This window comes from Maylandia zebra, linkage group LG5 (genome assembly GCF_041146795.1).
Source record: "Maylandia zebra isolate NMK-2024a linkage group LG5, Mzebra_GT3a, whole genome shotgun sequence".
NCBI lineage: Eukaryota > Metazoa > Chordata > Actinopteri > Cichliformes > Cichlidae > Maylandia > Maylandia zebra.
This window is the reverse complement of record NC_135171.1, coordinates 6,984,401-7,093,153: the sequence shown is the minus strand read 5'-3', so window position 1 is coordinate 7,093,153 and position 108,753 is coordinate 6,984,401. Positions and strand designations below refer to the sequence as shown.

The 108,753-nt window shown below is 40.8% G+C and overlaps 1 protein-coding gene and 1 long non-coding RNA gene across 3 annotated transcripts; one reads left to right on the top strand and one right to left on the bottom strand.

Annotated features, from left to right (window-relative positions):
* Window positions 1–9,721: 9,721 nt before the first annotated feature.
* fbln2 (fibulin 2) lies at window positions 9,722–81,388 on the top strand. 2 transcript variants are annotated; one of them, XM_004559861.3, is made up of 17 exons: window positions 9,722–9,812; window positions 12,355–14,264; window positions 48,756–48,879; window positions 49,905–50,034; window positions 50,669–50,849; window positions 55,713–55,922; window positions 57,624–57,743; window positions 61,581–61,682; window positions 67,437–67,571; window positions 70,757–70,894; window positions 72,228–72,371; window positions 73,429–73,557; window positions 74,593–74,718; window positions 75,437–75,553; window positions 76,291–76,419; window positions 77,830–77,953; window positions 79,671–81,388. In XM_004559861.3, exons 2-17 carry the CDS (start codon window positions 12,434–12,436, stop codon window positions 80,029–80,031), a joined length of 4,101 nt encoding a protein of 1,366 aa, XP_004559918.3. In that variant the 5' UTR covers window positions 9,722–9,812; window positions 12,355–12,433; the 3' UTR covers window positions 80,032–81,388. The 2 variants fall into 2 exon arrangements, with proteins under 2 accessions (XP_004559918.3, XP_023008592.3); XM_023152824.3 differs by having other exon boundaries at window positions 9,734–9,812; window positions 12,360–14,264.
* Window positions 24,990–26,335, bottom strand: LOC143418565 (uncharacterized). The gene is made up of 2 exons (XR_013098560.1): window positions 25,950–26,335; window positions 24,990–25,871 (listed from the first exon to the last, which is right to left on the bottom strand). It is a non-coding gene; the product is annotated as an uncharacterized LOC143418565 (long non-coding RNA).
* Window positions 81,389–108,753: the final 27,365 nt, after the last annotated feature.

Here is a 108,753-nt window from a genome sequence, read left to right as displayed (position 1 = left end):
GGTGGCTGACTAAATACTTTTTTGCCCCACTGTATGTAGGAAACAGAAAAATGTATAAATCCAGTTTGCATTGAGCTTGAAGAAGCATGTGTATTAGTTATATAAAATCCAGAGCAAAACAAATGTGCTTTTCTGCTGAGACATTGGAGATGTTCACTTAGAGACTCGAGCACATGTTGTGTGTTTTATTGCCACAGAGCCTAAGACTTCCAACACCCCGGCCCAAGGGGTGGATTATGTCACCTGAAAGCCCTTTTAATCATCATGTTGGAATGTCCTGGAGCAAATGTGTCACATCAACCTCTTTAGAATTCACATTTACTCCTAACACTCTTTTAATGTCACGGGATTAGCACCACCTGACAGATGTTTTATTCTGGTCAGTTTGTCTGTTTGAGCAGCTAAGCAACACACACACACATCACTAAGCAGAACACAAATGGAGGTTTTGGCCTGTGGGACCAGTGGTGTACAACTGATCTGGCCCGTCGGGTTTTACTGTGAGACTAAAAAGTGTGCTTGGTGCATTCCTAAACAGAGACGCTAGGTGAATACCTCTTCAGGGGCTTGATGTGGTGCTGCAACATGACGGTCACATTTCTCAACAACCTTTAGAAGACATTGTATTATTTTGTCCCGGCAATCCCGGAGCCCCCCCGACTCAGCCAAATCTGCTGTCCATATGGAGTAGGAGCATTTTTTTGTAGTTTCTCCAAAACCACTGCTCTTTCAAGGCTGGATGAAACAATGGTGTACTGTTGACATTCAGCATGACTGTTGATTGGGGCGACATTTGCAGAATTCAAGGGCTACTGTAATTGTTACTTATAACATGTATGTAACTTTGTAATTTTAACATGTTGTCGCCTCTTGGCCAGGACTCCCTTGAAAAAGAGGTTTTTAATCTCAATGGGACTTTTCCTGGTAAAATAAAGGTTAATAATAATACTCATTTGAGTAGCTGTTGTAATAAACTGATTGGAGAAAGAACACACTGAGCACTTTTATTCTTTTATTTCCAAGTATGCAACTTTATGACCCATTTGGCAGGTAGCTAAAACAAATGTTTGTTCTTATATTAATGGGTTGCCTGTAACCTGGTGGATGCTAATAGGTCGACATAGTATTTTTAACAACTGGTAATGTGAAGGTTCCACAGCTGACTCCCGGGGAGCCCAAGAATAAGAAATAAGACTTAGTCTTTTACTGTCACTATCCTTTTTCAGTTTATCATTTTTATCCATTCTTGCTATTCATCTTTCATTTGTCTTTGTTTTTCTCATTTTCTGTTTTGCACCTTGCATTTTTAATGCCATCTAGAATGTTTGAGTAATCTGCTGTTGCTTGTTTGTTGAAAGCATCAGCTATGCTTAATAAATCATAACATTTGTAATTCGACAGAATTAGCCTTTCTGCTTCTCAGTTTGTATGTTTTTTTTAATACATGTACCATAAAGTGCACTGCTGACCTGATAAAGATATGAACATGACCAAAATAGCTGGATGAGGATCCAGAAATCTGCAGGCAGGGATTTTCCAGAGTAAACAAGGACAATGTGTAATATTTATAAACCTTGTCTAACAGAAGCGATGTTCATTCAAGACAAAGTTCAGAGTGTTATGACATGATGAAGTTCTCAGTGCCACAGCTTCACTGACTCTCCTCCAGGTGTGGCTTTGTGTTTAAAGGTAAGCTTAGAGCATTAGCTCACTCCCAGCTTCCATCACAACAAAGGCCGATAACAGGCTGAGGCTGTGGATGTTTGCTTTACTTGAGGGCTCATTCATCAGCTCAGAACAGAAACACATCTTTCTGTCAGTGCAGGATTGAATCAGTTCTGCTGCAGCCGGTCTTTCTAACCGTACGGGTTAAGAGGATGAAGGAACATTTCAGGCAATTTGCAGTTGGTGATGTCAGAATTACACAGTTGAAACTTTTGGGCTGTAATGCCACGTTTTTTTCTTCCTGTGTGAAGACATGGGGAGCCAATTTGGAGCAATGCATAATTTTGATGCCTCCTCCGTATCGAGCAACATCCCCTGGAATCCAAAGCTCCCCGCTGAGTGCCTGCTACTTGCCCATGCATATTTCATGAAATCAGAGGCTGATTAACTGAATGGGTGCGAATAGTCAGATTCATCAAAATAATCACTTAATATAAAGATCTTTTTACTTTAGTATAGGCGAAATTACCTTTTAGATAAGACATGACATTTTATAACATTGTGCATATATTTTAATTTATAATTGCAGTGCACAAAAACAGTTCATTAACTGGCAGGAACTAAAGGAAAGTACAACTAAATTCGCTATAAAATAAAATAAAATACTGGATAGCTATGAAGTAACTGATTCCACTTTTTGTGTGTAATAAGAGATTAATAAGAACAGAGGTTAGCTGTCTTTTAAGCACATTACTTTATTATCTTAGTTAGCTAACTCTCAAGAAAACTTTTTTCTTCTCTGGTTTACTTGTTAGACTCTGCAGCAGTTCTACGTGAGCAAGACATTTCATCCCCAAATTGAGTTTCACATAAGTACCCAGTATTTTGTTATCTTATTTTCTATAGGCAGGGTAACAGATGAATGTAACTTCCAGCTCTGAAGAGTGTCTTAAACCTGCGTTCTACTGAATGGCCCCACGAGGGAGCAGACCTTGCAGTTGACAAAAGAAATTAGATAAAAGTCTGATGAGTTTAAAGGCTCAGTTGCTAGTTTTGGGTTATACTTAATGTCACATTAAGTCCATAAGAACGCTAATGACCTGTCACATGTCTGCCTGGTACAGAGCCGCATTTATCACAACCAACATGGTAGTAGCTGATGTCTGTTTCTCTATGAAGGCCTTAATTTCTAATGTGTTAAATTAGATACGCTGTATTTCCTCTGCATCGCCAAGGTCCTCATTAAGAGAAAACTTATCTGCTGAGATGATGAATCTTACAGTAATTTGCTCATTAACTCGTAGTTCTACCTCTGTTCCAACACACATTAAACACATTTGTCTTCTGTCTGTTTCCCATCAAGGACCACAAGTTTTCCACACTATGCAAACAACCAAAGTCTAGCTCTAGCATTTGTTGAAAATGAGAAAGTTGGAAGTCAGGTTGATTCTATTCCATGGGAATCTATATATGCACTCATAGATTGTCAACCACAAGAAGTCAGTAATTTATAGGCTAGATGCAACTCACAATGTATCAAAATTACTTTATTTCTTTGAATACTATTTCATTCACTTCCATATTCACACACACATGCATCAGCCCACATTTGCTAATTTTAGTCTTGACCTAAATGATTGCTTATTTGTTCCTCAGTAGTCAACATGAAGCTATTAAACTCAATCAGTGCACAGAGGAGAAAAGTGTAACATCCTGTTGACTGGCACAGGCAGCAGTCAGAGCACATGTCTGTCAGTGCTTCCTCTTTGCTTGCTCTGCTCCGTCCAAACACACAAACAAGCTGCACTGCCAAACAAGGCAGGTCAGCCACTAACACAGACAAGCTGACACAAACACAGACCTGGCATTGTGATGCTCATTTTTCCAGTTTTATTCATCAAAACTGACTGTGTTTGGTGACACTGTTTTAACAATATAAGTGGAAAGCTTCATTCTGTTTTGTGCAAATCGGCACCCTTTTGGGTAGAAAGGTGGTCAGACAGTGGGCTTTTGTTTCTTCCACCCAGGTGACAGTTTTTGATTTAGCTCGAGCCATAGCTCTTGTGGGTGCTCGGTACATTCATGTGCAAATCCAAACACAGATGGAGCTCAGCATGGATCCACTCTATGCAGGGATTAGAGTCTAGATTTCAGCACATATTATTCTTATGAAACAGTCCACTGACAGCATGCTTTGCACTTACTTATAAATGGCCTTTAGCTACTTTACCCAGTGTTAGAGATATGGGGCAGGGCTGCTTTGTCCCCTACAGTGCCTGGCCAAAGGAGATTCCAGAGCATGACAACACCCACTTCCCTCCTCTCTTCACAGTTCACCTTTGTCCTGCAAATCAGCCTGCAGACTGAGGCCCATGTGAAGGTCAGTCATCTCCATCTTCTGAGCCTATGTGCTGACTCTTTGTGCGCAGGCTACATATTTCTATAGTGCTGCCATGATGCTGTCAGTCACTGACTTCAGAGGATACGTGTTCTAATCCTTTGTGTTCTACAAGAATTTGCAGACTAAAAGGTTTTGGCAGAAATTCCCAAAACCTTTTAGTCTCCCCGTCAGTCAGTGATTTGGAAAAAATGTTCCCATAATATTTTATTTATACTTTGAGTACACATTACACTCTGAACATAGTTAGCCTGGAAGCAATTTAATGCATTTATTCTTTTAGCCAGAAACACGCAGACGGACTGAATCAAAAGCATTCCAAAAATTAAATATCTCCATTATGTTTCACTGTATTTCCACCCATAATTAAATAATGCCATTCCAGGCAAACTAGAGTCAGTTGAGACATCAACAGAAATGCGTATAAACTATTAAGAAAGCAATGACACATGATAAAGACAGGATGTGTAGATCATTTGCATGATGATCACGTCACATGCAGCATTTTGGTGACCCATGTGTGAACTCCTGAGCAGATGCTGGTGTTTGAGGTGCACCGTGTGCCCTGTGTAATGAGGGGACTGCATGATTAGGTGGCTAATGTGAACCAGCTTGTCTTTTGGTGTGGTCTGAGATAGCTTGTGCATTTCGCAATTAAAATTTTGAAAAGGCAATAATAGGGAGTCATGTGTAGCCAAAGAAGCAAACTAAAAGACAATATAATATTATTATTATTGTTATTACTCATCATCATCGTCATCATAACATCTGGTCCTGACCAGGTTCTAAAATGATTATTTATTCACAACCTCAGCAACACATATGTGTGCTGATATGTGTGCTGATATGTGTGCTGATATGTGTGCGGTGTGCTTAAGCGCTTTGATTAAATTGAACTGAAATTAATTATTTATTCAATAAAAATGAGGCCAAAATGCTGAAACTGTGTAAATGTGCCCCATGCTTCAACACCTTGTACAAGAAATAACAATAACTTGCAGATTTGCTGGTGAGCGTTAGATTATTGTCCTCTTGCATGAGTCTGGCTGAGTCAAGCTTTGCCTCTAGAAAGATTTAGTATACAAAGGTGTTTACAGGATACGCAGGTCCTGTGACAACAAAACAAGCCCCAATCATCATCCCTCCACCACCCACCATGCTTGATAGTTGTTATGAGGTGTTTGTGCAGATATGCTTTGTTTGCTTTTCACTAAATGTGGCTTCATGGTGATTAAACAACACAATTAGCGGGTGTAGGAACAAAATGGCACTAAATTTAATTCAATTCAGTTTTTTATATAGCACCGAATAACAACAACAGTCACCTCTAGGTGATTTATATTGTCAAGTAAAGACTCGACAATAATACAAAGAAAACCCCAACAATCAGACGCACCCCTTTGAGCGAGAACTTGGTGACAGTGGGAAGGAAAAACATCTTTTTAACAGGAAGAAACCTCTGGCAGAACCAAGCTCAGGGAGGGGCAGCCAACTGTTGGAACCAGTTGGAGGTGATGGGAGGGAGACATGACAAAAGACACACTAACAGGAGCAACATCTTTGGTGTCTCCCACCAGACAGCGGAACAAATCTAAATTCATGTTGTAGCAGATATGCCTGCTGCTACACATTCCACGTCAGCCCACTAGAGAGTTCATGTGTTTCCTGTTTGAGCTGTTTATTGGCTCTTTGGTGACAGGCTGCCACTTTTAGAATGATAGAATTCTTCATTAATTTCATTTTGAGAATTCTTTGAATGTCACGTTTCTTCTTCTATGAATGTCATGTTTCTTCTTCTTTGAATGTCATGTTTCTTCTTCTTTGAATGTCACGTTTCTTCTTCTATGAATGTCACGTTTCTTCTTCTTTGAAGACAGTTTCTCATTTTCCTCTCCTCTCCTGTTTTTCTCGTGTCTTTCTAGACCTCCGAGAGTGAAGCGATCCCACGTTAACAGCAGCATTAACGTCACAACTTTATTGACTTTTTATGAGGAGAAAGACAAAAAAGGGTATTTCTGGAGTAGCACCATTAACTAAAAGCAGTGACAGGCTGCAGTATATGAAAAATAAGCTATTGATAATTGAAATAAACAAGTGACGTACAATCACGTCTCTGTACTTTATCGGAAATATCAATAAAAATCTACTTTTGAAAGTTATGTGAGTATCATACAGGGAAGTGCAAGGATTCAACCAGGAATTATGCACTAAACCTGCTATTCCACATCATCCTGGGTCATTTTAACCTTTGGTTCTAACAGTTTGGCCCCCATGTGATCACTAAACCATACAACAAGGACACCAGCAAACCCTGAGCCAGATGCTCACGAGTCACCCCACATGTGAAGTATGTCTGTCTGAGCCTCAGCTCCAGCCTTTCTAAAGGCTCGTCTGTGTCTGGCTGCGTTGCCTGGACATCACACTGGGCTTCTACAAATCTCACTCATGTGTTTTGAAGTCCCACTCAGTGTTTTATAGCAGGCTTAGCCTGATCTTGTTATGTCCATGCAAAACCCAAGTTTGTTCTCTACACCATGGCAAGCTCTGTTTTTCATCTTGTTATCGTACACTGTGTCATCTGTACGACATCACACAAAGCTGCATTTAACTCAAAGGAGTGGCACAGACAAATCTATTTTTATATGTGGAAAAACAAGACAGCTGGGCCAGGGTACAGCAGATTTTATTTTTTTTAAAGTAGACCTACTAGCAAGTTTTGACATGTCCTTCCACTGACCCAGCTCTGAACACTCTGAATCTATTGTTTTACCTCATCTTTCATCTCCACTTGAAAGCAGGCCCACTCCCCTGGCAGCGGCCTTATCTGCGATCAGGGCCGATGTGTTTATCACACCACTTCACCTCAGGCCCTGACAGTTCCTCATTAGGACTTTTATATGAGCTGCTGGGTGTCGTCCAGACTTACGATTGTGTTACTTTGCTGCAGCATGATGAGTGAGTCCATTCAAATGTCATGCATGCCACATTTCCACCCAAACACTTGGTCTCCCTGTGCTCTTTGAACCCACACTCCTAATTTATGATAAATTTAAAATGACGCCCAAGAGGGATACTTCAAATAAAAGACACAAGATAGGCCTAGCTGTAAACTTGCTTAGCTTTATCCCAGTTGCTGTTTAAGGGTCATGCTCCCTGAGAACATATGAAAATTGGCTAAAGCTAAGTTAGTTCTTTAACATGTGTGAATGCAGAGACACGCTCAGATGGATTACATGTATATTTATGCCTCCAGGGAGTCGTGTACTCAGACAGGTAATCCAAAACAGACTTGTGTTTGAAGGAGATTGGTCCATTGTGTGCAGTCAAGATAGCTCATGGCCTTGTGTCATGAATGATGTGCAACTGGCGGGAGACAGACAGCATCATGAGTTATGAAGTGAGCACACGGTTCTTGTTTAACCAAGGTTACAGCCTTCAATTTAAGAGGTACATGCGAGACCCTTCAAGATGCAGCAGTGGACAGAGGCTTAAGTTTACTCTGGGGACCAACAACATGGCTCTGAAGGAAAAATGAGGGAGTCCAGAAACACAGTTGCACTGCTCATATAATATTTTACTGCACAAAGCAAGCTATGAGAGGAGAAAGATAGCAGAATGCATTCAGTTCAGCACCTTCCTGTCAAAGTAGATGATGACTCTGGTATATGTGGAATATTAGGAAATAATCATTTTGTACATTTGCCAAAATTCTTGATCTCCACAAAAGGGACATTTTGAGAAATTTCCAATGGGTTTCTGGAAACTCCACCCATATTTGGTATACCAGAAGGCAATATTACAACACAGAGTAAGGAAGTTGAACAAGTTTGATCTTTAAGTTTCTAAAACTATATTTGTTTAGCATGTTGTTAAACAACAACCCAACCCTCCCCATCCCAGTGATCTGGTAGATGTCAAGAGGTTAACATAAACACTACAATTAGCAGAAATTACAAGCCACCACTCTATATTTCTTGACAAACAACAGAAAACAGATGTGTAACAACAAGTTCTCAACACGAACCGACTATACTAAATCATCTTTGGTCACTAAACACATCAGTAGCTTTTAGCAGCGGTGCGTCCTCATTAGAAGACCACAAAACAAGATAGAAACTGCTGAGAGATGCTTTTGAATAAAAAGAATATGAATATAATATCAATAAAAACGATCATATCGTTAGAGACAATGTTATCCTGTAATACACATGCACTCCACGACACTCTCTGACAGCAGCAGCATTCCCAAACACTGCTCAGGAACATCTTGAGGAACTCACCAAAGAGTCCAAGGCATTAATCCAACTTTTTCCCAGGAAATGTCGTGTGGAACAAGTTTTATCCACAGAATCCACACCCTAAAACCCACCCAGATGGTTTAATGTTGTACTGTGAGCCGCTTACAGACTGTTTATTGGTGAATTGAACATATATCAGCTTGAATTTGCAGCAAACCAACCATACAACGGACCTGAAGACAGTTTGCAGCAACAGTGATGTGTGAACTGTGATCTACTACATGTACTCGAGTGCTTTTTTTGCCTTAGAAGAAGAAAAAGTGTGAAAATAAATTGTTAAAGAGAACGACCTAAAAGATGCCATGCAGGCAGGTAGACAGGTGGACAGGACTGTAATTACTGCTGGGCTCTTTACAGCCCTTTACCGAACAACGTGAACGCATCAATCTTTTTCTCAGTGTCTTGATTATGAAGCTTTATCTGATCAGTTAAACCTCTGGAACGACCCATAACAAATCTGTGTGGGTACATATAGCCTGTCTGAATGTTAAAACACTCTTTTGTTAGGTTTAATCAGACACAAACCTGTTTCCAAAACAGTGCTTTCCTCTGCCCGGGTGCCACTGCACCTCAGTTGGTTCAGCTCACCTGATGAAATGCTGCAGGGGCCTGGGTTTGATTCATCTCTGGACCATTTCCTGTGTGTCATTCTCCTAACGCTGATGGCTTCCAGGTTGTATTTATGCCAATGCAGTCAACTGTTTTTGCTCTTTATGTTGACTGTTTACCTGCACATAACCAAATATCAAATATGATTGGTCAGCACTCAAAGCAAAAAAAAGCAAGACATTATAGACATAACATCTCTATGATATATAAAACTGTACACTGACATTTTTTCAGGTCTCGTCAAACATTCGGTGATGCTACGTGCTCTATGCATGTCATCCTCGAAGAAATCAGATGCTTCATACAAGAATAAAAGCGATCATTCAGAACTGCCTTTGACTGGTTTGCTTCCCTGTAAGAGGACAAGGATCCAAACCATGGCAGCATAACCAGAACCAGAGCAGCCCTCACTGTAGGCCTCAGTGGTTTAGGTTTTTACTTTACTTTACTTTGTCACCTGTCAATGTGAGACTTTTGTCAGTCTCCTCAATATAGAAATGAAAAAGGGGGCTGGAAACAAGTCCAGGGGCATTGTCCTCCTGAAAAGAGCCCTGTGTCTGCTTTATAGGCACGGTTTTAATTCACTCTTTAATTACTGTAATAACAACTTGTTATTTTTAACACCTGTCCTGCCAAATCAAATCTTTAGCAGTTGTATTGTGTGGGCCCATGCCCGCAGAGCCTGCTCTTCATTATGGATCAGGATGGGATCTCCTCCGGAGTCTCCAGCAGGGAAACTTTTTGTACCTCCCCCTCAGCCTGCCTGCTTGGTCCCAACAGCACGTCGATGGTCAAAAGGTTCACATTTGGAGGCGCACAGAGGACCGGCGGCTCTCTACAAGGTAACACAAAGCAGCGTCTCTGCCCGGCTTTATTCCTTAAACAGTATTTGCAGCTTTTCGTCGCCAGCCTGTGCGCCGTCGTTAAAATCAGGCTGAGCTTAATTCCATGGATGTTGCGCTGAGAACTTTTACGCGTCGCTCAGCACAGATGAGCTTTTCCAAACTTTCTCCGGTGTTCACGTTTGTTCCGTGTCTGAATGCGGTGTTGCAGCAACTTTTTTCCCACAGTTATCAGGTGAAGACAGGTTGCTGCTGTTTGTGCGAAAAGATGCAAAGTCTTTCGAAACCCTTCTGTTTGAATCCGCTGTAGCCGCACTCATTTATCAAGAGAAAGTTACAGATGCGATGAAGACAGATTAAAACAGCGGCGAAATTGTAGAGTTGCTTACAGTTTGTTTGCACCATATGGTCGCGAGTTTACTGAGGGGGACTTTTCTTAACGTCTAACGCTGTAAATGAATATTTCTGCCTGCTCTCCAAAGCGAGTTTGCACTGCACAGATGAAGACTGGTACTGAAAACTTTTTTTTTAAAGTAAACACTATTTTGTCAGGCCTTGTCAGAGCGATGCATTACTTACTTCAGCTGTGTGTGTATAGGTGTATGTGTGTGTGTGTGTAGGTGGGTGTGTGTGTGTGTTTTGGCAGGCAGAAATGAAGGAATCCCCCCCCCTCACAGCTCTGGGAAACACCAGGCTGCTGTATTTCCATTCCTCTGCAGCCGTTCCTTGCCAGCTTTTATTGTGTCTGCTGCAGTAAAGGTGCATGACACTTTCACTGACACACTGTCATGAGCCAACTTGTAGGTGTGGTAACAGAAAGCCTCCAGAATAGCATGAAGTAAGCTGCTATTGCATTACATCGGATACATCTGTATGAAAAGGGGCAGTTAAAAGGGGCTAGCATTGTGCACCTCTTTTCCATTAGGATGCTGTGAGATGGAAAGAGTTCAGCCTTGATGCCTTTTGAGAACTTGCCTGCATTTCAGAGGCAAATGTTGCTAGCATCACATTTCAAAAGTTGGTACAATTTCCAGCAAATGGGGGAAAGTTTCTTGCGGTAGCTCCAGCTACACTTGTTCACATTGGTGGTTTAAAACCAGAAATTTCAAGGACCTGTGCTGTTGCCTGCTTTTCGACACTAGCACCACTCATGTTTGCAGCTAAAACGAATGGAAATATGCTCTGGATTAGGCCCCAGTACTGTGTTGGTGAAAAGGGTTCTAAGAGAGTGTAATACACAGTTGCCACAGAGTGAATAACAGCGTTGCAATAATTGGCTCATTACAGGTCTCTACTTTATATAAATTTGGCTTCGATCTTGTGTAGTTCCCCTACTTTCTGGACCCATATAATTATGATGGAGTCAGATTTTAACCACCTAATTGTGATTCACTTTATGGCAGGCTCTGACAGGAATTTCCTCCAAACCTCCGGGAACTTTTTTGAAAAATCATAGTGATAAATGCTTCTGATAGTTTCTTGACACTGGCTTTAATGCCAACATTTTGATTTGTGTTTTTATTTATAAAGTTTTATATTGAGAATTTATGGCATGAGGTAAAACAAACAAACAAACAAACAAATAAACAACAAAACAAATTAAAGAAATTAGTTTTTAATTTAAAACATATAATGAGCTAAGCAGTTCAAATCTGTTTAGGCCATGAGCTGTTTTGCTCATCAGATGTATTACTCATGACTCAGGTGGGATTAACAGACGATGCGGGTCCTTGTTTGGAGCAGAATTTCTTTTTTTCCTGACAACAATGTTCATAGGAATTCTCTGTGGAATTCAGTGCTTAGAAACGTAATGTCAGTCCAAGAAGGGAGGGTGTATTTATTTGCAGAGATGACCTAAAGGTCAGGGAAAAATGTACCTAGTATCGCTGATGATGAATTAGATCAGTCCAAAAGCATTTTTACAAAAGCATAATATGTAGTTCTTGGAACGCTCTCAAAGTTAGAACATGTAGTGTAAGGCAGCATGGGTTTTTGGCACATTCTGTATGGTAAAATAAGTGAAAGATTTTTTCCTTCCTGATGAAGTGAAATAATAAAGTAAATAAAATCACTTTGAGTCTGAAACTTCCAACAAGAATCATTATTTAAAGGAGGCCAAGCACTTTGGTCCCTACCCTGCTAATTACCTTAGAGAATGTGCTTTTCTTAAAGTGTAATGACTTTCCAACAAACTCAGCAGCCAGACTGTTATGAGGCATCTCATGTATGTTCAGCTATTAGACTGCTAGAGGTTGATTGCAACACAAGATTATGAGAGGAATGTTTTTATGGAGATAATCACAGATGCACTATAAATTTAGAAGCTGGGCAGATTCCAGGTTTCATCATCACAGCCTGCATAATGATTCATAACAGTGCACTCCAGCTGATGATAATGACAAGTATGTAGTCTTAATGTTAAAAAGATGGCAAGGCTGTAAAAATTGGACTCTTATGCGCTAAACTGGGAAGCCAGAGGTTGATTTTCTTGCATTTTGAGAAATAAACCTGTCTTTCTGTCTTTTTTCCCTGTTTCTTGCAGAGCAGAGGTGATTCGCATGAGTCATTAAAGATAATCTAAAGACTTGATCTTCATCATTACTGAACATATACCAGGTGCCATGGCTCAAGCTGAAGTAGTACTACTGCAGTGTGCGCTGTTTTTTTTCTACTCGAGTGTCTGTTTGTGCCAGCTTGATTGCACTGGCACAAACTGTCCCCTGCTGGACAACTGTATCGAAGAAGTCCTGGAGAGCGGTGCCTGTTGTGCTTCGTGCTTACAAAAAGGATGTGCGTGCGAGGGATACCAGTACTACGACTGCATCAGTGCTGGGTTCAAGAATGGCAAGGTGCCCGAGGGAGACTCCTACTTTGTTGACTATGGTAGCACTGAGTGTTCCTGTCCTGTAGGAGGGGGCCGGATCAGCTGCCACTTCATCAGCTGTCCTGATATGCCACCAAACTGCATCGAGGTTTCCGAGCCTGCAGATGGCTGCATGCAGTGCGAACGAGTTGGATGTGTTCATGCTGGACAAAAGTTTGAGGCTGGATACTCCTTCCACATTGACCCTTGCCGTGTTTGCCACTGCCCTAATGAAGGGGGGAAGCTCATGTGCTACCCGGTACCAGACTGTGATCCGCAGCAAGTTCATAAACCCATGTTAGCTGCACCCACAGAGGATAATACAGTCATCAGGCATGATAATTTCCCATACAGGTTTGATCAACAAGGCCACACAGATCAATTTGCCACTCCTTATCACCTTCCTAATGGAAATCTTCCTCTCTTTAAATTGTCACCGCTTGATAAAGAGAAACCAGAAGACTATGATTATGGTCCTACAGACTTTCCAGAGACCTACCCACAGTCTTTGCTGTTTCCCACCCCATCTTCCTCTTCCTTTAAAAAAGTTCTATCTGTGTCCCAAGGCTCTGTCAAACCTGACCGCATCTCTTCTCTTCAGAGCTTTGACAGGCAAGGCAAGCAGGCGCTGAGAGAACGATATGGAGTTCGTGACCATCCTTCAGGCAGAGAAGAAGTGACAGAAAGTCCCCTGAGACTAGAGCAGACTACTGACATGCCAAATATGCGTGCCACATCTTCTTGGCAGTTCTCGCAGGGTCTAACAAGTTTGCAAGGTGTCCTTTTTAATAATTTACGTCCACAGACAGATTTAGACGATTCATTGCATGGCCACAAGAGTTTGGGTAGTGTCGTATTTCCATTACACAGAGAATTAGAGAGTGAAAAACATACTGAGTATCCACATGCGGGTTCAGAAAGTGCCATTTATCCTCAGAGAGGCACTGAAACTAAGGCACATAACAAAAATACATCAGATAGCGTGGCACTGAGGGGTTCTATCAGTCAGACCAATGTGAGTCTTCCACAGAGGGGTACAGAGATCCAATCCAGTCAAGAGAGAGGATCAGATACAGTACATTTTCCACTGTACACCATGGAAAGCTCAGAGGTTCCCATCCATCCTGAGGCAAATTCAAATGGTCCAAAGGAAACGCAGAAGCTACTCACAGTTTATGAGAAGGAAAGGTTGAATGAGGAAGAGATGCAGGGGGAGAAGCAGGAAGAAATAGTAACTTTTCAGAATGTGTCTGGGCCTGAAGGAAAGGATGTGCCTTACACTATCGACACAGTGCAAGAGAGAAGCGAGGAGGACTCAGAGAGCAGCTTTCCAACCAGCATTTATGAAAAGACTACTTCTGAGCCCGTCACTCCTTCCCAAAGGCGGCCTGAATCCCTGACAACACCTGTATTCCAGTCTATCACCACCACCCAGCCACCAATGAGAGTTACACTGGAAGAAAGTCAGCCTGGTGGAGAGCCAAATCAGATGGTGATTAACCGTCACAGTGAAGGAAGACAGGAGGAAAAGGAAGGAGTGAAAGAGATTGAGGAAGATCGCCCTGTTTTACCCATCAAACCCGAGGAGGGTGAGTAAAAAAAAAAAAAGATTACACAAGCCTTGCTATGCATGTTTTCTTCTGGATCCTAATTTGTGCTTTTTTTTAGCATACAAACATAAACGGCAGCATGGATTTTTTAGTACAATTTCCATATGAAACTTGGATTAAAATTGGGGTTAAACTAACAAAAAGCTTGTACAAAATAATTTTTAGACCTGGCAAAAATGTAGATGTGTCTCATGTCACACAGCCTCGCCTCTGTCAGTGCGCCCCAGGGCAGCTGTGGCTACAATGTAGCTTGCCATCGCCAGTGTGTGAATGTAGTGTGAAGCGCTTTGGGGTCCTTAGAGACTAGAAAAGCGCTATACAAATGCAGGCCATTTACCATTTACCATGTCTACCTCAGCCAAGTGTAAAAACGTTCTGTTTCATTCTGTTTCTAATGACAGCCTTGTAACTTAAAAAAAACATTATTATCATGAATCAAATAGTAAAAGTAAACTTCTGAAGCAGTAGGAACATTTTGAGCAACTTTGTTTCTTGTCCTAAAGAGGAGGAATTTTTCATAACTGCTTTGCTCCTTACTGGGTCGGTGTCATCTTTCTGAACTTAACATTTTCCATTACATTGTAGCAAATTGACCTTGGCAGTAGAGATATGTAAGATTAATCACTTCCCCTTTTTAATAACTTTAGTCGGTTTACACCACAGCTCTAAAACCCATTTTATTTCATGGGTAAGATATACTTGTATATACTATACTGAAAATTGTCTTTTTTAAATGTAATTAAGTACTTTGACATCCATGCAGCACTCACATTTAATAAACAATCAATTTCCAAAAATAAAAGATAAATAACCTGAAATATCTTAGCATATCGTAACATGTAAATTATATTAGTAGTACTTTGTCTCTTTATGATTCAAAGACAATGTTGATCTTTCAAGGCACTTTTGACATTCTATATGTTTCACTCCTGTGTAGCAATGCTGGTACAGTGGAACCCCGGCTTACGAAGACACCATTTAATAAAAAATTCAAGTTACGAAGGCACTTAACGGCAATATTTCTGCCCGTGGTACGGCAAAATGCCCGTGTATCCGTTTCAGAAATGTGTTTTGCTGTTCCACGTGAAAGACGTATTGTTGTTGCAGTGCGCTATTTCGTGTGCTTTTCGTTTGCAATTAGTCTATCGTTCATTCATAATGGGGCCGGCATAAGGCATAAATATGAAATATCATTGCACAGTGTACATACGTACATTAATTAACATAAATGTAAGTTTTAGTATGTTTAGAATTAAATTCCATAATGTTATGTACATGTACACGTACGTATGTATGCATGCATATGTATGCTTTCTTCAGCCTCCACCAAGAACTTCGTCTTCAGCCAGCATCGCCTCACTCAAAAGGCGATGGAAAAAGGTGCTTCGAAAATTTTGACTTACGAAAGACCCTCTGGAACGAGTCGGGGTTCCACTGTATTACTAAACAGCCAATAGCAAAGTATTTTATTGAAATCCATTAGAAGTAATAATCCAGTGGGCCTGTTTTACTGGATTTATGCAGAATCATCTGGGAAATGTTACCTGCAACATGTATGGGAAAAGCCGACCTATTTATGAATGCCTGCTACATGCTAACATCATGAAAACATCCTTCACAGAGATTCTTTGCGTTACATTAATGCAGAAATATATACTTTATTTCTAACATAACTGTTCTGGTTTCTTTGACATCATGCACATATTTGTTTGAGGTTTCTGCCAGTTGTATTGATGTGATACAACCTGTTGTCAAAACCTTTGACACTGTATTCACTGTAGTTTTAATGGATGACACTGACATGTCTGCAAACACTCACCAACTGCTCTCCAAGTCGTAGTGAAACTGTGAAAGTGTGTCCTAAACTGGAAACAGGAGAAGTAACAGTAGTTTGCCTTTGAAATAAAAGTCGCACCTTTTGAAGAGTGTTGTCGAGTGTCTGCGGACACATTGGCATCTTCTTGTATTGGACGTATTGGACGTTTATTCCTGAGAGTCTAGAAACATTATGTTGACGATGTTTTTGATGTAAATTGCATATGCTTGAACTAACATTCGTAGTACCTCATAAATAATTTTAAATACCACATTCATCTATTCATTTATTACAGTCATTTAAGACTGCCTTCCTGATGTATAGTTGTACAAAGTTGCCTGCACTTTCTCTGTCCCATTCTAAATACCAGTCATGTCACATGTGTATGGAAAAAACAGCCACATGTCCCTTGGTGTCAGAGCAGGCACAGAACTAGTGAGTCCAGGATGTGTCTGGAATAGGAGTCAAACACTCCTCCCATGGCAAACATCCGCTCACAGCAGTCTCCCACCCATCACCACCATCCTTCACCCTGAGCTCGCTCAGCTCCCTCGCAGGACCTTATAAATTCTTTCTGGCCACCTGTGTCAGCTGCTTTGATTTGAGATGTTTCTTTGTTGGTAATGTTTTTGTTTCAAAGATTTAGAAATAACATTTCTATGGTATTTATTTACATTGAAAAAAGTTATAACATTGAAAAAGAAAGACACAAAAATGTGGCTGTAGTTTGAATGACAGTACGTGGTAGTTACACAGATGGTAGACCGCAACGTCGCTGACTCAGTTATATTTAGCTGGTCAAAGCCTTTCATATGGGAATGAGAGATAAATAATCTATTGCTGGTACACGTGAGCTGTTTTTTTTTTTTAAGGATGTGTGTAGCACGAGGCAGCAACAGAACCAGACACTGGTGGCCTGAAGGGCTTAGAGATACAGAGTTACATGTGCAGTGGCTACACTATCCGGTTGTTCAGTCTGACGTCACTAGCCGTGTCTGGGCCTAAACTCCGCTGCAGGTCCATATATCAAACGATCACCATGGCATTACTGAGAGTTGAAAAACTGTCTAAAGTCTTTCATCTTTAATAAAATGATCAGCGTTCTGCTCTACCAGGTGTAACAATTGAGTTTAACATCCAGGCATCCATGAAAACGGAATTTATGACATTTAACGGAGTTAGAAGTTAGCAGGAAGTTAGCTCGCTAGCTTCTATCTAAATACAATATAGCATGTCCTGACTGCGGGGTTTTGAAAACAAATTAAAACATTCAGCTCTGCTATCACTTCCAACATAAATGAAGACAGAAAACTAAACAGCAGTGACGTTTGTAGGGTTACTGAAGTTTGGCTAGCTGGTATATGCATGTGCTACGTGACCGCTAGCGACACAGCTATGTTAGCATAATATAAACATCATCACGTCATCACTTAACAACCGGATTGAAAAATACAAGCATTGTGACAATTAATAGCATGACCTGAACACTGTAAATCGATAAAATGATCCTGTATAAGACAGGATCATTTAACATTATATGTGTTTATAATGTATTGTATAGTCTGACTAAGCATTTGATTTAAAATCAACTATTTAATCAACATTATTTCATTTGTGGTGTTCCCAGTCAAAAGTAACCACTATAGGAAATGAATGGGAATCCACCCACCCCCCACCCCCTTTGGCCTCTGACCCCCTGAATGGCCCAGTGAATGACCAAATAAATGAAACCAACTGAACGACCCACTGAATGACTCAGTGAACGACTCACTGAACTACCCATTGAACTGAATTTGGTGGTGAAAAATGTTTGTTATGTTAATATAAGACTTGTTAAAACTGACTGGTCCATTGTGACTGGGAACATTCGAGTAAGGGAGGTGGGGGTGCACACAACCAGTTTAAACATAATGACCAAATTCTTTAATTTCATTTTTTCCATAAATTAGCAGTTTTATAATAGGAACTTTGGGTCAATTATTCTGAAAATATGTTAGCAACCAACCCATGTTGTGGAGTTGGGGTTGGCTATTACTTTATCTAAATCTTATACGTTTGTAAAGTCTGCTTATGTCCCCTTAAATGGTGCCACATTTGTAGGGTTGAGCAGCAGAGTTTAGTATGTGGGTTTTACCCTCAAAAACAGTGACAAGTAATCGACTAAACACAAAAGTCATTACTTTTTGTGCTCAGCTGAGACTGAAGAAGTCACTTGGATGAGTGATGAAACGTTTCTCCCACTGAAAACGCTGCGTCCAGATGAACAGAATCGACCTTTTGGAATGTGCTATATTTAGTTATGTCATAGGAAATTGAGTTTTATTGTTTGAACGGTTTAGAGACCCCAACAATATGGTAAATGGACTGGTTCTTATATAATGCTTTTCTACTCTATCTTGAGCACTTCACATAACTTGTGCTTTCACCCATTCACACCCATTCATGCTCTGATGGATGCATCGAAGAGAAACTTGGGTTAGTATCTTGCAGACTGGAACAGACTAGGATTGAGCCACCAGCCTTCTGGTCAGTAGGTGACCAGCTCTACCCCCTGAGCTACAGCCACCCACAGGAAGCATAATATTATGGCTTAGAAGCCATGATAATAGCCAGGGTTATTCATTAAAAATGCTCCGAAAGGCACCAACAGCACGCACACACTCAGGAAAGAGGTCCAGTTTTAATTATTCAGAGTAGTGCATGAGGCCTACCAAACACTGGCTGTGTCACCTGCCAATCAACGTGGCCATACTCCTTACTGAGATTGGAAGCTATCCATAGAGGACAACATTATTTTCTTTTTCATTCATTTCCTGTTACCCCTCCCTGTGTTAAATACTTTTGGCCTTTTACGAATGAAGAATGTTAGCATGCAGGACTGTAGAGGGTTACTCTGTTAGTGTGTGTGTGCATTCAGCACATTTCATTTTTATTGAGCATGTGGATGATAAAATGTTCATTTGTTAGGAGGCTGGTTTTAATAAGTATTGTGATGAAAGAATGTGACTAGGTAATTTCTGTGCACCACATTTGATTTATTTTCAGGCCATTTGCAAAGTAATTCATTATAATAGGGAAGGATTTTTCTGCAGGACATTGCCATGTCCTCTGTAGCATATAGGATGATAAACTAAGGAGAAGTTATCTGTTGGGGTGTGAAAGTGCCCTTATTCCAGATAACATGATATCTTCAGATAGAAACACTGCAGACTACAGACAGGTAGCTTCTGAAAACCGTAAAGCAAAGATAGAAGGAGATTCTCGCAGGGCTTCTCGACAGGCTGCTGATAATGAAGTTTATCAGCAGCCTGGCATATCATATCAGGGTAGCACAAGAAAGGCATGAAAGATTTTGCAACTCTTTAACATCTGGCTCAAGATTTTTTTTCTCTTTTCTTTTTTCAAAAACTGGCACTGTGGTAATGTTTTTTCTTGCACATTATGTGTTACAAAATCATGTGCTTATGTTTAAGCATTTGTTGTGCTTTGTGACTTTCTCAGAGTCACCCTGAATTAAATGAATTTCGCTGTCCCTTAGAGCTCGCTACTATACTCATATATTAATCACAATAAAGTAATTATTTTGGAAGTGAAGGAAAATCATTAGTTTGTCATAATAAACCTGCATCCCATCTTTTCTTGCTAACTTTTACATCTTATCAAGTAGGTTACACCTATGCTTTGACCAGTGTGTCTTTGTCCTGTCTTCCTCCCTTCACCCCCAGCTGGTCGCCCCTCCCTGAGCCTGGTTCTGCTGGAGGTTTCTTCCTGTTAAAATTGAGTTTTCCCTTCCCACTGTTGCCAAAGCGTGTGCTCACGGGGGGCTCGTCTCAGTGATGGGATTTTCTATGTTATCTTTGTATTATTGCAGGGTGACTTTTTAATTTCTGGGGAAAAAACATTTCTCCCTATTTCGGGGGAGCTTTAGGGTCCCTAATAATATATCAATCATAAAATTTGACACCCTGCGCCCCCCCCCCCAAACAGATATTGGTTTGTTGCTTCAAGGCAACACTGTGCAACAAGGGCAGTCAAACACCAAGTTATTCTATAATAAGTTTTATTAGTACAACAAGGATGAACAAATAAATAAACAACAAATAAACAATGTAAACATTTCACAGAACAATAAAACACCAAAATACATCCAACATTTGACCATAACCCTACGCACACACACACACGCACACACACACACACACACACACACACACACAATTACTTTACCCCCTGACCCCTGAGCTAAGTGTCCCTCAAACCTGATTCAGGGATCCACTCCTCTACTTCACTGTCACTCCCTGAAAGCTCACTGTCCTCACTTTCTGAGGACAGAAAGTGCACATTCCCTTGGTTTCCTTTCATAAAAGCTTTTTACGTCTATGTCCTGTAATTATCAGTAGATTGTAAAGTAAAAAACATTGACTATGATCATATAAATGCACACAAACACATCTCTACACACATATGCTAATGAATTATATTGCCTGAAAAAAACTGGGCTAACTGCGCAGTGTTGCCTTGAGGCAATTAATGTATATTTTTTTATATACATTTATTTCACTATAAACATGTAAAATAGCGATCTTTATCTTACCTCCTAATGGAGATGTCTCTCATGTAGGGCTGTTCGATATAACGATATATATCGGATGACGATATAAAAACGTCTATCGTTTCATTTTATGATTTGTTTCGTGGTGTCGCAAAATAAACTGTTTACGGCAATATTTTTTCATGGTTTTGATGGTCACTGTAGTGGCTATATTAATTTCTCTCTTTCACTTATATTTAATATAACCACACTACGGACGGACAAGCGCCTGTTTTTATGTGTTGTCGTTAGCAACAACGACGGTAAAACCATCACGTGTCCGCTTGTTTCTGTTCCACATAAACCTTTCACAATAAAGCTCAAGATCCTGAGACTTTTCAAAATAAACTGAATCACGTGAAAGAGCAGATTATTTACGGATGAGAAGTAAAAAAGAGCCACCAGGTGCTAAAAAATAAACCTTAGACTCAAACGTTAGAACAGGCTTTTCCCCGCAGCACGCCGTGTAATAAATACTCACAAAGAAAACGGTGGCCGTTACAACTTATGTCTAAAAATGTATAGTTTCATGCATCTGTTAAAACACTCGACTCCAGCTACATGACGCCCAGCTGGAAACACTTCCCGCAAGTCGAGCTGCCCGAGATTCACAGAATTTACAGAAAATGTTACATTTTTGTGATTTATATCGTTATCGGACGATAGAATTCTTAATTTAATTAATACCTGATTAGGCAATTGTTAGTCCCTTACTGTCCACCGGGTCACCAGCAACTCATTTAAGGGTTTGGGTTATGCTTTAGTGACATGCCAAATAGAAGCTTTTACAGACTCTGGATGGTGTCACATATTACATATGATTATATCAATCTTCCATGCCACAGTCACACGAGTGCTGTCCTGTTTAAAATGGAATAGCATAGAGGCTCCGTTTTGAAGCACTTTAAAATTTGGCAACATACTTCCATCAAATTTTGAGAATGAACCTCCCCTCTGCTATGTGTCTGGTGCCTTTTCTCTCACTTTCATTAACTTTGAAACCCATTCAAACAACCAGCATAGAATCAATGTTAAATTTCAGAGCATGCAGAAACGATGTGTTTTATTTTGGAGCAGTGAGTGCTACTCTGATTGTGTCATATGGCCAAAAAGTAATCATAAACAAATGTTTGTTTTCTGAGATAAACAGATGGTAACACTAGTTGTTCTTGTATTTTTATTGTTGCTCTTTTCAGAAAACTGATCATATAACAGATAAGTCAGGACTCCTCGACCTTCCAGCCCAAAAAAGATCATAGTTTCCTAGGAAACCTTAATCAAACAGGAAGTGAAAAGAAAGATAAATAGCTAGTGAAACTGAAAGTCAGTTTCAGTATGCAGACATGAGTGGAACTCTAGTTTGATATTTCTTTTTATACTTACCTCTACATCCTTAAGAAGCTTTACCTTTTCCCAGGATTCATCTGTAAATAAGAATATGTTCTATATTTGTCTGGTTAAATAAAGGTTAGCTGGTTTAACCATACTTGATGTTTGTCTTCAACACAGTTAATATGGACATAAAATCATATTATACAAATATGTTACAAATGTCTTTTGCTGGTTAAGCACCAGCTACTTAGGTGCAGCGATTTCTGTTGACTAAAACTTCATATAAAAATGTAGCATCTGCAGGATTTAAGTGTGGCAACAGTCCGTGAGTTTAAGTATTACGGTAAAGAAGCAATTTTGCATTATGCAGCTCCACCATCAGTTTTCTGTAAAATACGCAAAAGTTTAAATTTTTTTAAAGAAGCAAGTGTCCTCTGCAAGCAGTGAGTCGTAAAAGTTTCACTCAGCTATTCAGATATCCTAAACAGTCTGTCAGAGAGACGGAGTGGCTGATCAGTCAAAAAAGGATGATTTATTCTGTCAGCGAGCTGCTTCACACTCCCCGTCTGTGGACTCAGGTGAGTCAGTCTTGAAGTCGCTTTTTAAAGGTTACTGTCAAGATAAATCAGGCATGACGACAACAGCTGTCTTTGTGTACAGTAATGTGGCTCAAGTCGCCATCTGTTACATCCCCACTTCCAGATGGGATTTGGGATTCCCCCGAGGTAAAAGATTCTGATTTGAAATGGAGTTCATTTTAGAAAGCCAAGAGACATTGTGTAATGTAAATGTGACAAGAAACACTAAACTTTTATAGCTGGCATAATGAAAGAACACTTGCTAATCCAGCACAGGGAAGTACAGAAGTGCTGTTTTACCAGTGAAAACTCAAGTGAAGTTTCCCCTCACTGCTGTAAAAGTCATTTTTTTGCAAGGAACGAGGAAAAGCACAGACAACAACCTGATAAAAACTGAGAGAATGGACACAGACTAAATACACTCACCACAGACAGACAAGTAATAAAGTGCAGGGGAATGCATTAAAGAGAACAAAGGAGGGAAGTAAAAACACAGAAAACCACAGAAAACAGGAAAGAATGGCAATCCACACAGGACCCGCTGAAAATGAGACTTACAATAATAAGAAAGGATCAAAAGAAAGACCTTGACAAAAATATTGTTTTTGGATGAAGTCTTTTAAATTATAAACACAGAAAAAGTTGGAAAATGTATTTTATTCATTTTAATGAATAATAAACACATATAAATAAATATGTAGATGCCAACTATTTACTAACCTGGTATGTAAATCCAGTGTCTACCACGTATGTCATTGTGTTAGCTGTGGTAGTCGTGATACTTTTAGTGTTCTGCAGGCTTCTCTTAGTTATGGAGAGTTGCTCTTGGGAGTATGCAGTTATAGCAGCAGGACTTAGAGACTGTTTTGCTCTTAACCCTCCTGCCATCCTTTAAAAAACTCACACCCATCACCCTAGGGACCATTCTCAGCCACGCCATAAAAAGACCATATATCCATATTTTATTCCACTTTAAATTAGCCAACCTTGTAAAACTACTTCTCCCTGAAATATTCATGTAAAGTTTTAATTATATTTTCGTTGTTTTAACCCTTCAAATCCCAGTGTTATTACATGAGCGCCCTGTGTTATAAGCCCCAAAAACCAAAAAACGAAACTAAATATTTCCACAAAAAACCAGTTGAAGTAATATGTGATTGTCATTATAAGTAGGCCTTTAGATGGACCAAAGATTGGCACCAACATACATTTTGACCTGCCATTATTTTTCTTGCATTTTTTTTGCAATTTAAAAATTAAAACTTCATTGACATCCAAGAAAAGAAGAAAAAATAAAATCATATGATGATAATTTGGGGTTGAAAAATAGCGTTTATAATGGAAGTCAATGGGCAGAAAATGGTCCCCAGGGTGATGGGTGTGGGGATTTCTGTTGCTCAGCCATTTTAGGCTGATTTAAGGAATTCACACTGGAATATTAACATTGACAGGTAAAAACTATCCTGTGGCAAGTTTGGTTATATTCCACTGAACACAGTGGAAATGGCAGCCACTTAACACATAGCAGTGGCACAAAAAGGTCCCAAGAAGGCAGGAAGGTTAAAGGCTCCCAGGGGTATACATTTTTGCCAACTTAGTGATGCTTTTTCTGGATTTGGTAACTTTCAAACCCCCCATAACACTTTTAGTGTTACAAGGGTTTAACTTTTAAACTTTTTTGCCACCAAATACTCACATTTGACATTTTGCTTTATTTTTTTTATCTCATATGTTTTGAAGAGAGTTGCACAGTATAAAGTGCCAGTGTAGGGGTGAGCAAGAAACAACTTTATACAGACAGCTTCTCATTAGCTATAGATTTGTACACATAATAATAATGGACAGGAGTAATATCCAGATGAGCAGAGTGAGGACTAGACAGAAAAGCCAAATCATCTTTATATTCACATAGTTTTTGGTTTTTATATAGCTGTAAACGTTTGCATTGACAGACAGGTTTAAACTTAAAGGGATAAGTTGGCATTAGCTTGAACGAAAAGCTAGATTCAAGAAGTTTGTTATCATCTACACCGCAAAACACAAATGGTTACGCAGAGCAATGAAATTCTTACTTTGCAGGTTCCCCTCACACGACTAAAAGAAAGTAATAGTAAGTAAAACAGTAAAACAGTGCTGTGTAGATCTTGTAGTTTACATGTGGGTGCAAGTAGTTGCAACACTGTCACAGTGATAATAGCTCTCTCTCTCTCTCCAATACACACACACACACACACACACACACACACACATATATATATATATATATATATATATATATATATATATATATATATATATTAGGGATGGGTATTGATAAGATTTTAACGATTCCGATTCCATTTTCGATTCTGTTTAACGATTCGATTCTTTATCGATTCTCTTATCGATTCTTTTTTTTTTTTTTTAAAAAGGAGAACACTAAGGTCGATTAGCTCAGAGCTTTGTTTTATATCTTCTCTTTGAACAAGATAGAAATTTAGGAGTAACATGGCCTTACAAACCCAACAGTGAGATCTTGAGAGATCCAGCCTACGGCTCTTCAATGGGGTGTCACAGGGTCCCCAGGAAAAAAAAATTGTAAATGTAAAATAATAAAATAAATATTCTTGTGAGACATATCACATATTGATGGGGTCGGGTTATGTTAAAAAGTATAAATTGTTATACTTTGTTCATTGGTTCAAAGGTACCCCACACTTCTTTTTTTGTTTGCTTGTTTGTTCTGGTGTATTTTTCATTTGAACTGTTACTCTGCCAGAGTACTCATATTTACAAGATGGCATTGAACGCCCCATTGGTGTATCAGGAAAACTATTTTGTACGTATGTTCCTTGAAGGGGATTGAAGTCGTTCTTTTTTCCACCGCAGCGAAGGGCTAGGAGTAGGAGAGGAGCTGCTGTATGTTTTTGTTATCGAATCGATCTGATTGTGAAATAAAGCATATGCAGTGAGAAAGCAACTCCAGGAGTCATCCCTGCCTTAAAGCTGCAACATTCTTCTGTAGCAATAACAAAGTATAACATAAATTGTTCTGTGGCAATTACACAAGAATATCCAGTAATGTCCCTGCCTACAATTAAACACATTCACTTACCAAAAATCGGGGGCATCTGCTGTGGCAAATGGGTGCAAGCCTTTGACCACAAACTTAGACACTGCTCGGTGACATTAGTCTATCCTGGCCTGAAAGGAGACGCTACCGGTAGACTGCAGCGAGAACTGTCAGCGAGCGCCAGCCAGACTCTGTCTGTCTCTCTCATCATGGTCACCTACATGTACAGTAATGGCAGGTCTTGTAATAAGGCAGATTGCGCTAACATAATATGCACTGTTAGTTGATTATTTACCTGCCGCATTAACGGGAGAGGACGTGCAAACGTTAGCGCTGCTGCTGGGTTGAGAGTCACGAGTCCGGAGCGGAATTAAAAACGCGTGTCATCGCGTGTTTTGTGAGCAAATGCTTTTGCATATTCGTAGTGTTTCCTCCCTTAAATGAAATATCTACTTTGCAAGTTGCCCTGTTGTCATCGGTTCTCATAAAGTATAATCAAACTTTTGAGCGTTTGAGCCGCTTAGGCGCCATGTTTCCTGCCAGGTAAATGACGCTCCGCAACGTGGTGACGTCATTCGGGGCGACTGGAATCGATAAGGGAATCGTTTGCAAAAATGGCAAACGATTCCAAGGAATTGAAACAGTGGGAACCGGTTCTCAACAAGAACCGGTTTTCGATACCCATCCCTATATATATGTATATATATATATATATATATATGTGTGTGTGTGTATATATATATATATATATATATATATATATATATATATATATATATATATATATATATATATATATATATATATACACACACACACATATATATATATATGTATATATATATATATATATGTGTGTGTGTGTATATATATATATATATATATATATATATATATATATATATATATATATATATATATATATATATATATATATATATATATATATACCCGCAGTACCCTCCATGGAGAAGGAGGCTAGAGGGCAAGATCAAAGTAGCACGGAGGGAGGTTAGCCAACTAACGGAGTTGCAGAAAGGTGCGACAAATAAGGTGCCTAAGAAATACAGCAAGCTGTCTATACCTGAGGCCTTGGAAACTGCCAAGCAAAGACTCACAGCCTTGGCCAGCCGCTTGAGGAGGTACACCAGAGAGATAGAAGGCAGGAGAATAAACCAGCTGTTCTCCACAGAACCAGCAAAGGTGTACTCTCAGTGGCAAGGGAACAATAAGAGAACAGCACCACCAAGGCTGGAGACGGAGCAATACTGGAAGAGCATATGGGAGAAGGACGCAACCCATAACGGCAATGCTCAGTGGCTAGAGGATCTGAGGGCAGACCACAGCGACCTCCCTGAACAGGGTCCAGTAACCATCACAGTGGCAGATATCCAAGAAAGGGTCTCCAGTATGAAGAGTTGGACAGCACCAGGGCCCGACATGGTTCACGCCTACTGGCTGAAGAAGCTGACTGCACTCCACGAGCGTCTGGCAGCACAAATGAACCAGCTGCTAGTTAACGAGAGACACCCGGAATGGCTAACTGAAGGCCGGACGGTCCTGATCCCCAAGGACCCCAAGAAGGGACCGGTCCCCTCCAACTACCGACCAATAACCTGCCTCAGTACTACATGGAAGCTCCTGTCAGGCATCATATCGGCTAAGATGAACAGGCACATGGGTCAATACATGAGCGGGACACAGAAAGGAATTGGCAAGAATACCAGAGGCGCAAAACACCAGCTACTGGTAGACAGAACAGTCAGCCGAGACTGCAAGACCAGACTGACCAACCTGTGCACTGCCTGGATTGATTACAAGAAGGCCTATGACTCAATGCCCCACAGCTGGATACTGGAATGCCTAGAATTGTACAAGATCAATGGGACCCTAAGAGCCTTCATCAGGAACTCAATGGGGATGTGGCGTACAACACTAGAGGCCAACTCCAAGCCCATAGCACATGTCACCATCAAGTGCGGGATCTACCAAGAAGATGCTCTGTCCCCACTGCTGTTCTGCATAGGCCTGAACCCCCTCAGTGAGATCATTAACAAGACTGGCTACGGATACCGACTACGGAACGGAGCAGTTGTCAGCCACCTCCTGTACATGGATGACATCAAGCTGTATGCCAAGAGTGAACGAGACATCGATTCACTGATCCACACTACCAGGCTATACAGCAATGACATTGGAATGTCGTTCGGACTGGAGAAATTGTAGTCGAATGGTAACAAAGAGAGGGAAGGTAGTCAGAACTGAGGGGATTGAACTACCAGAAGGCAACATTGCAGACATAGAGGACAGTTACAAGTACTTGGGGATCCCGCAGGCGAATGGGAACCATGAAGAGGCCGCTAGAAAAGCTGCAACCACCAAGTACCTGCAGAGGGTCAGGCAAGTCCTGAGGCGTCAGCTGAATGGTAAGAACAAGATCCGGGCCATCAACACGTACGCCCTGCCCGTGATCAGGTACCCTGCTGGGGTAATAGGCTGGCCAAAGGAGGAGATAGAAGCCACTGACATAAAGACAAGAAAGCTCCTTACCATGCATGGAGGGTTTCACCCCAAGTCCAGCACCCTGAGGCTGTACGCTAAGCGGAAGGAAGGGGGCCGGGGACTGATGAGTGTCAGCACCACAGTCCAGGATGAGACAACGAACATCCAAGAATACATTGGGAAGATGGCCCCAACTGACCGAGTGCTCAGTGAATACCTCAGGCAGCAGAAACCCAAGAAAGAGGAGGGAGACGAGGAACCATCATGGAAGGACAGGCCCCTGCACGGTATGTACCACCGGCAGATAGAGGAGGTGGCTGATATCCAGAAATCCTACCAGTGGCTGGACAAAGCTGGACTGAAAGACAGCACAGAGGCACTAATCATGGCAGCACAAGAACAAGCTCTGAGCACAAGATCCATAGAGGCTGGGGTCTATCACACCAGGCAAGACCCCAGGTGCAGGCTGTGTAAAGATGCCCCAGAGACAATCCAGCACATAACAGCAGGGTGCAAGATGCTAGCAGGCAAGGCATACATGGAACGCCATAACCAAGTGGCCGGCATAGTGTACAGGAACATCTGTGCCGAGTATAACCTGGAAGTCCCGAGGTCAAAATGGGAGATGCCCCCAAGGGTGGTGGAGAATGACCGAGCTAAGATCCTGTGGGACTTCCAGATACAGACGGACAAAATGGTGGTGGCTAACCAACCGGACATAGTGGTGGTAGACAAACAGAAGAAGACGGCCGTAGTGATCGATATAGCGGTTCCGAATGACAGCAATATCAGGAAGAAGGAACACGAGAAGCTGGAGAAATACCAAGGGCTCAGAGAAGAGCTCGAGAGGATGTGGAGGGTGAAGGTGACGGTGGTCCCCGTGGTAATCGGAGCACTAGGTGCGGTGACTCCCAAGCTAGGCGAGTGGCTCCAGCAGATCCCGGGAACAACATCGGAGATCTCTGTCCAGAAGAGCGCAGTCCTGGGAACAGCTAAGATACTGCGCAGGACCCTCAAGCTCCCAGGCCTCTGGTAGAGGACCCGAGCTTGAAGGATAAAACCGCCCGCAGGGGCGTGCTGGGTGTGTATATATATATATATATATATATATATATATATAAAATATATATATAAAAACACGCCCGCAGGGGCGTGCTGGGTGTGTATATATATATATATATATAAAATATATATATAAAAACATATATATATATATATATATATATATATATATATATATATATATATATAAAAACACCCAGCACGCCCCTGCGGGCGGTTTATCCTTCAAGCTCGGGTCCTCTACCAGAGGCCTGGGAGCTTGAGGGTCCTGCGCAGTATCTTAGCTGTTCCCAGGACTGCGCTCTTCTGGACAGAGATCTCCGATGTTGTTCCCGGGATCTGCTGGAGCCACTCGCCTAGCTTGGGAGTCACCGCACCTAGTGCTCCGATTACCACGGGGACCACCGTTACCTTCACCCTCCACATCCTCTCGAGCTCTTCTCTGAGCCCTTGGTATTTCTCCAGCTTCTCGTGTTCCTTCTTCCTGATATTGCTGTCATTTGGAACTGCTACATCGATCACTACGGCCGTCTTCTTCTGTTTGTCTACCACCACTATGTCCGGTTGGTTAGCCACCACCATTTTGTCCGTCTGTATCTGGAAGTCCCACAGGATCTTAGCTCGGTCATTCTCCACCACCCTTGGGGGCATCTCCCATTTTGACCTCGGGACTTCCAGGTTATACTCGGCACAGATGTTCCTGTACACTATGCCGGCCACTTGGTTATGGCGTTCCATGTATGCCTTGCCTGCTAGCATCTTGCACCCTGCTGTTATGTGCTGGATTGTCTCTGGGGCATCTTTACACAGCCTGCACCTGGGGTCTTGATATATATATATATATATATATATATATATATATATATATATATATATATATATATATATATATATATATATATAATGTGTGTGTGTGTGTGTGTATATATATATGCAGAGTATACAATATTAAGGTGTATATGTAGAGATATGTACAGAACTGCAAATTTACAGGTTAGAGGTAATTACAGTTGTATTATGTTGTGTATAGGTGTGCAAAATTGCAAATTTTGAGTTATGGATAAACAGTTCGACATAGTCAGTGTCTAGTCTGTAAGATCTACTTAACCTGAATGTTGTCTTGACTTTCATTTTAAGAGAATCAAGTAACTCTATCTAGGAGGAAAGACTGAAGGTGAAAAAAAGCAGAAAGCATACACATATAACACGTTACCTTTGTATACCTTTGTGTATTAAAGTTGTTTTAAAGATTTGGAAAGAAAAAAAAGACACCGCCTTGCAAACATTGTCAGTCCAAGTTTTAAGTGTTAGCTCACGGTTACAAAAGATTTTGCAGCCAGTCAGTGACTAGGCTAAAGAATCACAGAAACGTGCAGTTAAGTATGTTAGTGGAAGAGTGGAAAAACAACGCTGGCTTGTCCGTTGCTTGTTTGGCTTAAGAAAGGAAACTCTCAGCCTTGCTTTCAGAAACACTGGTAGCTGAGAACATCTTGACACTGTAATAGCTGGGGACTGTTTGCTCCAATACACAGTGCAGCCTGGAACACACAAGCCTGAAATCTCTGCTCCGAGTGAAGTAATTGTTGAGTCGCTATTATTCATCATCAACGAGATATATCGGGTTGTATTATGTTGTAGACATTATTTATTACAATAATTTTTTATTACACCTTTAAAAATAAGATGCCCAACATGAGTCCTCACTGAACAGTTTTGAGATCCAGATTCAAGGTCGTCAGACAGTCCCCAGAGAAAAACTGCAATCAAAATGCCAGTCACACTCCCAGGCACTGACAGATAGGATGGTCATGGAATATGCTTCTCACAATCTGGACTGCTCATGGCTGTCCAGCCAAAGCACGTTTACTTGTATCATCAGTTTAACAGAATTTGTTTCACTTCTGTGTGCTGAGCTCATCTAGCACACTGTGCCAGTCCTGCATCGAGGTAGTCTGCACATGTTAAGAATATCCGAGACCAAAATTTCCATCTGTTCACAACTAATCACCCGGCTTTGTCTTCCATACACAATAGCAAACACTGAGCCAGGGTTCTTTTGGAAAAACAGTGACTTTGATCATAATTTTGGACTGCATTCAAACAGTGAAGTATTTACAGAAAGCTTTGAAGATACAGGTTTGTAGAAGTGATTTACCTCTTTAAGGAATTACCATGAAAACTGTTCCAAATGAGTTATGCACAGCACATGATGATTTGGTGATTTACCACATGTGAGTTTGGCTGAAATGACTGAGACTGATTGAGTGAACAGTTAAATTACATCGCATCACATACACTTTCTATTCAGTTCAATGTTATTTATTTACATAGAACCAAACGACAGCAACAGTTGCCCCAAATCCCTTTTTATTGTGAAGACTCGCAATATTAAAGAGAACACCAACAATCAGACAAACCCCTACAAGCAAGCACTTGGTGACAGTGGGAAGGAAAAACTCCCTTTTAATAGGAAGAACCCTCTGGCAGAACCAGGCTCAGGGAGGGGCGGCTATTTGCCGCAACCAGGTTATGGCTGAGGGGTGGAAGACAGGAAAAAAGACATGATGTGGAAGAGAGCCAGAGTTCAATAATAACTAATGATTAAATGCAAAGTGGTTTATACACACAGAGATTGAAGAGAGGTGAGTGAATAAAAAACAGTGCATCATGTTAAGGATTCAGGGTCACCTGATCCAGCCCTAACTGTAAGCTTTATCAAAAAGTTTTAAGCCTAATCGTAAGAGGGTGTTCCAATTCCACAGAGGGGCTTGAAGGATGAAGATTTAGAAAAGAAGGCTCTATGGGAGTAATATGTATTTATATATATATATAGATATATATTTTTTAAATACTCACAAATTATTCTTTTTCCTTGCAGAAATAAAAATATACAGAAGTTAGAGACGCTAATGCCATTTGCGGTTTGTCCTTGGCCCTGCTGCTTGCAATTTAAACCAACACTGTTTATATTGTCCAAATGCCTCCTCAAGCACTATTGATTGGGGCCATTTGAATTATGGTTATTTATGATGACTACCACGCAACGGCAAAATAATTAGTGTTGGAGGCTGAGAGGGAGACATTCTTTTATTCCATCGTTTTGGAGGAGAAACACAGGATATTAAATGGCTTCCATTTACATACAATTAAAGCAGCAACATCTTTCTACAACTGACACTCCATTTTACTCATTTGCTTGTTAGTTCCAAACAAGCACTCTTGTACACAGATGGTGATAAGATTTTATAGACAATCCGTCTTTGGAAAATTGGGTGACAAAGTCTGATAAAAATAAATAATTTGTTTATTCAAGTATCTTCAGTGAGCTGAAGACTTTTTTTTTCTAAACAACAAAGCACCAGTTTCTTGGTTTTGTTGTAATAGGTTCCCACTACAGGAAGGTAGTGATGGTGAGATGAAGCCTCATGATGAACTGAAGCTTTCCATCCAATTGGTCGACTCATGGTTCGAAGCATTGTGATGATTCATTTGCTCTACTGCGCCATCAAGTGGACAATTCAAGTGAAGCGGGCTCTTTGATTATAATGATGTGTAAACCTTGTGTACATCTGGATAATGACACAAACTAGTGTTTGGTGCTTCACTTTTTAATAAACTAAAAGACAGAAATCAGATTATACGATGTGTAGTGTTGTTTATTTATATTTTGGTGTTTATCATTTGTGATATTTATTACTGTGTGCATACTTTATTAGGAGAGACAAAATAAAAAAAAAAAACATCTCTTCCTTGCTGGTTCCATCGAAGAAGAAATGCACAAGTAACTATGTAGCACGTACGTAATCCAATTCCACAACACGGTGTGATGGGGAATCAGCTGTTTTCCTGCCCATGTTATTTCGAATCTGGCGCGAACCGATGAACCAGTCCCTGAATCAGTCACGTGGTACGGACTGCCCGCGAGGCCTCGAACGTCACTGCATACGTAATCAAAGCAAGCCTCGATACGCGCTTCAGAAAAACGCCCCCGCGATTACCCGACGCACGATTCGAAGCTTCGACACACAGGACACATCACTACAGGAAGGTATCATACACTATATTGCTTCGTTTGTGCAGACAAACGAAGTATCCTCTCGTTTGTCTGCACATGCAAATAAACTTGAGTGACATCCAGACACTGATGTTGCTCTATTCGTGCCAATGGTATTCTGTCAGGTTAAGGTCAGGACTCTGCATAGGCCAGTCAAGTTCTTCCACCACAAACTAGCTCATCATTGTCTCTATTCTGCCTTGTGTTAGGTGCCTCCCACTGTGCCTTGTAAATTGTTGTTATTGGGCTCTGCACCTTGAACCAGAACAGGAAGTCTGCCATGTTAGTTGGGGTAAGCAAGTGCACATTTGGTGAAGGGTTCAGTAAATTAACTGCTGCAATCCTCATTCTTTTTCATAACTGTATTAATCACATTGCTATTTAATTCTTTTGTTGATATATTTTAGTTTCACTCCGATTCAATGGTATATGGTGGTGTAGCTTAAAATAAAGCACCTGGAGCTTGGATGTAGTCTTATGCATGAAGTTTGGCTGGCTGCTGAATTGTGTACCTATGCATACATACACAAACACAAGGAGAGCAGCAAAGTCTCTCTTTGATTTTACATGGTCTACTAGTTCATGGCTGAGTTGCTTTTGTTCCTAACTACCTCCACTTTGTTATAATACCACTAACAGTTGACTGTGGAATATTTAACAGTGAGGATAATTCACAACTGGACTGGTGGCATTCTATCACAGTGCCACACTGGAATTCACTGAGCTCCTGATAGCAACCCATGTTTTCACAAATGTTTGTAGTAGTCTGCATGTCTATGATTTTATACACTTGTGGCCAGGGAAGTGATTGAAACACCTGAATTAAATTATCTGTTCATGACCTTTTGGCAATATAGTGTCGTACTTGGCTTCATGCAAATATAAAATGCTTGCATCCAGCAGCTTATAGTATCTACCTCTATCTATCCACCAGATCACCAGCAACCTATCAGGCACTTTATATTGTAAGGTAGACCCTACGATAATACATACAGAGAAAAACCCAACAATAATATGACCCTATGTGACCCAGCCATCTCTCACCAGTTGGGGTGAGCAGCCTGCGCCTATTGCAGCATAACTAACGGAGGATTCAGGGTCACCTGATCCAGTCTAAACTATATGCTTTAGCAAAAAGAAGTAGAGATAGTGTCTGTCTCCTGAATCCAAACTGGAAGCTGGTTCCACAGAAGAGGGGCCTGAAAACTGAAGGCTCTGCCTCCCATTCTACTTTTAAATACTCTAGGAACAACCTCCAGATTTCTGCTTGAAAAGTCAGATAAATCTGAGGTACTCTGCACTAAAAATCTTAGAAATATGGTAACAAGCCAGATACTAACTCTGTATGGCATTATCTTGGCCAGTAATTAACTTTTCAGATGGTAGCCTAATGATGATCTCAGAGCAGCAAAAAGAGAGCCATGGCAGCTTACCTAGATCACCTCCCATCAGACACCAGAGGTTTATCCACAAAGCACATGCACAAACAAACCAGAAAAAGCTGCTCGCCTGACTCTGAACCACCTCTGAAAACACTTACCCCATTCAGACTTCAGCTTCTCTGCAATCAAGTGCAATTAATTTTGCTTCCAAAGACAATAGCCAACTGCAAGCACAAGATGGCAGTAATCAAAAGTGCGCATATAAACAGGTATTAGAGAATCTTTATGACAGGATGCTTTTTAGATAAAAGTAGAGAAATGTTTTTACTTTAATATATTTTTGTTGATGATATTTTTACATTTCACTTCCATACAAGCACTGCTTGACTTGCTTGTCACGTTGGAATAGTGCTTGGACATAACAGCATATCATTTGGCTGCAGGGTGTTAGTGCTTTGTTAGCTAAACAGGCCAATGAGAAAGTTTGTATATGCTAGCACTGATTAAATGCTGTACCATGAACCACAGTTTTATGGTTTAAGGTGATTCTGTCTTTATCAGTTTTTTAATGGTTGTAATGTGGTGAAAATTTGTTAATGATAATGAATTATGTAAGGGTTATATTCATGCTATTTTTAGGGTATATCAGTAGTAGATGCAGGTTTTTGTAGGTGAGCACTGTTGCTCATTTATCTTGAAACAGACGTTCATGATATCTAATGGCAGTGTAAACACTTTTTCTACCTTTAAATCTTCCCAGAAACTGGAAAACATAGTTAGGACCCCTAGGATTAATTAATTTAAGCATGGCAAAGTCATACGGTCATGAGGAAAATTTTTGACAGTGGCATAAATTCTAAATTATACTTTAGGTTTTATTTAGATTGCTTTTACGTTTCTGTAGTAAAGAACAATTTCAAGCATTTTATTATTTTCAAAAACTTTATTGGCAAAATTTTTTTTTTTTAAATTTAGGCAGTGGTGCCGCTGCCAAAACGTTTGACCAGTATTTTGTGGTAGCCAATTCTAGAAACTATTGACTGCAATGGCTTGGAAAAGAAACAGTCAAAACACACTGTGGCAAACACACAGCAGTTTGTCCCAGATGCTTGTGTAATCACGTCTCATTATCTGAAATAATTTCAACAGAGCATTTCCATTGCACTGTTTGCAGTCTGAGCCACACTTTCTGCTCTCTCAGGCAGGACAGTTTTCCTGGTTTTAGCTTTTCGTAGACGTAGCTTTAGATGACTGATCGTTCAGATGTAGAATTATGTGTGTATCTGTTTCCTGTTGGTCAACATAGATATGAAGTTACAGATGTTTATTCTGAGCCATTTTTAAGATGTTCTGATCTCTTGAAAAACTGTTTTGGAAAAAAGTCTGATAACGTCCTTTCCACTTTAATAGTTACACTGTAGTAGTAGTAATTAATATTAGCTCATTCAGGGAAAGGTGAAAGGTGGCAGAGCAAATGTCCTTAATAGTCTATAACAACAGCATGAATACAGCACAGGATTAACTCCAGTTTCTTGGAGTCACCTCGTGAAGGTCGACATCTGACCCTTTCCAGATCAAGCAGTCACAAAGTAAGAAGGAAACCCTTCAAATGAAGTATGCCAGGCTCTGCAGCAGCAACAAATCATCTGGCTCTCTCATACTGCTGCCTGCAGTATTGACTTGACCAAGACAGAGAGTCAGTCATTTAAAGACAAACAAAACAAAGGAACACAATCTCAATTATTTACAAAGTGTTTTCCAACCCTCGGGTGCCCTGCATCTTCCCATTGTCTCCAGGCCTCTGATATAACATAAGAGCTTTAAGTACCCCAGGTTTTTGTTTTTCGTTTGAAACTTGTCTCCATCTCCCTGTGTGCATGTGTGTGTGAGGAGGAAAAGAGAGCGAGCGAAAGATAGAGACAAAGACATTAATGAGAGAGCCCTACAAACCCCTACAGCCCTGTCCATGGGTAATACTGCTGTTATGAAGGTCCGCTTCCCTAACCACTGCTGCCCGACCTACTGTATGACCCCAATCACCAAAACAATACTCCATTCTCTCCAGCTAAACACAGACTGCACAGATGACTATCTGGGAATACTGTCCACTAAATATTTTACTTTGTAGAATACTGGTGTTATGGCTGTTCCAATATTTACATAGTGGCCCACATCATGGCATAGCAACAGAGCACAATGTAAGGATACGCAAAAGGACGCGCATTTCATTCGTTTCCTTTTGCTCTGCTGTTGTTTTTTCATCACAGAGGGGAACAAAGCTCAGCTCTAAATATCAGCGACAGATTTCTTTTAATCTTTTCTTATTCCCAATAACTGAAGATGCCTCTTAAGATGTCTGCATTCAGCATCTGGCATAGATGTTGTAAATAGTGGATGATATTGATTCACATCTCTTGTTACCCTCTTGCATATCTGCTTGATGGCTTTCTTTTACATATCTTGAGTGGATCTGTGAAAGCTTTCCGTCTCTCAACATGCTCTCGCTCGCTTTGTTCTCAGTGGATATTGGGGCAATTTTGCTTGTGAAGCCTCATTGGCAGGAAGTAAATCCTTTAAGTAAAAAGTAGATAATGATATAGAAGTGGCTTCCTTCTTCTTATCTGAATTTAGAAAGATGGCTTAGTTTGCTTTTGTTACCACTCTAGTCAGTGCACTTTCTTTGCGACCTGCCAGAACTAAAGTGGGGCATCAAGCAGCTAATCATCCAGAAGACTGCATTTGTTTGTGCTTTAGGACTTTGTCATGAGACAGAGTCAACAAATGCTTGGATCTACTGTTGAGTGCATTCAAATCTTTGCTACCTCTTGATGAGGAGGAGGGGTAATTGGGGAAACAGAAGATTGTTATTTTTGCAGCAAACTAGGCCACAAATATTGGTTCACAATGAAAACATGAAACAGCGAGCTGAATGAAAAGTAGCACATTATACTGTCCTGGTTGCCTTTTCATAATGGAAACCACACTTGCATCACACGAGGTGAGCACCTCCAAATTAACCAATTAAAAACTATTTAAAAAGCACAGTCTTACCAAGGCACCTCACATCAGGAAGTGACCAGTCTGTTTAGTGCCTGTTGCTACAAGTCAGCCCTCGAGAGCTTGTATGAAGTCCACAGTTTGTTAGGCTTTTGCTTGCTCATATCTTACATTCTGAAGACTTTCCCTCACCATGATGAACTCCTGGGCAGCCTTCGAGCATCCATTATGCCTGTTTTGGAATAAGAGTATGACATCGGAGTGCTGGCATAAACTTGTTATCCAATATCCTGTCTTAGCAAGAGAGTTCTCCCCCAAGTAAATTCAAGGACCACAAAGTGGCCAGATTTAACTTTTCTTCCTTCTACTCTGAGAACTGTTGTAAACATCCTGATATAAAGACTGAGCATTTGACTATGGGGAAAAATTGACCACTGTTGTTGTAAATACATTATGAGCGCTTTAATTATGTTGCTTGTTGTTCTTTTGTTCATTGTGATTCCTTTGCTCATGTGGGGAGGCTGTGAGCCTGGCTGGATCTCTAGCATTTGCCAGTGACTACTGCAATACTTTGGATAATTTTACAGGACTGTAGCTAGTGCTATAGAAGAGGAGCGAGCATAAGGGGACAAGCATTTTTTAAGTGGCAAGTAATTTCAGTTCAATTTATTTATCAAGCTCCAAACCACCACAATAGTCACCTCAAGGTGCTTTATATTGTAAGTTGTAGACCCTTCAATAATACATCAAAAACCCAGACAATCAGACAACCCCCTCTGAACAAGCCCTTGGCAACTTTGGTAAGGAAAAACTCCCTTTTAACATGAAGAGATTTTAAGCAGAACCAGGCTCAGGGAGGGGCAGCCATCTGCTGAAGGAAGGGAGACAGGACAAAGATACGCTGTGGAAGGGAGCCAGAGATGAATAATAACTGATTAAATTCGGTGTGGGGTATAAACACATGGAGGATGAAGAAAGAACAATATTATGAGAAGTTCCCATCAGCCTAGGTCAGGGGTGGGCAATTCCAGGCCTCGAGGGCCGGTGTCCTGCAGGTTTTAGATCTCACCTTGGGTCAACACACCTGAATCACATGATTAGTTCGTTACCAGGCCTCTGGAGAACTGCAGGACATGTTGAGGAGCTAATTTAGTCATTTAAATCAGCTGTGTTGGCTTAAGGACACATCTAAAACCTGCAGGGACACCGGCCCTCGAGGCCTGGAGTTGCCCACCCCTGGCCTAGGTCTATTCCAGCATAACTGAGGGTTCAGGGTCATGCGATAAATCCCTGATTAGGAATTTTTTCAAAATGTAAAGTTTTAAGTCTGATTCTTAGGAGAGTTTTAAGTAGAGAGGGTGTTGTGGTTCCACAGAACTGGAGGCCAAGGTAAGGCCATCCAGAGTAAGTGTCTCATTGGAACCCATGTTTCTGAGATTAGGGCAGAATACAATCACTTCAGTTTTATTTGAATTTAGAAGCAGGAAATTAGAGGTCATTCAGGCTTTTAAGTCTTGAAGAATATTGATCTGTGAAACCAGCACCCTAATACAGGAAGTCTGAATCAACTCCTATGAGTTTTACCCAGTGCTTAGACGGAGCCGATGGGGACTCGCTCATGATTCTCTGGGTTGGTGACAGATTCCTGCAGCTACACACAGACACTAATCTGCCCAGGTCGAAGCTGGATCATGTCTACACACACAAAATCTAGAGATTAGAATAATTTTTATTACTCAAACTGCATTTCTTATTCAACATATTAATTAGATTTATATCTTTGATTAAGAATAAAGATGATTTACTATAAGCACATATGGATAAACTCTGTTATAGCACTCTGTATCATTTTAAATATAAAAGGCTGAATGTTAAATCTTCAGATTTAATGAGCAGTAAGCCTGGGGGACTTCAAGCTTTCAAGATGACACAATAAATTGGTCCGTTTCATCTGGCTTCATTTAATTAACCTGGATATCATCTGCACAGCAATGAAAATGTATACCATGCCTTCAAATGATACTGACTAATGGAAACATGTATAATGTAAGTAGAATTGGTTCAGGCACAGAACCCTGTGGAACGCCATAATTAATCTCTACTTTTAAGATTCCCTTTTGTCAAAGCTTATAATTGGGATTGGGTCAGGTGACCCTGAACCCTTCCTTAGTTACGCGAGGGAGTTTTCTTCCTGTTAAAATGGACTTTTTCCTTCCCATTTTTGCCAAGTGCTTGCTCATAGGAGTAGTGTTACTGATATGGTGACATTACATGTAAAACACCTTGAGGTGACTGATTTTCTGAAGTGGTGCTATATAAATAAAACTGAACTGAATCGAATTTTAGCTGCTAAATGTTTCATTGTGTTTTCCACCTGGTTGTACAGTTTAATGCCCGGTAAGCAGCACATAGTGAGAATGATCTCACACAACAAACTTAACATACCATGTTAATATTTACATTTTCAGCCACTATCAAAACCTTCCACTTTGGGATTGCTGTGACTAACAGATGTGAGAGACAATCTGATAGAGAAGTTTGCATTTTGTGGCCAATCTGTGCATCTCTCTCAAACTCTTGTTTTCAAGGCCATAGCTCATCCAGACTGTTGCTGCTGTGGGATTCCCAACAAAATGAGCCTTCGTGATGCAAACACCATTGAGAATAATGCACACTGACAGAATGTGAATGTACCAGATTATAAAGGAAATTACTCATTACGGACATTTGCTGTGGATAGCTTTAGAGCTTATGCACCACACTGGTGTTGTATTGCAGCAGTTTATTACATCTGTGTCTGTTTGATGTAGACCTGCAAAGATGGCAGTGAATTACACTTTTAGGTCAAATTTGGAACATTGAATTTGGATTTAAAGATGCCTGCTGTCTCATACTCAGAGGAAAACAGCAGAAGTTAATTCTCATGAAGCAGCTGGGGATAAACCCAGAGAATTTCTAGCTTTGCCTCCGAGGAAGGCAGAGCAGCACAGTACTGTATGGGGCTTTTGTTTTCAATTTTTGTCAAACCGCAGCTCTGACTCAGTGTAAGGATAGGCCTTTGAACTCAGCAGTTTCTGCTTTGCAGATGAGACCCTGTAAAGCTGAGTGGGAAGAAAGGCCAAGAAGAAATGAGGATGATATTGGTATCACTGTGGTCATGTTAAAACCTCACATGATGTTTGTTGGGAAATTCAACAACCCATACATTGACCACAATAATGTCTTAGGTTGTCTTAGACTGTTGGTCATGGCCTTTGATCGCATAACCTTGAAGAGATGCAGCAATTCATCTATAATGCGCCAACTTTACTGGCAATTTCCACAAGACGCACAAACGGAATGAGTCATGTAAATCCACACCTGTTTCTTGAGCTGAAATTGAAAAGTGGCTTGTCTGCCAAAAAAATGGTTTGAAATGGTTGACAGGTGTGATCTTTGGCTGCGGTGTCTTCCTCCCACAGGAAGCTGAAAATTAAAATGTAGAGAATGAAATGCTGACATTTTTTGAACACGTGGAGCTTTTTCCTTTTTCTCGGGTTTTACTGAAGTATTTTATCACAGAGTTGGTTCCAAAACTGGTGTTATTATCAGTTATCCATCAATGCATGCTAGTCTGACTTACTGAACTAAACGTCTGTCTGGCATAGGCATACTAGGATGAGAGGGGGGTTGTTTTAGTAGAATATAGCCCAACTTTTCCCATAAAAAATGTATTTAAAAAGTTGCCCAGACTTGACAAACTACTCCCAGTAAAACGCTGCTGATGTTCCCAATATCGTCTGTGGTAGGACTTAAGAGAAGTCTGCAGGCAGGGGCTAGTTTCCTCTTGCATGTTCTGGCTATAAAGGTACTTTTAGTGGAAAACATAAATGTCATACATGATGAACAATTAAGAAGATTCTAGGCTTTGCTAAACATTCAGGGCTTAATGTGATTCTGAAATCACTATATTGTATTGGATTAAGCACTTCAGTGGTGCCTGGTCAGTGAAGGCCACTGTTCATTTAAGCTACTTAAACATTCTAGGCAGTAAATCAAATATTTATTATAGCGTTATTAAGAGAAATGTACTGTGCACTTGGTAAGCATGGCAGCTTTTATTAAATATTTATTCTATTATTCACATTCTTTATATTGCCCCACATTCACCTTTAACTCTGGACTCTAGATCTGCGCATCAGAAAGAAAGTAGACTGATCTTACGGGAGAGAAGTGCAAGTGTAACAAAAGAGAGAAATTTCAATGTTTAACCTTGAAAAACTAAGATTGTCAATAATAAACATAATGGTTCCATATATTGGTATAAATGCACAATATGTGGTAATATTATGTGAAATATTAGAGTTTCATCAAAGCAACTAGCATGTTGCCTTTATGCAGAGCGTAGTGTTAGCGGGCGGTGCATGGAACGGGGTTACGGCATCAATAGATTCATCTGCCTCTTTCTGAAATGAAGGCAAAGATCGCCAGTAACCAGTAACTAGTTTACTTAATGACAGGATTTAGCACCTTTCACTACTTTGTTTTTGTTTTACAATCGCACAACTTTCCCATTTTAGTTTATCAAACAGGTAGCTGAAAAATGTTCAGTAGCCTGATTCAACACCAGCTGCTGAGTATCAAAGGGTGCAAACAGTGGTGTTTGGTTGATAAACAAACAGGACCATTTAGCAGCTGAAACACCATACATAGTTCTCTGAGGTTGGTGGAGACCAACATGGAGCTTCAAACTGAGTAAATATTAGGACTTATAATTGGACAGAAACACAGCCATAAATTCCTAAATTCAACTAGTGATACTTTTAGAAGATGATGTTATGTTTATGTTTTATGTACAGGTAACAAGTTTTTTCTAAATCGTTCAGTTGCAACTATTAAGAAACCCGAGCATTTGAGCTGGATTTGTGTGAAGTTCTTCTTTACGACAATCAACAATGATTAAAGACGCGATGAGAAAGTGAGTTCTGCTGATTTGAATGTTATTTGGTTTGCTACTACCCTTTCACATAATATAAATTAATGCACCTTTAAGCCATATCCAGTGCATGCACTTACAGTATGTACAATATTTTTAGAATTAAAAAAATATATACTGAAAATAAGTTAGACTACTTATGTTGATGTGATTTCTTTTAGTGGCAAAATACAAATAGTGTTTGGTGTCAAGGCTCTGGGCTCATCACTTGCAGGAAAAAAGCACTATGCTGCTAAAAAAAAAAATAGATATTTGCAAAATTCTGCCTAAATATGTATTTTACCTGGTTAATGTGTGGTCTGCAGTGCCGCTGCAGGGGAGTCGGACGCACCTGAGCGGGCAATCACGCCTCGCTGCCTTAAAGTCTCTGCTGTTGTGTTGATATGTGTCGGACTCGGGCTGTGAGCTGAAAAGCTACAGCCGGCTGTATGCGTACAGCAACCCTGTGTGAAAAGTGGTCAATAAAGAGATGTTCAAAAGCATGTTCATGGAAACATCGTCGGGTCTGTCGTGGTATGTTTACAATGGGACTTCTGCTCCTGAACCTCTGCGCACAGCGTCTGCAAATCGGGGCTGTACGAAGTGACTTTACGCAGGACTGTAAGCTGTCGTCTGTGAGGCGTGACCGGTGTTTGTTTTTAACATCATTCACGGTGGAGCTGCTGACATAATGTGGATCCGAAGATCCATAACTGCCCTACCTGGGGTTGAAAGTCTCGATAAATGCACGGCGTTTCGGCGGGTACACCGGCTTCCGGGAGTGTGACGCTTATTTTGAGCGATGAAAAATAATAAAATATAATCTTAGTTTTATATTTCAATATCACAATAATCTTCCAATTTAGAACTACAAGTTAAAAAAAGAACTAAACACAAATAAAATACACTTCAGCTAAATACTTCCAATTTATTTTCCCAAACCACCCGCAGGTTGCCGACCCCTGTCCTAGACCATCCAAACTCCTGACACATTATAAGCAGCAGACACTCATGACATCACGCGATCACTGGTTGTTGTCATTTGTTTTCAGGTGGTGCAGATGGGTTCACTTGTGTCTCAGTGGGTGGGTGGTAAGGTCTGTGTTTGGCCAGACAAAGTAATGATGGGTGAGCTGTGTGAGCCTGGGCTAATCTGTCCAGACAAACCCCATGGGATCTCCTTAGGTGGACGGATGTCTCTTATTTTCAGTCCATCTGCTACATGACCAGCTGGTTTGATAGGCAAGGCAGCACTGCTATCTCAGCAGCTGCTCTGACTATTTCAACAAAAGGTACTGACAGAAGTGTGGTTTCAAGCTATAAATATATGTGCTTACCTTCTAATTAGAAGGCTACTCTTAACTGTTAAGTTCCATCTGACCCTGCATCTGAAAATCATATTTGGCTTTTGGCAGGAACTCTTGGAACATATTTTTGATAACAGTGAGACATTATGCTGCTTTCCACTTGCCCCAATGAATGTCTGTATACAAACTCAGGTTTGGATAATGTTTTTTGCATGTCTATACGCTGTATATCATACATAATCCAGAAATATTACATGAAAAAATATTCTTAAAATTCTTAAATGAGGCAGGGAACATCTATCCATCAGTCCATCATCCATCTTCTTCCTCACATCCAACCTCCTTCAGCTTATCCAAGGAAACACATAGAGATTCCCAGGCCTGCTGAAAGATATAATCTGGCCCACTGTTATGAGCCCTTTAGTCCCTGTACAACTGCTGTGAAGTGTTGTTCTGAATTACTGTCGCCAATCCTTTTAACAGTGTGGACAGAATTTCTAGGCATAGCCATGCAGTGGGAAGGCCTCCACCTTTGTGGCCTCAGGATTTCATCTCTACATTTTGCGGATGATGTAATTCAGCGGTCCCCAACATTTTTTGCGACACGGACCGGCCATTAAGGTGTCGCGGATAAATACAACAAAATAAAACTAGTACCGGTACCGAAAAAAAGAAGATTTATTCATAACACACGTGAAAAGACCCAGGAAAACCGAGTTAACGATAAAAACGATAACAAAATAACGCTGAAAACCGATAAAAACCCTGAAAACCATACATTTCACACCTGAGCCTCAACTCTCGTGGCCCGGTATCAAATGACTCATGGACCGGTACTGGTCCGAGGCCCGCTGATGTAATTCAGTTGGTGGCCTCCAGCTCTCACTGGACCAGTTCACTGCCGATTGTGGCTGGAATGAGAATATCACCACCACATCTGAGGCCATGATACTCAGCCAGGAAAGGGTGGAGTACCCAACTGAAGTGAAGAAGAAGTTTAAGAGTCTCGGGGTCTTGTTTATGAGTGAGGAGAAGGGAGCGAGACACTGACAGGATTGGGGCCACGGCTGCAGTGGTTCAGATGCTGTACTGGTCCATCGTGGTGAAGAAAGCTGAGTGTAAGAGTGTGAGTGTATGGAAATCTATGGGGAAATAACCTTTGGACTTCAATGATTTACAGACTTAAAAGCTATAAACAGCGTGTTCTTTCATTAATTATTGGCAAGATACACGCCTAAGAGCATTTTGTGTCCCAGAGTGTCTCAGTCAGAGCCAAAATGCTCAACTTGAAACTTCACAACAGGACTTGACTAATCAAAGGTTGATGTTACTGATGTCCTTCTTTGAATACCTTCCACATGTGCTTAAATACAGTGGGTGCAAATGTGGGCCAGGCTAGCCACAGGGCTTGTAATACACTGACAGAAACCCAGAATTGTCACATTTAAGAAAATCGCACCATTATTTTGATGTTTTTGTAACATTTTCGCTTAATGAAAAAAAAAAGATTCTTTTTGTTGTTTCCTTATTTACAAAGCATCGCAACAGCTGGTGGTTCCACATGTTTTAATTGGCTGATTTTTACACAGCATTCTCTTTGTGTCTCCGCCTAGAATCAAACATGGGGTCGTTCACTTGTAAAGTGAATGTGTAATTTATTATGCTAGCAGCCACTGTTTCTGCTTCATAACTTATTTAAGCCATGAATTAATTATTCAGTTATTTCAGTAAATCAACTATTTTGTTTGTCAGTAGTAGAGTAAGAGCACGGCCATGGAAATACTGTCATGTAGCCTACACAGCAGTTTAAGTAGGTGCCCAATGAAGACAGAGATTTTTGAAAAAAACAAACAAACAAAACAATAAACAGATTTAACAGATTTTAGAAGACATTTGTGCATTTGACAGTAAAATCTCACAGATTTAACAATGACAATGTTTTGGGGAAAAAATGAGAAGCCATTTTTACTTTTAAGCATCCTACAAGTTAATGCTGTTTTCTAATGTCAATACTTATAAATTATGCACAGTAAGTTTTTGCTATAAAAGTTCTTTATCAAAAGATGTTGGACTGGGATGAAGCTGAATGCAGGCGAGTGAATTCAAATAGAATTTCAGAGTGAAGCTCGACTATTTTTCTGTGTTCTCGGGAACTATTTCTTTTCTTTTTTTTCTATACGAATGTACAAGCGTGCAGAATGGGATTAGCACAGTTTCAGACCAATTATGGTTTGAGGTGAATATGGTGGATATTACATGCATGCAGGAAATGGCTAAATCTTATCAAACTGCTATATTTGACTCTGTGGAGCCAATTCTCTGATGTAGCTGGTTTTAATTACGAGAAATAAGCTTCATGTTTCAGCACAAATCCAGACAGTGAAATGTAATTAGCTGTGTGTGTGTGTGTGTGTGTGTGTGTGTGTGTGTGTGTGTGTGTGTGTGTGTGTGTGTGTGTGTGTGTGTGTGTGTGTGTGTGACGCACTCATTTTTAATGCCTACATGCTTTTGTGCATAGAAAAGTATGAACATTATTAAAATTCTTTTGTTTTTACTGCTGATTTTTGTAAATGTATTTTTGCTGTTGTTGACAAATTATATTCCTGTCTTCAAAGTTATAAAACAAAGCTTCATTTCACAGCGGCCTGAGTGTGAAGAGTATGCAAATGTTGTGTGCTGTAAATAAGCCAAAGAAGGTTTATTGAGTTGAAAAACAAAAGCTCTTTGTCAGTGGCTTTTCTTCAAAGGGCACTGAGTGAAGTTTGATGTCTGTGTGTGTGTGTGTGTGTGTGTGTGTGTGTGTGTGTGTGTGTGTATGTGTGTGTGTGTGTGTGTGTGTGTGTGCTTGAGCATTCATGCTAATATGTGGATAAAAGCAGCAGGGTGAGACGGTTTTGGGGACTGACGTGGAGGCGATGGTGAGGCTGACGAGCTCTTGGCTCTCTACAGTGCCAGGCAGCAACAGCAGTTTGTCTCATGGTGTGTACATCCCCCAACTAAGCTTCGCACAGAGCAGCCAGGCTTGCTGTTACATGCTCACCGGAGGGAGGTGGTGGTAGAGGGGGGCATTGAAGTCTCTGTTGGGAGCTTGCGGTGTGGCAGAGATGGCCATTGATCAGTGGCTGCCAAATCGGGATCCTCTTGATGTGGACAATCTTTGCTTGCAATCAGCTGAATGGAAGCAACAAATTGAGCTTTTTTTTCTCCCTCTTTTGAGCATCGATAGTAATTTGTTGCTGTGAAGTTTAGAAATATGAAATGCATTCATTCAGTTGTGGGGATTTAATTGGTTCCTGGTTTCAAATGCATTCTATGCTCGTTTCCTTTAGTTGATGGCATTAAAATTATGACATTTTTTTCCTCTGACTAAATGGATGGCAATTGAGACGGTTTTAAAGAGGAGCCATTACTGGGATTTTATTTTGGTATTCCCTCACTGAATGACTAAAATGGCCAGTTAAGGATTGCAACTGATTTAATTTACAGAGCCATCATGCCATCCTCAATGGGAATCAGCTCTGCGTGAGAGAACATCTCTGATCCTCACTCCCAAACACAGAGAACTACAAGCTCGTGGCCCTCACTTTTATCTGTTTATTTGATTTTATTAACTCCAGTCAGAGGCACTTTAATTAGAAAACCTCTGGTTTAAAAGTGGCAAATCATAGATGTGGCACAAATCCAAAAATTGACTCTCCAAAAGAGGGAGAAGCCAAGCAGAGAAGACGATTCTTCAGAACTTGGTTTAACTCTGTCTTGCCAAAACAACCATAGCCTCCCCAGAGAAAGTAGGATGACAGCATGCGGTGCTCAAAAACTCGGACATATTAGCTAGTCTTAATGGAGACTTCTTAGATATGCACGTTACCCATGGCATATCCTCTAAATACCCCCAAACCATCACAGATGCTGGCTTCTAAAGCCAGATGCCTCAGGCCACTTTAATGAGCTCACAGAAGGTGGGAGTTTTTCTGGATTTGGTTCAGAAATATTTTTATCTTGGAAAGGTTTTTACATGTGTAGATCCACTGATCACTGACGAGGTGTTGCAACAAACATCAGAGGCATCAACCAGACATCCACAGTTTACAAAGTTTAATTTTCTCTATGGTTTTGTGTCACGTGTACAGAGATTTCTTTCAAATCTAGGTCTGTCGTTGATGGTATTTTGAAAAAAGTTCCAAAAATGTATTTTAAAGCATCTTTCTCTACGTGTCTATGCAGTTTATCACACAGTGGTCAGTCCTTTTACCTGTTTGTTTCTGAAAGGCACAGACTGATGAAACCTTTTGGAAATATTTGCATCAAAATGACACAAAAGAGTGAAATTGCTTTCAAATCTTTTCCTTAAAATACTTTATGGATTTTCTTGTACTACCTTCTCAAATAGTGTTTTTGTTAGTTTTTACTATAATAGCAGTCAGGGAAAAATATACTATTGGCAAAGAAAATCTCATCATCTTCTGGCATACTGCCCGGAGTCCTGTATATATTCACAACCCTACCAAAGGACTCTCATTCAGCTTTTAAAAACTGTGCCGTATAGCTGAGTAGGTTATTCAAGACCTGATCAAAAAGGGAAAAAAATCCAGTAATAAAATGCACTACTGTTTTGTACCTCTTTAGTCAGCTGGAGAAATCTTTAAGGCACCGTCGAGGGCTGCTGCAGTCTACTAAATGTTTCTGTCAGACAGCTTAACGTTTTCACTGTTCTCTTTGGGCTTCTGTCTGCTCCATACAGCGTGCACACATGTAGAGTACTGCTGAACACTGCTGAACTGTTTTTATTCCATCAGTCATGTGTGTGCTGACATATGCATACCTGCATGTCTGCTGTCTGCAGATCCAGGTGTGTCCTCTGAAGACCTGCTGCAGACCTGCTGCACTGCTGGCCAGAGATGGGCCTCTGAAAATGGTCACTGCAAGAACATGCCTCTGCTCACTAATGACAACGTCTCTGTTTGCAGGTAACATGAGAGCATGAATTTTAGTTATACAAGTGTTCTTTGTGGTAGCTGCTGCACACTAACTGTACACATGAACTACTTACTCATCGTGCTGCACATCATGCAAAGTATGAGTTACAGTCAGGATAATTGAACTCTCACTGCTGCCATTTCCTACACTGCCCCATAGAAAATACATTTTAGTGCAAAAATGACCTTTATTACCTTTATAATTTAGACGTTTTGAATATACTGCAGTTGAATGTTGATAACATTGTAACCACTGCACGCTGTCTTATATAAACTATATCAGAATACCATCATAGCTGATTTAACTGATTTATCACAGACAAATAACGAAATGATAAAAATAGTGAGCTACTGTGACCGCTGTCATCAGTTTGAAGTGTTGAGATGAGCTTTTCCACATTCTCTATCTATAAACACATCTGACAAGAAAGAGACATATCTACCTATGAAACCACACGTTCATTTGTCAATCAAATGGACTTTCTTGAGCCCAAAAAAGTGAGTGAACCCGTTAACTTGTCAGGAACGAGTTTCCCATTAAACAACCACAGATACGTGGAAGCTACGTCTTTCACTTATACTGTCAGGAAGGGCTGGGGATAGGATTAACCTGTTAACATCAGAGCCACAGGATTGACCATCACTAAATTCATCGTGGATGATGTTTCTTTCACAGCAAAGAACAGAAATAAAAACGTATAAGGAGTTGCTGCTTGGGTTATATGGAGCACACTGTTTTTCTTCTGTGTAACATCAGACGGTCATAAAAGATGTCTGAAAAGTAAAGCCGCTTTTTGCAACTCCTTTTTTACAAAAAGCCATCTGGATGTATAGAAGTCTATGAGGACAGCACCTGTGACCTCAGAAACACTTTTACTAACTTGTTTATGTCTCCATTATTTATATAGTTGACATTAATATGCATAACGAAGAATTTACTTTTAAGTATGGAGTAATATGAAGCACAAGAAAGTGCTAAAATACTCGCTGTGTGTGTGTGTGTGTGTGTGTTCCAGTGTTGCACAGAAGCAGTGCTGTCTCAGCTCTGTGAAGGAAAGACAGTGTGAACTAGGCGTGACCTCAGCCAGAGGTGGAGACACCTGTGACGTGGATGAGCGGGACTCGTGTCTAGATGACTCCTATCAGGTACACACAGTAGAAGATTCACAGGGAAGAGGAAGGCAGTTGAGTCATGACAGATGGTGAACAGATCCACCAAGTTCTCCATGAAGCAAGCACTTTTGCTGACCAGAGGCTCACTCTTGTTTTGCTTTGTTAACAGAAACGGGGAGAAAATTCTGTTTTTTTTTCTGTCACAATAACATAGTGAAAGTTGCATTTGCCAGTTGAATTCTGAACTTAAACCACATTAGAATTTTGACTTATTTGAAGAAAACAGCTGCGAAAGCTTTTAAATTAAAATCTTTAGTGTCGAAGTCTTAATTTGAAATGCAACATTTTCTACTTTCTAAGTAGTTGAGTTTTACCTTGTGGCTAATCCACCTGAGTTAAATGTTCCGGTATCAGGTCTTCTGCTTGCTGGGTTTTAGAGGATGGTTGCAAAAACCAGGTTAATGTGTGGTTTTCTTTACAAAACATGACGCAGCTGAAGTCCTTTGCAGTGCGATAAAGCAGCTTGCTCATCTGTTTCTCTTTCATGCTGATGTTTACTAACCAGCAAAAAGCAGAGGGCCATAAAGTGAGGTGATGATTAGAGATGTGAACGACACCCCGGTGATACTCTCCTAACAGGCTATGCTATTGTTGTGCGGACTGGCAGGTGTGCTGCAGCTGCTGTGTGCTTGGCTTACGTGTTCGCAGTGAAGGGCGAGGTTGTGATGCCCACCAGCACCTAGGCTATCCATGCGGCCACATCTTCCTCACTTGCTGCGAGGAAGGGGATGCTCTGAGCCTGTTGAGGAGAAAGCAGAAGCCAAGACCAACTGCCCTTCCCAGGAAAGGTATCTGTAAACCACTGCACAGTCAATTTCCACCTGGCAAAACACGTATGTTATGCACTTTGCACGTGCTAGGACTTATATTATGTATAATAAAAAACAAGCAAAGGAAGTGGCAGGTGAAACAATGTAGTAATTATGACTGAAAGTTTCAGAACCTTTGTGAACTGTTCTTTCCTGTCTCAACAAAAATATTCATGTAGTGAGGTTAGTGAGGTTAGCTATGTGCCCTTTGATCCATTCCAGTGCATGGCCTACCACATGCTCATTAAATTCAGCAGGTGCTATGTTAATTATCACAGCATGTCACATTTTTTTATAAAATAGGCTGCAAGAAGCAGCGAAAGCAAACACCCGACAGTCTTTTCAGTATGTCCAACAATTAGGTTTGAAATAACATGCCACATTGTTATTCCCACATGAATCGGGGGAGATTCTATCAGTCTAATTCATCTTTTTTTACATTTTATTCCTCTTCACGTTTGCTTTTATTTTGGGATGGTCAGTAAAGAGAAATTTGGGGAATGTCTTTGTTTCCCAGTCACAGTTCTGTGATCCAAAATACGAAGAAACAGAGATTGAGTGTAAAACTCTTTAAGAGTATTTAAAGTTACTTAAGTATGAAAAAATAAACAAATACATTCACAAACAGGAGATATTTTACATCCCGCATATTGCTCCTGTCTGTTTAAACCTTTTGTCTGTGTAGGAACTTTTTAGAACTGAACAGAGACAAGTCATTGCAGGTCAAAGAAACCAGAGACAGAAAAGGTTCATATTTGCCATCCTTTTCTCAGAAACACAGTGAGCAAGTCAGGAATGTTGCCATCAGTTCGGACATTCAGTTCAACTAAGTTCAATTCGCCTGACAATATTACAGAGAAAACAATCAAACAACCTGCTTTTGGGCAACATTTGGTGACATTGGGACGGAAAACACACTTTTAACAGGAAGAAACCTCCAGCAGAACCACACTCAGGGAGGGGAAGCCATCCCCCATGACTGGTTGGGGGTTAGAGGACTTTATGCTTTATCAAAAGGGAAATCTTGGATTCTCCTGAATCCAAACTGGGAGCTGAAAGCTTTGATATGATGCTATGAGATCTATGGTGATCTTATTAATATGGCATCACATTAATAAGATTGCTGGAAGTGCTTTCTACCAGAATCAAGAATTTAAAAAACTCTCATCTCAAAGTGACTTGAAGAAATTTGTTCATGCAGGCAGATCATACAGGTTACAATACTGTAAAGCTCAGTGTACCAGGACTATCCATGAAGCATGAGTACATGGCTGAAGGAAATTCACTGGTGTGCGCCGGCAGTATATCGCTGACTTGCTCAGTGTCTGTAACTCAAATGGACCTTTCAGGTCATCATGTGCAAATAATTTAACTGCTCCCAGAATTGGATCTAAGTGTGCTGAGGGTGCTCTTATTACTGTGGTCCTGTTCTTTGGCTCAAGCTACCCACTGACCTCAGATCAGTCACATCTATGTGTGCATTCAAAAACAGACTCACAGTCTTTTTAATCTCATAGGCTTACATTTAATAGCTTTTGTCTGTTTGCATGTTTGTTATGGGTTAGGTTTCTGTGTTTTTATCTTTCATGTTAAGCACGTTGAGTTTATGACACATACACACTCCTCACCAACTTCTAACGTATTTGTGGCTACTGGCAAAACTGCACTACAACAGCAAGCAGTCCAGATCTGAGCCATCAGTATTTTATTCTCATACAGGCCTATGTCAGATGCTCAGGGTTGATCGGTCAGGAGTCACGTTACCGTGCAGAGTAATGGGGAGCTGTGATGAATCAGGAACAGATGGCAGCTCGGGCTGTTGTCTCTCTACTTGGGCCAGCAAAGTTTTCCTCTGTCTTTGATCCAGCGGGTTGTCAAGAAGCTCAGGTTTAATGCACAAGCATTTCAGCAAACCTTTGCTTTTCATTCCATCTGCAAAAACATGACTGCTTGTTAACATTTCACTGAATATGACCTACATACCTTGTTTGCAGCTGTAGGCGCTATTAGAAGGGATTTGCATGTTTTTCATCAATGACATCAGATTCGTGATGGGTGACATAAAACTTTTTACAAAAGCAGAAGAATCATTCCATAATCATTAGTTTGCGGTTTGGAAGACCCTTTTCCGGCTTCTTAGTTTTATATATTGGGAACAGACACACGGCATGGAAATGCAGTTCATTATTTTCATGGTTGTCCTTTAATGGGAATAGTTGTTTTTTAGTACGATGGTGAGGTAAGGTTGGTCTTCTCAACGCTTTAGGCTGTTATTTCATTCACAACATAAGAGGAATTCCACATAGTCCTGCCCTTTAATAGGCTCTGCTTGAACAATCCACTGCAGCTCATTTCCTTTAGCTTCCAAAAAAAGTCTGAATGATGTCATTCTGAAGTGGGAATCAATTAACCTGCTGAAAGCTTTGCAAGGTTTTAAGGCTGCAAAAACTAGTGACGTCCATTGAGTCTATCTAATAATTCTCGCAAACACCCTCACAGCAAAGATGCTTTTACTGTGTGAGTGTATTTAGAATTTTAAAAATTGCATGAGAAGCAACTGTAATTATTTCCAGGGGGGATATTTTGAGTCTTATGACTCACTGCCTTTTAATTAAAGCAGGAAACATTTAATCCTCTGAATTTAAACCCCAGGTAATGATTGTGAGAGATATTTTTTAAAACCCACATCTGGACATATTATTGATAAATTATATTTTTGCAATGTATCTCTCCATGTCTTCTGGCTCAGGGGGTTGGGAATCGCATCTGTAACCGGAAGGTCGCCGGTTCGATCCCTGGGCTCTCTGTCCTGGTCGTTGTGTCCCTGGGCAAGACACTTTACCCTACTTGCCTACTGGTGTTGGCCAGAGGGGCCGATGGCGCGATATGGCAGCCTCACTTCTGTCAGTCTGCCCCAGGGCAGCTGTGGCTACAACTGTAGCTTGCCTCCACCAGTGTGTGAATGTGAGAGTGAATGAATAGTGGCATTGTAAAGCGCTTTGGGTGCCTTGAAAAGCGCTATATAAATCCAATCTATTATTATTATTATTCTGTTCTACAAAGGGAAAATGCATCAGTAATAACCTAAATCCCGAGCTCAACATTTATGGACATTTTTTTTCCAGTCAGCCTTTATTTAGTCCAAAAATACTTTGCTTTACAAATTTAGCCCAAAGCGGCACGTACAGCAGCCGTATTAAAGCCTTAAAATCTGATCGAGGATGCACCTGCCAAGTCATGTGACCATAAAGATTTAGCAAGATTGAACGCAGTCTTGCTTGAATATTGGATAATGGATAGTGTTGGATAATGCAGCATACAAGTTTAGCAATATACATTTATCACATCTGCATATCTACTGTTTGAGATAAAACACTTTGTTTTCAAGGTGATCTCAATCAAGTTGGGTCATTATTAAGTGTACGAGGCACAGCGCACTTTTCAGAGAGACAGTTCAGTAATCAGAGGTGTCACAAGCACAGACATTCATTAGTTAAACAGAACTACACAGACCTGTGTAAAAGTTGATGAACTGCTAACTTTTAGTTAGCAGACACACAAACAGTTTGTGTGTCTGCTGATGTTTGTTGGTCAGATAGAAAGGCTCCATGTGATCGTTGATTCGTTGATCGCAACCCTTTCCTGATGCAGGTTCTGCGAGAGGTTTTTCCTGCTGTCCTGAGTTTTTGCTTGTGACTGTCACCCAGTTCTTGCTCAAACAGGGCTGTCTGATTGTTGGGGTTTTCTCTGAATTATTGTAGGGTCTTTAAATGAACTCAATTCTCAACTCTAATATCAATGCTTTCTAGTCGTCAGTGCTGGGGAGTAACGGAATACATGTACCAGCAGTATGTATTGAAAATACAAAATATGAGTAACTGTATTCTGTTACACTTACAGTTTAAAAAGGTGGTATTCAGAATACAGTTACTTTGTTGAAGTAAATGGATTACACGGCGGTACTTCCCTGTTTCATATGTTAGGCTGCCCCCTCTCTATATTTGGTAATTCCACGCAGGTGGAAACCCAAACAAAACAATGTCTGTGTCTCACGGACCACGTCACTACCACTTGTGGCCCGGAGGTGGCGAGGTGGAGAAATATTTTTAAAAATTATTATTTAAAAAATGATTTAATATGAAGGCAATAGGCAGAGTGTTACAGGCATAGCCCTAAAGAATGTAGCCTTATGGGCAGTGTAGTCCGTGCTGCAGGGAGAATGGACTGCCATACCCGTTACGTTAGAGCAGCCTTTCAACGCCTCTCTCTGTCTCTCACTAGCAAAGTTGACCCAGACAACAAAGTGAAGCTAGTTTTTAGCTACGAGCCCGACACAAACCCGACGTATTAGCCAGAGGTCCCTTTACTACGGTTCGGAGCCGTGGACCTGTTTTATATAGTCTTCTATACGAGATCGCTGCAAAAAGTGCAGCCTTACCTAATGTCCACCGACTGTTACTCATTTATATTAAGATTTAAAAATCTAGTTGGTGTTGGTTGTCAAGAGCATGATCATTTATTAAGTAATCCAAAGTATTCAGAATACGTTACTCTCATTTAGTAAAGAACATTAAGCGTTCTATAAATGCAATGAGGGTTTCACAGTTGACTTTTTACATTTGTTTTCATGTAAAACTAAAACAGGAAATGTATAACTGCACTGTATAAACACACATACACACTTTGAATTTGATTGTAGGGGACGAGCAGATGTTGTTTTGTGTCTTCAAGTCAGTTTCATTAGATAAGTGTTTGGAATAAATACAGAAAATCTGGTTCCTAATCTTACACCCCCCCCCCCCCCCCCCCCCCCCCCCCCCCCTCCTCTCCACGGACTCCCAGTATCAGACAATAAGTTCCCCAAGGAAGCCTTCTCCATCAGTTCCACAGATGAAGCTGCCAACACTGTGGAGGAGCAGGAGGATGTTGACGAGTGTGAGCTCTACCCTGGCCAGCTGTGCCAGCACACATGCACCAACATCTGGGGCTCCTATCGCTGTAGCTGCCACCAGGGCTACATCCTGCAGCTGGATGGACATTCGTGTGCACCAGGTACAGTAGCCCGTCCTTAAAATCATAATTTTAATTTCATATTTGGAGAAATCCAAGGCTTGACAAGATTGTTGTGCTGTGTTTGAAATGCTGAACAATGTGTCATATGTAGTTATATATATCTGTCATGCACAATACACAAAAACATGACATGCACTAATTGCATAGAGGCTAAAGGAACAGGGTTTCAATGTGTTTGGTAGTATAGGTACATTTAAACATCTCAGGAAGAGCTGAAAGTGACAAATGGACATAAGATTATTTCAAAAGGAGTTTCACTACTCCCATTACTCTAGGCATATGCTTTATGTTGGGGTGCTAGCAGGGTGATTGAATATGAGCTGAGAGAGAGCTCAGTGGAGCACTCAGAGAGCACAACTCCTCTCGAAGGGCAAGGGCTCTACTAAAACTTTGATGTTTTATGAGGGTGGTTAATATGTCATTAACCACCCTCATAAAACATAATGTCATAATGACGCCTGTTATGGCGTCATTATGACATCTTAGGTCATCATATTGAAAAAAAATGATTGTACAGCTCTCTCTTGTCATGGTTTCTTTAAATATTTTTTCAAGGCTAATTTTGACCTTGGGCACTAACAGTGAAGGTCATGGTCAAATGCTTAGTCAATACAGGTACTTATTTCCCCCAAGATCAAGTATTTTGTTGCAAAGTTTGAAGAATATTCATGAAAAGCTGTGGGTAATATAAAGTTTTTACTGATTTTCATATTTGGTGTGACTTTGACCCGATTTTCATCAAAATGAAATCAGCTCGAGCTATTATTGGCATCTACCATCGCACAAGATTTTAAAATGATATCTTGAAAACTTTGGATGCTACACTGCTAACAAACAGACAAATGAATGCTTTGTGTATTTATTTTAGAAAAATGACACCGTGAGAGTGGTGTATAACAATCAGCCATGACATAAAAACCACATGCCCACTGTGTCCATGACCTGTCTCCGAGGTTCTTCAAGGACAGGTTAGGCTGTTTGGGACCACGTGAGTTTGAGAACTGGATAAGCACTGTTTTTTTTGAGCTGTTCAAGTATTATTGCACAGCCATGAGCTGGTGTGGGGCTCTTGGGCTGCAACAGTGCTTAGGTGGGTGGTAGATGTAAAGTAACATTTACATGCATGTCAGGAACCAAGGTTCCAAGCACTGGACATAATGAGTTGTGTTAATTACTTCATTTGTCACATTATTTGAAATTCTGTGCCTGTCATATTTAGTTTGACCCTGTGCTACTTCGGTTTAAAAAAACTCCACGTGTTCAGAATTCACTGACACGAGATGAGGCAGCTGCATAACAAAAAAGTATTTTACTTCCACTAAAAGCTTAAATGCAGAAATCTCAGTAAGCTAATCTATGGTTGTGCTGTGGTTAAACCAGCACCAGATTTGATCGCCATCATATTTATGGCCCTTGGGAAAAAGATATTTAAAGAGGAGTATAACAAATCCACCCATTACGACCTCAAATAAAAATGTTCATTTATTCATAGAACTCTCTCTGCTCCATAAAAGAGTATAATGACAAAAACACTCAGCATGGGTCAAATGATGTCTTGGAATATTGCTCGTTTTCAAATTTGCTGCATATATTAGAAACATTAAATGGTAGGAACGCAGTAGCCTCGGTTAGCTGGACCGCTACATGTTTCTCACAGTCTGTGCTGTTGTTGTTCTGCAGTGAGCTTCAAGGAGGACAATGGCCTCAGAGAAGTTGACGGTCCAGCTTTTTCCCCCACCACCACTACTACTAAAACTACTACAACCACCACCAGCTCCTTTAGCCTCAATCCATGTGCAGGTAATCTAAACACTGGACCACAAAGCAAATGACATCACTGGGACAACCTGTCTCGGAAAGCAGCTCTGATGTGCAGTGAGGTGGCTGTAAGTCAGGTGGTAGAGCAGGTCATCTACTAATCAGAAGGCTGGTGGTTCGATCCTGGGCTGCTGATACTAACTTCAAGTTGCTCTCTGATGCATTCATTGCAGTATTGAATGTATGTGAATGTTAGATAAAAAGCACTGCATAGAAAATGTGCTTGGGTGAAGAAAAGTGCTAAATAAGAATCGCTCCATTGGTAGAAACATCAACTGATCCCCAGAGAGCAGACACGATTGACCATAATCTGGAACATACATCTTGGTAACAGTGCTGTCAGGAGTTTAGTGGCGTGCAACAGTCTTTGATTAGTCTTTTGAGGAGAAGTCTAACCCTTGGGCTCAAACGTACTCGCTGTGAGTTTGGTTCAAGGGTTAGAGCAACTGTCACCTGAACTGTAGCCCATATGAGGTAGACCCTGAATCAGCTTCATCAGTCAGGTTAAAGGTTAAATGTGTGTCATATTTTTTGCTATTTGGATCCTTTTTGCCACATTTCCAATAAGATATCATAAACTGCATTATAGTTGTTGTAGTTGTGTCTAACTTCTCTAAATATTTTTCAGAAATTCTACTTTATTCTTAACTGAGACCCACAGGACAGCTATCACACATGTAGCATAATTAACTTGAGTAAGGCAGTCACACCCGTCTGTCATGTGCTAATAAAAAAAGCTTCATAGTAGCTTTTTTTCGTCTAATTCTGCAGCCGAGGGATAAAGAGTGGAAATGTGGTTGTAGGTGAGCATACGGTGTGGCTCCTCACACTGTGCACGATGAAAGGACACTTTTTTGTAGGTGATGTCCATATGTTTTCCTGATGCTTCAAACTTTTCTTGATTTCTTGTGTTAAAAGTTATTTTGTATAATATTAGATTTTCTGCATTCTGTGTAGCAGTAAAGATAGATTAAAATTATTGGGTTAGTAATCTGTCGCCTGTGTAACCTGGAGAGATGAATGCAAGCTGTTTTTATTGCATCCATACACACGACTTCCATTATTTCTGTCACGGTAATTTCAGTTGTAAGACAACATATTTTTTATTAGTGGGCATTTTTTGTGTGTTATTTGTGTTTCACAGTCAGATTAAGCTCTTATTAAACCCCCAAACAATGTAACCTCCTTTTTGGGTGTACCTAATCATTCAGCTAACTGGATAAACTGCTCCAGACATAATGAAGGAGGCCAGCAAAGATATTAAAGGCAAATGCAAAAGTTGCAATGCAATTGTCCCTTAAAATGTTGCCATATCTGGAAAAGATTTATGACAGGAGCTCAAAAACACAGCTCAAACAACTCGAGATGTAGGTCTATAAAGCAATAATGAAGTCTAATATAATATATTGGACCAATAAATGTTATAAATATACCAAAGTCAAAGAGAGAACATTTGCAGTCAACACAGCTGGTCTCTTATATTATTCATAGATTTACTTAATATATCAATATCACCAATGTCAGAATATGACACATGATTTTTGGCTCTGCTATGCTTCTCCACTGATCCCTTACTTGGCTCACATTTTCTGTTAGTCTTTGGATGCTGTGTGCTCTAAGCCATCATAAATGATGACCCAAGCAATCAGAATATATATTTTTTTCAACACCATTAAGTCCAAAGAACACACCAGACAGGTCAGGGATAAAGTTATTGAGAAATTTAAAGCAGGCTTAGGCTACAAAAAGATTTCCCAAGCCTTGAACATCCTACGGAGCACTGTTCAAGCGATCATTCAGAAATGGAAGGAGTATGGCACAACTGTAAACCTACCAAGACAAGGCCGTCCACCTAAACTCACAGGCCGAACAAGGAGAGCGCTGATCAGAAATGCAGCCAAGAGGCCCATGGTGACTCTGGACGAGCTGCAGAGATCTACAGCTCAGGTGGGGGAATCTGTCCACAGGACAACTATTAGTCGTGCACTGCACAACGTTGGCCTTTATGGAAGAGTGGCAAGAAGAAAGCCATTGTTAACAGAAAACCATAAGAAGTCCCGTTTGCAGTTTGCCACAAGCCATGTGGGGGACACAGCAAACATGTGGAAGAAGCTGCTCTGGTCAGATGAGACCAAAATGGAACTTTTTGGCCAAAATGCAAAACGCTATGTGTGGCAGAAAACTAACACTGTACATCACTCTGAACACACCATCCCCACTGTCAGATATGGTGGTGGCAGCATCATGCTCTGAGGGTGCTTCTCTTCAGCAGGGACAGGGAAGCTGGTCAGAGTTGATGGGAAGATGGATGGAGCCAAATACAGGGCAATCTTGGAAGAAAACCTCTTGGAGTCTGCAAAAGACTTGAGACTGGGGCGGCGGTTCACCTTCCAGCAGGACAACGACCCTAAACATAAAGCGAGGGCAACAATGGAGTGGTTTAAAACAAAACATATCCATGTGTTAGACTGGCCCAGTCAAAGTCCAGATCTAAATCCAATCAAGAATCTGTGGCAAGATCTGAAAACTGCTGTTCACAAAGGCTGTCCATCTAATCTGACTGAGCTGGAGCTGTTTTGCAAAGAAGAATGGGCAAAGATTTCAGTCTGTAGATGTGCAAAGTTGGTAGAGACAGACCCTAAAAGACTGGCAGCTGTAACTGCAGCAAAAGCTGGTTCTACAAAGTATTGACTCAGGGGCTGAATAATTACTGAATAATAATTTCAGTTATTTATTTGTAAAACATGTTTGGAATCATGTATGATTTTCGTTCCACTTCTCACGTGTGCACCACTTTGTGTTGGAATTCCAATAAAATAGATTCATGTTTGTGGCTGTAATGAGACAAAATGTGGGAAAGTTCAAATACTTTTGCGAGCCACTGTATATATAATTCTTACATGTCAAAAACACATCCTGTAGGCTTAAAACAAAATCCAACACTAGCTCTGAACGGGTAGCCAGTGACATGGTGGATGTTAAGACGTTAAAGCTTTTTTTTAATATCCTTTATTTAAAAGTAAAAATTTTCACTGAGTTTAAAATTTATTTTCCAAGAGAGACCTCGCCAAAATGTGTCCAAACATGTGTAATATGTGGTGAGAATGAGTTATGGCTTTATGTATGGTGGGGAAATGAACAAGCCATCACTACTGCATTCACTTTCTAACTCTGTCTATAGAAGTCATACATTTCTGCTCTTACTAACACGATGTGTGTGAGCGCCTCCTGACTGCTCACAGGTAAAACATTCCAGAGTTACGACAGGTCAAAACAGGAAGAGCTGCCTCACAACATGTTTTCACTAATAAACTGATTAGTATTAGTTAATCTAAGCTTTCAGCAGCTTCATTAGCAGAATCCTAATCATGTCAGTGGGAGATGAGCACTGCAAACCCTTAAGCTCAAAAGTCCAACTTCGAGTGAAAGCCTCCACTCCTTCAAAGTGTCTCTGTTAGCTATAAGAAGATCCTGATCGATGTATAGAGCGGCCTTCGCCGCTACAGAGCTTTAGAGGGGATTGTGTTGGTTAGAGATTGTGGGGAAACAGTTCCTGGCCCATGCCTCTTTGTGACAGAGCTATTGAGCTGTTAAATAGGGAGAATTGATTCTGGTGTGTGACTGCGATGGCTCATGAGAGGCTCCTTCCAGCAGGGAGCAAATGATCAGTGTGCGGGAGGGAAGGTGGGGTCCATGGTAGCCTCGGGAGAGCAAGAGAAACAGTACAAAGATGAGAAACATGACTGCAAATGACTGCCCTGGAGGTGTAGCTGTGTGGAATGCAGAGACGACTGTAATCATGCTGCTTGTCTCTTGCAGACAACGGTGGCTGCAGTCAACAGTGTAAGGCCGTGGCAGGCCGGGCTCGCTGCTCCTGCTTCCCGGGGTTCTCACTGATGACAGATGGATGGATGTGTGAAGGTAAGGGCCGCCGTGCTTTCTTGTCACATTACCATTGGCAGTAATTGGAGTGGTTCACAAAGCTCATATGTATCCCTTAAGCTGTCTCCCTCAAGCCTGGTTACCACAAGGTAACAAGCAACCTAACAGCAACAACAAACCCAGTGAATGCATAAAGGAACAAATACATGCAGGCCGGATGACAGAGCTGCAGTGAAATGAAGTGTCTGTCCATAGGTCGGGGCACTTTTCAATTGGATTCAGTCACTCATGAAGGTCTCGTGATGCTAAACAATGCATCAGCTGATTGGGCTCCCAATGTTAGGTGGTGGAAACTGTCGCCTCAAGCATGATTCAACCATAGCCAATTACTCTGTGGGAGCAGTTGTTGCAATATCACACACTACACACAGCATCTGTGTATGTACTCAGTACCTTTCTTTCAGCATGTTTGTGTGGTAGCTCGGGACACTGGTAGGAGGCTTTAGGTGCGAAATCACTAAAATTAACAAAGTGTGTGCTGGAAGTGCTGAGTCTGTTACCAGACAGGATAACACTCAAGATGAACAAGTACTACATTAAAGGAAGTGTTTTCCCTCCTATCATTTCCTTCAGTGAGCAAAGTGAGCACTTTCTTTCCCTAAAGTGCTCCCACATGTGGACTTGTGGGTGGGCAACATTTAGTGCAGAGTGGAATGAAACAAAGCAAATACCATGACAGGTCATGATTGCGAGGGGGTGCTGAGGATTTGAAAGACTGTGAAGTAAACTCTGGAGTACTTGCTGTTGATGCTTGGTGGGTGGGTAGGTGTGTAAAATGAACAAAAATATATTGTGCTGGAATGAAGTGCAAAATAAAGTATATGCTAGTTTTGAATTTAATGCAAGCAAAACATTTCATAAAGGGGCTGAACTTATTTTTGGAGGTTATGGTCTCCAGGCTTTGTGGGCTAAAACTGGAGGGACCACCTGATTGGTTTCAGCCCACAGTTCAAATATACATATGGTACGGGGATTGCACATTAGTGCACATGTCATGAGTTAGTTGCACATCTGTGAAGGAAACTTTAGTGCATAAATGTGTTCAGGTTTTGAAGCAACATATGCCTCCATCTTTTTCAGGGCCATAGGAAAGGACTTGCTTATTTGTGCAAGACAATGTCAAACCACCGTTTGCAACTATTAGAAGACTGCTGACATTAAAAAAGGAGGAACAGCTGAAATCTGTTATGAAGCAAAAGCACTGTTTTTAAAGAAGAGGTGATGCAACACAGAGGGTTTCATATGCTCTATCATTTTAATGGAATATAGACTTTAAATGATTTGCACATGATCCTGAGTGTTTTTGAAATGAGGGTGCATCAGACTGTGAAAGTATTAACACCTGGGATCATTTGCACTTTTCTGTAATTTGTTTAGCAAATGGAAGCACTTCCATCAGAAAACCTGCGAGTCGTCCCTTATTGAGACTGTTATATTTTAATTTGCAGGTTTACAGGGTAAATACAGCTGCTTTTCGTGATCTCGCTTTCAGCTGCATATGAATGTGAATAACTGGTAATATTTTAGCACACAGTTCTTCCCATGGAGATGTTTTTTTTTAAGAAAAGACTGTTTTTAAGAGAAGGTTTTATGCACAACTTGAATGATACATGTGGTTCAGACAAATGAACATCCCAGGGGCGTACACCCAAATGCACACACAGTTGGCTCCAGTGCATGTGGCTGACACCTTCACCCTTTTCTGAACTGGGACTAAACAAACCATTGCGGGCAGGACTGGATTTGTTTTGCATTCCTTCGAGTGTTTTGTGGAGATCGAAAGCTTACAGAGTTATTACTTGAATGATAACTATGGATGACATCCTCCACCATGTTATCATCTCTGTGGTTGCATTGCTGCCATAATCTGGACACTTACATGGTCAGGATTGTCTTTGTGGAAGATGACACTGATTGACCACGATGTCTTCTGAATCACAGTCCAATCTAGGCTAAAGTAATCTCTAATCTGACTCTAATATCATCATCCCATACAGACGTTCCTGGTGTTTCTCAAGGTTTAGGCAATATTTTAGTGTTTTTCTCAGACAATCAAGTCATTCAGTTTATGCCTGGAAAGGAATGTAAATGAAATTTACTTCAGTTTTATTTACATAGCACTGGTTTACAACCCCTGTTACCTGAAGGGGCTTTATACTGAAAGGTAAAGACCATACAATACCTCAACAAACAGATGACCCCCTATGAGAATGCACTTGAAAACAGTGGGATGGTAAAATTCCCTTTTAACAGCAAGAAACCTCTGGTGACTGGATGGGTCGAGGTGAAACTTTCTATTTTATAATTATAGAACAATTTAAGCAATGAGCTACCAGAGCCCCAAGAGTCCTGCTGACATATGTCTTTCATTTACTAGAGCAGCATTAGAAAAACTGAGGCGTACTGTTTCAGTCCTTTTTCATATATTAACATATTTCAGTAAAGACGAGTTTCACTGCTCTGACCCACTAACATCGACAACACTGAATCAAAATTATTGGCTTTATTTTCTGTCAGTGATCTTTTGGCTCATCAATTTATCATTTTCAGTGTCTGTACACAAAAACCTGGAAACTAAAGTTGCATCTGTGCAAATTGTAAAAGCCTGAAAAAAATACCCCAATAACAGGTACACACCTGAATGCATCTGTTCCACTCTGTGTGGTTTAGCTGCCTTCATTTATCCGCTGTCACAGCCGACAGTGGAATCTGCAACTTTAACCTCCACGTTTAAAACTAGTTCGGCAAATAAGCCAAGGCTGACTTCATTCACTGCAGCTTGACCTTAAAAAAATAAAAAATAAATAAATACTTCATTGTCTGCTGGGTCAAGTGTGTAGGAAAAACTGTGTGTGTGTTTTCATCTGTGGTGCCTTTCGGACATCTCCCTGTGCTCGCTCTTGATGGAATTCCTTTCAAACTGCTGTCTCCCTTGTCCATTCAACTAAGCATTTGTATTTCTCAAAAATAAGTTGTTTCCACCTTGTACTGGATCGTTTCACTGTGTAATGAGGCTGTCTCCACGGGGCAAGTCAGCAGAGGTGTAGGGACATTGAAGCATTAGGCCCGATTTCCTTTGCTTTTTCGGATTTGAATGACAAACTGGAAATAACGTTGGCCACCAGAGCGCTGTGGTGGAAGGAGACTTTCTGCACCACTGGCAATACGCAAACTTTGGAAACAGTCCTGTCTAACCCTGTGCTTGAAGGCCAGCAGCGCCCAGAGGAAGGGGTGGTCTATGAGCTCAGGAGGATTTTGCCCCTGGAAATATCCCTCCCTACAATGTTCATAACAGATGTCTCTCAGTTGAGGAAGAAATGGAGACGTTTGCAAAGATAGCTCGCAAACAAGAATTTGTCACCACTGCGCTGCTCAAGAAGGGAAAACTGTTAATTTTATTTAGACAAATGCATTTGCTGCAGCTCCACAGGGGGCTCATATAATACCATAAAGTACGCTCTGAGCTGTGAGAGGTGATGAGGTGCAGTTTTATGAGGTTAACAGAAAAAAAGCTGCAGGATGTGACAAAGCCAGGTACACGCTGAAAACTTCAGATCTGTGTTTTTACTCCTGCCTGTGGGATGGTGTTGTAAGGCACACAGTTTATTCAAATTCCCCACGGCAAAAACTTTGAAAGTCGACAAAGACTTTTCAAAAAGGGATTGCTGGCACTCAAACACACACACGGGGAGCACAGGAGAATATGTTCCCTCTTGTTCCAGATTTTTGTTTTCTCCAGCATATTTTGTACAACACCTTTTTTGTCTGGTTCCCTGTGGAATGCACCATATTTTGGGGTGATCTTCAAATGTGGATGGCTGCCACACACAAACAAACACACATACACACACACAATAATCCCAGCGTTACCCTATCAGTGCATCCAACTAATCGGCCTCGCATGTGATGCGTGATAAGGGAATGCAGCCGTTTGATAAAGACGAGCCACGACAGAGCGGCGATCCACCGTCTCAGCACAAGGCCACCGCTGTCATAAATCAACAGCGCCTGTTTACTGGCTGCTGCACAGTTTGACTGATAAAGATTTAAAGGCTCTCAACTGTTTTTTCATTTCACACAAACACGCTTAACAAGCAAAATATCATGTAGCTTTTGCCCAGACCTGTTATTTTCAGTTTGACTTCTTCAAAGTCAAATATTACAAAGGAACAAACAAAACTCAACTTGGTCATCTATTGGCCACATGCTGCAGTAGATAGACACATTTTTAAAGGTTATCTTTCACGTAAAGCTTGTTTATTCCAGGTGTTCCAGTTTGAAGACATTTAAATTATTACCTCTAAAAAGAGGTGGATGTTAACTGAACCCTGACCTTAACCTTAAACCTTTAAAGGTAGCTGATGAGCTGGTGGATGTTAACCCTGTGAGGTCATGAGTGGTGATAACCTCAGCTGTAGCCCTAAAGGCTGGAGAAAGGACAAACAGCCTTTTTTGGGGGGGGAATTGAAATTTTCATCTTGCGTGTTAGTTACACAAACAATTTTCTTTGTTTTTTGCCCAAACTTGGGAGAACAATTTAAAAAGAAGAAACATTACATATGTAGATTGCACAGCATTAGAATGAGTGCCATCCAGTGATAACTGGGAATTTAGGGGGTTAAGAGACCGATAGATTAATAAAGTTCTTATAATGAGGTTGTCTGGGGTGGTGGGAGGATAAAATTAAATTATAGGATAATAATGTGTTAGATTTATGACATACCTACCTACACTGCACCGTGATGGCCACCTCCCTACAAAAGTAACAGCAGGAATACAGCTGAGTTAATAGATTATTGGTTCATTTAGGTTTATAAAGTTTATAAAGATTGCTATTTTTTGCAGTTAGTGTCTGCCTAGCACACATGGATATCACCAAATGCTCCATTTCCTTCCCTGAGATGCTGAGCTAGGCGTTTACTGCAGCTGCCTTCATTTTCTGCTTGGTTGTGGGTCTCTTTGCATTAAATTTTTTCTTAAGTACCTGAAAAGCATGCTCTGTTGGGTTGAGAAAAGATGAATGACTTGGCCACTGATTAATATCCAGATTATTTGCCCTGAAAACAATCTTGCTTTTGCAGAACGCTTTGGCTCATTATCCATTTGGACTGTGAAGGAATTTGCAATTAATTTAGCAACATTTGGCTGAATCTGAGCACAGTGCACACCTGTACACCGAAAAATTCAGCTTACTACTTCTATCATCATCATAATCAAGAAACACCAGACCCACACCATAACATTGCCTTCACCATGTTTGACAGATGATGTGGTATTCTTCAAGCTAAGGCCTGTTTCTCTCCGTCTACATACTTTTCTCTTCCAATTATTCTGGTAGAAGAGCCTCTGTTTGTTGTTTTTGAAGTATTAATGAGCTCAGCTGTACATTTCACTGCAACTCTTGGTTTTTAGCTGGAGCACTGAATGACTTTCATGCCTGAGGCTTCCCAGCTAGATGGTTTTCATGTAAGCAAAAGCAAAAATTTGTAATTTCCTGTTCTGCCACAAATTCTTACGCATAAGAGAGACTTTTCATTTGAAGTTTTGCTGCTGTCCATCTGTTGCCAACTCACTGAGCTCGATCTCTGTGACGCTCGGAGAGCCTGAGCACGGGGGCAAAATTATGCACGGGACCCGTCCATCAGCAAGCTCACCTCCACATCATATTCTTGCACCCCCTGTTATCTTCCCTCCCTCTGTCTCACACACAGTCACCGTTGTCTTTTTCTGCAGATGTGGATGAGTGCGTGACTGGTGCCCACAGTTGCAAGCCCAGCCAGCGCTGTGTGAACACAGTGGGTTCATTTGTGTGCGAGCTGCAGGTCACTTGTCCTGCTGGTTACCAGCTGCGGAACAGTCTTTGCGAGGGTGAGTTCATTGATCCTGATGTGTTTCATTAAACCAATTTACCCAGCAGTCATTTCCAGAGCCTCTGAAATAGCTGGTGGAAATTATGTCTTCTTCAATATAATATGCAGGATTTTTTTTTATTTTCAGGATGATTTGGTTTTGTAAAAACAAAAGCAAGGACAGTGATATAAAAGCAAAATCACCTGACCCAGCTGTCTTAACTAATTATAGACCAATCTCAATCTTCTTTTTATGAATGAGTAATTCAAGATCATCTGCAGAGGAATTGGTTTGTTTGAAGAGTTTCACAGTTCAGAATTCATCATAGTGCAGAAACAGCACCAGTGAAGGCTACAAATGCTCTTCTTATGGTCTCTGATCACTTTGTATGTGATAACTATATTTTACTACAGAGATACGACCTCTCTGTATTAAAGGTATTAAAGGTACGGCACTGCAGTCTGTTTAATAGACTCCAATTTGTTCATGTAAATGGGGAGTCTTCCTCTCACGCTAAGGTTAATCACGGAATTCCACAGGGTTCAATGTTGAGAGCAATATTTACATTATACATGCTTCCCTTAGGCAGTATTATTGGAAGGCATACATTTTCAGTGCCATTCAGATGACCTCTAATTTCCTGCTTCTAAATTCAGATAAAACTGAGATTGTTGTACTCAGCCACGCAATCAGGTGCCATCTTAAAGACCTCATAGTATCATATCACACCAATGCAGCACGTTGCTCTCAGACAGCTGGTTTACTTGTGGTTCCTGGGGTATTTTAAAAGTAGAATGGGCAGGGCCTGCAGCTTTCGGACCCCTCTTCTGTAGAATTAGTTCCTAGCTTGCATTTGGGAGTCAGACAAGATTAAGTTTACAGTAAAACTTTCCTTTGGAATAAAGTCTACAATTAGAGCTGGCTCCGATGATCCGGAACCAGCCCTTAGTTCTGCTGCAATAGGCCCAGGCTGCTGAGGGCTTGATGCACTCAGCATCTCTCATTTCTTTTCACTTAGCAGCTACACATCAAGAATACAGCAAGTGCTGTAGCCATTTACAGCACGAACAACAAAAAGCAAGGGAGTTTTACTAAAGAAAATACTTTGTTTAAACTAGCATTGGTGAGCCATATTTCTTATAGTTTAATGTAGTTATTGTGAAGCTGTAGAAATTTCAGCATCAATGTCATATATTTAATAAAGGCTTGTGTACAGAGGCTGACAAAAACTGGGAGTCAGCTTCATTTAAACATTAAATTATGAGACACTAAAAATTAAAATTAGACAAAGAGAAAGTTACAGGAATCTAATTACAGATGTGAAGAAAATAATTTAAAATCTTTTGACATTTTGAATATTAACGATACTCCATTTAAACATTTCATCGAACACATATTGATGTGTGTCAAGGTATAGCTGCTGTCTTCTTATTGTGAGATTTCCTCTGGTGTAATTCCACATCTTGGCACTTACCTTTGGCTGGGGTTTGTGTTTGTGTTGGAGTGTGGGACTCACTGTTGCCACTTTTTCAGAAATTTTAAGAGGGTCCAGAAACAAGAAGCAAGCCCAGCATGCTGGCTCAAACTGAGGCAGCATATTATTGATTCACACACAAGCCATTCTGGTCCTATTGTTTGTCACCTCCTCCTCTCTACTGATCTTTTTAGCGGCATTACTGAAAACACATATTATTGGAAATCCTTTAGGGGTCATAAATCCATGAATACAAGACTGCAGTGTACTGTAGTGCATCATTATTAATGCAATAGGTGCTGCTGTTGTTGTACTGTCCTAGATCCTTGTTTCCTCACTTATTTAGATCAAATTAACACTAGTGATGCAGAAATATGCAAAAATCATTTTCACTGCAACATTCCTGCCATACTTTGTAAACTGCATCTTAAAGGAGACTAAATACATTCACTGAGTATTAGTCACATTGGTATGCAGCATATACTCACAGACAGTGTGCAAGCCTGCATCAACCAAAATAATTACAAGATATACACAAGACTGACGGTAGCATTATGTTGTATTTTATGTATTCTGTGTTGTGTATGTTGGACAACAGCCTGTCTAAACCGAATAATACCAAACCCCTAATTTGGCTGTTGTTTTTATTGTCCTTCATTAGCTCGTATAGCGTTAGCTTGCTAGCTCTAGATTAACAATGCTCTGGGGTTTTGGTGATAGTTATTTCATTAGCTAATGCAATAATTTGAAAATGGCCAGATTATTTATTAGACTGTTTGGGTATCATATGATCCATGTCTTGCAAATGGTCTATGTCAGCACAATAGCGAGCGCTAACATAAGCCAGAATAAATACAGTCCTGGGTGGATTTAATCCCAACCGAACTGCCCCTCTGTGACTCAAGTGCTTGCATACCTTTAAAACTTTTGACCTTACCTACGTGTCAACTTAAAGGGTTGTTCTGGTATGTTAATAGGTAAATATTTCATATCAAGGATTTGTTCAAACAACATGACAACATCTTTGACTACTTTTAATACAAAAACAATTACCCAAAGTCACCTAATTTAGGCTCACTCAGCAAATCGTCATAAAGACAGGAAGTTCATGTTTCCTTGGCCCAAACAGTAAAGTGTGGGTTTAAGCAGATACCAAGGTTCAATATGTTACAAGATAATCAACCAAAGAGCAGGATTGGTGGTGCTGCACTTTGAAGCTCATGTGACTCGTATCACAGAGGACTAATCAGTACAAGCATAACATGAAGGTAGTATCTAGTCAACCATCCAGCAGGCAAAAAAAGTAATTAGTTATATGAAAGCAGTGACAGAATGTTGGAAGAGTATCCCTCTGATATTAACAACAGAGAAAAGTCAAATTAAGACCTGCTCAGAGGACCCAGGATAAAATGAACTACTTGCGGCATGAAAAAAAGGAAAAAACTCTCATATTGCTCATGAGATTCAATAACTGTCATTTAAGTTCTGTTCAACTTCTGTTAATTGCACAGTCGAATCAAGCGATGTTTTCATTGAATTCTTCCCTCCAGTTAAACACTGACAGAGTCAAAGTGTGTAAATGTTCTGTGCTTGAGTCACAGTGCCCCCTGCTGTACTACTAACAGCCGGAGAGCTCGAGCTAAATTTACAGAGCCTCTTGTAACAGAATAATGCATTGAGAGATTGCTTTGTGCAGATAAACTAATGCAAATCTATTCTTTCTTTACAGACATTGATGAGTGCACGATGAGAACTCATAACTGTGGCATGGGCCTTGTGTGTGAGAATACAGTGGGCTCTTTCCTGTGTAATCCCAAACAGAAGTGCATCAGTGGCTTCACACAGGACTCTCATGGCAACTGTATTGGTAAGAGACTGCCCATACTCTCCAGGCTGGGTAGCATTACATCCTAACTCAGGACCAGTAAACAGCTGATAGAGTTGGTCCTATTCTTTGTAAGGACAAATCTTAAGCAAAATGAGCCTCTTTAGCAGAGCCATCCATCAAACTTACTCTGCATTGTGCCTGTGTCTGTGTGTTTTCCCATGCTGCAGTACTACTCGGACTCTTGATATTTAACTGTCTTTTAACCAGGCTTTAACTATCTTGATATTTCTCAAGAGTTTCAAACTACAAGATTTTAAATCAAGTGTCTTTTCTTCATTTTTGCATTACAGTTATTGTGTTATGTAAAGCTTTCTGAGTGTTCCAAATAGGTGAAAGGGGGGTTAAAAGGTTAACCAAAGTAAGAACATACACCTAACCTCCGATGGCGTTGCTGGTGACTGATATCAAGAGATTGCTAACATGGGTCTTTTGGGGCAGTGATTATGCACAACAATACGTTTGATCAGTCTATGTATAGTAAAGTCATCTTTCTGACACAGTTTACACACATGATAAGACACAGTGGTCCATGAGTGGTAAAAGCTCTTACCTCTGCCGAGCACTTTATGCAATTAGCTCACTTCTGTATCTGTTTGGTAGGAAGGCTACCCAAAAACTTATGGATTTGCATTTACTTCTTAATTCTTGATTCTTGTGAGAGTAATGTAACAGAAGTGACATATTCTGGAGTTAGCATTAGGGTTGGTGAAAGCGCTGATGATGACTTAGCCCTCAGAGCATTAAGCTGAGCTCACCACTGGATTCAGGAATTTTTTTTAAAGGATTCTTTATCATAGCAAGATGTCACGCTGTACCTGTGAAAAAGTATTTGACAAGACTTCAGATTTTCTCTTGTTCCTGAGCTCACTTCAACACAAATCACTGTACTAACACAAAGATTAAACAGAATGTAATCCAATTTTCTTTGGATTACTTGCACTTTTCTCAGTACCGTGCAGGGCAGCATCACTGCAAAATGAGCGAAACATAATATTCACCTCTGGGTGCTCCTGATGTCATAAAACTGCCCCGTGTACCTCGGCTGATCTACAGCCAAAGCAGAGCAAGTAATCATCAGTGGTAATGTCTCCCTGCAGATGACTGCACATACATCACAGATCTGTCTGAGGGTGGGAGGATTTTCTCTGTATGTATTATTGTAGGGTCTACCTTACAATACAAAGCACCTTGAGAAGACTGTTGGTGTGATTTGATGCTGTATAAATAAAATTGAATTGAAGTAATCTTAAGCCTATCAGGATTGAGCCTCTGCGCAGTCACAGCTTCATTCTTGATATTTTTGACTCTGCAGATATAAACGAGTGCAGCAGCCTGACTGAGCCCTGCAGTTCAGGCTTTAACTGTATCAATACCGTTGGCTCCTACACGTGCCAGAAGAAGATTGTGATGTGTAGCCATGGTTACCACGCCAGCCCTGATGGAGCCAAGTGTGTTGGTGAGGTTTAGCACAACATGCACCACTCACACAGGACGATGGTGTTGTGGAAAGGTGTGAATGAAAGCACTGATGGCCCTGTTGTTGACCGAGACACAGGTTCAATCGATTAGATACAACCAGGAAAAATGCAAGAGTGAATATTATTTATAATCACTTCTATTCTTTCAGTTAAAGGTCATCGTACAGTTGTGGCACAAGAGTTTTTCTAAAAGACCATGCATCGATGCTCTCACTCAGTTGCTGCTTTGGTACTCAAAACTGCTCAAAAAGACAGACTTAAAATGAGAACAACTAAATCTTGTTCAGCTTACATGCAGTTCTTAAATGGTGTCAAATTATGCTTCATTTAATTGTATTCTTATAAATGACAATGCAAGTACTGAGTGATTGTTTGATCAAGATGTTGATGAGCAAGAGGAAATGTCGCCGCCAAGAGTCACAAAGGGAGTGCTGTATCAGAAACCTCCTTGTGACTTTACTTTGGTCGCAAGCAGATTGCAGTCGTTGCCTGTGCTGTATGCTGATGACGCCGACTTGTCTGCAAACATGTGCCATTTACTCTACCATAGTAGTGATTCTGTATTGGATAGATCCAGTTTTAGCTCCCATCCCACTGGCCTGCCGTTGTCCCTGCTATTTAAAATCTTGCTTCCTACTCATTCATTTTTCTATCTTCACACCACTCCCCCATATTTTTAAAAGTATTACACACAAATAAGGAAATTGACTAATTAAGCTTTATTGTGCCCATTGTCTGAAATACTCACTGGTTCCCTAAACTAACCCTAAGTGGTCTGTAATTGTTGTTTTTAATAAATTGTTCTCCCAAGAAAATATTTATTCTGATACACACCAACAATTATTTTCCAAAATAATTTAAAAATAAAAATCATTTTAAAAACATAAATAACAAAATAATAATACCCAGAGAGTGAGAACATTGATGCCTGGTCTTTTTGGACTGTAATAAGCCTTAGCTGTGTTTAAGTTATACCCTCTCGGGTGCTCAGTGGGTCACTGTTGAAGTGCTTCATCTTTCTTTCTGCCTGCGTAGACACTGACGAGTGTCAGATGGGGACGCACCGCTGTGGAGTGGGCCAGATCTGTCACAACCTCCCCGGCAGCTACCGCTGCGACTGCCAGACAGGCTACCAGTATAACGCCTTACGCAAAGTCTGCACTGGTACGTATCACTGTGTGACGTCTGCAAGTGAAGATGTTCAGACTGAAGGTTCACTTTATCGAGCACTTTTGAAACCAGAGAAGCTATGGGTGCAAACGTCGGCTCACTGAATCAGAGCTTTTCTGTTATGATGTCAGATTTGACCAAACTGGGTTGGATAACACTTTCTACACTTTCAGCCTATCATTTGTAAAAAATGCTTATTATTTGTGGATTTCAATTCTTGGACGAAACATAAAGCATATTTATTCCTGATATTCTCATAATTCTCATAATTATTAATTGTCAGCAGATTAGACATGCAACCGTCCAGTCTCCAGGCAGATGTCAGCAAGCAGGCTTAAATGTTCTAAAGAGTACGAAAGCAGAACTCAGCTGACATTTTACACACTGTAATTTTACGAGAGCTGTGTGTAAGCAAATCTCAATGAACTGAAGCAACGTTATAAAAAAGAATATGAGAGACTAATAAAGTGATGTAGACAATGATTACTTGAAGTTATTGTTGTTAAAGATGGTTCTACAAGGTACTGAATCACGGCATGTACTTAGTTTTTTACTCACTGTTTCTGCATTTTGCTCCATTTCTTGTTAAATAAATAATGACACGGTAAAATGAACGGGATTTTGAACTACATAACTGAAATTGAATTGATCTGAATTAACTGAACAAATTGTGAAGAATTAGCCAATAATATTTAATATTGAGTGTTTATTTTAAGAAAGTCATATTTAACTGGGTTTTATTTTTCAGGAAATTGGAGCGTATGCTGTAGTTACTTCAGTGTTGACCTAATATGTTATTTTTTTAGTTTTTGTTGTCGTGTATTACAATTGTGTGTATTCCTATTCATCAAAAGTCCCACGCAATAGGTGTTTGGACAAACCTTAAGCTTCTGAGAAGCAGCCAATCAAAAGAAAGCTGGCTTAAAAGAGGGATGGCCTTCAAGGGAAGCTCATCGAGTATGTGTGTTGAGTCCTTGGTGGGCCTCAAGGCTATCTGCTGCCTAATAGCTCCTGTTTTTGTACTGACAGATGTAAATGAGTGCTGGCGCTATTCTGGCAGGCTCTGCGCCCAGAAGTGTGAAAACACCCCAGGCTCCTACCACTGCTCGTGCACAGCTGGCTTCTCCCTCGCATTCGACGGCAAGAACTGCGAAGGTAAGCTAGACAGTTTGTTCCTCTGACATATTGAAAATTTAAATGCCACCTTGTTTAGACAGACAGTCTTATTTTTCATGAAGAACTTAAATCACAGAGGCGAGCCTCCGGGCACAACATCAGCATCAAAAGGCAAAAGTAGTCTTTGCACAGACTTTGGAGATTAAGTATATTGATGAGAAACTGTTTATGTCTCCTTTGTAAGTCACTGTTATCAATAAAGGCTATTTTCCATTGGCATTTAATTTAGTCTCCATCTCTGGGATAAGAGTAATAATAATAGTTTCCTGGTTCAGGTGCTGTCAGTCGTCAGCATGCTGGAGATGTGACTGTGCTTCAGAGAGCAAAGCCGGTCATGATTCACGTTATGTCCAGCTTGTCACAGACGTGACTGAAGGAACTTAATCCAGATGTAAATGTTTCTGTTCCGAAGGTGAAGCTTAGCGTTCATCGAGGTTTATAGATAAACGCTTGCCTGAAGGATATCATTGGGTTTTGATTATCGCTTTTAAGATCGATTTTTTTCAAGTTACTTGTCTTGAACAAAGTGTCTTGGATAAATGACTAGAGCAGCAAAGGTGTTTGGGGAGGCAGCAACATTACAACATATACATACAAATATTTGTTTTTTCTATCTAACTCCTAACATACAGCTTGCATAAATATTTAAACGTTTATGTCCAATTTTATGATTGTATTTTTTTGTTTCTGTGCTCAGATACAAATGAGTGTGACCAAAACCCTTGTAGCCAGGAGTGTGCCAACATCTATGGCTCATATCAATGCTATTGTCGCCCAGGCTACTACCTGAAAGATGATGGGCACACCTGTGAAGGTATTTTCTTCCAAGGTTGCCAGTGTGGTAGAAACACTTCAGAGAGATCGATGGAGACCTCAGTCCAGCATACTGCTCTATTCCTACAGTTTATGTGATTTACACTCAACACATTTAGACACATCTAATTAGATACATGTGTGAAATTTAACAAATAGTTGCCCACAAACACTTGTGATTTACTCAGAGAGTTGTGAACCTCAGCTGCATTTACTGAAGTGTTTCTATTATCCAAAACCATACACAGACTGCACTTACATATATAATACACTATAGCTGCATTATAGTGGTTTACACAGTTGCTGGTTCAACTCCTGCTGAAGACACACGTCCTTTTTGGGGTTGTGTCAGGAAAGCCAACAACAGAAAAACATGCTTCAAATGATGAATACATAGAACACCTTTAAAATTAGACTGTCGTTCTCTTGCTGTTAGTTTCACAGTAGAGAAATCGGATGAGTGATGTATGAAATCAGACAGGACAATCAATACCAAAATAACCTACCCAGGAACGGTTTTCTATAAAACAGAGGTAAATGTGTTGGTATAAATTTCCCATAAAAGGGGCTGATGTTCCAGCTGCAGAGAACTTCTCCTGATGCCAAGTTGTAGTTGATGTTCCACATAAGATACACACAATGCTCGAGATAAAGCTGAAAAGCCCGACTGCTTTTGAACCTTTCTTTCCTCACAGTTTAATCACAGTGACGAGATGTGCATGTGTGTGTTTTACACAGATATTGACGAGTGCTCCCAGAGCATCGGGAACCTCTGTGCCTTCCAGTGTGTTAACACTGCAGGCAGCTATCAGTGTGCCTGTCCACCTCATGGATATGTCATGGCTGCCAACGGACGCACCTGCAAAGGTGAGGCTGATATATACAGTAATCGTCTTCTTGGACCTGATGCAGGTTACATTTTTGTACTGTTTGACTGGAGCATTGAAAACCTTTCTGTCAGTGCTGTTATATGCATGTAGTAACTACATTAATAGATATAGAAAAAAGTCAAAGAAATCTTGTTAAAAATGCAGTGGGTACACTTAGTGTGACAGGCTGTTAAAGAATAGATTGAGCAAATTGCAGCATCCATCCATCCATTCTCTTCTACTTACCCACAGTGCGAGAGGCGGGGTACACCCTGGACAGGTCACCTGTCTGTCGCAGGGCTAACACATAGAAATTGCCAACCATTCACACTCACATTCACACCTATGAGTTTCCAATCAACCTAACCCCACTAACTGCATGTCTTTGGACTGTGGGAGGAAGCTGGAGTACCTGAAGAGAACCCACGCAAACATGGGGAGAACGTGCAAGCTCCAGAAAAGCCCGGCTAGTTGGTGAAATCAAACTCTTCTCAGTGCTAACCACCGCGCCACCGTGCTGCTCTACGCAAACAGCAGCACACTAAATCTGAATCTGGGAGAGAACATTTACTGCTCTACCTATGCATACCTATGGGTTTAATGAGTTTCTCCCTTTTCTACCCAATTTTCACTTAACTTATTAATCCTTAAATTCAAACTGCACTACTGTATAACTTTTGCTCATGTTGTATAGCCCTTATTAACTGATATTGTTTGACAAGTGTAACAGTGGTTCAATTTGGTGCTAGAGATTTATGGAAATTTCCTTTCTTGCCAAGTTAATGGATTTTTTGTTACTCTTGTGGAATTTTGACAGCAAACCTAACTCAGAGTTTTCCCACTTTATGATTACATACACAGTGCCAAGAGGATGCAAATACAGGCATCCCTGTATTTGCATCCCAATCATCATCAATGACAGATGACAACAATGTTTTATGTCATAAACATGTTTAGTCTCTGCTTAGATCAGATGCATTTCTCACTGCATTGTTTTCATTGTGTATAACAACCAAATCTATTCTATGATTGGTTTTAGTCATTGTAGTCTAAACACCGTATGCTCAACATCACCGTGCTGCAACTGGCTGAAGTCGACTGAGGTTGAGCTGTTGATGCAGATTTGCAACTGTGATCATTTTTGGTGGTAATGGGACTGGACAGGGTGCTCCAGCCTGCACTGGTACCAACACCCAGCCATGCGGCTGTTCCAGTAGGACACCCACACAGTTTCAGAGTAGTGCAGGTCATTCTGAATAATGAGTATATCCAGACACGTTGCATTTAGACTGTGTCTGTCTCCTATTCTTGGAGTTGATCATCAGTTGCATCATTCAGATTGGGTCACAAAAGTCTATCATATCAAAATGATGATATTTATTAGATTTATTGTTGGCTCTTTTTCCAGATATTGATGAGTGCACAACTGGCACCCACAACTGCTCCACTGGGCAGACCTGCTACAACCTTCAGGGAGGCTTCAGGTGTCTCTCCTTTGATTGCCCTCAACACTACAAGAAAGTGTCAAACACGTGAGTCAGATTTATATTTTCTCCCCTGCTAAAGTTTTACGCTTTTGGCTCAGAGTCAGGTTTTTACTACATCAAAGTATGCCGAGGTTAAGGCTCATTAGAACATCAGGGTATTATAAGTTTCCATATTTGAGTTGTCTTTGTAAACAGGTCCAATAAAATTTGTTTTTGCAGTCTCCAGCTGCATTGGCCTATATCTGTGTATACGGTTTCTGTCCAGATCCTCTCAGGCTGTGAAACATTATACATCGATGTGCGTACAGCGCAGTGTTCTGCACAGAAGGGCCTTGTTAGCTGTGAGCTTGTTTAACTGAACATGATTCACATCCGCTGTGTGAAGAAGTCAGATGGCTTTGATCAGCTCGGTGCTTCCCAGAGCCGTCTCTGCAGCTCTCCCTGCTCTACGCTCCACTGAACAGCAACACCACACACACACACTCACACACACACACACACACACTCACTCCCCTGTCAGCCCACAAGAGACGTCTTATCAGTGTTACCTAGAGACACCTTATTACCCTCAGTGTGACATCTCTTGGCTCCCCATGGAGAGACATCTTTCATTCATGAGCAGACTTGGCAGTCACGGACAGACAGCTGAGATTAAAATGTGTCTTGGTCTTCCCGTATTAGGTTCCTAGGCACTCTTGTCTTGATGTGAGTTGTGCAAATATTACGGTGCACTACAACGATAACTCCAGGCTGTAAATCCTGATGTGTGATGGATAAACAGTCACGGAGCTTCAGATTGCACTGTGGGAAAGACCCACAAAGGCTTCTGATTTCCACTGGCATCCACAGTCTTCATCTATGTTATTATGGAATCCTTGCAGCAGGGGGCAGTGATGTGAAAGAGCAGTGCTGCTACATGCTACCTCTTTTCAATAGCACTCCAGTAGCAATGGAAAAATCACATGTGCTTTAAGAAGCAAATGATTTTGCATCACGCTGCAGCTTGGTTCAAAATGTTCAGGGAGTGTAGAGAGGGGAAAGGCACTGCAACAAATGCAGAAGAAGAAAAATGCTGCATAAACACAACGGATGTTGAAAAATAGACAAGGAAAGAAGACGAAAATGCTGCAAAAGCTCTCACAAAACACCCCACACAACAGACGTGTTTTTGAGGTGATGGAACAGCTGCAGATGTGGCAAGCTGACAGTAAACAGCTCATAGCAAACATATATCTACAGTAATATATGAATCATGTAGTTAAAGCACAGTGGGATCCCTCATATGGCTTGTGTCACTTTCCCAGGTGGTCCGTCACGTCCCCAAAAACATGGCAGTTGTCTTCTGTGACATTTGTTTTTTTTCTACTTCCATTGTTTTATTCAAATTTTGCTGTGTTTTATGTGCTTTTATAGTATTTTCATATTTGCTGGTTATTTCTTACATTGATTTTCACCTCTATGGGCCCCCACAGTCTTGAAAGCCCAGAGGCTGCTGTAGCTTACTGACATGGTCTGTGATGATTAACAAGAAACCATCAGTAGAAACGGCATCTCTTCCCTACCCGTCTTATATCCCTTTTCCACCCTTGCACAGATGATGCGTTATCTAGAATTGGTTCTATAGGATCACTTCTATTTATTCGATGCCAGTTCACAAACGTAATGTCAAGACATTTTGTGTGTTGAGTGTTCAGTGAGCAGCACAGTGTCCAAACAATGTTTTGCTTACGTCTTCTCACCATCTTCCCTGGCTCATTTTCAGACGCTGTGAGCGGATCAACTGTCCCGCCAGTTCCTTAGACTGTAAGAACTCTCCCTTGTGGATCACTTACTACCAGCTCACGTATGAGACCAACATCATCATTCCAGCTCAGATCTTCCGAATTGGCCCTAACCCAGCCTACTCTGGAGATCATATTGTCATTAGCATCAGAAAGGGGAATGAAGAGGGATACTTCAGCACACGCAAGCTGAACAGCTTCACAGGTGCCGTCTACCTGCAGAGAAAGGTCCGCGAGCCCAAAGACTTCCTGATAGACGTGGAAATGAAGCTGCTGAGGCAAGGGACGTTCACTTCATTCTTGGCCAAGATTCACGTCTTCATAACACCCAGCACTATGTAATACCAAAGAGACAGACAGAGACTAGACATTTCATATGGTGCTAAACATTTTTGGCGTTTAGATTTTTGTAATGCCTCTAAAGGTTAAAGCATGATCTAGGAATCTTGTAGAATATTGCCAAAGATTGAATTATTCCTATCATGGCAGGCTCTCTGCTATGTTTCCTTGAAAGTAATGTTTCCTGAAAAACCTTGTATTTCTACGTATGTATTTTTCAGCTTCACTCTAGCAAACATAATTTAGCTTTTATACACTCGCACTATTAGTGTCTGTTCAACTGTGTGTATAGACGTTGGCTGGTCTCGGTTATTGGTTTATTCCCTCATTACCCTTTTGGTGATGTTTCGCACCTTTGGCTGGCTTTAAGATACAACTGTAAGATTGTGTTGTTTTTTCCTCTCACTTCACTGATATGTCAGCACAGGAGCTGAGAGATTTTCACATTACAGAGAGGGAGATGCTACAACGGCCTGAAAAGCTGTCATCCGGGAGAATACGGCACACTCAAGCACCAGGATGGTGATGTGGCTGTGGTGACATCACACGATGCATAGCGGCCACTTTTCCATAGATAAGGTCCAAAACTGACAAAATGAATATATGAGAACAAATGGTCTCAGAAGTCTAGGAAGCAGTATAAATCGTTCAATTTCAATCTTTATTTGTGTAGTTTAAAAAATAATCTTTCAATAGTTTTAGATAAAAAAAAAAAATCAAATAAAGGATATTTATTTTGGTATCGTATGCTTATTTCACTTGGTATTTTTTGTGATTTGGCATATTTCACATGTAAATGATAAATGTTAGTGACATATCCACAGAGCTGGGCAACACAAAGGGGAAATGGAGCGTTTCTCCAATTAAAAAAAGAAAGAAGAACGTTTTTCTCCCATCTCATAAAATATACTAAAAGCAAAACTACGTAAATTAATGTCATCAGGGGTTGTTTTTTTTTTCATTATTATTTTGCCCGTTTTGGACCTAATTTTTGATTTGGTCAAGCGTTTGGTGTATATTATTTATGAATATGTGATCTGATCAAATGAGTTCAAAACACACAAAAAAGTAGTGATGATGTCATTCTAGCACTGACAGTATTATTATAGGGGGGGTTACATTTTATTGTTTCATGTTATACTCTTTAGTTTGTAACCAGATGCATCTTTTTTATTTGACTGTGTAATTATCTCAGGGTAAAAGCCACATTCTCTTTTACACACTAGACAATTTCCTGTGTGGTGTGCAGGACTGACTCAGCCTGCTGCGTTAACTGCAGGCTGGCCTCACACAGCATGTACGTTTGTATCTGTAAACTGACTGACGATCAAACCGTTGTCAATAAAAGGTCACAGTGTCAGAGTGCGTTTGTCCACGTCAGTAACACCGTCACACGCTGGGCCGCTGGTTCCTCAGTCAACAGTGAACCCACATCCCCATCTACTGGTGTCAGAAGGTCCCACTATTAATACACTTATAAAGTAATTTAGATATTATGAAGAAAAACAGCTGTGCCGCACACATTAGGCACTTCTTATCTGAAATGTTTTTATCACCTCTTCCGCTGCTCCACAAGGAACATCGTCGTCTGTGTTCCACCCTGTGGTATTCCCACCCGGAAAGTGTGCGCTCCAGCCTATTAATACATTCCAATAGATGACAGTTCAACTGGAAACTAGAGGGTGGGGTCACTGTAAAAATCAAACACCACAGTTTGGCTGATAGGAGGTTTTACTGAATAATAACACTGATATTTTAAGACTGCAGTTACTGGGTGTGAAATCACCCAACATAAAATGTCAGAAGAGCTTTTTATCGAATCCTAGAATAAATTATTCTAAAGGATGATGCCGATCTTTTTTTAACATAATTCAATAAATAAAAATAAAAACTAAACACAGTATATACATGTGTTGTATTTGCAGAAGGTACTGCAAATTCTACTCAAACATAAAAACCTGATCTCTGATCTCTGAGTGTTTGTTTGCTTGTGTTGAATTTTGTCGGTACTATGCAGTAAGAATTCATAGGCTGTGAAAACAAAATGAAGAGGCCCAACATTTCCTCTGAATCCAACTGAAAGTGACTTTATTTTCTATGAGGTCTTTTTAGTCTGACTTACTCTAAAACAACAAAAGGAGCGTTTAGATTTTCTTGGTACTTGAAATACTCTCGATGTGTCTATTATGTTTCTGAGCTCAAGTTAACACGTTTCATAGCAAAGATTCACAGAAATAAAGAGTCACTTCGAATAGTGTATATCAATACACAACAAACCAACTCTTCTTACCTGCTTCCTTTGACATATGCCGTCTTTGTTGCAGTAATGAAGACTGGAGCACCCAGCAGCCCACACAGACGTTTCTCTGTAGCCTCAACACAGTACAGGCTGAAAGCTTTATAAAATATTACAGTCTCGTCAATATTATAGCACATTTAGTGCATTTTATTGGTAACTGTATTCCTACTCCTGCTATTCTGTTGGTCAGCACGTCCTCTGCTGTGCTCTCTCAGCTGTAAGTTTCTGTGGTTAATGCCTGCTTGTCTGTTATTCTTTTACAAATTTCAAAATGAATACACAAGCAAAAATAATGTAGAAGCAGAATTTAGATTAAACCTCCCTGAATATACCCTCCCAAATGAAAGCCTTTAATAGGCCTACGAGCACAGTGAAGAATCAGTGCATCCCTGTGGTTTGTGCGACTAGATGATAGAAAGCTTGTTTAGGAAACTGCTCAGCCAGTAGAGCAGTGATACTGGTGTGCCATGGGTGGCCTCTTTCCTCTCTGCTGAAGCCCGAACACATCCGGCTATTGAGGCGTCGTCCCACACATGTGGGGGTGTGACTTCTGATTATCTGTCTCAACTTCAAAGGGTTATCAAGACAGCTAAAAATATGTGGCCAGGACCCACCTTCTTACTGCAACGTGAGAACAACCAGATCTCCACACATGAAGTTGCGTTTGTGCTGGATGAGTCAACCAAAGTACTTTCACCCATGAGGCTGTGGTTTGTGTGACGTGTGAAACCAAAGGAAAATATCATTTGTAATTGTAGTTTTTCATCGCACTATGGTTTCAATTAGATAAACGTTATAGTTTCCATTAAAACAGACTTTCACAGTGTTAACTGTGCATTAAAAAGCCTTTATGACCTGTGGTTGTGGTAAATCTCTGGAGGCCACTTGCTATCTTTTTCCAGGAGCTGCAGAGCTGTGACATCACAAAAACAGCTTGGTCATTTCAGCGATGGTATATGGGCCTGACTGGTTACGATGCTGGAACATCAGGTCCTTCCAGTGGGATCAGACACAAAGCTGTTAGCAGCAGTTTCTATTTAACGGAGGTTCCCATTAAATCGAGGAAGTGAGCTGGAGATCAAACTTATTTCCAGTCATGGTTTGTAACACTAGCCAGTAGGTACTCACCGATCCTTAACGGAGGTAACTCAGCTATTTGGTCCCAGCTTTGATCTCGTCAAAGGGTTAGGAGCTAAATTTCTTCAAAGTGAGCCACAACACAGCAAAAAAGGCTGTTTGTTCAGTATTCAACTGTGTCTACTGGATTTATGTTTAGATGTGTTTGCTGCCTTTTCTGTGACTTCTCCATTCGGCTGCAGCTTTTAAATATTATTCTGTTACATTACTGTATAAAAAGATGAGGTTTCTGTATTTCCAGAAAGCACACTTCCTCTGCTTCATCCTCTTTACATCTCAATGAAAGATCAAAGTCAGTGAGCTGGCCTATCACTGGTCAGCTTCTGAAACACTCTCTGATGTGCTTTTTTTCATCTTTTAGTGATGTGCTGCTCTACAGGTGGTTTCAATAAAAGTGAACATTGATATTCCAATATAAAGTCCTCTTTATTGAAATTAGGCAAATAAACTTCTATATTTTCTATAAATATATAAAAAATATTTATTTAAAAATAAATCAAACAAAAAGTGGCAGAGCATCACTCTACACCTCTGGCTCCAACACTTCAGCCAGGTGGAGCTCCAGTGGTGTGGAGGATCTTTACTTACTTACTAATACCACCTATATGAATATTGTTGCGGACCATGCAGTGTTTCGAGTGAGTGTATAATCTATATAAGTGTTTAATAGTAATTTTTATTTAATAAAATGTGCATCTTAACATGTTAATTAAAGCACAGATTGAAGCTGTCTCGTTGCTAATGCTTCCTCCTCTGTCTGTTTTTGTCCTGACCATTTATTAGTTTAAACTACAGTGTTTTTAATTTTTGTATGTGTACATTTGTGACATTTATTTTTGGTTATGTTTGCCTCTTAACCTATAAATCCTATATTTCACTTTGTTAACCAAATTTGATGTGCCGTTACGGTCTCTCCAAAATGTTAGAATGACATTTCTTTATATTTTCTTTCATGTGAATTTTGGAGCGCTCTGAAGCTTAGAAAACTGTGTAGTGAGCTGTAGGTGGACAACAGAGGGCAGCAGACTGCATCAATCTGTCAGCATGCAGCTGAAAGAATGTTTACTTGCACAATATGCTTGCGTAACTTGTCTGTGCATCAGCACATCAAATGCATACCTACATTTTCCATTCCAGCACATGTTAGCACAAACACATTCCCATTCTTCTCACAGGGGCTTCCTCACTGCACAACCACGCCAGTGATTCCATTTAACTGCTGTGCTCAGACCTACTCCCAGTCATCATGTGAGCTATCAGTGGGCAGTTATCATGTGTGAAATCTTGAGTAAGCTTTTCCATAGATAGATGTGATGCATTTCTTCCAAAGCAGAGAACTCCATCTATGAACACCAGGCCAGGCTTCCTTGAGGGAACCAGTTAAATGATGCCTTTGATTGGCTGATTATACACCATTTATCTTCTTTAGCTAATCATAGAGAAAATAATGTTCTCTTTATCGCACTGTGCCAGTGTGTGTGAGGCCTGTGTGTGCCTCATAAAACCCACTGAGAAATCAATAAGATCCTCCTTTTGTTTACCACGTGCCCTACCTCGCCTGCATATCCACAATTAGTCACTTATCAGAGCCTTCTTGACTTTAATGTGTTTTGGAATATTTCTTGCGACAGGCTGCATCGCATTTGGTCGTAAATGCAATAATGAAGATATGCTGTTTCAAGGGTTAGAGTATTTTTCTTGGAAAGGCTCCTTATAGAAAATTCCACATCACTTTTACCACAATTGCTCCCATGGCTCTCCTTAATTGTATGGTAAATGTGGAAAGGTACACAAATTAGAAATAAAATTGGATGAAAAAAAATAGCAGGAAAGATAAAATAAAACAAACAGCAGTGTGCATGATGTGCAGCATTCAGCGGTGGTATTCAGTACTTTTTCTTTTTGTTTTTAAATACGCATTAAGTCTGAAGTAAAAACCGAACTGAAAAAGGAAAATTTAACTAAGACTGAGTGACTCTCAACAGAAACTGACACATTTTTGGATCAACTGATACTGAAGAGAAGCATTATATTGAGAAGCATTGTTGACGTTCTTTAAAATTTACCTCTGGTCATACTGTCAATTTCATGCTGCCACATAAATAACAGGTCTATAAGATAAGATAAGATAAACCTTTATTAGGCATAATTGTTTTGGTCACGGCAGAAAGTGCAAGTTAAGAGCAGTAAAATTAAGAAAAACACAATAGAAAAGGATAAGATAAAGTAGAATAACATACTGTACAAAATAGAATAAAATGCTTCGTCATAGTAGGAAATATTGCACTTGGTACTAAGCAGAAGGCCAAATTAGGAAGTTCTAGATGTTTAAATGAGATGAGACCAAGTTCTTGATGAATCCTTTACTAAGAGCACTAAAGGGCTACAACCCCTTTGCTAATTTCTACAAGTAGCTCCTTCCACCCAATTGTTAAACATGATTACAGCAAATGTCCTCAACACAATACACTGCAGTATTTAATATAACAGCAGGAAAAGACAACGTCAGGTGGATGTTGGGGCGAATCTGTGGGTCAGGAAAACTCTGCATTGTTTTCCATTAAACACGCCCTCGGCATATCGCATATAAGAACTTGATAGTTTCCATATTTACTGACAATTTAATGGCAATAAATTTATAATTTTTTAATATATTCAGTCAAAAACATTACCTGTGTATTAAGTCTCCATCAGAAAGCAGTTTTTTGGTCCTCATTGAATTACCCATAATGTTGTGTTGATCTGAAATCACCGACTTTTTGTGGTGGAGGGGTTTGTACAGGGTTTGTGCACCCACACAAGCCCAGCAGCTATGTTGAACCTATGTTGGAACCGGAACCGGTGAAGGAAAGCACCTAGTTTAGAGGTTGGTTGGGCACAGCCTGAAAGCAATATATGGTCCCAGTCTCCAGTAAGCACCCTACTCAGAGGGTCCATAACAATTCAGTGCTTTGTTGATTGAACAGGAGTCAAGGTTGGAGATCCAGGCAGTCCAATCTCCTGCTGACGAATACAGGAGTATGGAATATGGAACGTCGCTTTTCTGTTGGGAGTAAGGTTGGGAGCAAGCTAATGCATGACTTCAGTATGACCTGGAGGGGTGTGACTGGCACTAACATCCTGCCCAATCTAAACTTGAGCACTGTTTTCTCATTGGACTGTCCTATCCAGTTTTTTTCCATAACAAACCCCATGTTTGAACATGACTATCCACATCTGCCCTTAGTACCAGAATGCCCCAGGTTACAGTTCATAAGCTGGAGGGGAAATAGTGTATCACTAATTTAGGAAATGTTCATTTAGCCTGGAAAAGGATCCATTGTATATTCTTCCTGTAGCCAGTATCATTGGAAGGTGTAGCATAAATCCTCACTGCTATGCAGATGATTCCCAGCTCTATCTTTCAATAAAGCAAGATGACACACACAGGAATGTCTTAAAGACATAATGACACGATAATGTCACAAGTTTGTTGCGTTTGTTTACAGCAGGGGTCGGCAACCTTTCTGATGACGAGTCCCATCTAAAATTTCCTCAGAAGTCAGTGTGCCATATGATTGCATTAGCAATAAATTTAATAACGCTCTATATTAACAGTTACACACTATATAGAACAACTTTATAGAATTATATTTATTCCCAGATGTTGGCAGCTATCAGTGAATAGTTTTCAGCTATTTTGAAACAAAAAAAAAGACACTTTTTATCCATAACAGCAAATGAACTGTACAACAGAAAATACAAATGCCATTTATGGTCTCCTCACAACAATGATAAGAAAAATAAACTGGGCCAATATGGCATGTTTTTTAATACAGAGATACACATGTTAATGTGATCTCTGGTCTCCCACTCAGAGACTCAGGTCTCCGAGTGTCCAGCATTCAGAGGCTACCTGAGGACTCATGTGAGAGAAAATCTGCTCACACAGACATGTAGAGCCAAACACTGTCAATAAGGCCTCTGCAATGTTCTGAAGACAGTTAAACCTGTCAGGTAGTGACGTCCAGCAGGTGAACATGCAGCTCCATGAACACGCACAGCTGTGGATTCCAGCTGCTTCGATGTTGCCTTAACTGGCATTAACTCAGCCAGTTAATGCAAGACAAGTCTAGCTGCTCATTAAAGCTTTCTGGTTTTATCAGAAAATAAAACATTGGTCCAAACACCTGAAAGTCCCAAAAACACATTGTGAATTCTGTCTCGAGTCTACGGATGTATCCGTGTATTTCCGCGGTGTTGATGCTGCGCTGAGCGGACAGCTCCTGAAACTTTTGAAGTGTTGGAATGTGGAAAGCTAACAACGTCCCTCTCACCAGTAGGCAAAGTTATTTTTAGCCAATTACATGTTTAATCTGGTAGTTGGGGCTGTTAACTAAGACACCGTCATTAAGAATTGGCACAACTATGCGAGCTGATTTGCGATGTGCACCGCTGGTGCGGCCATTTATTTTTTAATACACCTCCTCAGATTAACTCACTGCGTGTCGTGCCCAGGGCTGGACTGGGACGAAAAAAATCGGCCCGGGCATTTTGACTAGAGACCGGCCCCCCAGGTATTAAAGCCATAAAGCCTTTGAATGAAAACAAATGCTGTGGTGACAGTGATGTACAGTCTTGTTGGTATATATATGATTTCTATACATTTTACATCAGATAAAAAGTTGGTTGTAAGCTTCAGATAATTATTTAATAACAGCCAGACATTTTAAATGAGAATAAGAAAGAAAAGTATTTCTTTGTGCCCACCTTTCCCTGTTAATGCCCTACCTGGCCCCCCTGGCAACACTTTGCTAGACCCGCCCCTGCACAGTTACCAGCTGTCAGCTACGTAAAAAAGGATCCTGGTGTTATTTGTCTCTCAGAAACAGTTCATAACTTCCCTTCAACTCATTCATGTCACCTAAAAGGTAAACCTGTTTCTCCATCACCTGTTCAGCTCTGATGATTCAGTAAGGACATCTCCTGGTTTCATCTTCATGTTTCCCTCTCACCACATAACCAAACCGACATCATGACCAGCAGCTTTACAGCTGTGGCTCCAGCAAACATCAGCTGATACTAGAAATTAATATTAAATAAATTCTAACAACAGCTGATCAAGCTTAAACGCGCTGCTGTTGTTTAGCGCGACATTCACTGGTTTCCTCTTTCTGGTGCAAAGTGGGCGATAAACAAACAAGAGAGAAAAGCCGATCAGCTGATCATTGATCAGTTTCATGATTAAATAGCAACAGGAGAAAGAGGGGAGAGAATGAGAGGAGAAGAGGCAGCTGTGCAGCGTAAAGACACAGAATAACTCCACCTTTGTGTCTTTTTCCATTCTAGCTAAAGTCCGGGACAAACTGTGTTCCTTTTCAGCTCAATACGAAACGCGTAATATTTTCTCTGAATGCGGGACGATTCTGTCTTTTTACGGGACGGTTGGCAACTCTACTAACTTGTGAATAAGATAAAGTTCATGCTAGCTAGCACGCAGTACGAGTTATTGTAACTGACTGTAAAAAGTCAGCACAACGAAAATAAACTCCACCTAAACTTGGTTTATATCTGACCCAGATAGACTGCAGGTCATAATTTCTTACCTGAAGTTCAGTTCACCTGACACTCGGACCGGCAGCCGCCTCGGGTCTCTCCTCTCCTGCCTCCCCTTTCTCTCATCCACCCGCTGGCCTCCACCACTTGCTAATGTCACTGAATCTGTGGAAGCTACACCACAGCCACCACCAAACAACTGAGTTATTTTTATACACCGGCCAGCTGTCAGGGTTCCTGGGTCGTTGACCCAGTGTTTTCTGTTTTGTCATGTTCAGTTTATTTTCACATCTGTGTTTTCTGTGCCAGCATACCGCCTGCGTATTGTGTTCCAGTTATTTCCATGTATCATTAGTCAGACTAAGTTCAGCTGCGTACTCACCGGTTTCTAATCATTCATCACCCAGCGTGTATTTAAGTCCTCAGTTCCATCCGATCCTTGTCGTGTCATTGATGTACGTCTGATGTTAGTGTCGTCTGTATGTTCAGTTAGCCAGCCAGTCCTTTGTTCATTCATTCATTCATTCATTCAGTCAGCCAGCCAGCCATTTCCTCCCTCTGTACTGTTTGCTCACTCCTTCGGCAATAAACATCCACCTTCACCTACCTGCCTGTGAGTCCAGCGATTGGGTCCTCCTTCTCTCGTCCATGACACTACTCCTGACACCAGCATCTGGCCAATCCACCACCTTTGATTGTTTATACTGTTACAAAAAAATAAATAAAAAATCATCGGCCCACCGAGCAAATGCCCGGTATGCCCAATGGCCAGTCCAGCTATGGCCGTGCCATCAGTTAACCCTTCGCGTGCAAGCTGTGGCACGCGTGCCTAGGGTTGCCGACCCCTGGTTTACAGTGATCACTAAGAGGGAATGGGGCTCCAGGGGTCCAATGGAACAAATATCCAACTCTCTTCATCTTAAAACACTCAAGCAGACTCACCGCAATCCAGGAAGGGAATCCCGGGAAGGTCTTGTATAAAGGGAAATGCCAGAGATTAATAACAAGTTTGACTCAGTGCAGTTAGGTCTATTAACACATAGTGAGTGAGAAAGGTGACTGAAGAAGAAACACTCAGTGCATCATGGGAATCTCCCAGCAGCCTACACCTACTGCAGCATAAATAAGGGAGGATTCAGGGTCACAGGATCCAGCCCTAACTATATGCTTTAGCAAAAAGGGAAGGGAGGCCATCTTTAGCTCCAAAGAGGAAGGAAATCACAAAAAATGTTCAATGGAAAGATTCTTTTCCCTTCTGTTCTCTGGAGGATATAGTAAAGTTGCTTTTCCACACATTACAGATTTTCTACTTTCCTTCTGCAGTAGATCGCTCACTGCACATATGTAGGTTTCCATGTACCTTCATTTAAATAACCGAGAAATAAAGTACTGTATGTTTCAGTGAAAAGTCTTTCCTAAACAAGGAAATTACTTTCTGAAAATTCCAGAGCTTTTAAAAAACAGTATGGTAGTGTTTGGTTTTTTTTGTTTGTTTGTTTTTTTCATTGCTTTTCATACATTCCACTTTGCGGTTTTTTTTTTTAAATCAATTTCTATAAATTGGGGCGATCGTGGCTCAAGAGTTGGGAGTTCGCCTTGTAATCAGAAGGTTGTCTCGGTCGTTGTGTCCTTTGGCAAGACACTTCACCCGTTGCCTACCGGTGGTGGTCAGAGGCCAGTGTCCAGCAGCCTCGCCTCTGTCGGGGCGCCCCATGGTGGCTGTGGCTACAATGTAGCTGGCTGCCCTCACCAGTGTGTGAATGGGTGGATGACTGGATGTGTAAAGCGCTTTGGGGTCCTTAGGGACTAGTAAAGCGCTATACAAATACAGGCCATTTACTATAAAGGGAGACATGAGACGCATTGAGTTTGTAGTGTACAGCAAGGCCTGGGACATTAGAGCATTCCCAGTACAAACACAAACTTGCTCTTAGTGGTGCCTGTTTAAAAGTTTGACATCATAGCATAAATGGAGGGAGCAGCAGTGATAACAATCAGCAACACTCAGCAAAACCTTTCCAACAAATGGTCATTATGTGCAAGCAGCCAATGAAATATTCCTGAATCACCCTTCAATATAAAATATTCTAACTTATTTTCACTTAATGAACATTTTGTGCTGATAAGAGTTGAACAAGTCAAGCTCTTTATGTCAGCTGATCAGCTAACATGTGAACCAACAGGAATGAATCAAAGTTCATTAAGTACATGGGTATGACTAGAGGAAGGGTAAGACTTTCCCCAACATACCAAGCACTGTCTTCCCCTACGGCACTGACAGCAGAAGGAGGGTAAACAGCTTGAAAGCTCACTTTATCATGTCTTAACATAGTTGTTTCCGGCCTGCAGGGAACGTGGCTGACATGTAACTCATCATTGTTTGGTTGAGTTTCTTTGAATAAGACCATCCATCCATCCATTCGCTTCCGCTTATGCTTTTTTTCAGGGTCGTGAGGGGGAGGGGGCTGGAGCCTATCCCAACTGTCATAGGGCAAGAGGCGGGGTACACCCTGGACAGGTCGCCAGTCTGTCGCAGGGCTAACCCACGGAGACAGACAACCATTCGTGCTCACATTCACACCTATGGGCAATTTGGATTAATCAATTAACCTATCCCCACAAACTGCATGTATTTGGACAGTACCCGGAGGGAACCCAAGCAAACACGGGAAGAGCATGCAAACTCCACACAGAAAGAGTGGCAAGAAGGTCCTTCTTGCTGTGCAACAGTGCTAACCACCGTGCCACCCTTTGAATAAGACTATTCCAGAAGAAAAAAATGCTTGTACAGTTTTTTGTAAAGGAAAGCAAACTGATGAATTGTTTTTTTCTTTTCTTTTTTTTTAATTACAGTTTTTTTTTTAAATTTAGGTCTCAATTGGACTCTTTCAGGTACTAAATGAGGGGGAAAAACATACATAATGTTTTACATTTTGGAAAAATGATTGCAGATATGTTTCGTTCACATTTAAAGCTGCAAAAATAGCTTTTTGATATTATCAAATACTGTGGAATAAAACTTGAGCTATTCAGTATGAATGAGTTATTATCCAACTCTGTTGTTCCGCTTCAGATCTTCAGAAGTTCTTTTTAAGGGGGCCCGAGTGCCACTCTGGGCTTTCACTACAGTACCATTTATCAGAAAACATCCTAAACTCTGACTCAGGAGTGAGTTGGATAAAAAGATTTTTGGTAAAAACTTTCAAATTGTTACAAATTATGCTCTTGTCTTTCCTTTATACTCTGTGCTAAAAGTTCCAGCTCTTTCTATTAAGCTCAGTTTGAGCCTCTCATTGCCCCCATCAGCCACTAGGGTTGGCATAATACTAGAATTTAAAACTACATACCCAAGAAAGTACTCAATACTCTATCCCAATTTCAATAACACAGGTGGGGAAAATGCCCAAAAAAGTGGAATTTTTTCAAAATTAACATCAGAACAATTAAAAATGACACAACATTTATTTTTTTATTAAGCAATACAGTGACATAATAATACAGATAGAAGATAACAAACAGACAGACAGACAGACAGACAGACAGACAGACAGACAGACAGACAGATAGATAGATAGATAGATAGATAGATAGATAGATAGATAGATAGATAGATAGATAGATAGATAGATAGATAGATAGATAGATAGATAGATAAGGTAGTCTGTCATTGTCTGTCATTCTGTCTAGTTGCTGATAGACTTTTCTCAGCTGCAATCTGCGACTTTTAAGAGAAAACATAACACTTTTTAGTGTAATAAGTGTGTTATACTGGTAACTGCTAATGTTACTGACAGACACTTTACTCCATTTAACTATGAATTCTGCAATCATGGAATAAATCATCAATTTATTAGCCATAGATGTTAGATATGATAACATATGGATAATGTGGCTATCGGACAATTGCGTGCTGGCCAGGTTAGCATTTATAATAGCTATTATATACTATTGGAATCATTTTTGACTAGGATATCGTTTTCAGTGTCCACATTAAGCTAATATTTAGGAGTGCCCTCATGTTCAAAATATTACTATAACCTTTTATGTGATGATGATCATCAGAATGATAAAATGTTGAAAACCTCATGTATTATTATTAGTGTGTTTATTGCTCTTAGAATGATCTATTGGAATTAATAATTAATCAGAGAGCGCATGATATTTTTACCATATCAGCTTCTTTTCATTAGCTTCCGTTTATACAGAATCACTCCTGTTTATGAAATGACTTTCACATAACAGAAGGTTGCCTTAGAGATTTCCTAAAAAAGAGAACTGGGATTTATAGAACTGTACAGTCAAAAAGAAACTCTGCATGTGTCCATTTAGGTCAGTGCATTGTATCAAATGATCCGTCTGCCTCAAAGGAAAGACGAATCTTTTCCTTTCAAGTGAGGTAATGAAGTTCAGAGCTGAGTGCTGTTTTTGAAGTTGTCCACCAGTGTGTTTGTTGAGGCTGGGAGTGTTCGCCTCTGAGTCAGTGCAGGTGCCACAGGTCAGCCACGCTGAGGGTCTGTCTGACAGCGCGGCTCTTTGTACTCAACAAGTGATGCTCGCACAGGTACGCTGAGCCGCTTTGATCCACGGGTCAGCTGAATCACCCACAGGTCATTCCATAGCTGTGATTATAAGGCTCAAAGGTACACTCTAGATAATGTCTCTGTTTTAAGCAGCAAAGCATTCACAGCTACAGAAAAATTGTTTTTGGAGGTTTTTAAGACAATTTGATATTTTAAACAACAAAATCAGGATGTCTATATTATTCAAATCTGGTCATTTCTCTGTTTGGTTTGTGTTTCAGTGGCTTGTCTTGGCTTATATTTCCTTCTGTCACTTGCTAGTAGAAATATCCTTCAAAGAACTACTTTTTACTTTTACTTTTTAGTTTTTGTAACTATGTATCTATCCTCTTATAGACATTCCGATCTGTATGATGTATACTGTATATATACGTATAAATATATACTTAAGTATCTATACTTCATATTCTAGTTACAATTAAATCAGTGATCTTTAACTTTTTCTTAACATTATAAGTAATCATTGCAGGAATCATTATTATAAAAATACTGACTATCTCCAGATCTGGTCATCTTTCTTTCTTTTTCATTTCTTTCTTTCTTGCTTACTGGAGGCAAGAAACTACAGGGACCCTTTTTTATTACTCATTGCATGCCTTGATGAGTACAGTGGAGCTATTATCAGCTCTACCTCAGCCCTCAAGGGCACCGTGGTAATTCCCTCTCTTTTTCTTCCAAAAGCTCTCTCTTTACATGATGTGTTTGCTGTGAGGATTGCGGCAGGGATTCATTCTCTGAACACGTTCAGTCTTCTTAGGTTTTATCATTTCATCAAAGTCATATATTTTCACAGATCTTTCACAGATGGTTTAAAGGTGTGCCAACAATGAGTTTACTGAATGCTGCACATTTGTAAACTGACTGAGCTGTCTCCCTTGATAGTGAAATGAGGATGTTAACTTCTGATTTTCTTTATAATTTAATTCAGTTTTATTTATTTATTGCCAATTCATAACAACAGTCGCCTCCAATAAGGCATTATTGCAGGCTCATTCTCGTCTCTCCAGACCTGTCAAGTCTCAGCAGGCTCTCTCACTCCTTTCTAATGGCCTCTGATTGCTTTCGAGGTTTATCACTGGCTCAGCGTCTCTCTTCTCTCTCTGCCTTTATACCACATTGGATTATAAATCAAGCAATCAAGATGAATGAAGAACAGACTAATTCCAGGGTTTGAAAAAGGTATTGCATTAATTATTTACAAATATCAGTAATTTTTATACATGGTCTTCTGTTTTCACAGGTTTAAAATGAATAGAAAAAACTAACATGATGTGTAACAGAAGAATTATTATAATATTTTGCAATCAATGATGATTTGTGCCACTGTCAAAACTGTTGGCTATGACTACATTGGACAAACTTGTTCTCTTACTTTAAGAGGTTCAGTCACTACGAAACAGTTAGCACAGACCCTTCCTCTCTCCAGTCTCCCTACCAGCAGGCTCTTCTGCTGTGTCCAATTACTAAAGCTAATGATGTAACTGAGCTGAAGGTTCACTCTATCCAGAACCTGCAGCAGTTTGAAAACTGGATTATATCCGTCAATGCTGGTAGCTACCGAGTCTGCAGAGCAGAACGAGGAGTACCATCACAAACATCAAGACGCTGGAGTTAGTCTGTCCAAGTGATAAGAAACCTTTGGCAGACACACTTGATATTTGCTCCTTCATTTACTGTCACAAAGTATTTTTAATATAATTTATTCATGTAATTAATCAAATCATTATTTTTTCTTTTAATCTTTTGAGGTTAGTCCACAGGACAACAACACGTTGTCTTACCAAATTATAGAATGACCAGTTAAATCGAATAAAAGTGCTGACCAACCACACACTGAAACAAATTACAACTGACTGTAATAACTTTGACTTTTGTTGCATACGTCTATTTATCTTAAGTATATCTAGCAGGCCTAAGTAGCTGTCACATTTCCTTTAGAAGATATCAGCAGCGTTTTCTCAACTATACCACAGATGTATTGTTGTACAAATGTACAATAACTTATGTAGGCATAACCTGAATAACCTGTAGGCACCTTTCATATTTGCCATTCATTTGGGATAACTGTTAAACAATTAGAGGGTAATTAATCACATCTGTCCAACTAACTGATTTTATCATCCGACATTCTTGTAGTTGTGAAATGCTTCTGTGAGTGAGGGGTTTGCTTGCTACGTAAGGGTCATGACAGGAACTGTGCCATGTGATGGGGGATTAACAGATATAGCCCATAGAGGAACTCTCCTATATACAGATGCGATGGAGCATCTGGGCATTCCCCACGCTCATGGTTGCGTTGGTGCGAAGCACACAGAAAATTCTGCAGATTGCTATCAAGCTACCAAAAAGATCAAAGCCTGTAGTGCATGTGGGCCATTTTCTCCTGCTTGTGCTTGCTGGTGTTATGCAAATGAGACCTGTGGAAGCTGGAACTACTTTATGTGGTACAGTAAAATATGTTTTTACTTTTGCGATTCACTACTATGGGAAAATCTTCTGGAGTAAAATATAAGCAATCTAAGCAATGTATTTACAGTCTCTCTCTATATACGCATCTATACTAACAGACAGCAATGACTGCAAACCAAAAGATCCAGTCAGCTGTTTGAAAAAAAATGGCCTATTGCCCTGCAACCTTTTTGGGATAAATAGGTAAATAGGAATTAAATGGGTGCTCAATCATTCAACAAATACAGTGACTCAGTTGATTAGTCACTCAAACTAATCAGAATATGGACACAATGATACACTGTTTGTCAAAGATAAATTACTCCCAAGGGGACAATAAAGGCTAATCTAATCACCTCTTTAGGATAAATTTAAAATTTATTTTATTCATACAAATCACAACAACAGTCACTTCAAGGTGCTTTATATTGTAAGGTAGACCCCACAGAGAGAAAAACCCAATAATCATATGACCCCTATGAGCACTCTGGCAAGAGTGGGAAGGAAAAACTCCCTTTCAACAGGAAGAAACCTCCAGGAGAGGCAGGCACATGGAGGGGCGGGGCCATCTGCTGCCACCGGTTCGTGTAAAGGGAAAAAGACATGATGGGGAAGAGCCAGAGACTCAGAGCAAGTAATGATTCAGTGCTGAGAGGTCTGAAGGCTCTGCCTCACATTCTACTTTTAAATACTCTAGGCACAACAAGTAGGCCTGCAGTGTGAGAGCAAAGTGCTCTAATAGGGTGATATGGTACTACAAGGTCATTAAGATAAGATGGGGCCTGATTATTTAAGACCTTGTATGTGAGGAGCAGAATTTTGAATTCAATTCTGGATTTAACAGGAAGCCAATGAAGGGAAGCCAAAACAGGAGAAATATGCTCTCTCTTTCTAGTCCCTGTCAGGACTCTTGCTGCAGCATTTTGGATCAGCTGAAGGCTTTTCAGCGAGTTTTTAGGACATCCTGATAATAATGAATTACAGTAGTCCAGCCTGGAAGTAATAAATGCATGAACTAGTTCTTCAGCATTGTCAGATAACCCAAGTTACTGTTTTCATGAAATCAAAGGTAACTGGTATCATTCGCTGGCCCAGTTCCAGTTTTTTTTAAAGGAATGATGTAATTATCTGCACAATATACAATAACTGACTTCAGAGAGCTGGCTGTCTACAATCAAAGGCTTCTCTTTAATCTCATACAATCTGTAAATGAGTATTCTTTCCATTTTCTCCTTATTCACCTGTTCGTTATTGTTTTTTGTCAACTCAAGTACTAGTGCTGGCTTTTGGGCAAGATACTAACCCCAAGTTGTTCTCCAGTGAATCCATTGGAGAATGAATGTGTGTGAGTGTCAGACAGAAAGCAGTCCATTTACCATTCCTCCTCTAAGCTGTCTTTGTTTTGTTCTGTTTGATATTCTGGAATTGTGGTGCGAAACATGTATATGTAAATGACAGTGACTGCATACAAAATGCATCGAAAACCCCAGACTGCACTGTACCCAAGTTATTAGCTGTGTGTGCACAGTCTGAAACCTTACACAGAGATCAGAGGAGAAACAACACCTGATGGGCCGACAAAGTACAACTCAGCTTCCGTTCCGTCAGTTGTCTTTCGACGCACGATTTTGTGTTTCCTGTTAATTCTTCCTTCAAGACTGGCCACACAGTGTTTCCCCTGTGAAGTGGCAGATATTTTACCGAGCTCTCTGTTTGATAAACAGAAAAGCTTCAAGTATCTGTTTCATCTTCTCAACATGCACACATCTGAGGTGATAATGACTTTGGAGGAGCAGGACATGTGCAGTTCAAATGACAAGATTAAAAAGGAAAGCAGGATTTAGTAATATGATGTTTGGCCATTTTGCAAGCTAAAACAGTCCTTTTTTTGATGTCAAGTGTTTTCAGTCGAATATATTTTTTCATGTATTAGTACTTTTTGGTACATTTACATTTTTGTTGGCTTCTGCATAACAAATAAAAGTTATCTATTGGTTTGTAAAGTCCCATTTTGAAGCCTTTACCTTGTTGGCATTTTGAAACTGGAAGTTACAACCAAGACAGATTTGACTTTGATAGGTCAGTGGCGAATGAACATATCCTGGATAATTGTCCTTTCTGACACTTGTGCAATGTCCACATATACATGGGTATTTTTAAGACAAGGATTTTCCATCTTCATCCAAATGAAAAGCCTGAAGTATCAGGTGCCACCTCTAATGATCACCCATCTGAAAACACAGAAACAGAGTTCCTGAAAATCGTCTCAGTTTTCTCAGGGCCTTTTAATGACCAAAACTTAGTAGCGAAGTGTTTTAAGAGGTCCCAGCATAACTATAAGTATTTTTGCAGCTATCACTATGTGATAGAAAGAATGCAGATTTTAGGCATTTCTGTGTGGCTTCCCTTTCCACACTCAGAAGGTATCAGAATCAGAATCAGAATCAGAATCAGAATGGGGTTTATTGCCAGATGTTGAGGTTTACAACATTAGGAAATTGCTGCGGTGCTTCAGTGCAAACATAGTGTCATAAATAGCACTTAAATAGACATGAAAAAAAAATAAAAGTAAGAATAAGAATTAAAAGTGCTATGTAGAAAGATATGTGCATGAGATATACATGAGATATATACATGAGAATAAGAATTATGAGTGCTACGTAGAAAGATATATACATGAGTGCAGGTGGTGATCAGTGCCAAACATGAAATGATGCAGTGACACAGCGTAGGGTCATGTGTTAGTGGCGGGGACAGTCATATGGTTATTGTTCATGTGTCCAACAGCAGAGGGGAAGAAACTGTTCTTATGGCGAGAGGTTCTGGTGCGAATGGACCGGAGCCTCCTGCCTGAGGGGAGCAGGTCAAACAGACTGTGTCCAGGGTGAGAAGGGTCAGCTGAGATCCGAGCTGCACGCCGCAGTGTCCTGGAGGTGTACAGGTCCTGCAGAGAGGGGAGTCTGCAGCCAATCACCTTCTCAGCAGAGCGCACAACACGCTGCAGTCTCTGTTTGTCCCTGATAGTGGCTCCAGCGTACCACACGGTGATGGAGGAGGTGAGGATGGACTCGATGATTGCAGTGTAGAACTGCATCATCGTCCGTGTTGGCAGGTTGAATTTCTTCAGCTGCCTCAGGAAGTACATCCTCTGCTGGGCTTTCTTGATGACGGAGGTGATGGTGGGCTCCCACTTCAGGTCCTGGGTGATGGTGGTACCCAGGAAGCGGAATGAGTCCACAGAGGTGATGGGGGTGTCAGTCAGGATGATGGGGGGGAGTGGGGCTGTGTGCTTCCTGAAGTCCACAATAATCTCCACTGTCTTCTGGGCATTCAGCACCAGGTTGTTGTGGCTGCACCAGGACACCAGACGTTCAACCTCCCTCCTGTACGCAGACTCATCCCCGTCCGAGATGAGCCCAATAACGGTGGTGTCATCTGCAAACTTTATTAGCTTGACAGACTGGTGGGTGGAGGTGCAGCAGTTGGTGTACAGGGAGAAGAGCAGTATGACCATCTTACTGCCTGATCTCCCTGTATCAACAGTGAGTAACACAAACAAACACAAAAGACACAAAGAACGCAAAGGTACAACATAAATTTCCCATAAGAACAAAGAAACAATATTTTACTAATGATAATGTAAGCAAGCTTGGGCTAGCCATCTACCTACTATATAACATATCAGGCAATGAATGTATAAAAGATGGACGACATGGCTCCACTACATTTGTATAGAATAGGACACAAAAGTAGCAACTAAACCCATCAACAAAGTGTTTAGTGAGTGTAGCACTCTCGTGTGATGCGACGAGCCAATAATCACTCTCGATGTTAGTCCGCTGTAAAACTTTAATGTGTACTCCAGCACACGACAAAACACACAGACCGCACCGGAAGAACAGAACTCCCCCCACCATACTATTCCGGTTGGACTAGTCCCCCACAGTTATGGCAGGTCTGCACAAACAAATATTGCTTGGTGATCATTTAACCAATGATCTACAGTGAGGTCACAGATGCAGGGAGATAAGGACGCTATGTAACCAGAAGTCTTTTGGTAAGCAGAGTTACATTACATACAGGCATTCCCGTCCCGGTCTCACTTTTCTGACCTGGATCTTTTATACTAGAATAACACAAACCAATGAAGAGAACTAACAGTTGTTTTGGCAAGGTGGCTAAATTTTAACTGTGCAGTGTGTATTAGCTTTAGCTGCTTCAACACATATATTTTAATCTTTTACTGGTCTCCCAGCTGTTATACAACATACATGACACACAATACATATAATAGTGCAGTGTAATTATGCAGGACAGCGTGTGTGTGTGTGTGTGTGTGTGTGTGTGTGTGTGTGTGTGTGTGTGTGTGTGTGTGTGTGTGTGTGTGTGTGTGTGTGTGTGTGTGTGTGTGTGTGTGTGTGTACCATGATCCAACTTGTATATTTTCTGGTCACCTACTAATTAGAAAGTTGCTGGTTCGATCCCTATCTGCTCCAGTCTGCATGCCAAATATATTTGGGCGAGATACTAACACCAAGTTGCTCAAATGAATGAGTGTTAGACACAAAGAACTTGTGCAGAAAAAGCATAGGAAAAAAAGTCTTTGCTGAATGAGGCAAGTTGTAGAAGCTGCTATAAGTACTCAGAGTAGAAAAGTACATTTTGTGTGCCAGTACAAGCTGCACATATATGCACTGCAGTGTTCACTTAACAGCCATGGGTGTCATTAAAAATAAAGGTGTACTGAAGCAGATCTGTTTGAATACACACTGAACGGTGTGTCAGTGTAAAGAACAGGGTAATTCACAGGAGCTGTTTCAACTGATCCCTGGACTACATTTCTGGAAAGCTTAAGGAAGAGGATTTTTACTTGTGGCTAGGATGAGCCCACAGCTAATGACCTAGTTAGGGTGTGGCAGACTCAGAAGAGGACATTTTGACTAACTGCCTTGCATATTCCTGTAATATTTACAGTGTAAACAAGAAAGCTGGCAGAGGAGCGTGTTCTTATGTATCTTGGTTCTGGCCTTATCAGTACAGATTAGAGCTGTTATGAGAAACATTTTTTTCTGGGTGGCCTCTCGTGCATTTGAGGTTTCCCTCTGAGTCTTATGGGTGCAGTTTTGAATCCAGTTGCAGTATTTCTGCATATTTAATCAATAATTCTCTGCTTTGTTGTAATATACATTTCATACAGTTATAAGGTTTACCACAAAGATGACAGATGCAAAAAACTCTGCCAATTCCAAAGTAAAAGAATCATGCATACTAATTGTTTTATAAAGCCACACATATGCTGTGTGCCCTTTCAGATATCTGTTTCAGACATTGTGGAACAGGCCTCATTTCCACTCCCACTGGCTCAGACAGTTAAACTTGGCTCAGATGTAAGCCAATATTGTGCGTAATATTACAGGCAGCACTTTGAGCAGTATTTCTGTGTGGAGATGGGTAGCTCATTTCCACTCCCACAGCTTGGCCTCGTTCAGACTCAAGCACCAAAAAGCTGGACTGGGCTGTGCAGTGTTCCTGCATTCCAACAACTTCATGTCATACACACTAGCCCAGACATTCCTAGAATAAAATAAATACAAAAGTAGTAAAATGGCCTACATTAAAATGGTGTATATTTTTGTCAGCAACAGCAACAACAACAAAACTTTATATATATAAAAAATCCTATCCTTCAAGCTCGGGTCCTCTACCAGAGGCCTGGGAGCTTGAGGGTCCTGTGCAGTATCTTAGCTGTTCCTAGGACTGCGCTCTTCTGGACAGAGATCTCCAATGTTGTTCTCGGGATCTGCTGGAGCCACTTGCTTAGTTTGGGAGTCGCCGCACCGAGTGCTCCGATTACCACTGGGACCTCTGTTACCTTCACCCTCCACGTCTTCTCGAGCTCTTCTCTGAGCCCTTGGTATTTCTCAAGCTTTTCATGTTCCTTCTTTCTGATGTTGCTGTGTTTGGGAACCGCTACATCGATCACTATGGCCTTCTTCTTCTGTTTGTCTACCACCACTATGTCCGGTTGGTTAGCCACCACCATTTTGTCCGTCTGTATCTGGACGTCCCACAGGATCTTAGCTCGGTCATTCTCCACCACCCTTGGGGGCATCTCCCATTTTGACCTCGGGACACATGTTTCTGTACACTATGCCGGCCACTTGGTTATGGCGTTCCATGTATGCCTTGCCTGCTAGCATCTTGCACCCTGCTGTTATGTGCTGGATTGTCTCTGGGGCATCTTTACACAGCCTGCACCTGGGGTCTTGCCTGGTGTGATAGACCCCAGCCTCTGTGGATCTTGTGCTCAGAGCTTGTTCCTGTGCTACCATGATTAGTACCTCTGTGCTGTCTTTCAGTCCAGCTTTGTCCAGCCAATGGTAGGATTTCTGGATATCAGCCACCTCCGCTCTCTGTCGGTGGTACATACCGTGCAGGGGCCTGTCCTTCCATGATGGTGCCTCCTCTTCCTCCTCTTTCTTTGGTTTTCATTCTTGGGTTTCTTGGGTTTCTTGGCACTCCACGAGTGCCTGGCAGCAAAAATGAACCAGCTGCTAGTTGACGAGAGACACCCAGAATGGCTAACCGAAGGCTGGACAGTCCTGATCCTCAAGGACCCCCAGAAGGGATCGGTCCCCTCCAACTACTGACCAATAACCTGCCTCAGCACCACGTGGAAGCTCCTGTCAGGCATCATAGCAACTAAGATGAACAGGCACATGGGTCAATACATGAGTGGGGCACAGAAGGGGATAGGCAAGAACACCAGAGGCACAAAACACCAGCTACTGGTAGACAGAACAATCAGCCGAGACTGCAAGACTAGGCTGACCAACCTGTGCACTGCCTGGATTGATTACAAGAAGGCCTATGACTCAATGCCCCACAGCTGGATACTGGAATGCCTAGAATTGTACAAGATCAATGGGACCCTAAGAGCCTTCATCAGGAACTCAATGGGGATGTGGCGTACAACACTAGAGGCCAACTCCAAGCCCATAGCACAAGTCACCATCAAGTGCGGGATCTACCAAGGAGATGCTCTGTCCCCACTGCTGTTCTGCATAGGCCTGAACCCCCTCAGTGAGATCATTAACAAGACTGGCTACGGATACCGACTACGGAACGGAGCAGTTGTCAGCCACCTCCTGTACATGGATGACATCAAGCTGTATGCCAAGAGTGAACGAGACATCGATTCACTGATCCACACTACCAGGCTATACAGCAATGACATTGGAATGTCGTTCGGACTGGAGAAGTGTAGCCGGATGGTAACAAAGAGAGGGAAGGTAGTCAGAACTGAGGGGATTGAACTACCAGAAGGCAACATTGCAGACATAGAGGACAGTTACAAGTACCTGGGGATCCCGCAGGCGAATGGGAACCATGAAGAGGCCGCTAGAAAAGCTGCAACCACCAAGTACCTGCAGAGGGTCAGGCAAGTCCTGAGGAGTCAGCTGAACGGTAAGAACAAGATCCGGGCTATCAACACCTACTCGCTGCCCGTGATCAGGTACCCTGCTGGGATAATAACCTGGCCAAAGGAGATAGAAGCCACTGACATGAAGACCAGGAAGCTCTTGACCATGCATGGAGGGTTTCACCCCAAGTCCAGCACTCTGAGGCTGTACGCTAAGCGGAAGGAAGGGGGCCGGGGACTGGTGAGTGTCAGCACCACAGTCCAGGATGAGACAACGAACATCCAAGAATACATTGGGAAGATGGCCCCAACTGACCGAGTGCTCAGTGAATACCTCAGGCAGCAGAAACCCAAGAAAGAGGAGGGAGACGAGGAACCATCATGGAAGGACAGGCCCCTGCACGGTATGTACCACCGGCAGATAGAGGAGGTGGCTGATATCCAGAAATCCTACCAGTGGCTGGACAAAGCTGGACTGAAAGACAGCACAGAGGCACTAATCATGGCAGCACAAGAACAAGCTCTGAGCACAAGATCCATAGAGGCTGGGGTCTATCACACCAGGCAAGACCCCAGGTGCAGGCTGTGTAAAGATGCCCCAGAGACAATCCAGCACATAACAGCAGGGTGCAAGATGCTAGCAGGCAAGGCATACATGGAACGCCATAACCAAGTGGCCGGCATAGTGTACAGGAACATCTGTGCCGAGTATAACCTGGAAGTCCCGAGGTCAAAATGGGAGATGCCCCCAAGGGTGGTGGAGAATGACCGAGCTAAGATCCTGTGGGACTTCCAGATACAGACGGACAAAATGGTGGTGGCTAACCAACCGGACATAGTGGTGGTAGACAAACAGAAGAAGACGGCCGTAGTGATCGATGTAGCGGTTCCGAATGACAGCAATATCAGGAAGAAGGAACACGAGAAGCTGGAGAAATACCAAGGGCTCAGAGAAGAGTTCGAGATTTTGAGGGTGAAGTGGTCCCAGTGGTAATCGGAGCACTAGGTGCAGTGACACTCCCCAGCAAGGCGAGTGGCTCCAGCAGATCCCAGGAACAACATCGGAGATCTCTGTCCAGAAGAGCGCAGTCCTAGGAACAGCTAAGATACTGCGCAGGACCCTCAAGCTCCCAGGCCTCTGGTAGAGGACCCGAGCTGAGTTTGAAGGATAGACAACCTGCAGGGGCAAGTGGGGAATTTCTTTATATATATAATCAGACTTTTATCAGTTTGGTCTTGAAAACCTGAGTAACTATTGCAGTTTTATCTTGCTTAAACGCAGTATCAGTTCCAGCCTGTCACATAATGACCCTTTGTGTCACATTTTGTGTCACGCCTTGCTTTCTCCTTTCTCACGTTTTCACTTACATAAATGCACAATTCTTCAGATCACAGTCAGATATAGAATTTGTGGCTAAATTCAGACAATCTTGTGACATCCTGTCAGAGACCTTCCATTTTTTTAATACTTAACAGCAATGTGCAGAGCTGTCATTAAGGATGTAGCAGAAATCTGTCTTTTTGAGAGATACCCATTCTGAGCAAAAAGAGCTTTGTTATTTTGCATTGCATGAAGTTGTATTTTCATTGCTTCTAACATTTAGTATGCACTCTTAACCAGTATAAATGGCAACAAGAGACCATAAAGCCAATCACAGCTGCAGGACCTTGGGACCAGCTAACCTAAATGGAATGCAATCATTTTAATGTCATTAGCTATACCTGAGCTTTTCCTGCTACAACATGCCAAAATATCTGCAATGAACAATGTCTTTTATATAGCATGTGCAAGCATTTATTTTCTTGGTATTCACCGATGTACACTCTTAACAACTTTGGCAGACCTGTTATGACGATGTCTTGTAGTGAAACAAATGACAATGTATGTCACGATAAAAAGCTGATCGCAAAAATATCCGAATAGTGCAGACATGTTTCTGTGTACACATCAACGGCCCTGAAGAAGGCAGACAGGTCAACTGAATAAGCAGCTCCCAGTGTGGATGTGCACACGCTCAGACAAGCTCTTGTTGCACAAGAAAATGTAGCCCTGAAGCTGCAGGTTAAGAGGCTCAGCATGATGATCAGCAAGCATAAAGCAAACAGGAAGCAAATCCAAAAGAGCAAGAGCTTGCTTAATTCTAAGAAGAAAGCGCCTGGATTACTGGAGAAGAGGAAGTAAACTGCTTTCATGACAGCTTCTGTATTTGTATGAAGGAGACCATGAGAGTGAGGACTTGGTGGCAGTATGAACTAAAAAGGAATAAAGCTAGCCAGAGAGAGGAGAGAAAAGATAAGAAGTCTGAGAATGGCTGGATGTTGCTGATGGCAGAATTTGCGGGGCGGTGGAGCAGTTAAGAGTGCAGTGATGTGAAAAAGTATTTGTGACACTCACGTTTCAAATCATCAAACAAATGTCAATATTAGATGAAGATAAGAGGGGATACAAAACACATGTTTTGAAAGACGTTTTTATTTATTTGATTTATTAAGGGGAAAAGGTTATTTAAACCTCCCTCTGTGTGAAAAAGTAATTGCCCCCTAAACCTAACAGCTGGTTGTGCCAACCTTGCCAGCGACATCTGCAGTCAAGCCTTTGCGATAACTCAATATGAGTCCTTCACATCACTGTGGAGGAATTTTGTCCCAATCTTCATTTTTATAATTGTTTAAAAGTGTTTCATTCAACCTCAATGGAGGGTCTTCAAGCCTGAACGGCCTGTTTAAGGTCATGAAAAAGTCCCCTGCTCCAAATCCTGTTTTTATTTCCTCTCAATTGATCTGATGGAAACTTCATTTTTAATTTGATTATAAATTGTATGTTTGTACCACAACAATCATGAGATCTTTCCTACATTACTACACTACTTACTGACCACTCAAAGCTTTTTTAATCCACATGGGACTTCAGCCAATTAAGAATCACCAATTAGCCTTCGGGAGGAAAACAGAGCACTCAGCTAAAACCCAGCAGACACAGGGAATGATTCAGGAAGATTTAAAACCGGAATCTCTGGGAGTCACCAATGTTAACCAGTGCAAAATCCTGGAACAGAGGTGCAAGGCAAAAGCAAAGAATGAAATTCATCAAATTGTATTAAATGGTTTTAATTTAATTTAACAATTAAAATTTAATCCTCGGGTGACATTTCCTGAATTTACCTGATTACTTTTTTAATTTGTCCAAACACAGACTGTTACCTAATATTACACATTGAAATCAAGACAAATCTGTACAAACATGTACCTTTTACTTGGGAATATATATGTATCTTGTTGACCCTTGAAAAGGTAAATATTGGCAGCTTCAGTACATTCGTACAGAATTTACATATTGGGACAGAAACTGAAGTTACCCCTGTTTCTGAGACAGTATATCTCCTGTTGAAATGCCCATAACAGAATGCAGCTGTTAAACTAATATGTACAAACTGCAGTGTATGTTTTTTTAATGCTAGATAAATACAAATAGAATTTCATGAACAAATCAAACTTCCTTTTAGGAACATTTTGTTTAAAGCTCTCGGATGTGACGTTAGGAATGTACAGGAGTTAAAAACAACTTGTGCTCTCTTGTAAAAGTGCTTTAAAAAGCTCTCGTTGAAGGTCACTGCACAGTGAGTCATCCAGTCACGTAACTGATGCAAAACGTTCTGTCCAATCAAGCCAAATTAAATTAGGGATTTAAGAAAACTGAGAGCCAGAAGCTTTTTCTCAGCCGAGTGCACTTTAACCTGAACTTTCATCGCCTGACGTAGGTGGGTCTGACTACAACAAAGGATAATGGTCGTGATGACGGATACCAGAGCTGTCTCACTGTGTGGCATGCATTCTGCTCCTGTGCTGCTACCACTGATGCACTACACACACACACACACACATTTTACAACATTAGTTTGGACTTCAATCAAAGCTTCTTGTTGGGCTCTGAGAGATCAGCTCAGTTTCAAGGTGATTTATTTTACGCTGAGAAAATACCAGACTCCAGCAGACACAAGAGAATCACACTCACAGGATTTCACACACACATACATACATTGCTGTTTCCTGATGTTTCTTTTATTTTATTTTTTAAAATTTCTTTTGCACATATTTGTCACACTCGCAAATCATGAATTAACTGTGATTAACCAAATTTTGGAGGAAGAAAAAAGATGATTTAATAGAATCTGTCTGGCATAGTGAAGCAAGCTCAAAAACAACCTATCTCATGCCGCAATCTAAAAAAATGGCTGAGAAACAAATCAGCCATTTCTAAAGCTTTGAGACTCCAGCAAACTACAGTGAGCACCATTATCCACAAACGGAAAAACTAAGAACGATGGTGAACCTTCCTAGGAGTGGCCGGCCTACCAAAATCAGTCCAACAGTACACTGATGACTTATCCAGCAGCTTGCAAAATAACAACATCTAAAGAACTGCAGGCCTCACTTCTCTCAATTAATATCAGTGTTCATGATTCAACAATAAAAAAGAGACTGGGCAAAAATCGCATCCATGCAGGTTCCAAGGTGAAAACCACTGTTGACCAAATTGCCCCAAATTATCATGATGATCCCTAAGAAACAGTGAAAAACAGTCTGTGGAAGTTTCCAGGAGGTTTGCATCCCATCATGTCTGCTGTAAAACAGCATTTCATGAAAAGAAGATAACATACCAACAGTTAAACTTGGTGGTGATAGTGTGCTTCGGGACCTTGGAAGCTTAATTGATGAAAACATGAATTCTGCTGTTTACTATAAAATCCTGAAGGAGAGTGGGCTCTGAAGCGCAAGTACACTCGGGTTATGCAGCATGGACCAAAACACACCAACAAGTTACCTTTGAATGGTTCACAAACTAAAGAAGGTTTTGGAGTGGCCTAGTCAAAATTTGGAGTTAAACGCAAACTGAGACACTATGGCCTGACATTAAAGAGGTTCTTCATACTCAAAACCTCCAGTATTGCTGCAAAATTAAAATTTAGCAAAGAAGAGTGGTACAAAATTCCTGTACAGTGATGTGAAAGACTCACTGGAAAGTGGTGACTACAAATCTTGCTGCAAAGGGTAGTAAAGAAAACTCATTTTTAATTTAGGGTGCAAGGACTTTTTTCCAAACAGGGGTAGGTGGTTGTGGTGTCGTGCATCACAGAAGCAACTCAAACACACACTTCAGTGAGAAAATAAATGCAATCACAATTGAATATAACTAGGCACAGAAGCTAATTGGACCAAGGATCGCAGGCGATCTAAGGAGAGAGGGAAATGGCAGTTAGTGGCTGACAAACAGGGTGCAGGATATACGTTGGTGAACTGAGCCG

Bases quoted from the DNA above. Each gene is read 5' to 3' on its own strand.
- fbln2 (XM_004559861.3), top strand. From the start codon at position 12,434: ATGGCTCAAGCTGAAGTAGTACTACTGCAGTGTGCGCTGTTTTTTTTC. The intron at 57,744-61,580 runs GTAATCTAAACA...TGTCTCTTGCAG, and splicing joins TAGCCTCAATCCATGTGCAG to ACAACGGTGGCTGCAGTCAA. The intron at 73,558-74,592 runs GTACGTATCACT...TTGTACTGACAG, and splicing joins CTTACGCAAAGTCTGCACTG to ATGTAAATGAGTGCTGGCGC.